The sequence below is a fragment of the Protomyctophum bolini genome, assembly GCF_963924005.1.
Source record: "Protomyctophum bolini genome assembly, chromosome: 7".
NCBI classification, from domain to species: Eukaryota; Metazoa; Chordata; class Actinopteri; order Myctophiformes; family Myctophidae; genus Protomyctophum; species Protomyctophum bolini.
This window is the reverse complement of record NC_137868.1, coordinates 15,367,206-15,511,384: the sequence shown is the minus strand read 5'-3', so window position 1 is coordinate 15,511,384 and position 144,179 is coordinate 15,367,206. Positions and strand designations below refer to the sequence as shown.

General features: G+C 41.8%; 1 protein-coding gene across 1 annotated transcript; it reads left to right on the top strand.

The window, feature by feature from the left end:
- Positions 1-36,672: 36,672 nt before the first annotated feature.
- Positions 36,673-142,711, top strand: grik3 (glutamate ionotropic receptor kainate type subunit 3; the record flags this gene model as incomplete). The annotated part of the gene is made up of 16 exons (XM_080767407.1): positions 36,673-36,793; positions 95,148-95,321; positions 96,714-96,971; positions 97,101-97,282; positions 99,600-99,653; positions 102,225-102,395; positions 103,708-103,851; positions 106,210-106,317; positions 110,109-110,222; positions 113,857-114,060; positions 123,111-123,334; positions 127,059-127,177; positions 135,205-135,422; positions 137,843-138,068; positions 139,094-139,344; positions 142,414-142,711. The coding sequence occupies 16 exons, from the start codon at positions 36,673-36,675 to the stop codon at positions 142,609-142,611; spliced, it is 2,766 nt and encodes a 921-aa protein (XP_080623533.1). The 3' UTR covers positions 142,612-142,711.
- Positions 142,712-144,179: the final 1,468 nt, after the last annotated feature.

Sequence of the window (144,179 nt, the reverse complement as noted above, 5' to 3'; positions counted from 1 at the left end):
CTGACATTTAGATCCATCCGTTTGCCCTGTAGTGTTTATGATGGATGCCCAGTGGATCCTCCCAGGAGTCTTTTATGTTAGCCCATGGTTTAAACACTATTCAGGTTCCCAAATAGTTTTCAAATCGGTCAATGACAACTATGCTCTGTTTGTGAATTCATAATCTCAGACCAGCAAGCTCGCCATCTGACTTACAGTATCTACACTACTAGCCAATTTGCCTTTGGCTACAAGCATGCAAACTTGCATTGTAGCTGATCATCTTTATTTAGAAACATGTTTTTTTGTGAAGTATTGTTCTTATCAAGTATTATTGTTCTTATTGATAAAGATCACAGCAAGCATGACTGAGAGTCTGATGGAGACATACATGTGAGAGAGATGTGGTTTGCCATCACTCCGTCAAACAGTATAACACCTATACATTTAAAAACGTGATGACATACATACTCCCAAACCCCCAAATTATGAGAGTCTTGTCCATGTACTGTACATCGCTCAGTTTGTGTCGTACTCTGAGGAGCAATTATTATTAGTCTGACTCCAGTGGTCCTTGTTTTGTGATTCCTTGCAGTCCACTTTGTTGACCTTGTGAGACAAGCTTGTATATTATACTGTATGCTCACAGGCATGAAATAAAAGTTTAAAGCTGTTAAATGATATGAGAGTCCACTTTAAGTGCTTCTTTGTCATGTGGAACATTGACAATCATGCATTATTTTCAACTTAACTAATCATTCGGAACAAGCAGCACATTGTGAAATAGTCTGGGATAAGTTACTAGTTAGAAAATATTATTTTGTAAAGGAAATCTGTTATTACTTATTACTTAATTAGTTAATTACTCATGGAAGTAATAATGCTGGGTGGGGCAATGCTGAATTACTAAAGGTCACATTCGTTTGACATTGCTTTTTTATATACTAGACCAGTGCCCGGCTGTAGAGCACAGAGTCGGTAACAATGGAAGTTGGAGATCCATGCCCCACCCGGCTATGCAATACCCGTTGTACCCGTGTCAGAGTACCCTGCACCCATCTGTCTGTGTCCCTTTAATGCCCATATGGAGATTTCTGTATCTGTTTATCTGTGTTCCTTTATTCCTATATGGAGTTCTGTGTCAGGCATGACCAAATATGGCGTGTTGTGATGTCAGAACAGGCCAGCTCCATATATGGACCCAGGGCAGGGGCACTGTCCAGAGCACAGGCTGGCCTTTTGTGGCGGTTCTGGACAACCGTTGGTCCGACTGACTTGACACCGGGCATTTGTGTCGAATTGGAAGTCGGTGGGGCAAACGCTTCCCGAGTTACGTGGATTACAGCCATACACACGTACGTACAGATTGTACAGATATGTACAGAGTACTACAGACAGACGTACAGAGACGTGGTGCATTTATAGAATAGATATAGATGCCAGTAAGACACCCTGAGGGTGAGAAACGACCTCGCCCTTTCCGCCTGGTGGACGGGAGCTACTGCTGGGCGAGTGCTGGTGCTTTGGCATGGTGGGTCAGATCAACATATGGAATGAATTCTGTACCGTCCATATATGGAGCGTGTTGAGTGTACAGGGTTTGGTGAGGTCAGATCAACATATGGAATGTCAAAACAGGTCAGCTCCATATATGGAGATCTAAGGGTGGCAGTGTCTTGAGTGTACAGGGTTTGATGAGGGCCCAGGTAGGGCCGGGCCTTAATTTTCAGGCCTGTTGAGAGCTCTACTATAATAACTGAAGTGAGTCTTACTTTCATCTTTCATTAGCATCATGTACAATACATTATTACCGACTGCCCATTATGCAATTCCTCTAATGGCATAATGCTGTGTGCTAATATGATGAAAACAAAACAACTCATGTCCTTACCAACTCATGGAGGTTTCTGCATGGCCTTCTGCCATACATATGTGGCTTGTATTGCTCTACTCTGACATCAACAGTTTAAAAAATGAGCAACTCACACAAACCAAGACACGGTTCTAGAAGACATCACATATTTCAGAAGATGCTGTGTTGAGAGAATCGACTATTGACAGGCCAGTGATAAATAATGCATTACTCTGCGGTATAGTACTCTACTGTAAACTACAGTAGCTGTTCTATGAGGTCCTCAATGTTTAATGGGAACATTGTTGGAAATGCATTGACGCATCTACACAGAGGATGGAGTCAGTAATTACTTTCAGCCATTGGCACTGAGCTCTGCATTCAATTTGAGAGAGAAAATGGAAGAGAAAACAAATACCGAAAAGAAAGATGTTCATACACAATCCAGAGCATCTACCCTATTGTACTCATCTACAGTACCTCATCTACTAGTACTAGTCTGGACTGTGGACTGTGTATGCATACGCGCACGCACATGCACACCAGACCCACTTAAGACTCTATTAGATTAGATCTAGACTAAACTAGATTAGACTGTATTTCATTATACTTCTGATTTCCCTATAAAATCTAAGATGTGCATCCTCTAAAACATTGTGTAATGCATTGTAATATCTTTGCAGGCTTATATATTGAACATTATAAAGGGTGCGGAGAAAAAAAAAACATTCAAACTATATGCTCGACCACTGTAAATTGTAGGACAAATGCTTTGCCTTCCAAATTCCCCTTTTAGCTCAATGCATATAAAGCTTTACACTTGCAGCCAGAGGGTGGCTGCTGCTATTACATCAGCGGTGCCCACATTACCGCTGAAGTGCCCTTGAATGAGGTACCCAACTCAGGGTGCTCCAGGGATACTGTGTACTCCATACAACCCAGTGGTCTGACCTCTCTGACGAAATGTATATTTGTGGGGCTGTTTGTGTGTCTATCTAGGGGGGATATGTGGGAAGGCAACGTTATTTCCACCGGGTGGAAATAACAGTTCTCTTTCTTTATCATCATCTTCTCCGGTGCTATAGGTTGTGTTTGTCCACTGCTCTCCCTGACTCACATTGTGCAAATATAGCCTGGCAGGGAAGTGACAAATTTGTCTCCTTTAATATTATTGCCTGAGTCACCTTTTTCTAAAAACACTGCACATAACTGTGCCCCTGAAATAATAAGTAGACTGCAGTAGAGGAGCTACTTCAGCTTGATTTGCGGGTTTGCGCAAAAGCATGTTACATTATTATTAATGATACCCCCCTGCCCTAATGGGAGGGGTATCAATCTGGCATCCTGCCAATTAGAAATAATCTGAAGGTATCCAATACAACCTGCAGGATGAGTCACACTTGGTGAGTTGGCTTCCAAGGATCACCTTCCATTTTTTGCAGCAGACCACTTCACACTGGTCTGTGTACTGGTCACATCCAGTGCACAGTGCACTTCTTCTTTTGTGTATCATTGTCAAATGTCCAACTCCGTGTCGTATGCCAACTCCCTTGTCTTTGGTCCCACTTGGAAGAGGCCGGCCTCTGAAGTTGGTCTGAACAGGGGACAGCTGTTCTGCAGTCTGCTCAGGCTCGCCACAATCGCATGCTGCGCTGTCTCTGCCAGGCCCACTTCTTCATAGATGACTTGAAGCAACCAACCTCGGTATGCAGACGGTTCAGCAGAGTCCATTGCCGGCATGGTAGATTGATTGATTGATTACTTTGTTAGACAGAAATGCAAACAGCACGAGTAGCCTATACAGTCATACACTTGGTCTAAAAGGATATACCCAAAGTCCTTGCTGACTTGTTTCCATTGAGGTCCTATGTATTCAATTCATCAATATCATATCACAAATATAAAACACTATGGCGAAATTATATGTATATTACAAAAGTACAAAAGGCCCCCTTTGACTTCCTGAAAAGTGAATTTTCAGGCCTGTTTTAAAGGGTTAGTTTAATTCTTTTGACTTAAAAGTGTCACTACACCAGCAGCAAGTTACACTATAGGCCTATTGTAGGAATAGGTCAACAATGACACTAGTTTTTAGACACATTCATTTTTAATTAGTGGCCCTCAGTGCCCCCCGCTAAATGACCGGAACTACTTAATATTCACCAAAACCAGACCACAACTACCACCACAGGGCAATCAATTATTATGAATAATTTTTATTCTTTGCAACCACTATATGAGAAAGTATTTCCTTATGTCCAAAAATCTAAACTAACGCTTTAAAGGAAGCCAGTGATGCAGAGAGCGCTGAGCTGCGATGCGGGGAACTGGGGAGAGGAGCTCCAGTGTATACTGTATGTGTATAAATGCATGGCAGGAAAACGCTAGCAGCTCAAACCGCTTTCTGTGGACCAAATTCATTGCTGATTTTCCATTTTCCATTTCCATTGCTTCTACGTCCACGTGTGGTTTTACGCCACACAACGCACTCGAGGCTTTCTTGTTGTTCTTTCTTTTCTTTTTTTTAATAACTCATTAGTTTAATTGGCGATAAACTGCAATTATTTCTGCTGCTGGAATATGCTTTTTTTAAGTAGTATAAACATATGGGCTGGGGATTGAAACGAATGCCAGTGCCAGCTACAGTGATTTTATTTCTTCCCTCCATCCACCATGGCTGTTAGGAGAGATATAATTAACTAGTGAGCGGGCAAGCGAGTTCATCTTAAAAGTTCCCCAGCTCCAAAGGAGTCAATTTCTTTTCCCTGCTTTAATAATAATACATTTGTGGGCTTGTCTATGGCTTTCCATGACTCAATAAAAAATAGATGAATAAATAATATGCTCAATTGAAGGCACGTGGTAGATGTGCAGTGCATGCTCACGCTTCTTCTCTCTTACACACATAACCTCCCTTTTCCCTGCCTGCATGCATAATTTATAGGTTTATGGAATGGAAGTATGTGTTTGGACATCTGACATTAGGGAGGGCATTACAGTGTAGTACATACGTACATAAATACCTTGAGAATACTATAAATTTTTATTTTAGACTGTAAATAAAAAATAATGTTTTTATTTATCTATATTATAATTACAATATATTTTTTATAGATCGTGGCACCCCTGAACCGCACTGTATACAATTTATACAAGCTTGAAATCCTGAAGTTTGAGTTCACATCCTCCCAGATCCATAACCTGATCTTAACCACACCAAACCCATACATTGGTTGCAATAGGTATAGCAGATACCTCATCAGTAACATAATCCTAACACAAACATTTTAGCACATTATAAAGAATAATATGCTTGTTGAAAAGAAATGTTCTTGTTTGAGTAACTGAAAATAATGTTAGCAAATATAATGAATAAATTAAATGAGAAAATTAAATGAAGAAGAAGAAGAAAGCATATCTTTATAGAATTCATTATCAGTCATATGACGACTGCATGCTCATGTCATGGCGAACCGTAATGGACTGTGACACTAATAATAAGAACTGCTCAATGAAAGGATTTTTGAAATATTTTCTCAATGGAAGATGAAGGCTAATGTAGGCCTTCGAGGACAATCTCGACTACAATTCTGTAGTGAAGAGTCCTAAAGAGCGTTTAAGGCCCTTTTCCTCTAGAGACCAATGAATGGACACCCTGAGGTTAAAGGGGACCATGGCATGAAGTGTTACTCCTCAGAGTGTGTGTGTGTGTGTGTGTGTGTGTGTGTGTGTGTGTGTGTGTGTGTGTGTGTGTGTGTGTGTGTGTGTGTGTGTGTGTGTGTGTGTGTGTGTGTGTGTGTGTGTGTGTGTGTGTGTGTGTGTGTGTGTGTGTGTGTGTGTGTGTGTGTGTGTGTGTGTGTGTGTGTGTGTGTGTGTGTGTGTGTGCGTGCGCGCGCGCGCGCGCGCGCGCGCGCGTGTGCGTGCGCGCGCGCGTGTGCGCGCGCGTGTGTGCGTGTCCAGTAAGTGCTAATTATAGCCTGCACCAGGAGGAAAGAGAGGCAAATGGATGTGTCCCCACTTGTGTGCATATAGCATGCACATTTGTGTACAATCTCGTATACCTTTATGTACAGGCGTGTGCGCATGTTTTCCACCATACATGTGTGAGTATATCTCTCAGGCAATGAGACCTTGGACAGGAGAGTAATTGATTCAGAGAATCTTCAAATCAATTCCCGGACAGCTGGGGCCGAGGAGATTAGAAGTGAAGCGCAGGCGGCCCGGAGTGCAGTCAGACAGGCCCCAGAGCAAACAGTAATCTCAGGATTATAGACCTGGGGGAGATGTACCTGTTTTCTCTCATTTCGTTCCCTCTTGCTCTCCCAGCAGTGACAGTCTATATTCACCACTAACCACATTCTAACACCCACCACCACCCCCCAACTCTGTGCTCACACCTCTAGGGGGTTTCTACAATGAGAAATATGACTAAATGTCAGTGCTGACAACGGTAATATTTCAACAAGAGCGTGTATGAATAGAATGACTTAGCGTAGCGTTAATGTGGAATGACTCATGTGTGCAGTTGGGGGACTTTTGGCCTTCGCATTCAATGCGCTTTTCTTTTGAGAGAGGATCATTCCAAAAGACGCCAACTCAGAGCAGAGTGGACGTTGTCGCACCACGCAGCTCAAAGGAACCACTTAACCTAATGAAGTAAATAAGGTAGTGTGTTCAAAGGTCATTTGTGTAATTGTTTCGGTCGAGCCAGCACGGCGGGGAATGGCGTGGACCTTTGTCCTGGCTGGAATATATCTCATTGCCCTTTCCGACTGATTGAATTAAATCACAAGAGTAAATCTGTCAGCTTAATAGTGGAAAGATAGGCCTTAGAAGGAGGTAAGGAGGAGTCATTTTAAAAAGAGCTTCGGAACAGCCAGCACTATAAGGCTAGATAATCTCCATGACTCCAAATTCACTGCATGTTTTCAATTTCACTTCATTTTATATCATCTTGTGTTTTATCAGCCATGGAACAAATACAGTATGCCATTTCTAATTAACTAATTTCCTACAGGTCCACTGTCCACTGCATGCATTTCGAGTTAGAGAGGGGAGAGCAAATCCACCTTCATCAGTTTTCTAAGTTTTAATTGTTTCTAGAATGAACAATGCTAAACTCATCAGGTTCGGTCAAATTGAAATGAAATGCTACCATGTTTCTCATTACTCGTAGGCCGGCGTCTTAATGTTCACTGAACTCAAACTAAACTGGCACAGGGAACTTGTTTTGGGTATTCAAACTTGGCCCTTATCTCTCTCAAATAAAGTAAATACACCTTCACAATGGCACATATTGTGCCTCTTCCTATGACGATGTATGGTGGCTGTTTATTTCCTTGCTTTGACAATAGCTCTGGGGGAAAGAGATAACCCATTTGCAAGGAATGAAAATTGAGAACAAAATGGTGCAATTAGCCTGACAGTACATAATAAGCAATTCACATACAGTTTTATGCTCATCTGGGACAAATGAGTCACCCATTCCTGCCTTATCATCAAACTACCTGACACTACCCATCCAAAAGGTTTTTAAAAGCCTAACAAACATCCCTGCCATGCTGGGCATGGTAAACTATGGCAGTTATAACTAATTGGAAGATAAGAAAAATCCAGAGTACCTAGAGTCTTCAGTATTATAGATGTAGATTTAAGCAAAAAATGGAGGACACATGCACAATCTAACTATAGAGGGTGAAAGAAAGGTCTTTATTGTCTCCTTCTGGTGTCATTCAGGAACAAACGATATCCTGCAATGAATTCGACTTGGCCGATGCCTGTTGGGGTCACATGCCTATCCAGTTATGCAAAACCAAAAAGACCACAATGGAAACAAGCCTTCCATCTTTCTTGCGTAGGTTATTTATCTTGAATTCATTTTCAATAAACTGCTCAATCAATCAATCAATCAATCAAACAAACTATGATGTCATTTTGATGACATCAGGGATCTCCAAAATATGGACATAAAAGCGACAGGACATGTGTCAAGATTCAGCATATTAATAGATTTTTGCCCTCACATGATTGGATAATATACGACGGTGACATCACAAATGTATTATATTGCCTATACAGTATATAGGCAACAACACTCCCCAGGATTGCGTCGTCCATGCCTGTGTGCAAATTCAGATAAATTGCTCCAGCCACTGAGGAGAAGGTGGGGGCAATCTCGTTATGATCTCTCCCCCTCTGCCACTTATATTGGCTCATGTGGCCACCCGTTATGCAATGCTCAGCCAATCACGGTGCAGAATGACACACCTTCCAGCCAATCATAAATTCCATCATCACCAGTGAAATAAATGCCTGCCAGGTGGGGCCAACCATCATGCTTCTTACCTGTTAAAGACTACAAGTGAAATAAATGCCTGCCAGGTGGGGCCAACCATCATGCTTCTTACCTGTTAAAGACTACAAGTGAAATAAATGCCTGCCAGGTGGGACCAACCATCATGCTTCTTACCTGTTAAAGACTACAAGTGAAATAAATGCCTGCCAGGTGGGGCCAACCATCATGCTTCTTACCTGTTAAAGACTACAAGTGAAATAAATGCCTGCCAGGTGGGGCCAACCATCATGCTTCTAACCTGTTAAAGACTACAAGTGAAATAAATGCCTGCCAGGTGGGACCAACCATCATGCTTCTTACCTGTTAAAGACTACAAGTGAAATAAATGCCTGCCAGGTGGGACCAACCATCATGCTTCTTACCTGTTAAAGACTACAAGTGAAATAAATGCCTGCCAGGTGGGGCCAACCATCATGCTTCTAACCTGTTAAAGACTACAAGTGAAATAAATGCCTGCCAGGTGGGACCAACCATCATGCTTCTTACCTGTTAAAGACTACAAGTGAAATAAATGCCTGCCAGGTGGGACCAACCATCATGCTTCTTACCTGTTAAAGACTACAAGTGAAATAAATGCCTGCCAGGTGGGGCCAACCATCATGCTTCTAACCTGTTAAAGACTACAAGTGAAATAAATGCCTGCCAGGTGGGGCCAACCATCATGCTTCTTACCTGTTAAAGACTACAAGTGAAATAAATGCCTGCCAGGTGGGACCAACCATCATGCTTCTTACCTGTTAAAGACTACAAGTGAAATAAATGCCTGCCAGGTGGGGCCAACCATCATGCTTCTAACCTGTTAAAGACTACAAGTGAAATAAATGCCTGCCAGGTGGGACCAACCATCATGCTTCTTACCTGTTAAAGACTACAAGTGAAATAAATGCCTGCCAGGTGGGACCAACCATCATGCTTCTTACCTGTTAAAGACTACAAGTGAAATAAATGCCTGCCAGGTGGGGCCAACCATCATGCTTCTTACCTGTTAAAGACTACAAGTGAAATAAATGCCTGCCAGGTGGGGCCAACCATCATGCTTCTTACCTGTTAAAGACTACAAGTGAAATAAATGCCTGCCAGGTGGGGCCAACCATCATGCTTCTAACCTGTTAAAGACTACAAGTGAAATAAATGCCTGCCAGGTGGGGCCAACCATCATGCTTCTTACCTGTTAAAGACTACAAGTGAAATAAATGCCTGCCAGGTGGGGCCAACCACCATGCTTCTTACCTGTTAAAGACTACAAGTGAAATAAATGCCTGCCAGGTGGGGCCAACCACCATGCTTCTTACCTGTTAAAGACTACAAGTGAAATAAATGCCTGCCAGCTGGGGCCAACCACCATGCTTCTTACCTGTTTGACGCCCGTTCAAGGTTCACCAATATTGAACTGCCTTTTTCAAATATGTTGAAAGCATTGGATCAAAACTCTGCAACAGGAAGCTCCATCCCTTCGTGGCTGCTTTTCCACACTTGTTGAGGGGCGCTAGCCCCTCCTATGCCCAACTTTGTGTCTGTCCATGACATGGAATGCGATGATTTGATTGGATGAGCACAGAATGTGATGATATATGATGATGTATGAATGAATGAATCACAAGTGTGATTTTTTTTACATGGATAATAATCGTTTAGAATGATAATCCCAATCCCTATTGTTCCATTATGGAAATAATCGTTAGTTGCAGGCAGCCCTTTTTTATTATAACATGCATGCCAAGCATGGGGATGCTAGGACACATTATGAAGTCCCTCCTTCAAATCTGAGAACCAAAGGTGATCAGGCTTTCTCTGTAGCTGCACCTACACTTTGAACTATCTTCCATTCCACATCAAGGCTAGCCCCACCCTGGAGATGTATTAATAGTTATTGTTTATTGTTCATTGTTTTTGTTTTTTGTTTGCTTGGCCTGTTTATTTATTATAAATTGTATTGTATTACATGTTCTATTATTGCATTGTTTTTTAAATGTGCTATATAAATATAATTGACTTGACTTGACTTCAGTGTCATTTAAAATAACCTCTCCTTTTTTAATTTGTATTTATTTATTTATTTACCCCTATCTGACATCAGAGCCAGTAGTTCACTGTACACAAGCAGTATTATGGAGAAGAGATTTTTGAGGTTAAAGAAGGCTTACCACTTTAGTCATCATAAAAGCCTAGAGCTGTACATTCTACGGCAGGCAAACACTGACACATCTTTTGCTCCTTCCCAAAGAAGAATTATTTCAAAGATAAATCATTATTATATAAACTATATAATAATTATATAAATATTATATAAATATTATTATTATTCCCAAATCTACCATGTTGCATCCCGGCTTTGTCGAGTGTCGACACGAACACAATTGGCCAGTGTTCGGCGGAGTGAAGCCGGACGGGGATGATGATATTATTACTGCACATAATCCTGTAGAGGCCCCCTGGGGAGTGTTGGGCAGGAGGAGTAGGACAAAGGCTCTATGTCCTCCCGGTGGAGGCTCCTCATTGGTAGGATCAATAGGATACAACAGCGGTGACGACACAGGCATTTGTGTGGCGAGGAAACAATTGGCATAATGACAAAAATTGGGGAGAAAAAGAAATATATTGTTATAATTATTGAATAATGACAGGAAGCGCAACAAATCATGCAATGACTTAATACTTTTTACACAAAACAGCATGCCCCATCCTGCTAAGAAAATACAGTATATACTAAAATATGTGGATAGAGGTTGGTGCACATTCTGCACAATTCTGCAGTATTAATGCATGTTTCATTAATATGGAGCATGCATGCATGATTGGTCCTACAATTGAGGTCTTCCTTTGTTAACAACCCTCATTCTGACTTGATAGTAGTGAGCATTTCAGCGTTCTCTCCCATCACCCGTCATATGCAAAAAGCATCAAAATGTATGCAGATCTCATTGCGGCTTGCACCACATGAAATACCCCCCTGGTGGGCTGTTCTTTCAAGATGGCAGTGAATATCCTAAGATTGGCACTTTCCACTCATGAAAAGGTGAAGGGGGAGGGGGAACAACTGGGGTGCTGATGGAATGCTAGAGTCTCAGGCTTGTTCTTGGTTTCCTTCAGAAAATCACCACACAGACCAAAAGGCAATAGTACAGTCTTCAGAGTGGGTGCCGGTGGTTGAGCTGCTGCTGCATGTGTGCGACTGTGCACAGATCCAGACGATGGGGAGGGATCGGATCAGGGAGAGAATTGGGAAAATCTCCTCTGTACATCTTAGCAGTTCCCCGCTGAAGGGCCTGGGGGCTGACAGAACTGTGTGCAATCTATTCTTGTCACAATGTATAACATATGCACAAGATGTAAAATGGATAGGACAACAAAAGCCAGCCGGTGGGCATGGGACAAGTTGATATTTTCATGTCACCTGAAACTGGGTTGGTGTACTAATAAATAACTGGTTTGGAAATTGTGCAACCGTTGGTAATTCATTAATGTTCACTGCACCTTTATTATGCATGTTTGCTCTTCAGCTGAATTAAATAATCCTTAAGTATTTAACAATAGAGGAGAGGAATAGATTTTGAATTAACATTGTGGCAGAGAGCTGGAGTAGATCTACTCTTGCTAAAAAACAAATTGGAGATGCAATTCCTCAGTCTCTCCCTCGCTTCTTTATCATTGCCAGCGGCAGTACAAAAATCAATGACTCCAAAATAAGGCTGCTGTTCTTCCAAATCCACTATGATTACTCCCACGTCCCCCAATAACTACTGCAAACCGTGTCCTTATCCTGCACGGCCTCAGATACGCTGATACATCGTTCAGAATGACCCGCTCAGAATATGCACTCTCTCCAGGGACTGTAAGAGCCTGTGCTCTTTCTGTGGGGAAAAGTCTAACATGGTGAAAACATTGTTATCTACAATGCACCACACATCAATTTTTCTTCCACCTCCATGATAACATGATGTAACCCAAATGCGCAGCACTGTAAATCTCCCCGGGTATTGTTGGCTGTGGAGTATTCTCTGGCGGACTTTTTGCTTCCTTTATCAGGGGTCCCAGAGCAAAGCAATTGGCCAGGTCTCATTCCTAAGCTGTTCCAGCCACACGGGTTCAGTAGGATTGCAGAGGGCGTGGTTCACATCTTGCAGACAGGCATATGCTGGCTGGCAACACTCGCACTACTGTGGGATTCTGGGATGGATTGTACTGGCAAGGAAAGGTGGCAATAGTTCAAAGAATGTGGAGGAAAATCCTTTACACCTTTTTTGTTTTTCAACACCACATAGATTATGTTGAACATCAGCCTTTATATCAATCACAGCATTTGTGGGAAGAGTGATTCAATTAAAATGGGTGAAATATGGCTATGAACTCTTTCTGCCTTTTCCCTACACTGAATTCTGAATATCAATGATTACCGCATTGGATTTCATGAGTTGCTCATGCATCCACTTTTTGGAAGGAGGAGTGCGTTACTGTGATTAGCAGGTGGGCCTGAAACGTTGATTAATTGTAATTTGATACAGGGAGATAATTCCTTGCTAATTATATTTAGTCGATCCAAAAAAACAAAAAACAATGGACATTAATTATTATCGTTATAACTGCTCCTGGCATGAAATATTCTCATTACCTATTTCCATCCAATTTAACACCAGGGAAGGCACACAGAAAGAGCAGAAAGAAATGACAAGAGAGAGAGAGTAAAGACGGAAGACAGACTGCAGAACAGAGAGAGAGGGTGTGTGTGTGTGTGTGTGTGTGTGTGTGTGTGTGTGTGTGTGTGTGTGTGTGTGTGTGTGTGTGTGTGTGTGTGTGTGTGTGTGTGTGTGTGTGTGTGTGTGTGTGCGTGTGCGTGTGTGCGTGCGTGTGCGTGCGTGTGCGTGCGTGCGGGGCAGAACAAACGTTTCAGGATTCATATGTGGGACTGTGAATAAGGTATAAAATGACATATGCCCTTGCTTACTATAATGCCTGTGTTAGAATTTATTTTGTTTATTTTCCTCAGCTCTAGCCATTTCAGACTATACATACAGAAGGAATGGTCTATGGTCCTTTGTTTTACTACAGTATGAATAGCAAAAATAGCCGATCTAAGCTCATAGTGCATTGCTTATAGATCAGACAATTTGGGGGCAAAATAACGCTTGTATATAATATAATTAAATAAGTAATAATTATATATATATATATATATATATAATCATTTGTTGACATTCTTCAAATGTTTGATTTGATTTGATTTCTTTAAGTATAATGACTAATGCCTAAATTTGGGGAAAGGGATGCCAAGTTGATAGTGGTTCATTATTAACTAGACTAAGGCAGTGACTACAGGGGCTATTTTAAGTTTTCTCTAAAATACACATTCCTCGTGATCATGCACATCAATGGAGGTTATTGTAAAGTCATCAAAAGAGCGGTCGAATTACTTCATGAGTAATATCCTGGACATATTGCAAACTGGAGTGCCTGGAAAATGATAGATGAATTGAATGAATATTTTTGACATCCCGTATTCAACCAAAAACTATATATAGGAAAAAGAAAATCATATTTGGGTGTTCCTGAAAATGAAAGGTTGTCTCTATTCTCATCACAGACTCATTTTCATATCCCATTTCATAGGGCTCACATAGGGACTTCTATCAAAGTCTCATCTGAAAGAGGAATTGCAAAAACTATCTTTTTTTCCCTTCCTGTGAAGGTTTCAATTTAAGCACTGATCTAATGCATGTTTTGTGCCTGTCATACAAGTCCAAATGTTTGCTTAGACAAGGAGAGCTTAGGAAATGATAGAGAGCCTGTGATGTTTTTCCTGTGCGTTGCTCAATAGCAAAGCAATAAACAAGCCTATAGGGGGTAGACTGAGAGACTGATAGGCATGGAGCTTTGATCACCCAACCAATAGAAGCTGCCACTTTCACTATGCTGCGCTTTATGCATGTTTGTGTTTATGAAATTGCAATCGATTCATTGTTTCAATTACATGCACGGCTGGACCAGGCCATTGTCACAACTGACATGCTGCTGTGCTCTAGGCAAGCCCTTGTAAAATAAGTAAATAAGTACCAAGTACACTTCTGTACAAATCGGAGCAAAGTTTCTTCTTTTCCAGGCAATTGTCATACGGTACATTGTAGCTTTCATTGCCATGCTGTCTGTGGCAGTTAGATTGTTTCACTGTCCATGGTGCTGAAATTATGGATGGGGAATTTTGTTCAGTGTGTTTTCTTACATGATGTTGAAATCCTGCTGCTTCTTAACCCTAAACCTAATCCCAACATAAGCAGATCAACATATGGAATGAATTCTGTACTGGCCATATATGGAGCGTCTTGAGTGTACATGGTTTGATGAGGTCAGATCAACATATGGAATGTCAGACTCAGAACAGGTCAGCTCCATATATGGAGATCTAAGGGTGGCAGCAGGAGCAGTGTCTTGAGTGTACAGGGTTTGATAAGGTCTGGCCATATACTGTATGGAGCGTGTCTTGAGTGTAGAGGGTTTGATGAGGTCAGATCAACATATGGAATGTCAGAACAGGTGTATATGGAGATCTAAGGGTGGCAGCGTGGGCAGTGTCTTGAGTGTACAGTGTTTCATGAGGGCCCAGGTAGGGCCAGGCCTTAATTTTCGGTCCTGTTGAGAACTCCGGCTGCTGGGCACGGCTACACTAATAACTTTGGTCCAGGCCTGTCTAGAGTTTGAATGAACAGGTATCAGTTAAAAGGGAGACAACGAAGAGGAAGGACGGGTGGGGCTGGATCAACATATGGAACAGGTCAGCTCCATATATGGAGATCTAAGGGTTTGAGGTTTGAGGCCAGCTCCATATATGCAGATCTAGGTGATGATCCAGTCTTCTGCATGTATCCAGGGTTTGATGAGGTCAGTGCCGTGATCTTCATATATATATGGATCGTCGACCATATATGGTGGCATGATGTGTCACCATATATGGTGGCGTGACTGATGGAATGACAGACGGAACTGACAGGTTTTGAAGGTTTTCATAGTAATCTAGCTGCTACCTACTGTACGGTCGCAATAAAAAGCTTAATAAGTCCTATTACACGGAACACCGTATTGTCAATTGTGCAGCTTCATTTGCAAAATTGTCTTGCTCTCTAAAACTTAATCACAAATGAAATCACTGTCTGTGAGTGTAACCAGGATACTGCACGGTGCCTGTTAAATGCAATGACAAAGCATTCTGCCTTTACACAAGCTCCAAAATGCCGGTAGCAGTTCATCCGATGTGGATAGCATGACTGAAACACAGTGCACAGTGCAATGCGTTTCATTTACCCCCTCTATCCAAGTGTCTATCAAATTGCAGACGTAGTTTGTCTTCTAAAAGTGTCAACTGCGATTCCATTGACTACACAAATCCCTGGTCTCTAACTCTAATCCTTATGATTCCACCATATTGTATTGTCATTAGCCACTCACTGGCGGGTAAATACAAATCCCTTCACCTTTCACTTTGCAGTCCATGGATAATTACTGTATAAATGTATTCCCTCCTCAGAAGGGTTCCCATGGGAACAACAAAACAGCACATTTGAGCTAGACACGGTAATGTGGAAGCTACCTGTATACTGGAAGGAAGGAAGGCCTTGTATAGCTGTTCTACTGCTGACAGCACAGACACAATGGTTAATTGGACTTTTACAACACCAAGGTGGTAAAAAACACTTAAATGCTTCGTATTTGAGCAGGAGCTGTGGTCTTTAGGGCTGCTCCCTTGCAGGGTTTATTGATCAAAATGGAGGATGCTCTTGTAACGAAAGCTCTACGAGTCGATAACTGTGGCAGAAAGGAGCGTGAAAGTCGTTTATTATACAAATCCATGATTACAAAATGTGAAGTTAAGACAGTTTGAAAGCCAGGCAAATGAATGTCAAAATGTCACAATCGAGAGGTTGCATTCTACACTCGGCAATGAATCAACAGTTAAAGCCATACTGTGTAACTTTTTCAATTGAACGAAAGTTATTTCTTATATAATCTTTCAATGCTATAATTTTCACAGTAACCAAACTAACCATTCCACATAAATGTGTTTTTGACAACTTCTCTAAACATTACATTATTAATCGGGGGTGTCGGCCCCCAGACACTCGCACATGAAATGACACGTAGGCACCGGAAATACAGTGTGGATTTTTAATGGATACTGTTGTGTTTGTGTTTTGTTGTAGGGTTGGATCAGACCTTTGGTTGCTTTTTAGGCTAACAGTGTTTTATACTCTGTGTGGGAAGTAACCGGTAGCCAATGGAGGGAGCAGAGAAGGATGTATGGGGAGACATACTGTATGAGACCATTTTGGCTGGTTGAAGACCATCATCATCATTTTTCAACCGCGGTCGAGATCATGGATTTCACAATGCCACGCCAGACTTTCCGGTCCTTCATTGCCATCCCCAGTTCCAAGACCAGATCAAACGTACTGCGGCATTCTGGATCATTTGGAGAGGCTTAAGTGAACATGCCGGAAGGCCAGTAAGGAGAGAGTTACAATAGTCAAGTTTTGATATGATGTCTGGATAAGGAGCTGGGCTGACTCCTGGGTGAGGAAGGGTCTGATCCTACATTTGAATGTTATAGTCACTATAGTGTGTAAACCTAGTAGGTTTTAACCTACAGGATCGAGTGACAGCTGTAATGTGTGCTTTGAATGAGAACTGACTGTCAGGACAACACCAAGGTTCCTGACTGTTGGAACCGAAGTCACCAGGACGTTGTCTATGGAAATATTTATCCCCTGCGTGGGGCAGGGCTTTGCTGGGAAGAAGAGGAGCAATTAACAATGAATGAAGCTAATATTTCAGAATTTGAAAACGTGGTTCTCTAAAAAGATCCACAAAAATGAAGATAGCACTATATTCCTGCAGTGTTACATTCATGTTGGGTCATCCACTCATCCTGTCACAAGTGCATGTCTTTTAAGGAACAGTGGCTGCACTCGGTGGCACCACTTCCCATGGGGGCCTTCAGGGGACGGGACGCTGGGTGTCATTCCGAACAATATGGGTTAATTAATTCCTATGAGGGAATGAGCGACCCATGATGATTTCATTCAGAGGACCTTGCGTAACAATGCAACAGAACCGAATAAGCTTAGAAGTGATCTGACATTCTTCTGTAGCCCTAGGAGCACCGATGGGAACAATGTCTTCTTTCTAGAGGAAGCCAAAGTATTTCCTCAGCTCCGGTGGGACAATCTCACTCAATGATTTCAGCTCTCATTCTTTGATCTCCATTGCTCTTTATTTTCATCTTTCCAAGAGGCTGTATCTCAGCTCTATTTATAATACAATTTACTTAAGAGTGAAAAGGTGCAATACTGAAAAGGGTAAACAGGAATTGCAAAGCCCTATATTTAATGAGATATTGTTTTGCCTTGTGCTTGTATGTCAGACTATACTGTAAATCCCTTTTTTATTATTTCAGTGGATTGTTTCAAACCAATTTATCACTGTATGCATTTGAACAAAATTAACTCCACAATCGCCTTGAAATGTCACGGTGGCCCTCTGTTGAACGGAATCAACGTCAAGCCGTAACCACATTGAAGCATGACAAACTGCTTGATGCGAGCATTAGGAGGCCCTTTGATGTACTTGGCTCCTTGCAGATACCATCACAAACATGATCCATGGTATATCGAGTCTGAGTGAGACTGACTCCTGTTACTCAATATATGCAAATGTCAGCCAGGCAAGGTTCACTTGTAGCGATTATCCATGTACAAGATCTTTGATTACGCCGGTGCTTTGCCGCGTGGATTGATTGAGAGAGCAAGTTTCCGAGTGACCCTTTTCACTCCATCCCCCCCCCCCCCCATCCCCTGTCTTAAACTCTTGCTGTCATTACTTCAGTGAGAGTGGTGGTCATTTTCTACTCATGGAGAAATAATCGGTCAAGCATTAAATAGGTGTTAAATACTGAAACAAGAGCGTACATCAAATTTCACGCCTCTTGATCAGCCTTATTTAAATATCCATAATACATCTAATGAATCCTCTGTAAATGAGTGTGTGTGTGTGTGTGTGTGTGTGTGTGTGTGTGTGTGTGTGTGTGTGTGTGTGTGTGTGTGTGTGTGTGTGTGTGTGTGTGTGTGTGTGTGTGTGTGTGTGTGTGTGTGTGTGTGTGTGTGTGTGTGTGTGTGCAGGCTAAATGTGACATCCTACCCGAGGCAGTGACATACTGTATGTAGTGTAAACTACACTTTGTTGACTGGCGTGGGGTCTGTACAGTTACACTTGGTCACCTCCAAATGTTCTCACAGAAATAGCAGATCTACAAGCTCACAACAGCATCATGTGGATTGGCTTTTTTCCACCAAATAGACTATTATGACATGCCCCGTGATGCTTCAAATGGTTAAAGGACAACTTTGGGTTTTTTCAACCAAGGTTCATGTTTTAGGTTGTTATTAATAGAGAAAGTAAAAGGTGAGTGTTAAAAGTTTTCCATTTGCTGCTTTCTTTTATTTTAGGATTAGGGCATCCTAATAAGTGGCTTCTTTTCTTTATTTTTTTTTATTTTTTTTACAAAAATGTACAGCGATTTCTTTAGTATTATTTACTATAGTCCTACTAGACGCCAGAAAATGACATCTGACCACATAGTTGTTTTCTGTGTGTCTGAACGAATAACTGACTACTAGTACTAGGGGGATGCCATACTGTGTCGTAGGGCACCTCCCCCTTCACATTCAATAGATCCTGTGATCTTTAGTGGCCAGATCTAATTTCCTGACGACTATAGTAAATAATAATAAATAAATTGTCGTAAAATGTTGTACAAAAATATATATATATTTAGCCACATGTTCGAATTGCTCCGCCCCCTTGTCAAAAATAGCTAAAATCGCTAAAACGAAAGAAAGCAGCAAATGAAAAATAAATAAATAATAACATTCATCTTTTACTTTCTCTAATAAAAACCTAAAACATGAACCTTGGTTGAAAAAAAACCAAAGTTGTCCTTGAAAATCTGTATTAATAAGAAGCTTATTGTTTTAAAGCTCAGTCTGTTTCAGTTCAAAATGTATATCATCCAATCTGGTGTGAACCTTGCCTGTGAAATAGGGCATTTTAAATGAAATGTCATCCGGATGTGAGCTTTAGAATTAGAATATGATCTTTAACGACTAAAACAACATCGGCTGAACACAAGTGAGAATAAAAAGTATGAAAAAAGCCAACCTAATTTGTAAGAAAGTAATACTAAATCCAACAATCTACAGGTTCTTTTAAGTTGTGTTCGCGAAATACTTCGCTTACGGGAGGTTTCGATCTGAGAAAGCGAGGTGCAGATATTCATTTATGAACTCACACAGGCATTTTATATGCACTGTGGGTTTAAGGCTCGTGACGCAGGCACCCAGCGCCTTAGGCGTATATAAGGCCTAGCTGCTGCGTCACAGGCCACTCGTTTTCCTTCTGCCACAGAGGTTGCATGATAACGCTAGCCAGTTATACTTTGGGCGATTCAACACTTCATAAACCGGGCGAGAGACAGGACTCAAGCTCCGTGAGGTTCCCTAGTAGTGTACTGGTTAGATTCATATCTATTTTTTAAAAGCAGAGAGAACTCTAAAGCTTTTCCTCGACGTTTAAATTAGTTTAAAACTCAGGAAACTGCTAATTTTACTACAAGCTAATTCGCGCGAGCGAAGCTACCTAGCATAGCTACTCTCACGGGCCTAACACCCGTCCCAGCTAGCTTAAACACACAGCTTTTTTCTCGACGTTAAACTGGTTTTTAATTCAGGAAAACTAGCTAATTCCAACAAGCTATCTTCCCGTTGGGAAGCTAGTTAGCCTTAGCTGCGCGGAATCACGGGCCTATTACCCGCGGCTCCGCTAGCTTATAGCTAACTTGAGAACAAAGGAACGGGTGAACCCGCTCTTTTTAAGATAGCCGTTCACTAACTGTGACGATAGCGAACAGAGGAACGGGTGAACCCGCTCTTTTAAGCTAGCCGTTCACTAAACTGTGACGATAGCGAAAAAGAAAACAAATGTCTAAGTTTGCTTCTACGAGAAGTTCGAGGGCGACAGACCCGACCCAGACCTGCCTCCTCAAAGGGAGAAGCAGGTCTGCGAAGGGCCTCCGCGCTCCATGCCTAGACAGCGGGTCGACTGGCCACCGTTAGCACGTAGCACACCAGTGCCGCGTGCTAGCGCGGCTAACAAAGACAACACTGCATCCTCCCGGGTCCCGATAGCCAGGGCCGAAACCCATGACTACGGGGCCTGGGGAGCGAAGCAGAAAATGACGACCCAGCCAAAGCAGCCAACTGAGCGGGGGAAGTTACACGCTATACGGCATATTACCGTAGAAGAGTTTCCCCCCGCTCCATTGACTAGACCGCGCCAGCTGCTAGTCAAAGCTGCCGTGGAGCCTCCCCCGAAGCGCGCAGCACACACTGTCGTGCCTAGGAGGATGGCTGACCGCAGAAAATATTTTTCTATTGTCCCGGGCTCGCGCATGCTCGCATTGTTCGACCAGGGAAGCCCTGCTATATCCCGTGCGACAACATGGAGACCGTGCCCCGCATCACTGTGTCATCACAGCACCAGCCCGACGGCCGCGCTACGCGAGCCCCAGGCTTTGCGGCCTTCCCTCTTCCCACTACTACATCCAGCAGAGAGTATAGTGGTCTCGAACCACAAACCAAACGTTTCAGTGGGAATGTACACGCAGTTCTGCCCCTGTGCAAACCCCTCAAACATGGTGAATGTGCATGATTATGTCACAAATGTGTATGTTTTTTAATTCAATAAAAAAGTAACACAAACATCTCACTCAACGCCGTTCCCCAGACCCACTGCTTCCCTCAACATTACAAGGTATGTACATTGTGAAGCTAGGTTTGTTTAGCTGTTTAGCTAACATTTAAAAGAGGTCGGGTTTAACAACCTCGTTGGATGGTCGCTGCCATCCTAGCATGCTTAGCATTACTAGTCAGGCTGCTTTCAGGGTGGACGACGGACACAGAGGACGCCCGGGACCGCTGGCCGCTGCTCTCCTCCGCCCTACAAACGTTTCAGAGGGAATGTACATGCAGCTGCTGCCACTGTACAGAACCCCTCAAATGTTGTTAAAAATGTGCATAATTATGTCACAATGTGTATGTTTTTTACTTCAAAGAGTAACACAAAAACGAAAAACACAAGAACAACTTGAAACCTGACACAAGGGCATAAGCCCATACGTGGGGATTATAACCCGCCTCTGGGACAGTTTTAAAACTGTCCCAGGCCCGGGAGGTCACGCCCAATTATTTTTTCAATTAATTGAGAAATTAACGGCCTGTCTACTGATGCCATGCCTCTACACGCCTAGGCCACTAGAGTGCACCAGAGCCTCACAGACAGAACCTTCCCCTAGAACGGGGGCTTCTCCTCTCACGGCCCATACGTGGGAAATATACGAGAGCAGGGGTCAGGACGTACCCCTGAATCTCTCCTCCCTTCAGGGGTCCGAGTTAGAGGGTAGTGGTCACGGACCTCACCCTCAAAACCGCAGACTCTAAAGACATTTCAAAGCCGAAAATTGTGCATGCTACTAGCCTCTGTACCATTTTCTGCATTTGTTGTTAATGTGTATTCTCTGTATTTTTTTTATAAAATAAAAATATACATGAAACAAAAACACGAATACGACCTGTAGGCCATAGGCCCATACGTGGGGAATAACCACGCTCTGTGACAGTATTACGCCCAATTATTTTCTCACCTCAATGAAAGAATAACGGCGTTTAATGGTAATGCCTCTACGCGCCTAGGCCACTAGAGTGCACCAGAACCTCACAGACAGAACCTTCCCAGGAGGACGGAAGGCTCCCTATCACCCGTTAAAACAGGTGTGCAAGACCCCATTTGCCACACACACCGCGGGTGCGGGACAATACAGAGGGGACGTGCACGCAGATATGCCTCAGCACAGGCCCCTCAAAAGAGCACGATCATGTGCTTCACATTCAGCATGTGTTAATGAGATAATCGCCACAGACAGTACTGTTTAAAGCAGCTCTCATTCTCTCATCTAAAAGAAGAGAAACATTTGTCCCCATGCGCTCAAATCGCTAGAGGGCACCAAAGCCTCACGGACAGAATCCCCTGAAACAGAAGGGGCTCCCTGTTAGGTCATCAAGCTCAGTGCTGGATACTGGGAACTCCCCATGATCATGCGCACTATAGCAGAGGGCTAAAGGTTAAATAAAACCGCACACTCTCGAAGGAATCATCTTCTCGAGAGCAGACGGAGAGGATAGGGGCACATTCTAAAGGAGGAAATCGATTCCGTCCTGCAGAAAGACGCCATCTCAGAGGTCCCTGTCAACCAGTCTCTTAACGGGTTCCCCGCTATTTTCTGGTGAAAAGACAGGGGGCGGGCTTCGCCCATTCAAACCTCAGAGCCCCGACTCGATTTTGATGACTTTGGCTTCAAAATGCTGACACCGCCAGTCCTACTAAGCTTACTCCGCGAAGGGGACTGGCGCACGTTAAATGGACCTACAGAACACATACATTCAAGGTCCAAACTACCCCCCCGCACAGGAAAAAATTCTGCGCTTCGGGTTCAAAGGGAGAGTACGAATACAACGTCCTCCCGTTCGGACTGTCCCTGAGTCCGAGAGTCTCTGTGAAGGTTACAGCCACGGCTATAAGCTCCACTATGACAACAGGACATTCGTCTAGCAGCGTGCATAGACGACTGGCTCCTGTCAACAGACTCGCCACAGGAGGCGCTGTTGCACACTCAACGAGTGCTCAACCACCTCCACTCTCTAGGGTTCCGAGTGAACCAGGAGAAGAGCGTGTTAACGCCGACACAGTCTATAGACTTCATCGGTATAACGCTGGACTCGATTTCTTTCACGGCTCGTCCGAGCCAAGAAAGAATAGAGGCGATAATACAGTCCACGGCATCATTCAAAAGGGATCGCTCGATTCCTTTTCATGCATGCCTGCGGATGGCGGGGCTTATGGCCTCGGTGGTTTACATAATACGCCTAGCCAGGCTAAAATATGAGACCTTTTCAACAGTGGATGAATGCGTTACGCATACCCATGCACCGTCGCCGCCAGAGGGTAACAGTGACGTCACAATGCGTGCTAGCACTGAAATGGTGGGCGGACAGACGAGCCCTCTCAGAAGGCGTCCCTATGGGCAGACCTCTGACCAGGAAAGTCGTCACCACAGACGCCAGCATGTCTGGCTGGGGAGCCACATTGGAGGGCACTACAGCCAGAGGACTGTGGACAGGACAACTACTGTGCTTTATAAATAAAGTTGAGTTGAGTCCTGCCACATCAATTATCTGGAGTTGATGGCGGTGTTCCTCGCACTGAGGTGCTTCGAACCGCGCATCCAAGGTTGCCACGTCCTGGTCAGGACAGACAACACGACAACGATGTGCTACATCAACAAGCAAGGGGGACTCAGGTCCCCCCGCTTGCACCAACTGGCTCAGAAACTCACGTTGCGGTGCAACGCTCGTCTCTTGTCCATTACAGCGTGCCACGTCCCGGGTGTTCTAAACACAGGAGCGGACCTGCTGTCCAGGGGAGACCTCCGATACGCAGACTGGTCACTACACCCCGAGGTAGCAAACCAGATCTGGGGCAGGTTCGGAGCGCCCGAGGTAGACTTGTTCGCCTCAGAGCAGGACACGGAATGTCCTCTCTTCTTCGCCATAAGAGGACCATCGACATTGGGACTAGACGCTCTAGCTCACCAATGGCCCAGGTCCCTTCTCTACGCCTTCCCTTCACTGAGTCTCATTCTCCATACTCTGAACAGAGTGAGGACTCAGGGTCTGACGCTACTTCTAGTAGCACCAGCCTGGGGCGTGTGGAGGACGGAGATAGCTCCCCTCCTCTACAGCCGACCATGGAAGCTCCCTCTACGAGCGGATCTCCTCACGCAGGCGAAAGGAGAGATCTTCCACCCTTGCCCCAGGGACCTAGACCTATGGGTCTGGCCCGTGAGAGGGTGATGCTGACAGAAACCGGCCTCCCTCCGAATGTTATTGCAACAATTCAGAGAGCCAGAGCCCAGTCAACAGCAATACGCTGCGAAACAGCCTGGAGCGTGTTCGGGCGGTGGTGCTTCGAACGACCTAACCAGGTTATCCCCTTCCAAGCTTCAATAGTCGACATCCTGACATTCTTGCAGGAGTTCCTGGATAGAGGTCTAGGCCTCTCTTCAGTGAAAACCCACCTGGCAGCCATCTCGGCTTGCCACGTGGGCATTGACAACCAGACGGTATGGAAACATCTGCTGGTAAAACAGTTTGTGAAGGGCGTACGCAGGGACTGTAAGGTCAACAGGCCCCTGGCCCCCTCCTGGGATCTGTCACTAGTACTCAGGGCTCTAACCAATGAGCCCTTCGAGCCACTGCAGACGGCTGACTTAAAGTTTCTTACTCTTAAGACAGCCCTCCTAGTCGCTCTGACGACCGCTAAGAGGGTCAGCGATCTACATGCACTTTCGACCACTCCAGAGTGCATGAGATTTGACGACAGGTCAACCAAGGTCACCATCAAAGCAAACCCAGCCTTCTTACCAAAGAATGCTTTCTCGGTCTGCGTACCGGTGGACCTACAGGCTTTCCACCCTCCCCCCCTTCGCCACGGAAGAGGACAGGAGGCTGAACCGCCTTTGTCCAGTAAGAGCGCTCCGCGCCTACATGGACAGGACAGGCCCCTACAGGATAGGCCATCAATTGTTCGTATCCTGGGGTGAAAGAACCAGGGGAAAACCTGTCACCAAGGTCACTATCTCCAACTGGATAGTGCAGGCCATTCATCTGGCCTATACCACTCAAGGAATAGAGCCTCCGCTTACGCTAAGGGCTCATTCCACGAGAGGCATGGCAGCATCCTGGGCGCTCCACAGGGGCATCTCGATCCAGGACGTCTGCACAGCAGCGAGCTGGTCCTCCTCCTCGACCTTCGCCACATACTATAACCTAGATGTGGCGGTGCCTTCTATAGCGCACGCGGTCTTGGGAGCAGCCGCACCATAGGTGGACTATAATAAAGTCCACCTTACAGAGCCCCGAAGGGAAGGGGACAAAGTCCCCTCCTCCCTCTATAAACCCAGGCTACCTGGGGTAGTCTCCGCCCTACCCCAATTAGCCACTAAGTGGGACCGGGCCACAAACCTGAGGTTTGTCCCCAGCCCTTAAATTATCCCAAAGTCCTAGGACTCACTGGCTAGTTCTGGATACGGGAGTTCATAAGGTCCCATAAGCGAAGTATTTCGCGAACACAACTTAAAAGAACATGAAGGTTACTTTAGTAACCATGGTTCTTTAAGTAAGTGAGCGAAATACTTCGCTGAACACCCTTCTGTCATGCTCTGTGGCAGAAGGAAATTGTTCGAGTGGCCTGTGACGCAGCAGCTAGGCCTTATATACGCCTAAGGCGCTGGGTGCCTGCGTCACGAGCCTTAAACCCACAGTGCATATAAAATGCCTGTGTGAGTTCATAAATGAATATCTGCACCTCGCTTTCTCAGATCGAAACCTCCCGTAAGCGAAGTATTTCGCTCACTTACTTAAAGAACCATGGTTACTAAAGTAACCTTCATGTTTTCATTGGCCGCAAGCAATAATAATAATAATCTTTATTGTCCCGAAGGATATTTGTCTTCACAATCTGTTCAACAGTTCAACACCCACATCAAAAACAACACAGAGCACATAACACCAAGACAGTACAAAAAACAAAACATGAGGTCCCCACATGCTGTGTACAGAACCATCCTATCGGCGGGGCAGTTTGTTTAATGCCGCGATGGCTGAGGGGACAAAACTCCTACTAAAACGGACCTTTTTCCATGGCAAGGTTCTGTATCTTTGTCCAGATGGCATGAGGTTAAAGAAACGATACAGAGGATGGTCAGTGTCATTTGATATCGAGAGTGCTAGTCGTGTGATGGCGTTATTGTTCATATCAGAAAGTGTGGGTGTAGGAAGTCCGATGATTTTGGAAGCAATACGGGTGATACTGAAAAGTTTGTTCCTGTTAGGCATGGACAGTATGGTGTAGAAACATGCAGAACAGTACAACAGAACAGGTTGAATAATGCTTTTGTACAATAATAGCAGAAGATGAGGAGCAACAGATAATGATCTTAGTTTACGGATTACATGGAGTCTTTGCTGAAAGCGTGACTGGATAGATGTAATGTGTTGATCAAACCTGGTGTTGGCTGTTGGTCATTATACTATACTACTATAATGGCCGGAATGGGTTGAAAAGCAATCACACCTACTGTATGGGTGCTCCTTGAATCACACATGTGACAGAAGTCAGTTGAAGGACTTGCCCAACATGAAGCTGTGAGTGAGATGCCGCGGGTATAGGAGCGTGCTTCACTTCACACCCATCTGCTGCTATATATGATGATAGACAGCACACACACACACACACACACACACACACACACACACACACACACACACACACACACACACACGACCTCCACAGGGACAGCTGTTCCAGACACAAGCCATACAAGACATAAATGATCTATGGTGCCTGAGGAATACTATGCGTCATTGGGTTGCACATGTTGACAGTGGACCCTCCCCCTGCACAAACCTCTCTATTTCCCTGTTTTCTCCCTTTCTTCGAATAGCCTCACTTCGTTCCATAGCAGTCCTCTATGACTTTATGCATGCGTACTAATGATATGCTGAATGTAAGTGATATTTTTTGTTAAAAGGTTAAATCACTATATTCTCATGGTAATCATTTGCTATAGAGTGTTCAGTAACAGGGGTCTCCCTGCCCTAGCCTTTTAAACACTTATTTTAACAAAATAAAATCACTTACCCTACCTTCATGGTCCTTGCAGACTGGACACATATTTCAGAAAACCTATACATAAAAAAAACAGAAAAAACGCAGCAGTGAGCTTGTCCTCATATTTTAGAAACGATACAAAAGTTTTCATAATTCAGAAAACCATGTATAGTCTACAATACGCAAGTGAATACATTAACTCAAGGTTCCAGTTCAGCAGAGCAGTGCACTTTGTAACATAATTAAAAGTCGTCCAGGGGTAAGGAACGCTGCAGGGTACAATTACTTATAACTGCCAATGAGATAACATGAAAGTCAGAGGATCACTGCATGTGTTGGGCAAATTCAAGAACATTTTAAGCCTTAAATGTGTGTGGAATGAATACCCCATACGCAATACCTGTGTACCCATTGTCAGAGTACCCGTTGTACCCGTCTGTATGTCAATGTCCCTTTTATGGCTTCATGGAGATTTACAAATGTTTTATGCCCATATATGGAGTTACGTTGCAGGGCATGCACAATATATGGAGTCCTGGACAGTGTATATTGATGACATAAGGGTCCTCCATATATGGGGAATTGTGTACATACACACACACACACACACACACACACCATATCGTTCGTGACCCCTAATTATTAGGGGTCAAGCCCAAGGGGCTATTGTTTCCGTGAAAATTCAGCCATTTAACAGTTTTGGCAGTGCTATCGTCCTTCACAAAATATGGCAATATGCAGGTAGAGGGCCCTGAGAATCCATCAGGAACTGAACCTCGCACTCATTCATCAAAAGACCTTTGACCTTTAGATCACCTGATGAGTAAATTGTTATGATTTGTTTGATCCACTTTTCAGATTTTTTTTGGCCAAGTCTGTCTGTCCATATGAGCACGGAATGTGCATGGAATGTGATGTATGATGTATTATGAAAGGCGCCGCTCACTTCATAAGAGTGTGATTTTGTACTACTGCAGATCGGCTACTCGATCTCGCCGTTTGCGAGGGCACACACATGGGTGTGCGTTATTACACAGCGAAGCCGCAGAGAAAATTGTTATTGTGAGGGTCTGCTTGGCACTTTTTGGCACATTTTGTTACCCCCCTCAGCGTGTTGCCCTACTCGCAGTGCGTATTGCACGTATACGTAGCGACGGCGCTGGCTCTGCTAGTTACAGATTAGAAATTATGAAGGTCCCACATTTGCTGTTTATCAGTGTCGATACTTTATTTCTAGTTTATTTGATCTATTTGCATGTTTTACAATTTTTTGTCTTATTTTATATTTTGTCATGTTAGTACAATTTATCAGTCTCTGTGGAGCATTATTGGTATATTTCTTTACATTTAAAGTGATCTTTTTATGTCTAATGCTGTATAGAAGTTTGCTGAAGATGTGTGTGCCTTTTTCTCATGCACCTTTGACACTTCTGCTATTATCTGCTATTATCTCCCACTTCAAGCCCAAGCGGATTTGCCTGTGGGATATTTTTGGGCTTGATCCTGTCTTATAGCTGCTTGCAGCTATATTTCTTATTATTATTAAACAATATCATAATAAGAAACACATAAACATAGTACCCATATACAACAACAGCAACAACAAACCAAGCTGCAACAATAAACAAGACAAGCCACGTGAGAACCAAATGTGAAAAATGTATAATAAATATGCAATATAACTTTTACGTTTTTCAAGTTAAATTTATTCAACTTGATTATATATAATATTTTACAATCAATTGATTGTTGATTAACTGTTGCACGCCTCAGTAGTACAACAGCTTTCCAATGTAATGCTTGAATGCCGGGTCTGTTTCTTACCGGTAAACCTTCATGGGAGGGATGAAATTACCATGGCTGTTCTCCCGGTGAATAGTGTTTGTTTTGTATGCATGCTTGATAGTCATGGTCAGGAACATGCAGTATAGTCCACAGAAGTTGCCAATGTATCTTCATTTGCGCTTATTACACTAACAATGGTAATTAGTAGTACACAGGAATGCTGCGGACCGAGAACGTGACAGTCCGCTGTTTATCCAACATGTGTGACTTTTACGATGATAGCGAAGTTTGACATGTGCCATACGTCAGACGTCCTTCAAGCCATACTGTACATGAAGGAAAACCTCATTGGATGTGTGACACCATTACATGGCACGATGATGCTTTGTATGCATGGCAGCTCCATGTTCCGCAGTGGTTATATACAGTATCATAATCCATCTGACATTAAACTAGAAAGTATCCATTCCAGATTAATAATTTGCATCAAATAGAGATTCTCACTGGCTCTGTGCACCATCCTGACACCTGTTTCCTGCCGATGGCCATATTTCACAGACGTAGATTTTTTAATGGGCCATTGATTTGGCAGACACGAACGAAAACAAAGTGGAAATGCATTCTTAACCATTTATATGGTACTTTTGAGCCCACTAAGCTTGTCTGGGAAGGATGTTGCATATAATTAATTTCTCATTGTTTGTGTTAGAAAGGGTCATTCAGGTTAATTGAGTCTTACTTCAAAATCCTGGCTGGGAGCCACACATCCAGTCTTTACTGTATATCCATTTTAATTAATATAAAAGGAGTAGGCAGGCAGCCTTGCCAAGCCCTAATGATGGGCGAACGCTGTGTAAACAACAACAAAGGATGGCCCTGTTCAACTGCATGGGCTATATTAGCGCAACATATTGGCTAATCGGACTGTGGCTGTCACTGCGGCTCCCTTTTGGTCACTGACAGACAGGCTACTCGAGTGAACAGAGTGGAGGGGTGAAGATAACCTCCAAAACAAAGCCGTTGGGGTATTGGCTGCTTGAGTGTTTGCTAGGCATGTCAGGAACTCAGGATAGGGGCCTGCTTTTGCTCTATTTCACTTTGAAGTGCAGAACGGTATCTGCAGAGATAGTAAACACAAATTAAGGATGCTTTACCGATGAATATTTACAAATAAAACCGGTAATTATCCATATGTTTTTGGTTCACAGCTTCTCGTCCTGTCAACTTCTCCTACTCCTGGTACATTAGCTGCATGACACACCCAAACGCCCCTATCTATGTGGAAGATACATGTTATGGTCGAGGATTGGCAGCAGTACACTGATGTACATTAACTCCCAGTTGTTTGGCTTGTGCTGTTTTATTTCAGCAATAAATTCATGACCCTGCTTGCAGCAATGCATGGCTGCGTATTGTAATCTTAAGAGTCATAATAAACTTTATTGTCACATAGGAGGAGCATGAGGAGAAAAACATGTACCAGATACATGTAGTATGTAAATGGTGTGCGTTTGTGTTCTTAACATAACGATAAATAAAGACTTTGAGAGAACCCTGACCCGAAGACGCCAGGTTACACTTTTTATGAAAAAGGTCAAAGGTCACAATCAAGTTCAAAATTGAGAACAGATGAGTGTTTTTGTGAAGCGGCCAAGATATGATGAAGAAGAGATGTTTGCGCAGGCAGGGGTTTTCAATGTTTTCCGGAGTTAGGTCGCAGGGGCAACAGCTCCAGCAGAGAGCAACATTAGTAATGTCAACTGGCAATCGCTTGAGATGACTATATGTCAAACCTGTGAGAAGGGTGGTGGTGGTGGGGGATGAGTCAAAAGTGAATCAAGTCAATCACGTGATCCAAGTCAAGTCAACCACTGACCAAAATTAATCAATCTAGTAGTTAAGCAGTTCATTTAATAATTTGAAAATGAGGGGGCACGGTGGCACAGTTGGTAGTGCTGTTGCCTCACAGCTAGAAGGTCCCCCCCCCACCCCACCCTCCCACTCCACAGGTTGAACAGCGAAACAGATACAGAATTACAATACATTTCTAACTTTCTAACCTAAAACGCAGACATGAATTACAGCTATTGAGGTTGATGATGAGTCATACTATGAGACAAAAAGGTTAGAAGACTGCCCCCCCCCCCCCCCCCCCCCCCCACACACACACACACACACACACACACACACACACAGAGAAGCACATAAATGACTTAACCATTGTAAGCATGGCATTCGATTGTTATCAAAGATAGATGGTGAGGATGATAGGATGATGATAGGATGATAATAGTCATCTCAGAAAAGATCAATCAGGATGGTCAGGAATCTATTATTACCCTGTCTCTTTCTCATCTATAACCACTGGGCTTGAACCCCACTAGCAGTCATTTCACCATCCCAGAGACTGCCTGGATGACTGATCAGGCTTGTGGTTGTCTCCTCTCTCCCTCTCGGGGCACCACCACCACATACGTCAGTAGCAGGACATACATCTTGAGCCCTGCTCTCTAACTGGGCTAGAGCACAGAGTCTGGAGCCACGGTAAATGTTGTGATCAGCGCCAGAATTGGGCCAATTCCTCATAAACTTGTCTGCACATGGCACCTGGCCTTGAATCATATACGAGGCTGGGGCAAGTGTTCAATTTGTCAGAAAAGCAGCAGCATTGCCCCCGTATAGCTGAAGAGGGTAAATTGACATTTAATTATCTGTGTCTGCCCACTAAAGCATCAAGGGCATTACAGCTCCAGTGTAATGGAGTTGCCATAAACTGTCATGACAACCATGTACGTACGTATGTACAAATAATGTTGTGGCTCGCATGTGCAACCAATGCAATACAGACATTTAGAATCTGCTATATCAGGACACGACTAACAGTGAACAGGTGCAGTCAAAAGCATTGCAAAAAATAAATAATACAAAAGTAATAAACAAAACAGAGCCACACAATGAAGTCACAGAAATGGAATAGCAAAACATACTTTTGTCTCTTTCTATAATACACAACTTCTTAATAATTTAAAAAGTTTACTGTAGCCCTGTGAAAAGATTTTGTTTGATAACTGTCATGAAAGAAGTGACTCTCTTCAAAGAGTGATGAAAAACGACATATAATTCAGAAGCACATTAGACCCGGAGACGTGTTCCTATTGACCCTTTGTTGTGGGGGAGATGTTCGATCTTAATCATTATGTTCAAGCCTGGTGGCAGTGTCTTTTATATTCCTTTTGAAGCGAGAAGGAAAATCAATGTAGAAAATGTTTCGCATGATTCATTCAACATGTTGGATTGCACATATTCTCCTGGCCAATCATAGGTGTAGATTATAGGCAGCCACTGAAAGGCATCTTGTTGGACATTGATTGTCTCTTCTTTCTGCTTTCATACCAGCGCTCGGAAAAGAAACAAAATGCACTGATCAATCGGCTCAACTAAGTACACCACTTGCCACATCTCTTCAGTTTTACAATGGGGACTTTTCTGAACCATTACTTATGAGTGACCTGCTAGACAAGCCATTGGTCGCTGGAAGCTTGTAATTATGACAGCAATCATTTTGCTGTGGGAAAAACTGGGTTGACCATGTTGTCCTCATGTTGCCAGCTCAAAACCTATTATACTGTATGGCTGGACTGTGTATTAAATGCTGTAGGGTGGCCAGTGGTAGCGCCCAGTGGTGTAACTCAGTAGTTGCCAACCTTTTCTGGATCAGGGTCTATTGAAAATCTTGAAAGTGTTCAAGGCCCACTCCCCTGACCATGTACTGTAACACGGCAGCCGAGTTACATGGCTTGAATTACCTTTTAATTTACTAGAAAGTAGTGCTTTGACTGAGTGAATGCAAAAGAAGGTATTTGGTCAGATAAAAGTATACTGACCCTTTGTTTTCGGTACTTGGCCCGGCGAGGCTACAGTATATTATCTGGCAGAACTCCTCCACGCCTGCATGGCTTGATCAGGCTGGGTGATGTTAAATCAATCAACTGGACAGTTTTTACTACTGCGTGGACTGTTTTAGTACCATATTATAATGATTAAATGTCTTAACCACCTGGACTCCAGCATCCCTATTCTTGGGGGGGACATTTGCCACAAATAATAGATTTTTGGCGACGATATTGTCGCCAAGACAAACCGCTTTAATAATATTGAATATATTTGTGCACATTTTCTTCATGTCATCCTAGACTGTATCATGGTCAGTATCATCATATCAGATATAATGTCAGTATCATGGACTGCATGGACACTGTCAGTATCATGGTCAGTATCATCATGTCAGATATAATGTCAGTATCATGGGCTGTATGGACACTGTCAGTATCATCATATCAGATATAATGTCAGTATCATGGGCTGTATGGACACTGTCAGTATCATGGTCAGTATCATCATATCAGATATAATGTCAGTATCATGGGCTGTATGGACACTGTCAGTATCATGGTCAGTATCATCATGTCAGATATAATGTCAGTATCATGGGCTGTATGGACACTGTCAGTATCATCATATCAGATATAATGTCAGTATCATGGGCTGTATGGACACTGTCAGTATCATGGTCAGTATCATCATATCAGATATAATGTCAGTATCATGGGCTGTATGGACACTGTCAGTATCATGGTCAGTATCATCATGTCAGATATAATATCAGTATCATGGGCTGTATCATCATATCAGATATAATGTCAGTATCATGGGCTGTATGGACACTGTCAGTATCATGGTCAGTATCATCATGTCAGATATAATGTCAGTATCATGGGCTGTATGGACACTGTCAGTATCATGGTCAGCCCTCAGGGGGGCTTTTTCTTACTCTCTCCCTGCAGGGAAGTAGGTTAATAATTACATAATAATCACCTACAATGGACAGTCCAGCAAATCTTATATTTGGGATTTTTTAAAGTAAAAAAATACACAGAACATAAAGCTTGTAAACTGTGTGTGTGTGTGTGTGTGTGTGTGTGTGTGTGTGTGTGTGTGTGTGCGCGCGCGCGTGCGTCTATTTTTGTCTTACTTTATTAGTGACTTAATTGTTTTATTTTTATTGACTTGTTTTACTTTTATTGTTGTTAAAGCACTTTGTGACTGTGCTTGTCTGTGAAAGATGCTCTATAAATAAACTTGACTTACTGTACTGTACTGTACTGTACATAAGAGTTAACATAATTTAAAATGCGGTGTAAAATAACCAAACTATAAAGTAGAAACACAAATAATTCAGACCCATTCACAAGATTCCAAAATGATAGTGATTCTGTGGCTGTCTAATGAAGCATAGGCCTACACTGTCGAATCCTCATGGGTGTTAATTTTACTCTAATTTAAATCTGAGAGCTAGTGTACAAATGGAGCCACATGATGCATCGATTTGTAAACTCTGAGTTAAATTAAAACTGCTATCTGACATCTATTGTCAAATTATCAAATAATACAAAATTGTATTGCAGAGTATGTTACAATATAGGCTACATCTGCAGTGGTTGGAGGTGATCTCCTTATAGTTCCTATACTCGACCACAGACAACAAAATGGACTCATGGTATCGGGTAGGACATCTACTGGTTGCCAAGTAGTACTGCCTGAAGTGCAATAATCTGTGGTAGAAATGTAATGTTGGTCTCCCACAAGGGAGAGCTGGGTTTGAAGACCAGATAGGACATGAAACCTGTGAGTCCCTGTGTGTGGATTGCAGCTTTAATGCTGGGGATTGTTCTGTATAGCTCTCTGTGTGTGATACAATGACTACTGTGACTCACCTGCCCTAGACATTGATCAGCTTCACTGACCCATAGATTAGCCCAAGTGATTGAGAGCACAGTCTCCGAGTCCCTGTATAGAGGGCACCGATATACCCCCAGTGTCTTGTTTGCTAGAGCTGTGTACATTTTGTATTTGAAAGAGCAGCAAGTCAATGAATCTCGATAATGCGAGAGCCGGGCCACATAACTCAAGTTGATAGTCCTTACATTGTGCCAAGAGGCCATAAATCTGCTCTGGGAGACATGAATATGCAGTGGCAGTCAGTTTGTCTTGTTCTTGCTTGCATGCCCCCTGATACACAGTGTGGGTTTTTATTTTTTGCCTTTTCTCAGTACAAATAGGAAAATAAAACCAATGAGCCACAACACTGTCTCAGCAGCATTGATCTGTGCTCATTAACAACAAATAATTATAGCCTTACAAGGAATACAATATTTGTAATGATTCCAAATCCTCACTAATTAAAATACATATTTTAAAGTTGTACATATTTGTGGAATATACTTTTCCAGAACAGCTATACTTTCTGGTGTGTTTTAGTGAAAAAAAATCAGGATACATTAAAGTCACATAGTCTATATGCTATATAGCCTATAGGGGCTCAAATGGAAATACATAAATATAATTCATAACTTTCATAATTCATAATGGCTTTTTATTAAACATAAATGATGTGGCACAAAATAGGGGCTATCCATATTTCCACTCACCACTTAATTCACTGCAGTGATGGGGGAACTGTATGGAGGAAAACACAGATATGATACCATGCATGCAGCATGTCATCACCTGCAGCTTGTAGTTGATGGATCTTAGATAAGCAATGAAAAATGGACAGACAGATCGGCTTACACAGCTATGCACCAGCAGTTAGGAGGGTCTTAATGCATTCACTGACACAGACAAAACGCCCCCAATAATCGGAATTCTACTTTGTCTTGTCAGTGACCCAAGCCAAGCCCCAGTTCGACTCTTATTGCCCCCTTGCAAATACTTAATTATATTGAGAGCTTTGCACGGTTGCACCTGCAGTTTATATATTTTTTGTTTAACTTTTTTCCTATTATTTAGGTTGAACAGATAAACAGCATGATACGTTCGATCACATGGATTTAAATAAAACGCTATATAGGCCTACTATAAATTGCATGTAGGTCTACTTTAAGAATCGTAGGCCTACTCATGCATTTGACAGTTTAAATTAAACAATAACATCTTACAGCAAAAAGCAGCTCAGGCTAGAAACTAAAAGCAGGACTCAGTTGGTCTAACTCCTTCTTGGACAGCTGTCAACGATCATGCGTAACGACGCGTGCCTATAGTGGCACCGTGCATGGTGCAAGAAGAGTCGCAGTTTACGCGCATCGCTCTGGACTGGACCGACCGCAAACTCGAATATCTCTAGATTGAATAATAATCCAACAAAGACCCACTGGGGCTGGTTTGAGCATTCTGCAACAAACAGTTCCGTGCCATCGCCGTGCGCTATAGCAAAGAGCGCAGCGGAACGATTGATCTTCTCCGAGCATCTGCGACGGGAGCAGCGCAGCTTCGTTTACCGGGCTGATCAAAATGACAAAACTTGCATAGGTATAGCGCACATTTTGAGCGCGTGAAGCAGAAAGTCCAGGAGGCGCATGCATTCTCTGGCATTTATTGTGTAACGTGTTCTCTCTGTCTTTTTGGCCGGGGCAACTACAACGCTCGAGGTGAGAGCCAAAGTTCCGCAGGCGCAGACAGTTCCTCTCCACAGTGGTATACGGAACGGGAATGTAGCAGCTGGCTTGTTGTGGTACACATGCAGATAGCATCGACGGTAGGAGGAGACGCAGGGACTGCTGATTGTAGCAGGTGTGTCAGTGATCCGCGTGTGACGGACTGGAGCTCCATCCTGGTCGAGCCGTTCTAAGACTTGGCAGTGAAAGAAAAAAATAAGAAAAAAAGGGGGGAAATCATTGGGGGAGAATGTTGCACCAAGTACAATGAGAGCAAATTTTGTCGCAGACTCCAAAATCCACATATGACACCGACGAAATCAAATTTGATGAGCAATTCTGAATCGTCTTTGGAATTTTAAAAAAGTGGATCCCACGACTTTACAATGATGCGAAATACCACTTGGTTGTCTCCGCGGAGTTCAATTTTGGAATACTGGACATCGCTCATTGCGTGTCTCTTTTGGATTCAATACTCTTATGGGATGCCTAATGTTATTCGAATAGGTAAGTTATTCACATTTACACACAAATAGTAGGCCTAGGCTACGATATTGTTTAAAGTTGCATCCTATATTCTTCTGCAATATAAGCTATAGCCTATAGTCCCCGTACATGTGCGGCGGGAACGACTGGTCTGGTACCCATTTCAATATTCCATTAATAATTTGCGCATAATCTATTTCACATGAGTGTGAATCAAGATGCACATATGTTATAGCCTAGTAAAAAAAATGTATAGGCAATGAGCTCCACTTTGTATAGATATGAAATACAGGTGTTTTAATTTGACCTCTGCATTGTTTCTTTCCATTTTTAGTAAACCATTTGTCTATTGACTAAATACTGCCGTTTGTAAACAACCAGCGCACTAGAACTGGCTACATTTAGGCAATATCGCTCGAGAGTTAGGCTAGTCTGACTCTGTAGGCTATAATTAACCGAGTAGAGTGCGTTCTCTTCAAGCGACCTTCAGAAAGTTCTTAAATGTTACAAATGCGTCAGATCCATGCGGACAAACAGGATAAAGTAATGAAAAAGTGAGATAAATATAGAACGATTGCTGTCAAAACGCACAGATGCAAGCAACTTTCCCACTTTCTGCATCCTTTTTTGTTCATTTTTGTTTCTCTTTCATGTGAAAAATAAACACGTGGTTGGTAGATTCTGTCTTGTTTGTTTTCAAATAACTGCGTGAGAACAATGTGAGAATTGTCATTCGTAGCCTGGCGATGCGTTGAAACATTTGGTGCGCTATAGGAGACAGGAGCAGAATTAGGATCAATACGTTTTTTTTGTCTTGAGGCAAATCGTTTTTGACATTTGGCAGTGTGCCATGCAGGGCAATCACTCAATGCATCGGCCAACATTAACATACCCTATAGCCTACTGTACACATCCCAAAGCAATGCTACAGCTGGAGAGATATGGGCCTTAATGTTTATCTTTTGAAAATAAGGACCTATAGTCACATAGTGATATAGTGTAATAGTGATCACAAAATGATTCAGAGGGAAATGGACCAGCCTGCCATCTGCTTCTTAGTTCTTTCACAGAGCATTCCAGTTCCCCCTGACATTTTGTATACTCTTCATCATTAGGACATACTGTCAAGGCCAGGAGATGGTAATTGAAAAGGCATTGATTACATTAAAATGTATTAGATTTCTGCTGAATAAACCACAATTTACTGTATTATCTTTACAGCATGCATATACCTCTAACTAATAGGATACATGACATACAAGATAAATGTTAAGAAATGTGTAGACCCAGTTCTCTTCTCTATCACACATCACCCTGTGATTGACAGCTTCACTCCGAAAAAGCTATGACTTCTCTGACCTTTGGTGATGTCTTGGAAACGGCATAAATGTCACCGCATGCTTTGTTTTGCAGTGACTTAAATGAAATGCTTAAGTCGAAGGGACATTTTTTGTACAGCAGCAATGGAGACATGAGACAGAGTTTGACAGGCATTATTTTTGAAAATGGCAAACTGCTGAGATAAATGTACCTTGAAATTATTTATTTTCCTTTTTTTATGTAGGTTTTTTTAGAAACTGTCTTTTGATGCAGTAGCCTACAGGTGCAGTCAGATTCTTTAGGTTTGTCTTTGCACAATTTTTGCGTATGCACAAGAGCCCTATTTGTATAGAAAATGTTTTTGCAACATTTGGCCTAGTGTGGCTGATAAGTGTACTCACATGGATGAAATATAATGTGTGAATCATCTTAAAATTTAAAATATTGATATGGATTGGATTGAAAAAAGGAATTTCAAATTAAATTGCCTGTTAGAATGTCAATAATTCTCATAGCCTACAGTATATGCAAGTATAGTATACAGCCTTAATTTGTGTGAGTGCCAATTGTCAGTCACCAACATTGTGTTAGGAGGAACATTCTGTTGATTTGTAAAGATATATCTTATTTTAGCATATACAGTCTAAACATAACAACTACATCTAACTATAACTACTGGTATATTTGTTTATTTTTATGATTTTAATAATGTGTGTGTGTGTGTGTGTGTGTGTGTGTGTGTGTGTGTGTGTGTGTGTGTGTGCGCGCGCGCGCGTATGTGCGTGGGTGTGTGTATGTGTGTGTGTGTGTGCGTGCATGTGCTTGCGTGCGTGCATTTGTGTGCGTGTGTGTGTGTGTGTGTGTGTGCGTGTGTGCGCGTATGTGTGCGTGTGTGCATGCGTGCGAGAGAGGGAGGGAGCATGCAGCGTGCACGTGCTCCGTGCCACAGCAATAATGTTGACTCCAGCAGAGGGCTCCCTCATAGTCAGTGCAGTGTGTCGCCCAATGTAAAACCTTTACACTTGCTTACCAGCTCAAACAAACCAGTCACAATCACTGATGTGGTCGGTGACTTTAGTTCAGCAGGATGCTCTTGTCTTCTGTCTGTGCTACAGTATGTGACTGCACTCTGTACTAGGTATCCCTAAAAGCAGTTCTCCAAGTGCACCATCTGGATAATAGTGGGTATCCAAGGTGGAGTTGATTTTAGTGATTTTACAGTGCACCGCTCCAAGTTGAGGCCAGATGGTCGATCAGACCTATTCTGCAAGCTTGAGTGTCGGAGGGAGAAAAAAAAAAGACTATTCCAACTGCACTTGTATTCACCTACCCGCTGTGGTTTTTCCTCTTTTCACACCTTTCTTTTTCCCCTTGATGGTTTAAGGAGAGATGTTTGAAAAGGGACTGTAATTTCTTTGAGCCATTTCAGCAGATATTGCTGTATACTCACTGTATATTAAAAACACTTTGGCTTTGACTCAGATGAGTGTGAGTAGTGCCTATATGATTTCAGTTTAATATACCATCACTCACTTGTATGTCCAAAAAGATCTACATGCTGTCAATGTGCTTATTTTTGCTACTTCGGCATGTGACAAAATATATAAAAGGGCATTCATTTATGAATTTGGAGATACAAGTTTTCTTCCCAACAGCAATAACAGTTACAGTAAATAGTAACTAGTAATAGTAAGACCATCAACAGGTCTGTATAGTCCCTGTGGATGGATATTTATTGGCAGATTTCATTACCATCCCCTCTACGCATTGCTTTCTACACCACCAAAAAGGAACTGAATGATATTGCTGTGAAATGAACCTGAAAACTCCCAAATGAAAAGACAAAGCAATTCAATTCCTAGATTGGGTTACTATTCTTATAACAGTACTACTCCTTTTATTTGTTACAATTACAACACGGCAGTTGGAATGCAATCAAGACAATCTCACTGAGTACTTTTTAGCATCACGCATCCATGTAAAGGCACTTGCTTTGTGAGGACATGACAATCCAGAAGTAATGCAAAATTGCTATCCAGACAGTGAGTTGATATAGCACGCTGCAATATAGTACAGTACGGTATACGGTACAGTGATGAAATTTCATCTAAGTTTAAAAAATATATATTAATATTCATTGAAATATTCATAATAGCCAATAGTTATACGTCTCTCTTCCATCTGTGAAATGATGAAACATCATTTCTTGTCCCTTACCCTGTGATGGTATTCTCTGCCTGTTGGAGATTTATTGAATAATCATTTATTTTAACTAATCGTTTAAAACGCTCCATCGGTGGAAGTTCATCAATCATATTGTCATGTTGTTTCATTCTGCTCACTCCTCAGTTTGCAACAGCTGGTCACAACATTCTCATTCAGTCTCCTAAAAGCCTTTTGTAGTGGGTGGGTGCAGGGAGTGAAATAGAATATCGCAGGGGTCCCCAAACCTTTCCATTGTGAAATGTTTTTATTTAAAAACAATTATGAAAATAATTAAAACTGCCTATCTAGAAGCACAGCGCGGTGAAAATATTTGAAACTGTTTTTGAAAGATTCTGACAATAATGTCATGCCCAACATAGGGATGCCATGATTACATTGTTTTTAACAGGCACAATTGAATTAGATTTTTTAATATACTTATTTTATGATTTTTGTTTTGTTTTTCCTCTCCCCCTGAAGCCTCCTGGCGGCCATGTCCCCCGCTTTGAAAACCACTGGCCTATGCTTTCGTAGTAAGCCCTCGGCTGTGAGGCACTGATAGCTGGGTGAGATGTGAACTCTTGGAAGCTTCAGTAAGAGGAATCGGGCTCACTGCTGTGTTGAAGACACAGACCCACTTCAGAGAGCTGCATTCAACCCTGCTACATCACTAGGCTTGGAGATCGAGAGAGAGAGAGAGAGAGAGTGCTAGAGAGAGGAAGAGAGAGAGAGTTGGAAGGATCTTGAGAGAGAGAGATGGAAGGATCTTGAGAGAGAGAGAGAGAGACGTGATTAGTTCTTGCAGCAAAGTGGAATGAGTGCACTGCACTCCCAAGTTGCACACACTCCCTGAGATCAACAACGTCTGGGTTTGTGCAAATGTCTGTCATCTAAAATGACAGAAATATTTTTTTATAAAAAAGTCAAACCCAACCAAGTGTGTGAAAGACACACACAATGGGGAGGTGCTACATTAAGAGTTGTATCATATTAAGATGGACATCATTTGCTGAGTAGAGATGAATATTTCATTTCCATCTAAATTTAATCTCTCCCCAGACGCTAGCAGCAAGCAGGGACCAGAAGCCTGTCGGATAGGGGCTTGAGGCTGGGGAGTTGTCGTGGTGAATATGAACAAAGCCTGAGAGAGGTCGCAGAAGAATTGGATCCAGGGAGAGACTTCTTTGATGTGTAATTCCATTATCTCTGTTAGAGGAAGCAGAGATTGAAGGGAGAAGGAAACAGTGGTTGTTTTACCTGTGCTAACACACTCCCCTTCATCCAGTTGTATAAACATGTAGGCATAGGGTAGACTGGAAGGAAAGATTACATACACTTTCGGTTTCTTGTCGCTTAATATCCTTTTAGTCAAGGATCTTTCCATTTTACCTTCATGTCTTAAAATATCTTGAAGACAACACACGCATGCACGCACACACATACACACTCGCACGCACGCACGCACATATGCACACACGCACGCACGCACGCGTGCACACACACACACACACACACACACACACACACACACACACACACACACACACACACACACACACACACACACACACACACACACACAGCCATACACACAGCCATACAAACCCATACTCCATCCGCTAACGTTTTCCAAAACATATGTCTGGTCTCACTGGGGCTCTTGTACACAATCCAATTCCATTCTCCCTGTCAGCACACTCGCCGCTCGTCATTAGCTTCAATCTAGATGATGAGGAACGGCAGATGTTCGTTTGGTTCTGCAGAGGGCCTGTCTCTGTACATGGCATTTTCTGTACTTGCCTGTCATCCTGTTCACACAAAAGGAAGGAGCAAATCTTTTTTTAGACAAAAGAAAAAAAATACAGTAAGCTGCATGCTTCAGCTTTGTCAAAATGCAGTCTAGTTATGGGCAAAAAGTTATGTATATACTTATATATATAATGCAGTGGTTCTCAGATTTCTTTCTCAGACCCCGTTATATATTCAAAACATTTCCAAAATGTGTCACAATGTTTTGAAAATAGCAAATCTACAAACCACAATACGTCACGAGCTTGTACAGTGCTGTATGTCAGCTATCAGCTAAACTAATTTTGATCCTATATTAACTCATTTTTCTGGAGACAGCCTGGAACCCCCTCGAAGACCCCTGTTGAGAACCACTGCTATAATGAATGTGTAAAATGAAGCCACAGCAAAGCGCGATAAATGTGTAATGTGCCATACTGTCCGCTCATAATGCACTTGATTACTAACACTAATAAGACTTTACTGTACAAGGGAAATAAGCACAGGTACTTAGCTCCTTGTTCAGTCACACATAATAATGATCATCCGCTAATCCAAGCCACTAGGGGCTAATAGAAAGGATCTACCAACCGGCAAGATAATCCTATGACACAGCAGGTCTTGTATATAACCCAAGCTATCTTAGCCTAGCGACCGCTCGCACACCAGATGGTGTTTTCACATCGTACTACAAAGTGTGTGTTCTGCAGCGAAAGGTCTGCTGTAAGCATATGCTTCTTATAATCATTTGAATACATAAGGCGGTGGTTGACTTATGTTATAATGTGCATTTTTCTATTCTACTTAAACAAACAAAGAAATCCCAGTGAGGCAACAACCTTCTGTCACAGTCAATCCTTCGTACAGTAAGAATTTGATTTGCAGAATGCAGTATTAATTTTAGGCTATTGAGCAGCAGCAGAGACATAACTGTCTCAGTTGGTATGGTGCCTGGCAGTTTTTATAGCACTGCATAACTAAAAAAAAAAGAAAGAAAGAAAAGTCTGAGAACAACAGCTTGATTGATTGGGTCCGCAATCTGTGTGTTAGTGCCCCATGGGCCCCTGGGGACTCAATGTCATTATAGCAGGATGTGTGCTTTCCTGGATTTGACAGTGTTTTGAAATTCATGACTTGTCAATGTTAGCTATTTCCCCACAAATGTTTCTGTACCAAGGCACTGAATCAAATTTCATGCTCTAGCCATTTGTCTTTATTATGTGCCCTTGTCCTTTCCGTTTGACTCTCCCATCTCAGGCTCCTCGGGCTCTGCTAGAGAAGTCAAATAACATTAAAACAGTTGGAAAAGGGAATGTGTGATCATAACTCCTTTTAATCCCTGGCCACGACACACTAGCTATAAATAGTTAATTAGAATGATCTTGTTGGAGGTAATTTGCGGGCTATTTGTTACGTTTCAGCACAGGGGGGGATTTGTTGTTGATTTTCCAGACATAACCTATATGACAGTTGATCCACATGCGTACAAAGTGCTGCAGTGAGAGAAAGAGAGAGTGTGGTTGTGTAGAAGCTTGGGGGACTCTTATTTAGCTTGTTAATTAGCTTGAACCTTTTGATCCCAATTTTCAAAACCCGCCACGCTGAAAGCCTTTTGTGTGTTGCCCTAAACAAGATAAAACAGAGCTCCATTCCTGCACCTTTCAAACACCATGGCGTTCAAGGGAGCAGTGTTAGTCTTGCCATCCGCAAGACCTCATCCTTATCTTTCCCCAGACACTGTGTGTAAACTTCGGCACCTTTGACACTGCTGTTACATGCAGTTGCACCCATGCATTACAATAGCGAGACCTTTTCTTCTCACTGCTGTATAGTCATCAGGAATTTGACACTAGGTATCAGTGGCCATGCACAGGTTTAAAACCTATTTAGTCTCAGCTGCAGACAATGAGCAGAGAGGTGGGACCAATTCATTCTGCCCTTTTTTAATCAAGCTCTCATTGTTATAGGCGCACTGGAAATGTCAGGTCTTGGTCGTGCGTGCGATTTTCTTGTATTGCTCGTTGACTATGGTGTGTGTGTGTGTGTGTGTGTGTGTGTGTGTGTGTGTGTGTGTGTGTGTGTGTGTGTGTGTGCGTGCGACCCGTGCGTGAGTGCGACCCGTGCGTGCGTGCGTGTGTGTGCTCGTGTGTGAGAGAGAGAGAGAGGGTGTCAATGTGCATGTCGGAGATAGTCTATGCACGTTTTACAAGGGTTATACAAGGGGAGCTAGCACGGAGTCTCAGGGTGCAGGGTTAGAGCAGGAGTTACTAATCAACTGTGAGGAAGTGGACGAGAGAAGACCAACCTCCCTCCCCATAGAGACAATGAGAAGGACCAGATGAGACAAACAGCCACAGGCTACAACCACTGCAAATGAATGGCTATCACCAGAACATATCGTAGGTCATTTCTGCTACACAGTGTTAATTTAAATCTCAGAGTGTAGAGGCGCAGTTGGTAGCAGTGCTAGAAGGTCCCGCGGTTTCATTCTCACCAGGGATGCTGAGGTTGTCCGGGGGCGTGTTGAGCTCCTCCACGTCATCAGCTCAAAAAGGGTATTTCTGTGTGGAGTTTGCATGTTCTCCCCGTGTCCCATAGGGTAGGTACCCTCACAAAAAACATGCAGTAATCCTGGCTCTCTACTGGCTGATGGAGGGGAAAGGTAGATCCTACCGGGGAAACTCCCCCCTGTCAGGTGATAAGAAGCAGCCTGCTCACTCCTCATGCATTGAAGGAAGCATGAGCTCATTTCGGGGCTCTCCCCATGTTAGCAGAGTAGCGCCCAGGATTGCAGCTTAGGCATTGGATTTGGCACCGGGTGAAAACAATGTGTTACAAAATTCATGGTATCAAATTAAAAAAAAGAAATGTGTAAAATGTGTTCACTGGAGTTACAGTTCAAATGGATAAATGAACACTAAGGATTGTACCATGTACATTCTCCCTCACTCCTCTTTGTTTTGTTCCGTTCTTACCCTGGCAATAATAGATACACAGTAGTATACAGCATGGCAGCTGTGGAGAAACTCTCCACCCCAATGTGCTTATCCCTGCACTGATACAGGCAGGCAGGGAGCCACCGTCAATTTATTTAACACCCAGAAGATTACCCAGAAGATTCCACACAGCACTTCCTGCTGTGTGCAGACAGGAGGAGCCGGGATGGTCCGTCTTGACTGGCTGAATCTTTCACTTTTCTGTCGATCTGCCATTCAAACTGTCCTCCTGGGAGCACTGGCAAAACCACAGAGTGGACACTGTGAATCATCTACAGACAACTTGTCTGCATAGGATCAAGTTCAGATATATGGACTGTAAGATGGAGGTTCTTGTGGATGCAGTGGGGAAGGGAGAGTGGGATAGTGCATAGCTTGGGTAGCTCTAGAATTGAGTGTAGCTATTAGTGAGATAATGGTATGTATAAATTAGGCTATTTAGTGTGACAGTAGAAGTAGCCATTGTAGAAGTCCCACTTTCCACTGCATGCTTGGCGAAATATGGCTGCACATTTACTCCAGCTGTAAAAGGAATGCATGGGAGAACGGAGTAGTTCACCCCAGAAAATCATCACCTGTCATTCTTGAGCCAGTTTAAACACAGATATAGTTTCTTTGTCCACACAATACAGAAATAGTTGGCCAGAAACTGAACTGAAGACTTGAAGTCTTGAAGACAAAGACTTTGAAAATTAAATAAATAAAAGACCATGAAATTACTCCATACACCTCGTGCAGTCTAATGCTTTGCTTTCAAACCAATTGCATTTTGAGAGAAAATAAACACTACAGTCATGATTTAAAACACTCTTGTACACACCCAGTCACAGAAGCACTTTCTGTTTGAGTAACATATAGGCCTCATAGTATACTGTATTTTTGAGTGTTTGCGGTTATCTAGGATTAACCGTAGTGGGTCAGAAAATGTATATAAATTAACATTGTAGGTACATCAAGCCTTAGAAACTGTATCATGTATGTAGCGCAACTTACGATATTAGACTATCGTAATAACTGAAAAACCAAATGACGAACATCACATCAATGGTGAATTGAAATGACGAATATATTCCTCAATGGCAGTCAATGAGTTTAAGTTAATATTTCCTTTCCTAGCAAAAACTAAGGTTTCCACTGTGTAGAAAGGACCAGCTAACCCAACGATTATGCAATCATGCTCTATCCATCCTGTGTGCAGGTACATCAGAGTAAAACCTATTTCTGCTTGGCTTCCTTCATCGTGCAATCATTTGGCTTCAGAATACCTTTTGCCCTTTTAATGACTTTAAAGGCCTGGTCACTGATGACTCAGTTGTGAGGGAGAAAGCTACAACGCACAGCACAACGTTGTGCTGGTAAATTGCATGCGTGTTGTGTTGATAAATAAGTAAAGAACATATTATTATTTGTGTTTTAAATGGAATGAAGGTTAATAGATAATGACATATTAAATTGTTATAATGACAATTAAAAAAAAAAAATCTTTTCAGCAGTGGCATGTCATTAGTCCCATTCCGACGTCCTGTTGGTCCGACTGGCCCCATTATAACTAACGCTATCACTAACTATCTCCAATCCTAACCTCACACTAACCTAACGTTTGTCGGACTATTGGAAGGTCGGCATTATGAGTAGACTCCCTTTTCAGCAATCTATAATTATAACAAATAGACTACTAAACACACTAGTATACATTTTGTATGGCTGCCACAGTACTGACAAAAGGTTGCAATATCCTTCATGTTATAGCCCTTCACATGGGGTTTGTGAAAGCTCACGTGTCAATGGCAATAATGTATGTGATTGACAGGGATGATAATGACCCGAGTGTTTGATTAGTCCATTGTCTACTCTAAGCAACGGGTAGATGTTCCAAATCAATTATCTATCAGAGAGAGTTAATGAAGTATTAGACTGCTGGTTCTTTGGTAACCAAAGCATGTTTTCCCATCACAAATGCTTAAGTGACTTATTAGTGTCTTTATTTTCCATGGCAGTAATTCTCTTAATTTATTAGGCCTACAATTATTTTGTCATTTGTGTTAGAAGGCTATACCTCCTATAACATTACTTATTTATTGTGCCTTCTGTCCCTAAATTAGACTCAGATAATGTTTTTGTTTATTTGATGTAAACTGTATTTAACCAGTCACCTTGAGGTTTTAAATCTCTTCTTTCCTGCCCAATAAATACTACAGAAGTTTCAGACATTATTAAAGCACACAAAACATCAATGTAGAACAATCTAATTTAATCAAGTACATCTAGTTGTACACATACACATGTTATTTCAAATGACTAAGTCTGTATAATTTATGCCAATATAGATAGCTAATTTCTGAATGAAATTGAGATAAACTAGGAGCAAAACTGAGAAGGAACTTAAGACCATCAAATGTGTCCGTGTCAGACTAGCTTGTAATCAGTAGGCTACTTATCTGGTTTGATGAAAATGATAGATTGAATTAATGTAACAACAAGCACATGCTAATTTAATAAGACATCTGCTGTATATTAGATGGATTGTTTCCCTGGTTAAAGCTAACAATGCCATCTTCTACTTGTCCATGATTTGCATGTGTTGCATGTGTTTTGCCACTATACTGTACATGGAATTCTGTAATGTAACATTTCAAATATTTGCGATTATAATGCATCTTTCATCAAATCCATATTAAGTATTCCATTTGGTTCCTAGATGCAAACCCATGCTGGTTATATCCTCCCAAAGACATGCAGTATATAATAAATAAATGCATGTGCCGAAGCCTCGGTATGAGTTATAATGTGCACAATATATTTGCCATGGTGTATAATGTTGCATTTGTATAGCGCCTTTATCCAAGGTGCTTTACTGATGGTGCATTACAATACATGCACCCATTTACCCAACACATTCTAACACCGATGGCAGAGGAAATCATGCAAGGCACAAACCTGCTCATTGGGAGCAATTTGGGGTTCTGTGTCTTGCTCAAGGACACTTCAACACAGCCCGGGATCGAACTGGCCACTCTACCTCCTGAGCCAATGCCGCCCCCAATTAGTAACAAGATGTGTGGGTTTGTTTGGATCGATAGGCCTAAGAAATTATGACCACTAAAGCAGTGCCACACTTAAAATGATTGACAGCAAGCTGATGTCACTGAATTAATGTCCACTTAATGTCAATTTAAATTACAATTTTAAGTATTTAGCATTACACTCATTACTTCCAGAGCGACTTACAAAGTGCAAGATCGGAATAATTGGCATGAACCCTATCCACAACGACATGATACATGTTCAACTTCAAGTAAGCAGAGAAAGCTAATGAGGTACACAATTGAGCACCTTTAGAGTGGACCAAAAATTGGACCAACAGAAAAGGTTATTTTTGCATTCATATTGAGGCCTAGGCCATCTTTCTGTTATATTTCATTGTTATGGTTGGCATAAGCAATCTGTCTACGGCAAACCTAGAGGTCTAAAATACAATGACAAACCTGGAGCACTTTTTGTTCACAATAATAAAATTCCTACAGTATACTCAAACTTCCATCGTCACGTCCTCCACTCTCATCGTTTCCTTGTGCCACCTCCGAGCGAGGAGTCAAGGAAGTAAGGTGAGGACAGAGGAATCAATCAGGGTCGACTTAGACAAATTCTAATAGCCTACACACATTTCTACCTCCTCTTCTCCTCTATCCTCCAGCATGGTGCTGTTACGGTGAAATTGAGCTCCTTGCTCACTGAAATGTCATTTTGAAGCGACATCAATTACTTGATGTGAAACAGCTGGATCACTGGTAAAGGAACGTATAGTTTATTGCTCAGATGCCATGCTGCGTTGGACGTATTTCTCTATAATGAATGAATGGATGAATGCATGAATGAATGAATGAAATATTTATTTTCGTGTCATGCCACTTTGGCCCGTCCCATTATATGACACATTTCACAAAGTACATTGAATACAACTGACAGTCCTTCCTGTTCATACATATTTGTACATTATTCAAACAAAAAAAGAAAACGTTTAGGAATTGAGCTGTTTGATCCAGTCATGTTACACAACAAACCGCAGGATTGTATAACTAAAGATCTATGAAACCATATTGTTTGAATTTGTAAGTGAAATTACATTCTCAAAAGACAGAGAAGTATAGGCTTCATTTTATTCATAAATGTACTAATGTGTGATGTGTCTGCTATAAAACTGGAATGAATGAACTGCTTCAGCAGCTTTGATCACTGTTATTCAGAGATAGGCCAGCACAAGCTACATGTTTGCATTATTAGTTATAAATACGAGCAGATCAAACGTTTCGTCGGCTCTAAATCATTCCTTTTAGGTCTGCGGCATGACACAGCTTTTGGATCTCATGAAGGATACACTTCATCATGTTTTCTTGTTTATCCGCGCTCTCAGCTCCTCCAAAAGCAAATTAAGCTTCGGGACGCAAACTATTTCTGGGTAATGCTTGTTTATTTGTTCAGCTTTAAGGATGATCACAGGTTTACAGGTGCCATTGAAAACACCAACTTATTTTGCTGATTACAATATAAAATATAAAACAATCTCAATAATCAAAAGTTCAGAATCATACATTTGACAACCAGAGATCTCCTTCCTGAGGCAGGGTATAGGCAATTTCTGAAGTTGGACGTAAACAGCTTCCTGACAAAGACTTTTGGAAAAGAGTATTGTTCATTTCAGAGGCAACTGTGAAAAAGTGCTCCTCGGAGCACAGGTCTCCACCAGGTCAGGAACGTTTGATGTGGCATGATCATAGAAGTAGCAAAGACTTACAGTAGCTGGAACTAGTGTATAGAGGATTATATGACAGAATCACAAAGTAAAGGAAAATGTGTTTCACACAACTTGGCCTCCTTCATGGTGGCGTTCTAAAAGTTAAATTAGAAAAATGCAGGACGTTTTTCCTTGGCCTCTATAGGAGTGTGCATACAACATCTTACACATATAGGTGCAGTTTTAGGTAAAGATGCGACTCAGCCTGAGGCTGATTTGAAAAATGTCAAGTGGCATTTCTTCCTCAGCCTAGTGGGAATATGCATGCAAATTATCACCACAATCGGACGCTGTGTGCATTTGCAACATTTTGTACAAATGGAAAACTTTAGATGTCAATCAGGATGTAATATGAGACCCGTCTGACTATAGAGATGTGTGAAATGTGGATACAATCTGAAGGAGTAATGCCTAAAAATATGTTTTACATAAGTCGGCCTCCTGGTGGCGCTATAAAACGCAGGGCAAATATTTGTCCTTGGCCTCTATAGGGAGTGCTCATACACAGAATCTAGATTGGTGCAGTTATAGGTATAAAAACCCAAATCGACCAAGTAGCTGCCTAGTATAGTGGGAATGTGCGTGCACATTTTCACGGAAATCACACACTGTGTTCATTTGAGGCATTTTGTTCAAAACGGAGCACTGTATCTCCTGAGTCACTGCTATCCATCCATGTCCTGCTCAGCTTCCCACTGCTCTGCTGTCCTCATACTGAATTATGCACACCTCCTGTGTGTAGGAAGCGGAATTGCTTCAAATGCGCTTATGTTTAAAAATAAAAAATGGAAATAGATTAATAATGTGTTATTCCAGGAATAATCTGTTATACTGAAAATATTAGAGCCTGTCCGATGCCAGGTTTTTGGGCCTGAGAGTCTTAGACCTAGAAGTCCACCGATTACCAATGTTTTGATCGCTATAAGAAAAGGAGGCACGGTGGCGCAGTCGCTAGCCTGATGGAGGGGAAAGGAACTGGTTGGAATAACGTGTTCCTTCCACCTGCTACGTCCAACCGGGGAGGTGAAAAGTGTATAAATATATACACACAAAATAGCGTTGGGGCGATATGTAAACCGTCAGCCCACCGTCATGTCCACCGTCCAACGTCCACACACACACACACACACACACACACACACACACACACACACACTGTACTCATTGTAGGCATGCATCCTAAGTTCGAAACCCCCGGCCACCAACAACAGTCTGTGGGTATGTCTCAGGCTGGACCACCAGAGGAAACAATTTCCCAGTCCACTCCTGCATTGCCGCCCGGTGGCTAATCCCATGGGCCCAAAATCCACCCACTGACAATCAATTTATTGGTTATAACTATAATTACAGTGTTAGAAACAGATTATATTAGATCTACATGATTAATCTACAAGTTCCTCAAGCTTTGCAACGTGAGTTTGTATATCAGCTAATTTTGACAATAAATAAAATGTTATATATCTTTTTTTTAGGACGCTAGGTGGAAAGTGGGTAATGGCCAGAATATCGGCTAAACGATCTATCGGTCTGGCTCTGCTAGAGAAATTATAAAAGGAAATTATTCCTCTGACGTTTTCTGATGGAGGCCAGCTATCAATTAGCAGTCCATGCATGCATCCAGTTGTTAATGATGGCTGGCATGGACTGAGAGATGCCATGTCTGCACATCCTCTGTCAATATTCTAGCAGTGTGTATAGCAGTGTAGTCCTGCACACTACAGAGATCACAGGATGTGTGTGTGTGTGTGTGTGTGTGTGTGTGTGTGTGTGTGTGTGTGTGTGTGTGTGCGTGCGGGGGCGGGCATGCTTCCGTGCGTGCATGCGTGATGCGCTTGTTCTCTGTGAGGGCAGACAATTAGCTCAAACAGTTTCTTAGCCACTGTCAAACTCAAAAACGAGGCCAGAAGACGATATTACCTCCAATTATGAGCGTTAGCGTAACCGTGAAGTCTGAGGCTCTATCAAGCTGTCGGGCTGTCAGACGTTTCTTCATTTATTAATTCATTTACGCGTCACTTCATATTAGAAGCACGCTGATGATAGACAAAGACCTCCCTTTTTCCCCCTCCATCTCCCCCCTCTCCCTGCCCCCCTGCAGTCAGTCGCCGTCTTCCGAGACGAGCATCATTTGATGTTCTGGACGTTTTACACGGTGAAAGATAAGCTTTTGTTTGGATTTCATTCACTCGCTGTACTGTATTTCTCCCTTTCAGCTAGACAAGAGACGCCACCCTGTTAGACATGTGCTCATTGGGCTAATCCCTTTGCTGGGGTACAATGAGTGCTCCCTCCCTCTCACCTTCCTTGACCCATGGTCCCTCTGCCTCAGCTGCTCACTGTATAATGGGGATTACATTTCAATTTTCTAGATCAATCACAGAATCTTATGAGCAACTGGCAATTGAGGCCCATTCAATCCCACCCTTCACATTTCCAGCCCATTCATGACCATTTAAAGGATTTAAAGGCCTTAAATGAATCTCTCGTCAAGGCCGGCACCACCCTCCCCCGCCACTCCAGTCATCAGACACTAAAGTCATTCGGCCATTATAAACCATTCCAGACAATTGAAAAATGTTATACATATTCTTTTATGTCACCATTCCTCCTTATAACAAGTTATTTATTCAATTTTTTGCCCTTTTAATTACACCATTTCCTGCCACACATTGCTGCCATCTGATGCTTCCTTGGCATTTTGCGTACCTTGATTTATGAAAAATTATGTTGGGAGGGGGAGAGAGAGAGAGAGAGAGGGAGAGAGGCAATGAATAACAGCACATGAAAATGGGCTGGTGATTGCCTTCCCTGGGTAGTAATCGAGAAAGGCTTGAGTGATCCCACCCGCAGATGGAGCCCCCTCCTTGGGGGTTGATTAGCTACGGAGCCCCGGAACTTCAGACTGACATTCTGGCTGATCAGCCACCTGCCTCAGCCTGTCAGCGACCCATTGATTGCAGGGTGCTTCAGAATCACCCCCTGTCTTTTTGCTGCTTTAGTTTCCAGGTTCTAGCATCCACCATTACATGATGGAATTGTCCATTCAGGGCCTGACTCTCCCCCCTCCCGCATCACATACATTTTCTGAAAATGTATGTGATTTCCCCCCCCCACCCCCCCACCCCACATAAAGCTAATGCACAACGAACAGGCCATCAAGCAAGTTTGAGTGCATTTGTGCAAGCACAGGTTTTTATACTATGAGGTGGCACTACAGTATAGCGATGCTCTTTGAGACTGTGCTTTCGATGTATAGGCTATTCATCACATACAGTAGTTCTACCATTCTTACAGTGCCTTGCTGGTCTGGAAGAGCTGCAAAATCACACGATGATGATGGTTTTGGGGTTTTGAGTGTCTCATAGACTCCACCCTGCATACAATATTATGATAGGCTTATTGGCATTGTATGAGCCGAGAACAGGGTTGAATTGGTACAGTAGTTGTCAGCCGTCGATTGTGTGAGGCAATTGGAATGGAATATCCATAATGGCATTCACGATTTTGGTTGACATATGTACAGTACATGATTGAATGCATCCAGGAAGGGAGAGTTTTTATTTGTTCATATTGCTCGTTGGGTGAACCACTGGATGAAAGAAATGCATTGAATCACAGATTAAGTTAATTTTACATTGGATTCTTCATCGGTCTGTGGTAACTCCTTTTGGTTATGCTGTAAACTCTACTATGAGTGTCGGTTCATAGCTAATACATCAAATGTAAACCAGCCAAACAATTTAACCTTCTTGACCCTGTGGGTAACGGCTATATTTACAATGGATCTGTTATCCTACTGTACATCTGTTCATGTCCAGAATGGGATATTGCTTTATTATTATGATGATTATTATTAGAAATCAATGTACAACGGTATACTGTGCAAAAAATAGCAAACATATAGCCAATCTTCAAGTTCACAAGGCACTGTGAGCTACTGAGCTTACAGATAAAAAGCCAATTATTTTGAAATCCTTTGAACCTTTTTGAAATTGTTTCCCAATTACTGTGTGTGTGTGTGTGTGTGTGCGCGCGTGTGCGCGTAAGACAAAGTTGTTGTACAGTAAAATGCATCACCTGGCTGCACTCAATAAGCAACATAAACTGAAACATATTGGACAAAGACCCTACATTTTATGTGGTACCACCTGGCTCTGTGCTCGGCCTAGCAAGACAGCTATCTGCTGCCCCGCGGTCCATCCTTCTGCCTCGAGTCGGGGGCCCAGCAGGTCTACCTTGGCCGCACACCCACCCACCACTGTCAGCCCTGTCTGCCAACCAGATAGCTGGGAAAACCTCCAGTCACTCAGCCCAGCTGCAGGCCTTTGCTCAAGCAAGACTGCTTCCCCTCTGCTTTTAGTTGCTGCCAGGCAGGAACCTCTTACTGTATCCCATAGTTTTTATTATAGTTTATATTAGTTATGTTTATTATTTTCTAAATTTGAATACTACTGTACAAGTAAACAGTTTTGGACATGAGGTTTCCACCCGACAGCAATGCTTTGCACCTGAGGTGCTTATTCTTGTGATCACGTAATACGGTCCAAACTCTGGAAATTAAGTCTTCTCTGTTCTTTTCGTGTGCCTGCATTTAAACTGCCTGTCAGTTAGCCTAAATAAATAAATAAACCTTAAAGTGGCGACCGTGGTCACAAATACTATACATGTAGCTTCATGTCTAGACTTATAGGACTCACAAAACAGACTTTGGCTTGTTGTCAAGCATGCAGTGCTATATGGAGTTAACAGTGCTTTCTTTGTTTTCTATCCAAACACCCCAGTGTCTTGGAGAATGAAGCAACCAGGTGCTCACCGGAGATGTTTCAGGACCCCAGGAAGACTAGAGGCTTATTCATGTGTCTCTAATGGGGAACCTTTAATAAACATAAACATAAAAATCAAAAGAGTTAAAATAGTAATACAGTAGGTGCTCCTGGATCAGACGGGATAAGACATCATATAGAAAATGGGAGATCCGGGCACTCAAGGTTAAAAGAGGGAACAGCCTTTATCTTATACACTAACATGTTTCGACCAAAAGCGGTCTTCATCGGGTTAAAATAATACAAGTAATTACAGACTGAGGGCTGTATTTTGCGTGTCTTAAGTACCAGGTCTTATTACCTAACTTGAGTAAACTAAAGACCTGGAGGCGTGATCAATGCTCTTTGGCCACTCAGAATAGCCAAATGTCATTGATCACGCCTCCAGGTCTTTAGTTTACTCAAGTTAGGTAATAAGACCTGGTACTTAAGACACGCAAAATACAGCCCTCAGACCCCAGTGTCTTATTTATCTATTTTCTCAAGGAAAAGTGTGACGTCTGATACGGCTGGGGTTCAATGCCGACGTTTCCCACCCCCTCTGGTCTTGCTCCTTTTTATATATACTATACAGTATGTAGTAGCCAATATCTGCCCCTTTTTTTGCACACCCGTTGAGTGTTGGTGATTTCAAACGTCTCAATGTCAAGGTTTCATGGTTACATGTTTACCAGACGTTCAAAAAGGGTAGCCTTCTCTCCCTGGTGTCTCATTGCAGCGTACTGTGTGTCACAGCTGTCAGATGGAACGGTGCTCTCCATGTTAGACTTGTGTCGACTTATAGACGTACCGATCAGGGAGTGTATGGAGCGGGGGAGGGGGGGGTTCGAGGCCAGTTATTGTAAAAGGAATCCGTAATCATATGCAGGCGTGCCGCGTGAACATTTACATAAGAAGTACGTGCTGTGGCAGACCAGAGGCATGTAGTGACATTATACACATTTGTTCTGTGGAGAATGAGCAGAAGGTGTAAGGTATGTCAAACGGGAGAGCCTGAGAAGAAATATTGGCTTTGTCAAAGGCCCAGGAAGAGTGCTTTAATCAGTTGAAAAATAGCATGCTTGTTCATGCCACCACAGGTGTGTGTGTGTGTGTGTGTGTGTGTGTGTGTGTGTGTGTGTGTGTGTGTGTGTGTGTGTGTGTGTGTGTGTGTGTGTGTGTGTGTGTGTGTGTGTGTGTGTGTGTGTGTGTGTGTGTGTGTGTGTGTGTGTGTGTGTGTGTGCGCGTGCGTCTTTATCTGATATTAGACACAGCGAGACAGATAGTGTGGGTGAAAACATGTCACATTTTGATACGTATATAGGTTGTGGACCTTGAATATGCTTGTTTGTTGCTGTTGCAGTTGGCAGGAAATGGAGACTGTGGTACTGGCATGCAGGCATGGAATTTACAGCCTTTGGTTTGAAGATTTTTTTACCATTTTTACTAACCCTTGGTGTAAAAAGCATCTTCGGCACACACACGCGCTCGTACACATGCACGCACGCACGCAGGTCAGCCCTCACCTATGACTTTTGCTGATGCACCAGTCCTTGGGTGGATAACATCAGGCAACGATGAATGCAGATAGATCTACTTATTAAATACTGTAGAAGTGGAAGTTAGAAGAGGAACAGAACAGAAGCTTTCAAGCTGCTTGTCCACACAGGAATATGCCTGTCCTTCAACTGTTATTGAGTTGGGTCATGTATTTTATAATTTTTTTACTCAAGATTTTAGGGGACATTGGTCTCTGCCACCTGCACCTGAACAGTCAGCTAATTTGAACTGCTTCCAGGTGCACCAATGTAATCTACAGGGGTACAAAGAATCTAGAATGTAAAATTTTGCCTGTGCCAGTTAATCATGTCCAAAGACAGCAGAACAACGATCCTCAATCTTGAATTCATCAGGATTAATTATTTCATGTTTATTTTTATTCTGTTTCCTGTGGTTAAGGATATAAACATATTATTGTGTGTTATTGTGGTAATGCCTCCCCTGGAGACAGAACCACACTTTCATTCAAAGGAAGGCATGTCATGTTGTTGACAAGCCGTAGCTGGGTGCCTGTACCTTCTGGTGACATGTTGTTCTACATTCTTGGTCAGCAACAGCCAAAGGCATGACACTGATTCTGTCTGTGTTCCTTGTCAGTCTCATCTTCCAGGAGGGTCTGCTGAAATGTAGATTACTTTGTCAAGGCAGCCAGCGTACAATGCTGAGAAAGAGAAACAGTTGCATGCAGTGGTACTGTACGTACAGTAGCTGAAACAGAGGTGGGTTTGAGAGAAGAGCTCCATCCCATGTTATGTACCGATAATCTATACACAGTTTAAGTTATAGGATCGGACCTCATTAATGTTCCTATGCCTTGTGTCCTTGGTCTGCTCCTAAGGATATGTTTCTAGTAGTAGTAGTAGTAGTCAAACCTTTATTTAACAAAGAGATGGTTTTCAGCAAGGCTTGCAATGTTTCATAAGCAAAGTACGTAGTCTTCTACTTTTGGCCAATGATCGCCTCCACTACACATACACATGCTCAAGGGCGTCTTCAGCGAGAGATGAGCACTATCGGGTCAGATTCTCTGAAGGATTTGCAGTGACCTCCTGGTCACAATTATGCTTTGCAGTATGCACACGTTGTCCCCTGATGTTTCTATGCTAAGAAATGTGGCAAAACAATGCAAAACAAAATGCCTGGTGGTCATTCTGCGCATGATGACCTTGCTCCCCCATGCAATCAAAACAGATATTGCCAATGTGGTTGGGTGCACTGCCCCTCAGATTGTAACACCATGAAATCTCCTTAGCAACATGGAGGCCAGTTATGGCAGCAGGGGTGGCTGTTGCCATGTGAGCATTATGATAAGCATGTCCGGAGGCTTGACGAGCCACATGGAACCCAACCTTACATGCCCACAACCAGGTTGAGAGAAATGCCAGCCATTATTGTGTTTAATTCATGGCTGACATCTCAGCATGCTCAGGAAACACACTGTACTGTTAAACACCAAACTGCGCATGTCAACAGAACGATAGAGATTGAAATGGCAGGCATAATCATCTTTTAGTGGTTATTTTCATTCCACGAAGCCGCTGAAATAACGTTGCCCAACGTTCTGTTCCCAGGTTTGCTCAAGATGATCCACAATCATTTAGCATCGACTTCACATGACAAGCCCATAGTAATAGTCATATTCCCCTGTGTAGCATGCAGTTAAGTTTCCTTTGTTCCAATCAGTTTGTCACTGCTGTTTCCTCTTAGGTTCTCTTTAAATCACATCGTTAACAACTGAGCAAGCATAATGCTTAAATCCTCGTTCATATCGCCCTCTGGTCGTAATGGTTTTTGACAGTGTGTAATTGGAAGTCAAATTCAAATTCATTATCCAGTTTATGTTCTGCATTGGCCTCAAAGTGTCTTGATGGAAAGTGAAACTTGCCAAAGAAATTATTCTTGGAACACACACACAATCTCACACACTATTAATGGGGAATATGCCAGGTTTTATATCTCCCTGTCTGAAGATACTGTACAACATACTGTAGTATAACACACGCACACACGCAAGCACACACACACACACACACACACACACACACACACACACACACACACACACACACACACACACACACACACACACACACACACACACACGTGAACAAATATGAGACAAACCATACATTGTATGTACTAGATTCTAGGTTCTGTAGTGGCAAATATGGGCCCTGTTTAATTATCCCACCCCACATGCACGCTCGCACACACATGCAGGCACGCTCAGACCTGTTACCTGGCCCAATGGCCCCCCTTTTCATCATTTTCTTGTCAGGCATAGCCGACAACCTAATGTGAGAGGGCACGGGCAGCATCATCCGTGGACAGATTCTCGATGTACAGTACCAGTGTAATAGAGTAATTATTACCCTGCAGTGGGGAACTGCATAATGCCGTTAACCAACGGTCTGGTTCAACTATAATGGTGGAGCCTTTTGAGGATCTAAAGGAATCTCCAGATATGGTATTTAATTTTTAATCAACAGCGTGCATAGGCCAGTTGGCCTTAATGTTGTGTTAAGCATCTGATAACCAATGGGCAGATTTTCACTCTCAGTTTCCATTTCCACTGGAAAGCCTCAGCTATAGGGAATGCAACAGAATCTCTTGGCTGCCCACGGTCTGCGGTTGCAGCTGTATTGAAAAGGGATGATTAGCTTTAATGGTATGTAGGGAAAAGCAATGAATAAATAAGAGGTCATACAGTGGCGCTATTCAAATCAGCCGCAGATTCAATTTGTCGATGAAATGGTAATAGGGAGGTCAGAGAGTGCAGGCAGAAAGTGCTGTGATTCTCCCCACCTGCCTGCAGCGCATCATGCCAATTCACCTTTCATGCTGTGCAAATACAGGCCAAGCCACTCTTTCTCTACGCCTGTAACCCTGGCCTAGCCTGGCATGGCTAAACTAATATCACTGCTTAGATTAGTCTGGAATCTCTGTGTGGAACCTACATTTCCAAGGGGCGGATACAAAAAATACCTCTAGTAAAATAAATAAACATAAATTATGCCTTAATTGACAGGACAGTAGATTGACAGAAAATGTGGGAGAGAGCAGCCAAGTGATAAACCTGCCCCATATTTGTAGATTTTTATTTTTTTTTTCAAAAGTATTCTTCCCCACAAAAAAGAGCACCCCCACCTCGAAAGTATTAACAGCGGGTGTGACCGTTTCATGAATAATAGTCCAAATTCCATCAGCCATTCGACAGTAGCCGCACGAGAATGTCGATTGGCTAAAGTGGCTGGATCATCTTTGTGATTTTTGCACAGCCTTGTCGTTCTATTCAAAGAAGTCTGTGTGTGTGTGTGTGTGTGTGTGTGTGTGAGAGAGAGAGAGAGAGAGAAAAGCAGTGTAAATGGCCCTCCTTATGACTCTCAGCAGGACTACCCCTTGTATCTTTTATGAGGCAGGAAGAGCGGTGCGCATCATTATACAGAGCCCATCTGAAACCCACCAGCAGCATGATGCTCAACAAAGAGAATCCCCTCCTGGCAAATCGGGCGTAATGGGACACATTAGCGTATCATTAGCCTGTTAGCGTGCCTGGAGGTCAGGCACTGGCTGCCATGTTTCCGCTGCTGCTAGAAAAAGAGCAGCTAAACACCAGATAAAACACCATTGCAGACTTGTTTTATCATTTGTAGGTTTGAACTTTTTCCCCCCCACAGTTTAGTGTGGGGGCGATAATTACACGTCCACGTCTGTCATACTGTATGTCCTGAGTCAGACCCGTCGTCCTACTCATCTTGAGTCACCAGAGTATCCATCAGTGCATCTATTCTATACTATACAGTAGCATACCATCAGTTGGATGAAAACAGCATCAATAGGTACAATTTACAGATATCTCTCAAAGTAAACACAGGCTCCTCATCGTAAGAGCTTCCCTGCAGAAAGTATGATACAAAAAAGGTAAGCAGTAAGGAACGTATTTTTTGAGTATAGCTTCTATTCATGGTGTACAGTTCTCAATTCTCTGCCAAGTAATCGGCCAAGCAGGTAATGTTGGATTACAAAGATTTACAAATAAGCGCCTGTAAGACCTGTGCCCCTCGTGGCACAGGTCTCCACCAGGTTAGGAGGATTTTTGGCATTTCTAGCTAAGCCTAGTGGGAATATGTGTGCACAGTTTCACCGCAATTTGACGCTGTGTTCATGATTTTCGGCATTTTGTACAAAACGGGCCACTCCTGAAGACTTTGGAAGCCAATCATAGCCAATCAGGATGTAATATGAGAAATCAAACAGACCCATCTTGATCACATGACTATAGAGATCATCTGTACCGATTAGCGTGCTATTTGGATCTATTTGGAAATCTGAAGGAATAATATATAAAAAAATGTGTTAATAAGTCAGCCTCCTGGTGGCGCTATAAAGAGCATAATGTGAAAAATGCAGGTCAATGGTTTTTCTTTTGCCTCTAGGGAGTGTGAATACAACGTTTTACACAGATCGGTGCAGTTATAGGTGAAAACGAATGGGCCAATTATAGCGCCACCATGAGGTGTTCATTTTCAAGTGGCATTTCTTCCTCTGCCTAGTGGGAATGTGCATGAAAAATGCCACTCAAATTGCACTCTGAGTTCATGGTTTGAGGCACAAACACACACACACACACACACACGGACGAACACACACACGGACGAACACACACACGGCCGGAGTGCAAAACATACTCTTCCCACGCCTTCGGCTGGTGGAGAGGACACAAACAGTAATAACAGTATTGGTGGCCATGGTGCTCATCAGTTGGCCTAACATGTTGTTGTTTTAGGCAGGCTGTTATATTCACATTCTCTCTTCCCCTTCTTTGAGTGCCTGGATATTTTTTCGTCCCATAAACAAGAGCTTAATTTATACCAGACACACGTGAGCCATTAATAGCTTTTAACGGTCGCAGTTTTCTTTAATTAAACGAGCCAACAGCAATACATAGGTTCATAGCTTCTGGTGTGCTGTGAGTTATTACACTGGCCCGTGGTGCAGTCCGAAGAAAGAGAAAAGAAAGAGAACTAGAGAAAAACATAGGACAAGATGAAAAAGACTAGACTGGGACAATAACACAATTATGTCTAGTATGGAATGCTACAGGAAATAACGGCAATGTTGAACAGCAACACCCTGAATTTCCCCACAAGGATCAATAAAGCTCTGTCTATCTATATACTAATCTACAGCATGAAGGAGCACTAAAGGTCTTTTTGTCAGCAAGAGGGATGTAGATTGAGGAATGGGACGGGAGAGGAAGATGGATGGAAACCACGGCAACAGATGATGTGCAGATGGGTGGACAGTGCCAGAGATAGATGGTTATGGCTGGAGAGAGGTTCCTATACACATAGAAAGAGACAGGATGGGGGGAGGGGAGGGCGGCTGTCAGTACCACCATCTGTCAGTGACTCTGTGACACTCTCATGATGGGGCCGCGCATTCCAAATATCATCAAATTTAACTTGCCTTCAAAACGATACGCACCACGAGAGGCATCATGGGTTACATTATATGGCGAAATGAATTCAGAAGAGCAAAACCAATAGGTTTCTGGGATACTGTCTTTCTATTTGCCAGGGAATATAGCCCAAGAGGTCCTTCAATTGCCATGGAATACAGAGTGGTGCTTCAAAGTGCCGCAGCATTATAACAGCATGGGTATAAGGGGCGAATGGGGATTGGTAAGGCTACCAAGTGCAAGGGCTAGTTAGTGGATAATGGGAATGTCTATGCGAGATGAGTATCAATTAAAGGCACTTAAGGTGCTAATGATCAGAAAAGGGTTCCTAATGAGGAGATGTGAAGGTGGGATCACATCTCTCAGAGTCAAGTGCATCAGTATGCTAAAAGCCATGAATGTGCGTTGCTCTACACGCCACACTATCAAGGTCATTTGACACTGTTATCAACTTTATCTATCACAGTTTCAAAGGGAAATAGAAGTGCTTTGCTACGTATATAATGAGAGATGGAACAATGCCCAGAAGTTTATCTCACTTTGTACACTGTGTTCCTATCTTATTGTGCTGATACCTTTCATGCCTTTTAGGAGCACATTCATTAAGAGTGAGCAGATGACTTGTTGGTTTAAGTGGGATCTAGAATAGAGCCATATTCCCATACACAGTAAAACCCTAATTCACCCATTTCTTTGAAATTGTACAAAATAATGGAATAAAATGGACCCTTACGAGTTCATTTGGTGCCATTTGCATGTTCTCAGACTTACATTAACACTGAAGATTTTACTGTGTATGAATAGAAAGCCCTCATATAATATGACTCAAAAATAGCAGACCTGTAAGCACGTGGCAGCCTCAATGCGCTTTGAGCTTGCCGGTTGGCTATTTCTGCCGCACGAAACCATCATGCAAAGAAGCATGAATCAGGCTTTAGTGTCCGCAGGCCCAGCTAGGGTAGGTTGAGCCCAGCTCGTTTGTGGCTGTATGATGCAGACGTGTCTGGACAGGTCAGAGTGCGCTCTCAGTCAGCGCCTGCGGTTATTTGATTGTCTCCATAGAAGCCTCCTCACTCATGACCCCCATTACCCCACTTGGCACCCGGGTCAGGCGAGCGTCTCATCTAATAAAACGTGCTTCCTGACAATCTCTCACAAGTCCACAGAAGACACAAGAGAGCAAGAAAGAGGGTGCTCAACAAACTCGACAATGGGAAACAATTCAAACAATTCAGTGGTTCCCAACCTTTTCATGGATCACGTACACTTGAAAATCGCGAAAGTGTTTGTGGCACACCCATCTGACCATCCGATTCCTTAGCATGTCACCCGATAGGCTGCCTTGTTAAGTGATCAGATGGGTGGGCAGTGTGCATTTTCAGACAATGTTTATTTTAATTATCAATACATTGATTGTGTTCAAGCTTGGATCAAGGGAACTATTTTTTACATTCATTTGTTTTTGCTAAGACGTCCACAGACGTCTTGGGCACATAGCGGGATTTCCCAGGACGTGGACGTCTTAGGCTCACAACCTGAAAGTTCTATTTGGGGGCATGATGGCACAGTCGGTAGTGCTGTCGCCTCACAGCGATTCCTGCTGGGGACGCTGTGGGCGTGTTCTCTCCTCCGCGTCATCAGTGCCCATACCTGAGGCGGGGGTTGGCGAAAGGGCCCTTCTGTGTGGAGTTTGCATGTCCTCCCAGTGTCCCCTAGGGTAGGTACCCTCACAAAAATAACATGCAGTAATCCTGGTGTCTAAATTACCTCCCCCTGGCCACCCCGGACGCCTGATGGAGGGGAAAGGAACTGGTCGGAATAACGTGTTCCTTCCACACGCTACGTCCGGCCGAGGAAACTCTCACCTGTCAGGTGAAAAGAAGCAGCTTGCACTCCTCATGCATAGAAGGAAGCATGAGGTCAGTCCGCTGCCCCCCCAGGTTGGCAGAGGAAGTGTAGCGCCCAGAATTACATTAGATACTTGACACAGGGTGAAAAAATGGGTTGCAAAATTGTAGGATAAAGAAAAAGAAAGCAAAAAAGTGTCAAGGTTTAAATGAAAAAATACCATGACATTTTTTTACATTCTTTTTTTATGTTATATAATCATTCTATAATCTTCGTATTTTGCCGATGATATGGAGGCCCATTTACATTATCCCAACCTGTAGGTTAGGAATCCATTACAGATGATTACCCTCATACAATTGTCAAACTGTATAATTTATAATTAATTATAATACTTTTGATTACTTCATCAAAGTAATCTAATCTTATTATATTTATTACCTTCTAAATAAATGTATCCTCGTACAACACATGACAGGAGCACTGAAGTTGTTTACTACTCAATGTTCTTTTTGTGAGGACATTTTTTTCTAAATTACCGCTACCCGCCTTGAAGTCTTTGCTGCCTGCATACGCGTTTCCATGACCTTTGCCTGCAAAGATATAGCAAGCACAAAAATACGTAATGGCTTTTACATTAGCAGAAGGCACCATTAAACACATTACTTGGCAGAAAGGGGCTGTTTTAAAGTGCAGTAAAATTTGAACAGTGGTCTTTTCATATGTCTTGGGCTATACTGCATTAGGCAATAACTAAATGATTCTGAATGAATAATTCAATAATAAGTCAATTGGCTTTTGTTTTGAGCAGTTCCTTAATAGAAGGCCAGATTTATATCCTTTTTAGTCTTTAGTGTGATGAAGGGGTTCTTTAAAATGATTATGTAGTTTGATTGAATCATAGACAATGGACAACGCAGTCTTCCATTGGCAGATGCAGCCTATTATGTTCTCTACATGAGTCATCAATGGGCTTTTTAGCATTCAAGACGAGAAGGAATCGGGTCATCCAGGTAATTCCTTCCTATCTCCTGGTCTTATAGCCAGAGGGACTGGCATGCTCGCAGCTTCTATCATGCATACGACACCTGAGGTATTCCTTTTCTGAGCTGCAGTGTTCTGCGTCATCCAGTATGAAATATATGGGGGCACAGTGCGTTCTGCCGGTCCCAGATAAGTGACATGCTGTCTTGTATTTGGAAAGACCTGTGATGTGACCACGGGTTAATTGTGTCCATGCAGGAATATGCCCTCCTCTATGTCACTGGCTCTGATATGCCTGCATGTCACAGGCATGTCACACCTTGTACCCCAGAAGTAGGGCAAAACGCAAAATAATAATGACAGCAGGAAGACGTGGCTCCCCCTGTTGGCACAAGCAGCGTACTGTACCACCTGACTGAAGAGTATAGTGCCTCCACATAACGAGAGCACGTCAAGTCAGAAAAGACAAAAACAAATTAGGCAATGATTTGTTATCAATTATAATGATCACTTCATCATCTTCCACCTCGTTCTCTTGACAAAATAGAGTGGCGAGTAGAAATGTCTGTCATACGGCTGTTTTGGAACAGATGCAAGTCTCCACATGTCATGCAGCGCTGTGGTGATTGATGATGCAATGCAGCATTGTGTTAAAACTGTCCTTAGTGACAGCAAAGGAATCCATCTAACATCCTTTTTATCATCCTAAACGTAGCCACATTATGTAGTGCTGCACTGGTTTCTGGGTATAACCCCATGCAGGAGTCCTTGGGGGGGTTCCTGGGGGTCCCCAGCTACCAATGGAATTCAATTAATTAGCCTTCAATTTTACAGTTGGGCTGTTCAATTAACAACAACCCGGGTATCTTAGTGTTGTGTCTCTTGTATGTTGTTTTTAACCACTGCACAAATGAAATTCAGAAAAATTATTTAAGATTGGCAGGGGGCACCGCCATTTGGTTATTTGGTTGTGGTTATCGCTATTTGGACTATTTGGTTGCCCCAAGCATGATAAATTATGTTTGTGCTTCCCCCACTGCGTGTATGCCTGGGGTCTGAGAAAGAAAAATAAACACGAATGAAACCGAGGTCCACTTTCTAATGCATAATTGGGTCCTTGAAATTAAAAAGAGAATGAGAATCATTGAGTCTTAGAATCATGGGTTTGTGTTGTACAGCAGAGGCCCTCCTGAACGTGAACCTACTCCATGGCCCTCTTCCAATGGGCTCTCAGGGACCCTCCTACAGTAGCAGCACCCTCCCACACCTGCCGCTGACAGGCCTTCCTTCGCATGCTTCTCCTCTTCCTCCTCCCACTGGCAGCAGGGTGGGCGGTAATTAATTTCCACATTTAACTGGGAGGCAAAACGCTAGCGTCCTGGGACTCAGGCGCATGCATACTAGCCTGCATCCCAGATTCCAGGGATTAGGATAATTAGCCCCCGGAAGAGTGGGCAGACAGATGGAGAGAGGCGATGGTGGCACCTTGTGGCCAGGGAGGATGATCCCTCCCGCTCTGTCCACGTGCTTATAGATGAAAAAGAGACTGTAAACAATAGCTTTCCACCCAAGAAATAGAGCAAAGAAGAGCTCAGCCCGAACAGATTGCCAAATGGTTTTGCCTCAGCATAATTCAGTGGTATGTTTCGTCTTTCATAGCCCAGCGATTTGGATAGATTTAAAACTGGCATTTCCATGCATGTGGAGGATGACGTTCTGTGCAAACTTGTTGGAACACTGGAGGAAAAACGTGTGTGTGTGTGTGTGTGTGTGTGTGTGTGTGTGTGTGCATGCATTTGTGTACGTGCATGCGTGCAATGCCGTGCATGTGTGCATGCGAGCGTGTGTGAGTGTGTATGTGTTCTTGTGTGCAGTTGGCCCAAGCAGTACGTGCTTATGTGTTGGATGGTCAGACGGGCCCATTTTGACAGCAGCTCAGCTCTTGCGACCACTGCCCAGCCTCCAGAAGCCCTCAGTCGGTTAATGAAAAAGAGAGTGAACTTGTTGCAAGTCGGTGATGCAGAAAAGAGATTAACTTGGTCCGGGGCGGCACCGGCCCGACACGGAGTGGCAGCATCGCCGGCAGTGGTGGGCGCTTGGTAGGAGAAAGCGGAGGGTAGAGGAGGAAGGAATGAGGGTGGGGGTAGGGTGGGTTTGACGGCTGTGACGTTGAGATTGTGAATTCCTGTCAGTGTGTAGAACTGTAAATATTAAGGCCCGCGCCTTTGGCTCTCAGGCAGCTCTCCCTTAGCATCGCCGCATCACTGAGGATGTTAATGTTACATGCCCCCGGACATGTGTACGCCTTAACAATTTCCAGCGCTGCCACTGACTGACAGGTTTGGCGGTTGCTTTATTTTCCTGTGGCCATACACAGCAAAATCCTCAGTGTTGGGTTAACCACATTAACCTTATACCGTCCCTATTCGAGGGCAGACATTATACTGTAGATCTAAAATAGAACAATAGAGCAAATAATACTAAAATCGTTAATCTGACTATAAGCTCTCAGTGCTGGGGTGTTCTGTCTGCCTTGTAGATTGGCAATTTTTGTTGAAGAATTTTCGTGTATAGGGAATGATAGAGTGGGCCTAGTACAGACAGTATAGACCCCTGGGGGTATTCCGGTCAACAAAGTATATAGTATACAATGAAATATAACCGCTTAATCACTTAAACCTAGTAAACTTGACCTGAGTTGGCTCTGGACATACCCGTTCTGAGTTCGGAATATATGAACAGCAAATGATGTTCAGTAGCTGTACTATCATGGTCCGAGTTGTTTTCCCTGTGTGGGTCTGTTGCGCGGAAAAGTGTGTCCCAGTATTAATCTGTGTCCGGCCCAACATGCATTTCACTGGTGTCACCAGTGAAATGCATGTTGGGTCACCAGTGGTGACACTGGTCTGGTGACACTCTTGCTCTATGCTAAGGAAGTAAGTTTCTGACTGACTGAAAGACAGCGACCGAGGTTCGCTAAATTATTAGATAAATACTATATATGGATGCTGGGGTTCAAGTGGTTAAGGTTTAAGTGGCTAAGTGGTTAAATCACCTACTGTATGAGGGGAAAATGAGTGACAACGCTTCCAGACTCAGGCACAGTGGTATATTATGTAGGGGGCCTGCGCTTGCGTTTGTGAATAGGACTGACTGGGCTAGCAGGAGGACGAGACATGCTTTTGACAGGTAACAGGTATGAGTAAAAAAAGGGAAACGCCTGTTTCTGCACACAGTGAGTTGTATCGCGCGTTCCTGAGGACCCCACACGGTACAGTTGCACAATTTCTTTTTAACAAGTCTGTGCACCGTTTGCTTGACTCTTGTGTGTGTGTGTGTGTGTGTGTGTGTGTGTGTGTGTGTGTGTGCGCACATGCATGCCATTTACCATTGGAGTTGGGTGCCCTTCTTAGGTCACTTGGGCTTCTTTATTATATTTGAGTTCACATATTAAGAGTGAATCACTTCTCACATGAATTAATTTATCTGGTTGATATACTGCTGTGTGGAGTAAAGCAGTTTGCTCTTAATTCCATGATTGTGGTATTAATTTGATTCAAGAAGTCTTTGTAGAAAGAATTAGTTATTTCAATACGTTCCATGTTAGTGAATACATAACTCCTGAGTCCTTAACTTGTAGTCAATAACGAGCATTGCAAAGTATTATTTGCCAAGTGTAGGCTGAATGCTGACTGAACATTGTACCATCTTTCCTTTCTTCTGCAGTCGAGTGCTCTCTTAAGGCAGAGAAAGTTTGCTTTCAAACAGTTAAGTTCATGGCTGGTGTTTAGGCTAAATGTGGGTCACCAGAAGGCTGGATACAGTCTTGCTGTGCCAGCTTAATTGCTTTGTATCACTTACTGTAAGGTCTGTAGGGTAACAGAAGAGAGATTTGCTGTACTTTACATTAAATTAATTTAAAAGAAAATCTGGTTGCACTTAATTGCACAACACATAAGGGATCCAGACGATAATTAAACACCTAGAACATATGCCTCTTATTAACATGCTCAAACGTAGCCTTCTTTTGGGAAATCTAGCTATAGTCAGTATCCACTATCCAGTTTCCACAGAAAAAAATCTAAAGCAATGGTTATTTTGTTTGGTTGAGGTGCTAGCACCACTTCCATACAAATAAATATAGTTTAGGGACTATATTGGCTCTATCTAAGCAACATTTCACAAAAATGAAACTTTGAGATGGATATGCTAGCACCAAGATAGGTTTCCCTATGATTACTGTACATGCCAAAGAACCACTTTTAGTTATGTTTAGCTTTTTGCCTGTTTTTGTTATTTACATCAATAGCATCAACTGGTTAAAGCAAAGTTAAACCCCAAAGAATTTCTCACCTTCACCTTTCTCAAAAAAGAAAAAAAATTGAAAAAGAAGAATTATATCCAAATGACCTAGTAAGCAATTATTCAATCCTCCTTGTCTCAACGAATAAGAATTAATTTGCAGGCAAATATTACATGATGAATAATTAAATAACTCATCACTCAAGCCAAATTAATCTTGAGGATTGATAGTGTGGATGGAACCTGTGATTGGAGTATATTACTGGAGTCATTGGTTCAGGCGCCCTCCAGATTCAAACGGCAATTCCAAATCAGCAGTGACATTATGTGACTGTCCCCAGTCACACAAGTTATATACAAGCAGTGAATGTCAGTATGGCTGTGGGCTGGGTTATGATTGCACAGTCACTCAGCCTGTTAATTAAGTCAGTTAACAGACTATGACAGTGTCTGAAACACTGTGTGTCACACAACATAGAATCATGAGTCATTCCGTCCTGATTCCACACACCTAATGCAGTTTATTTTCACAGTTAACCATGTTTCCATTACATGCAAATCTTTCAAATATCGCAATATGTTTTTATAACCTGGACAGAAGCTAATCTAGGGAGCCCCAGAGTGGCCATGGTAAGAAAAATAAATACTCAGTACATTCAAACATTTAATGCTGACTACCTGAAAACGAAAGAGAGAGTTCTTCAAGAAGTAATTATATGTGGGCAAATTATAACTCTTTTAATTCAACAAATGTCTTTGCGCACATAGTGTATCACAATACAGTACAGAAGAATAATACATTCTTATAAATACCTGCCCCCATATTCACTTAAAAGTGAAAAAAGGTGAATGCTGGTGATAATTAATTCAAACAAAAGAAGAGGATTGATGATACAAATTTGTGGTCGTAATTTGAACGATTATGTCAAGAAAACAAACCCAAATCCTAAACAAAATGTCATTGTTGTTATAGTCGAATATTGTGGGGAGACGGTAATGCATTCCACACAGTAACATGTTAAATAATGTACTCATTCGTAGAGTACACATGGAACCAAATGGAAGGGTACATTTTGTAACTTGTCAGAGAGGAGTTCACCTTTTTACCAACCTAACTCAAGTGACAACCACAGTTCACTGCTGTGTCCTTTTTGAGAGGAAAACTCAACTATTCATAGTTTATTTATTTTTTATAAGAAACTGTTACAACCATTACACTTTATCGTGTAATTTCTTTAGCACCAAAATTATACACCCCATATACTGTAAGCGTAAACCGTTTTATTTTTGCAATTTCTGAGGAATATCATCAAAACTTCAGGTGGAAAAAAAGAAAAAGTGTCACTGGTGCAGAACAATAATACCATTCAGACCAATTCCCTGACATCACAAAAACATAAAATAAGTATTGTAGCCTTGGGAACCAACAGTTTCCGAGCCATGTGGTCCATATTTCAGGAACCTATCTCCTGTTTCCTTAGCCTGAGGCAGCTTGATGTAAAAGTACTACACGACCCAGCCATGATGTGCAAGTACACCCCCTGGACATGACGGTAGTATGTTGCAAAGACTTACTTACCCCAATCCACCCTTTGATGCTGACTGTTGCTGAGTGCCAAGCAGGGAGGCATTGGGTCCCATTTTTATAGTCTTTGTTATGGCCTGGCGAGGGAATTGAACCCCAACCTCCCAGTCTCAGGGCGCTGAGGGCGGACACTCTAAGCCCAAGAACACTGAGCTACAATATAAAAGGGGTATGTATTTGTCCAAGCCCGAGTATGGTCAAGGTCAATTACTCATTATACTCTCCTCACATGGCTATAAAGGCCCAGACCTTCTCTGTCAGAATGCCGAAGCAGGTCCTTGTCACCATCCACTCCATGGCTTTACAGTACTGTATCTGTGCTCTTTCAAGGACTGCCAGTCGAGTGGCTGTGACTAAGCTAGTGTCTTATGCAAGTCCTTGAGGAAACGAGTGTATCACAGCTCCCTGTGTGGTGGTACAGCAATCTCTGCCACCGTGACAGCCTCAGCTCTGTTTAGACCAAGCGTCACGCGTGCTTTGGTCTCTTCATCCCACAAGCACCCCTTGAGATCAGACCCACGGATTGAGTGGTTGGCCTCCTAGGTGGCAGCCCTTTATCGCAATGTTTTAGGTCAGCAGAGGAAAACAATTACACTTCTCCCTCCGTAACGTTTTTAGACCGGTACAGATCGAGCCCCACCAAACTGAAGGGAGTTCCCTAATGACCCAGCAAAGCAGCACACCAGGCACCAGACCTCCATCAGTGGGACTCCAGCAGGGAGTTCATCATGCTGGTTCCTCAAATGTTTTACTTAAGTAAAAGTATAAATACTGCAATGTAGATGTACTCTGTTACAAGTAAACGTGAACCTGTATTCAAAATGTACTCAAGTAAAAGTACAAAAGTATCGGCATCAAAATGCACTTAAGCACTAAACATTTTTACTCATATTGCAGAATGTCTCATTTCACAATAGTCGATTACAAGCTCACAGTTTAAGTAAAAATTTGGGATGTAGTGGAGTAGATGTAAAGGTATTGGAAATTAGAAATACTTACAAATACCTAAAAGTTGTACTTAAGTACAGTACTTGATTAAATGTAGTTACTTTACACCACTGCGTATAGGTGTGTGACACTGTGCGTACATCCATGCAATGTTTGTGTGTGCAACTGTGCATGCCTTTTCTAAACAATTCCTGTCACTGTGGAATAGAGACTAGCTGAACCAATTTTGCTTAATCGTGGAAAATACTTTCTTTTACCAACCCTGCACACTCATCAAAATCTATTTCACATGAACTGGGTATTCCGCACTCTACCATAGCTAAATAATGGAAGGCGGAAATGTTTGGCGTTTTGATGTACAGTACAACAGCTGCTGTACAGTAAAAAAGAAAAAAAGTGATTAAAAACATGATCTCGATTTGACACCGACCTACAGCGGTGAGGAGGCCAGCCAGAAGTTGCAGTGTGTGCAGTTATTCGATACCTGTAATAGTAAAACCCTCATAAGAAAAAGCTCTCAACAAGCAAAGTGGTTTCAACGGGTAATGGACTTGTCAGCTTTGAGGCTTTGGAGTTTGCGGGCTTTGTCGTTTCTGTTATTATTCAATTCAGGACCTTGGTCGCTCTCTTCTCCCCCGAATGACTTCTCAAATATTGCACTCGGCCGCTTGTTTTGCACCAGCAAAACATTTTCTAGCTTCTCCCATTGGACCTCAGGTATTGAATTGCCTCTCATTCAAAACAAATAATCTTCTCCCATAATACCTTTGCGTTGTTATTCCCCACAAATGTTAAGCAGCCAAAATGCCTTTATAGCGAGGGGGATTTACTTCTCTTTTTCAATAGCCCATCAATAGATTTATACTCCATCATACGTGTCTTGTGCCGCATACAGTATAGCCAATATGCAAGCTCACAACATGTCACATTGCGCCACGTTGTGAGCTTGTAGATCTGATATTTTCGGCACGCAACACTGCCGTACAACAAAGTTTAAGTTAAGCATTAGGGCCAGCCAGATGAACGTGCTGAGAGCCTGAGACCTGCAGTGTGAGGGTAGACGGTTGTGTTGGATTGAAGTACCAAGGTGAAATGCACATGAAGTAATAAAGGAGTGATAGAAGTGATAGTGCCCACAAACATGGTCAATATAATTGATCAATAGTGCAATTATTGAGATACTCAATGCTCTATACTGTATCAAAAACATCACACTTGTCTGAAGTGAGGGGCGCTCTTGTCATCATACATCATCATACATCACATTACGTACTCGCCAATCAAATCATAACAAATATAATTCCGGCTAATCACTTTTGGCGTCTTCAATTTTCTGCCCTCACTTTTATCTTCAATATGTACTTTGCTAGGGCACGGTTGCACAGTCGTTAGTGCTGTCGCCTCACAGCTAGAAGGTCCTGGGTACGATTCCCGTTGTGAGCGCTGGGAGCGTGTTCTTTCCTCCGCGTCATCAGTGCCCATAACCGAGGCGGGGTTGGCGAAAGGGCCTTTCTGTGTGGAGTTTTCATGTTCTCCCCGTGTCCCCTAGTTTTCATGAGTAGCCCGTTTTGTACAAATCGCCACAACTGCAATGTGACAGTTTTCAAATCAGCGTCATGGTGGCGGCCAAGTCGCATCACACACACACACACACACACACACACACACACACACACACACACACACACACACACACAACCTGTTTATATTACTCCTAAACATTTTTCCAAACATCACACACACTCCTATCCTCCTGGTGGAGACCTGTGCCCAGAAAGGCACTTTTTCTAGTTTTGAATGATATACACAAAGGGGGAGTGCCCCCTGAGCAATAAAATCCCTAACATAGATATTTTCATATCAATAACACCCTCTTATGTACGATGAATCCCATGCACAAGCTGCAGATAAGGTGTTCTGTAGCCTGGCCTGACAAGAAAATCATTTCTCCGTAACGAATGGGTCACTGTTTCCACCCCTTACTCCTGTACCCTCGGGGGACGCATGGAACGCGCCTCGCAGCCTGTGATGGATAAGGTTGCACGCATGCTTTTGTGTTCTCTTTCCAATAAAGCCATTTCGATGACTGTCAGAGATTCACATCGAGCAGCTTTGCAAGCGACTCTATCTATGTCTGCATGTCAGGAATCGGAGAGAGAACAGTGCAGACAATTTATGCTGTGCAATGAAGGAGACCACCCCCTTAGGGGAATAGGGTGGAGCGTGGGGGGTATTCACAAGCCGCTAATATACTGTATGTGTGTGTGTATATACACACACACACACACACACACACACACACACACACACACACACACACACACACAGTACACATGTCTACCTCACTCTTCCTTTCTTCTTACCCTCTCTGCCATGTGCACTGTGAAATACTGAGAGTTAATTTTACTTGGACCCTTACACTCTGAGATAAATTAACAGTAACTTCTGAGTTCATGTGTTCTCTCAATCATAAATATTTAAAATCTTTATTTTTTCCTAGTCTCGCAAATGACTGTAGCAAGGAAAGTTCAATGATTGCTGAACTCACGAGTAGAATGTTGTACAGAATGTTATAGCGCCACAGTTTCATGGGAAATGCAATAAAATGGAATGGAATTTTGTCCCAATGAATGAGACGGCATGACTTTGGACTGTGTGTAATTATCGAGATTGTCCCAGTATATGGCTTGGTGACTTCAGTACAGTATAAGGTTTCTCAAACTAATGCATTAGGACTGTCGTAACTGATGAAGTGACTTGAATTCTTGGAATGGGGCTGCAAAAGTTACAGGTCAGTTTAGGATAAGGGACCACTTAAGGATCCGGAGTGGCACTTTCAAAGTGGAAAGACACAATATGTTAAAGCCAGCCTGAGTTATGTGCTTTTAGGAGCCATGCATGCATTTATGTGAAATACACATAAATCTAATGAGTGTATCCCAAGAGATGAAGACGCTATAATGGAGTCTCGCCATCACATAGTTTCAAGGACAGATGATTGGTTGACAATGTGTGGGCGCATTTAATAAGGGGAAAACAAATAAAATATCTGAATCATTTTCCATACAGCATTGCCTTAGACCTTCATCAGCGACTGTGTAATGAAACACACACTTAATGGGTTTGTTTAAAGTGGTCTAATGGTGTTCTTGGTCCGGGTCCAAAGATATTCAGGAAAGCAATACAAGAATAATTTAGACATTTAACGTTGGACTGTACATTATTTTTTTGTCAAGGGCACTGATCTCATTAGCATTATTCCCATATGCCGTTGAGCGGCATGTCTTTGGAGGTACAGCTTTGTTTCCCAAAGACTTGTTTCTTTGATTGTGATTTCACTGGGCTCGGTGGTGCGAAGGGAAGTTGGCGCTATGAACAAAGATCAGTGATGAGACTCGATGCACCTGTCAGAGTTGACCAGATCAGGTAATGAGGAAAGTCCCTCAGGATGCTAACAAAGCCATTAAGCACTCATGTGTGAAACTGCTAGGAAGCCTGGCATGTTAAACCGTGGCACCGCAAATTAAAATTCACTGCACATGGCACTGAAATGTAAATATCCTGCTTTCGCGACAATGAGCTGGCCTCCTTCACCGTGCTCTAATCGGCTTTGAAAAGACGGTGAAAAGTACTTAGGAATAACGCTTGTGTGTTGTGATAAAACAGCTGGCTTTTATTATGAACCTACAACACTCAAGCCATGTTTGAAAAGGAACTAAAATATAAGCTTTGCACTTATTGTTCCCCATGCTGAGAATAAATAGTTCCTAGATGCAAGGTTGTTCTCGTACGATGTACCATGTTCTGCATTACCATCGCGAAGAATACTCAGACAAATTCGGCAAATGATGTATGTTCACAGTTGGTTTTGTACATTGGTACATTGTACATTGGTTTTGTAATAGTGATCAGGATGAGCTTATAACTGCTTGTATGTGATCTGAAGTCACAGACACCATGAAAGTTGAAACCATGCAGGCAGATTCACATAGGAAGCTTGCTTATTGTGACCCACAGAGCGTCCCTGCTCACTGACATCATTTACTGAAGATTGTGTTTTCAATAACAAAGGTCTGCTCTGAACAGAGCTACTGTACACACTTACACAGTATCACATTAAAGCTTTGACAGCATAATAGCATTCAACAAGAAAATGTGTGATGCAGGCTTCCAATCAGATAATGTAAGTAAAATTTGCAAACTACTTGACTCAGTCTCTTTTAAACAAGACTACTTTTTTTATCATGGCGGCTTTTTAAAAGCTTTTAGAGCGCTATCTACATTACTTTTCTTACGCTCTCGTCACGCGAATGTAGAATTTGATTCAATAGGCCATCACTTAATGTCCACTGGCCAAAGGGCCCTTCATATTCATAGGAGTAGCTCTTTGGTGCTGATACGTGCCGTTCATACCCCTGCCTTGAAGCAATAATCTCCCTCTTCTCACCACCAGCATGCTAGAAAATGGGGAGGGGGGAAGAATGTGCGCCTTGGGCCTCAATTTAGATGTGTTAAGATTGGTTGTGTTCCAGAAGACTGTGAAGGCTCTCTCTCAGACACAGTGAAGTTAATTTCCATCTGAGTGCCTCTCCCGTCCCAGAAACTAGCCAGAGGGTTCCCGAATGATCTGCCCCGCAACTCCCCCCTCATTTGTCTACATTAACTTTGCATGTGTGCGGTCCCTTCCTCAATAACTGGGCCAGATTTATATTTAGCCGTGCCCGCAATAACATTGAGAAACAGGGTGACCCATGTCTCCGTACACCCGTGTCAACCTCGGTGCATTAAGGCGCTCCTCCATTTCTGCGCTGTTTGGTTTTGGTTTTTATATAATTAATGTTTATATAATTTCTTGGCCTCATTGAGTTACACCCTACACTTGGTTTTCCTGTGTTGCACTCAATATAGGCCCCCACCACCCTTGTGTTTATTGCCTCTTTCTTACTAAAGCAAGACACAAGATCATAAAAAAGAAAGTTCCTCTTTTTTATTGCCCCTCTGGCAAAAAGACGCTAATTTCAGTGGGAGGGGGAGGATAATAGCACTGTCAAAGAGGTTTGCACATGACTGAACTCAAACTGTTGTTCTAATTTCGTTAGGCATTAAAGCGACCCAGCAGATGTCAGAACTGCGTGATAATAAGGTGGCCTAAAATAAACAATACCGGTCCATCTTTGTGTAGACTTTGAAGCAGCCTCCCGGCGGTAAACACGCGCTTCGATATTAATTGCATCTTCACTCATAAAATCAATGTCAATTACGTACCACCAGGGCTTTGTGACCCGCAGTAGTTATCTATTATAGTGATCTCTGTTTTAAAGCCTATATATCTAGTACAGGAGTTCTCCTAGCCCACAGGATAAGTCAATTGGCGTGCAACAGGTTTTTGACACCAAAATTAAAAGGGTGCCCTTAATGAAAACGAAGCCCTCAAGCCAGCGATTGACCTATCATTATAGAATATATGCACTTAAAACTGTGTGGTTCAGCCCTGAGGTAGGGAGCTATTACCCTCCATGCCTTCACCTCTCAGTGTGCTCTTAAATGCTACCGTTCCACTGACACTGGCCACCGTTCACTGGCTATTTATGTCACATAATGAAAGAATCAGAGCAGCTGTGTTTGCTGAAGGTGACCACACTCCTCCAGTCTATTGGACTTTTTACTCATTCATATTTAGGCCAGTGCCATGTGTGTCAATGCTTGTCAGGTTGTTGTTTCGCTTACTTTTCTGCTGTTATCTCCTCCAGGCTGAAGGCAAGGGGCAGAGATTATGTTTGCGTGTGTGTGTGTGTGTGTGTGTGTGTGTGTGTGTGTGTGTGTGTGTGTGTGTGTGTGTGTGTGTGTGTGTGTGTGTGTGTGTGTGTGTGTGTGTGTGTGTGTGTGTGTGTGTGTGTGTGTGTGTGTGTGTGTGTGTGTGTGTGTGTGTGTGTGTGTGTGTGTTAGTGTTGTTCAAGTGACAGATGCATGGTTCATATTGTAAATAATTTGCGTGGTTTAGCAGTAACTTTGGGAAAGTGTCATAGTAGCTTGTTTACAATTGAAACGGACTTCCTGTGCACTGACTTCCCCTTCAAAATAAGAGCAACATGTAATGATTAGTCAACACAAGTCTAACATCACATTTCAGTTCCTTTTGAATGCCTGTCTCAGCTGTTGGTGTGCAAATGCGCCTGGCATGCCTTTGATCTACCGCGCAGGAAACTTTTTGACGACGCATGCACACTGGCGTTGTGTGCACCTGGCGCACCTGTTGTGTGGCCCCTAGGTTTTTGTCTTTTTCCCTGGATTGGAGCAGGACACCAATATGCCCACCTACTACAATAGGTTGACTGCCATATTGCATTTTCTTCAATCTGGTTACACCCACAGATTCTGCCCGAAATTCACCCAAATCTCTACACATTATCGCTGCAGTCATTTGAAAATATTATTAGTATTATTATTAATATTATGAGTTTTGGTATTCCATATTGAGGGGTCAGGGTTCACTCACCATAGGGGTGCCACAAATGTGACAAATCTTGCTGTTTGGTCGAGAAACATTTTCACCACTGTTACTGTTTAGGATGACACAATCATGACGTAACCTCCTGGAATACTGGTCCTTGCTTCCCCTTTTACATTCCATTCATTTGCCTTCTAGCTGTGAGGCGACAGCATTACCGACTGGGCCACCGTGCTCCCTTGCAATACATTATTCTGTCTTTTTTTTGCTTAGTGACTCAAAAACTCACAATAGATTATTCATTGAGAAATTCGTCTTCGAACTTAATATCCTTTTCATGGCCTTATATCCATCCGGGCTAAACTTCCATTTGAGTTCCAATTCCCTGTGACTTCCATCCCGACTCCCTTTAGGTTCTGACTTCACAGGCAGTTCTGCTGGGGCCATATTTTAACGTACTGATAAGAGTCCTTAACAGTTACCGAACAAACACTCCAAAGCAATGATAACCTCTATAGCTAGGGGTGCAAATTACTTTTTGGGGCTAGTTCTCAGAGGAGCACCTGGAGATGTGGCTTGGTGCGCACGGCAGGCAGACGCCTCTACTCTATACCTCAAAGTTACTTTGCCCAGCATGAGACAGAAAATATGAGCTACTAAATTAATTGTGTTTGATCTGCCGCACGACATTTATTTTGAACACGCATGCGCACCAGTTAAGTGCACCCCTGTCTATACAGTAGCAATGATTACTATGGGAATATAGAGATATTTAAAATAAAATAATATAAAATAATAATGAAATAAGCTGCACTTTTCTATTCTAGAGATATTTATTTAACACATATTTTATCCAACAGATATCACTTTACTTACTCCCCTTTAAAGATCCCTTCTTTAATTGAATGTATCTTTCATGTCCCTCATGCCGTATATTTCTTCGTTCAATCACGCAATTTCTGCATTGGCCTTTCTTAACAGATATGTCACTGATGGGGCGTTATAGAATGTGACAATCTCTAGGAACCAATTTGTGTTTTTTATCCAATTTGCTGAGACCCATGAAACTGCTTTGTGGTTTGTCTAATTTGCACAATGCACTCCCAGATCCTTATAGGCGTTGCTAGTGAAATCAGTGCTAAATAAATGGATACTTATTATTATTGTATAAGATGCTCAGTGTAGCATGCTTCATGTCAAATGACGTTTGTTTGTTTGTTTGTTATTATTTTCAAAGTTTACTCATTTAACTTCAGAATGTTTGGATTTGACTGAAATCTCATTAGAAGCTGATATGGTCACAAAGGGATCTGAGAGCTTTTTAAATAGACCGTGTGTGACCGTTCTATTTTTGAAGAAAATGCCCAATCTGATCCTAAACTTTGTTGTTGTTTCTTATTTTCTTTCTTCTCAAGTGTCATTTATGAAGTCGTTTTTTCTAGCTAAAATCCAATCAGAATGTTTGATGGAGTAGATTAGATGGATGAAAGATTCTCTCGCGGGTGGCGATATAAAATTAAGCTGCCATGCATTATTGAACTGACATAATGAAGCCTACTGTACCACAATCTCTTGACAATTCATACAGAAATGTAGATGTACCCAAGAGTTGTGTACATTGTTTGGCAGTGCAAACAGCAAAGAAACAATAAATCCTTCTCCAAACAGATGCCTATACAGCAGATGCACAGTTCCATTAATGTTATTGAAACAACATAACCTCCCTTTTTACAATCTTATAGTTCAGGCTGTAAGAGCACTACCAAATATGAGTATGTTATTGTTCTCCTGAGAATCCTCCTTTCATGTTGCATTCGATGCTCACAATATTGTGCAGTAGTGCTTCATAAATCAGATGGCATATTTCTTACAGTCCCAACACTTAAATGTACATTCAAGTTAAAGAAGTAAACTAAACATTATACTGTGTTTAATTTTAGTAGTCTTTTTGGCAACACCCCTAGCTCGATGGTTATCATCACAGGTCAGAAATGAATGCTTGAATGTTGAATGAAACGAATGTGTTTTTCCCTGTAGAATGTCTAGGATGTTTACACAAGCCAGGTAGTAGAAGTATACATTTTATCCAATCAGGATGAAATATGAAAGATCTGAAAGGTATATTTGAATGACATGACTGATAATGTGTACCAATTTGCGTGATGTTTGCACCCAATTTTGTAGGAGTAGTAGCATATGTATTTGCAAAAATAGACCTCCTGGTGGCACTATAAAAGGCTGATTTGGGGCAGGGATTGTTCCCCTGGGTGTGTGTGCAAAGTTTCACGTTGATCTGTCCAGCTATAGGTACGAACTTCAATCGAGCTATAGCGCCATCATGAAGCTGATTTGAAAGATGTAGGTTCTGCTCTGGCCTCCAGGGAGTGTCTGTCCACAGTTTTACTGTTCGGGCCAATAGTGCCGGAGATTAGCTGTACAATATTCTGAAAGAACGAGCCCTTTCCAAGGACTAGAGGGGCGGATTCAAACTAGCGATGGAAACGACGCCGGCTCACCTGGCATGGCAGCTCACCAACCTATGTGCCCGCCTAGCCTCACCCCGCCCCCCTCCTCCCCTCCCATGGAGAACACTGACCTCACCAAATTTTGAGTGACGCCCCCCTGCACTCTGATTGTTAAGGAAAATACAAGGTTCACTCCCACTCCTACACCAGATTTCCTTTCCACTTCCCCTCTGGCTTTTTCCCCCCCTCTCAAAACCAAAACGCGGGGGTCTGGACCTCATTACTTCTAACATTATGTCTGGCAAACTGGTTAACAAGACAACGCACGTTCAGTCAAATATGTAGTTTTATTCATGTTTCATGTTTTCGTTTATACATAATGTTTTAAAGAGTTTTTTAAAGAGCTCTTTGTGGTTAGACGTTTGTGATTTACTAGTGCATTACGACTAGTCTGGTTTACAGCCTGATTCTCTACGTTCCACGGATTTGTTTTGTCACTTTGCGCGACAAAAGCATATGACACTTCAATTAGTTCAACTTGACTGAGGTCATATTTTGTTATATTTGAGCAGCATATGTCTGTGCTGTTCTGTTGACAGAACAGCACATAGCCCGGGCAGCCTGTGGATGCAAATTAGTGTGTGTGACTCCACTGATATGATTGGAGGCGTACTGTAACTTTCCTCCAGAGAATTTGATCTTTCTTATTGGCTTCCCAGAAGAACCTACAGGGACGCTCTTCTGAAAGAAAGGCATGCTATATGGGTGTGTTATTTAAATGACACTCATCAGATCAGTCAGATTTAACAAGCCTCCAACCATTATATGCTGGGATTGGCTGGATATGATTGATGGATAAATTACACGTGGATGTGGTCGTAAGCTAATTTAAGGTGATTTCTACGTTTCATTGAAAAATTAGGGCCATTGTGAAACATTGTTTAGCATTTGTATAGCAAGTCTCAAAAAACATACTTTTTAAAATCTTCCTAATTGTATTAGTTGTCAAAAACAAATGTAATTCTCCCTCCCTGCATGTGGACAAATAGTTTGTTCTGTCACATGACACTGTGGCTGGAAGCGAGCCAGTACTGGTTTCCTTTGAGATAATTTTGTCCTAGGCACGGGCAAGACACTGAAGACAGTCGGCACTACTGTACGCACACACACGCACGCACGCACGCACACACACACACACACACACACACACACACACACACACACACACACACACACACACACAGGCCTTAATGCCTCCCAAAGCGGCTGTTGTGCATGCAAAGTGATGGGATTTTCTCCAGCTGCGAGCTACCTTTATGTCCTGCTGTGACAAGGTACGCAGGCTGCAGGTCTGCTTCCCCTCAGCTACTGTTGTTTGTGGACAAAAGAGTATACGGCAGTGGGTGAGAGGATGGATGGCAGCAGACACGGGTAAGCTGGCACAGCTTTAGGGCCCCCTGCATCCACCTGGCGTCAGCCCTCATTGTCTCATTGTCATTCCCCCTCTCTCTCCCTTTCTCTCTCCTTCACTCCCCTCTTTCTCTGGCAAACACATGGATTGAACTGGCTCTGAGGTGAGGCTTTGGAACACGGAAGGGTTTTTACGTCAACACTAACAATAGGCCACACAGAGGAGGAGGGAGGTGGGCATTTGTGTTGTACATTGTGGGGGGGATAGTCCAGTGGAGGTTTGCATTGTGCAATGTTCCTGGAAGGGGATTTGTTGTGGTTTATGAAAGGGCACATGCTGCTGCACCAGGCTAATCAATTTTGTGTCCTCGCCCCGGTTGTCCCAGAAATTCTCCTTGTGCAACGCCTGGTGCCCCAGAGACCGTTTGCGTCACTGGGGTCTCTGTTGGTGAGAAACAAGCGAAGTTGTTATAACATCTAGATAGCCGCAGATGCACTTCCAACTCTCCTGTTTTCTATTCACACTACTGCACACCCCTATACCCCTAATCATGACCGAGGTGCTCTGCACGGTGCAGAGCACTGGCTCCACACCCTGCCAGATTATCCGGTGTGAATGTTTGAGAATGATAATGAGATCAAAACACCTCACTAAGCTGGGAAGAGAGGGTGGAGACCAGAGAGAGAGAGAGGGAGGGAGAGAGAGAGAAGGGAGGCAGGGGAACTGGTGCAAGCAGGAGAGGGTGAGCGATAGATGCGATAAATTGCAGAAGCAGAACCACTTGAGCATAAAATTAGATTTTACAAATGTGTTGTTACCTGACAGTCCACTGACGGAGGAGATATCACAACATTATAGGGGTGCATGAGTACTACTAATCGTATCAAAGAAATAAGAATTCCTCTCAGCTTTGATAGAGGCCGATGGAGATTCAATGTGGACAGTGAGTTGGTGGGGGGATAACATAATTAAAACAGCCATTCTCATTATGGACTTTAACATAAGAAGACCAAATTCAATTTATATGATAATATATTATGCTCTGTGGAAGCTTCGCATATTAGAACACATTTGTTTAAGCAGTGTTACGCAGACAACGCTCTGACAGTGAGCGGTGAGTTTAGATTTCACATTTTGAGACAATGAAACATTATGCCATGTCATGGAATATGAGAGGTTGGCCAGCTTGTGAATTTCCTTGGAAAAAGTCAATATTGCTCACTCAAAGGGGGTTATACATTACTATTTTGCGGGTACAATTGCTAGCACCATGTAATTGTTTTGTGATTACAATCACACAAGCAATACGATCTACTCTACTCTAGATAGAAATGCCGTTATTGCTTTGGTGTTATAAGAGGTGTAGTATTTCAATATTATAAAGTTTAGGCTTATATTCAGTATTCAGTATCAAGTGTGCTTATAATAACTGAGCAGGTGGCGGTACAGAGCTCAAGTGTGTGTGCTTCAAGCTACACGCTTGCCCTCCCGGAATTATCCCCACTGAGGGGTGGGCGGGGCTGGGAAGGAGCGGACAGGCGCAGTCAGCGCACACAGAAGTCAAGGCAGATGGCTGTGTAGTTGAAACACTGCACAACGAACGTGCGTTTATGAGAAACAACAAAAATATTAACTTTAACGAAAACAGAAGCGCAACACGAGGATAAAGAAAACATTCAATGTCCAGTTTGCTATTTCACAACTACTACTAGTCTACTACCACTACTACTTTGGTGTTGAACCTTTGAATTTCTCCAAGTATCATAAACTTGTATTATAAAGTTGTTAGGCAGGTTATGTGGGGATTATCTGACGTGATCTGACACATGTCTCTTGCCACTGGGCAGGGACCCTGTCCAGAGCCCGGGCAGGGACCCTGTCCAGAGCCCGGGCAGGGACCCTGTCCAGAGCCCGGGCAGGGACCCTGTCCAGAGCCCGGGCAGGGGCACTGCACCCCCTGCGGCGACGCGTCGAATTTGAAGTCGGTATTAGGGCAACCGGTTAAATGAGAGAACAAGTACCCTGGTCTGCATGCATAATATTTCTGAAAAATGTGGAGAGGCTGCATTCTCCGCATGCATTTAAGATTTAACGAAGATAGACTACCATGCAATTATGTGTACGCAGAATGACCTGTCAGAGGGAGAACAAATGAACGCAGTTCATTCTAATTAATGGATTGAACACATTTGAGGAAACATTTATTTGCCAAGTTATTAGTGGTTACGATGGATAGTTAAGTACACCGTCAAGACTATGCTGAAGATTGAGCGCCTGAGTTTGGATGATGAATGGAGACTCTCATTAAACCAGCCCACCAGAGGGATAGTACTGTATAATAGTGCTCAGGAACAGACGCCGAGAAAATAAATGTGTGCATATACCTGTAAGCACCCCCTTCCCAGTGCGGACGTGTGGATATTATTTTATTCACTATAAATGTAAAGGATTTCAATCCAAAATGTTAAGTTTTATCTTTTTTTGGTGGGAGCTTTTTTTATTGAAAACATAATCACCTGTAGCTACTTGAAATGGAATCCATTGTGTGCTTCTTGGCTGACAAATAAGCCTATACATGCTATTTTAATGACCATCACATCTTCATGTGGCTATCTTTGATTGTTCTCAACTGATTTTAACTTAAGGACATATGAAACTGAAATCCCCAAGGGAATGCACTTCATACTGGAAATGTGACAGTTACGATATGAGTTCTAAAAAGGTTACTTTATTTTTGTGTTGTTTAAGGGCAAATAGTTCTACAATAGTGCAGTCCTGATAAAAAAGTCTATAAAGATGACATCAGCTAATTAAATTATGTTTTATGGTAAACTTGTTATTATGAAATATCTATTATCAACTTTAATATATGGACACAAAGACACTTTCTCACATCAACTGGGTACTTATTAAGCATAATTACAATGTGCACATTATGTGATGCAATTATAGAACAAGTGCAGGCTTGTAATAAAGGGAAGTGGGAGTGCCATTGGATAATTATTGTATTACACATACACAAGGCTTTAATGAATTGTAATCATATTACTCATAACGGAGCCTATACAATGCATCAATTTCATATTTGATTTAACAAATATTCAAACTCTTACCTGTTATCTCAATGCAGTATTTTGATCAGCTGTGGCTATTATCAAGACAGACCACACACCAGAGTATATAGCCAGTAGTAATTTCCTTTCATGCAAGTTATCATTGATAACTTGACTGCTGTTTTTGGCCAATACAATGCACATGGCATCATTTTTATTATAAGCAATATAATGGTCTCGTGCAACAATATTAGAATATAGAATTTAGCCCACAGCGGGTTGTGTTGTTAACCGTAATTATCGAAGAAAATGTTTTTCCTGAAATTGGTTGCTTTTCCAAATGTTCATGATTGCTTTTTTTTGTGGGTGCTTTGTGCTGCTCATTGTTTGCTGCCATCATTGTGAAACTGTGAGTGCTTTTGCACATCCATGGAGAGGGGAATCTATTCAGTGGCCAGTGGGAGATTGGGGATACTACCAGTGAAAAGAACGTACAAAAGAGCAACCCTCAGAAATGCAGTGGGCGAGCCATGTATCCAAGAAGAAGAATGAGATAGTCTCTCACATTGTTTAGGGCTTGGCATTGGTTTGTCTGGCGGTTTGTCTGGCAGCAAAGGAGGCAAGTTTTCAGTAACTTACATATTACAGTACACTACACTCACATACACTTGATAGATTACCCAAATGAAGGCATAATGCAGTGAAGACATGAAGCAGTGATTTCCACTACAAAACAATGTGACTGTGACTATTCCCCCAATTTCTTGAACATTTGATGTTTCTTGGCTGCTGCTTGCTGTGTAACTTGCTGTGTTACCAGGATATTTCAATGGTAACCACTGGCCTCTGTATACAGTATATACAGTATGAGTATGAATGAGTATATATATAGGGCAAATCTCTTTTCCTTTCTAAGGGAAAACGTAAACTGCACAGTGTTTTTTCTTCTTGCTCTGTCTGCCCTGTCTATAAAAATAATAGACAGCCAATTGTTGCGACCCTCCTCATCATTGGGCACACAGTGAAATGCTGTGAAATACTTTGACAACATAACATCTGGACCAATTTCAGACAGTATGGTAAGGGGGAGGAGAAATGGCAGTTCACTGTAGAAATAAAGAGGTAGACATCTACTGTAGCTCCTTCGGCTCTGGGGCACATGTGTCTCACTTGCAGGCAACAAGGAGGCAAGCTTTCCCGAGAGGCGAGATTCCTTGTGAAGCATATTGCAGAAGTATAGCGAAGCATGCCTGATGCAAATGAAGCATCCTTTTTTTGTGACTGTGTCACACCGCAAATATGACATGAGAGCAAAATGGCCGCTGTGTGAATATAGTCAATAGATCCAATCTATTGAGATTTCCCTGCTTGTCAGTTAAAAAATGTGAGAAAATGGGAAATACAAAAATGAAGGAAAACATTACCACGTTAAAATGTGGTCTGAAAATATAATTGTATATAAACAAAATAAAGACAAAAAACTGTGACCTTAGTTCTTTATGTATAGGCTATATAATACTGGATACTGAACATTGGACACTGCACCATTGTAAGTGGTAGCTTACTGTCTGTCTGTCTGTCTGTCTGTCTGTCTGTCTGTCTGTCTGTCTGTCTGTGGAGGCGTATGTTTCCCATTTCTGCACATGTACTGTACTATACGTCACCAACACAATGTCAGCCGTTTCTGGCGACATCAGGGTTCCCAGTATCTCCATATTCAGTCAATCAGTCGTATGGTAGTGGGTAGCGCACTGGTAATCTGACAAGGGCTACAGCGAGTACTCTGACAACTGCTACAATGGATTTTGCATAACGAAGTGTGGTATGCACTCCGATGTGCATCGTTCCCGACTTACATTGTTACCGACTTGCGGGTCCCTGAGTAGTGAATATAAATGTAAACCCCCCACTGCGAGAGTTAATGCTCGAATAATAAATACACACAGACTGTTTGTTTCTCGATACCAATAATGCAAAGAACAGACTTGAGTCCTTGGGAAGAATGAACTTGTCATGAAGCCAGATAGGTCAGGACATTTGTCTTTGTTGTGGTCACAAGTTACATGACCACACACTGCAGCTCTAATCAGCTGTACGTGTTTCAGTCATAACAATGTGACTTCACATCTCTCAAAACCACTGTATTCATTCATGCGGCACACATACTGTACTGTATAATGGCAAGAAAGAAACACAGCAATTCAATTCAATTCAATGGTAGTGGCAGGCCTTACTGGAGCCTATATAGTGTATATTACAAGTACTGCTGGGAGACAAACCCACACAACAATGTACGACTATGGTATCTAGCCAGACTTGGAGACAAGTCTAGCTATAGGCTTTGTCGTAGAGAAAGGTTTTCAACCTAGTCTTGAATGTGCAGAGCGTGTCAGCCCCACGGACCGAAGCCGGGAGAAGGTTCCACAGCTGAGGTGTCTGGGACCTAAACGCCCTGCCTCCTATTGTAACTTTTGATATTGTTGGGACAGTAAGCATTTTTGCATAATGTAGACGCACTGGTATTCTATTTGGTTTGTAGGGAACAATGAGTTCTTTGAGATATTGTGGTGCCTGACCATTGAGAGCTTTGTAGGTGAGGAGAAGAATTTTGAACTCTATTCTGTATTTGACCGGGAGCCAGTGTAGGGAGGCCAGTGAAGGAGTGATATGGTCTCTTCTTCTGGTACCTGTCAGCACAAGCGCCGCAGCATTTTGAACTAGCTGTAGGCTTTTCAGAGACTTACCTGGGCAGCCTGATAATAGCGAGTTGCAGTAGTCCAGCCTTGAGGTAACAAATGCGTGGACAAGTTTTTCTGCGTCATTTTTGGACAGGATGTGCCTAACCTTTGCAATATTTCGCAGGTGAAAAAAGGCAGTCTTTGAGATTTGTTTGATGTGAGATTTGAAAGACATATCTTGATCAAAGGTAACTCCCAGATTCTTTACAGTGGCCTTGGAGGCCGAGGTAATGCCATCTAGGGAAAAGTTCTCATCGGCTAGCTTGTCTCTTAGGGGCTTAGGGCCGATCACGATAACTTCCGTTTTGTCAGAGTTGAGGAGTAGGTAATTACGGGTCATCCAACTCTTTATGTCTTTAAGACATGCTTGAAGTTTGACTAATTGGTCGGTTTCGTTCGGTTTCATCGATAGATATAGTTGAGTGTCGTCCGCGTAACAATGGAAATGTATAGAGTGTTCCCTGATGATGTTACCCAGAGGGAGCATATATAAGGAGAAAAGTATTGGTCCAAGCACAGAGCCTTGTGGGTACTGAAAATAATACTTATTATTTTCAGTACAACTAGAGACCATTATAGGCTACAAGAATAGCTAATTTGATCTTTATAGACAGTCAAATTATTATAGACCAGATGACAGACCATATCAGACCAAGTCAACGATAAAATGTTCTTATTAGAAGAGATACAAATCTTATCAGATGTGGGCCCTGTGGACTAATGCATATAACATTGGGGGTCCTTGAAATAAAAATTTAAAAAGTTTTATAATCACTTAAACCACCTCAGGGGCATCATTTTACTTACAGTACTGAACAGATATGATTTGAATTTTGACACAATTAGGGACGATATCGTGCTCTTTGACAAGAAATCAAGAAAAAAAGGATTGACAGACAATTCTTAAATCTGTACTAGTGTCCATTCATAACACTTAAAGGCAGCCGTAGTAGAAAAATGACAAGAATGTTATTGATTTAGTCTCTTTGCTCTTTAGATATGAGTTTGATTTATATGGGGACACAGTGTTTTTATTTACTTATTTTTATTTATTTCGTTAGCTCATGATGTAATATATTGTCAATTTGTCATAAAGAAACACTTCTAGAAATATAGTGTTCATGGTTCTGACTGTGATATTGAAGTGTGCTGTTGTTTTTCTGTACATGTTCATTCTCCTCACATCAGTGATGTAATTATACAAGGAATCATAAATTAAGAATAACAGGGGAATTTCTTCCAGGGAACACCAATTCACAATCACAGCACATCTAGAATCAGTCCGATGTTTTCTTGTCCCTTATGGGAAATCCAGTTTACAGTACAGCAAGGTTAGGAGCTTATATTATGTGATGTAATGTGGAAAGAGCAGTAGCTTGGACAAGGAGTATACTGTAGGGTTGGCAGGTGTTGTCTGTTACAGCTGAGCAAAATCAAAGCGTAGCGGCATAAATAAATGTTTGTTTTCGCCTGTACTAGTTCAGTCCTAAATCCTGTCACCTGAAAGGAAGTGGAAGTCGGATTTCACAAAAAGGGTGTAAAGGGCTGTCTATGATATTCTGAACTCCATACTCCTGGAGTCCTGACCGCTGACAGCAGTGATGTTCAACCTTTTTGTCACCCATCATATTCTGGCAAAGTACAGGAGTGTAGATCTTTAACCACCAAGTTACACCCATATACTTTACTTTAAGATAGTCCTTCATGCGTCCCTCATGCGCCCCCTCCTTTTTTCCCTCGACACCAAATCTCTTTTATTTTTATAATTAATTATGAATGAATAATTATCTGATCTACAAGCTCACAATGCTTCACATTGGGACACATTGTGAGCTTGCATAAAACTGCTACTTTTGTCCAAATGTTTACCCCTGAATAGGGTTGAAATTGTTAATATTCACCAAGACACCAACCTAACGCACATAGGCTGGCTAAAAAGATATTATACTGACCTGCTTTGTCAGTAGGCCTATGTATTTATCTAGCAGAGGACAAAAAATCTCATTCTGACTCAGTGCAAAACGCTTCTTTAACATTTTGAAGACACTGCAAAATCTCCTGTGCGTGCCTATTGTTGAAGTATAGGCCTAACAAATAGGTTAATATTCCATTGCCTGCACTGTTGCATGTGACAATAAACTATAAACTATATATTCAGACCACGACATACTAAACGTCCCTTACTTGGAATTATATGTTATAGTTTAGTCTTTTTTTCTTCTAGGCACTGTGACTATAATGTTTTATTCAGTATGTGCATCGGATCACATTTGTCTCTTGAGCAATGTACACTTAATAACCAGAATCTGAATTAGAATAGTTTATATTGCCAGGTACTGTATGTGTGCACTAAAGGAATTGCTCTGGTGTGTGGTGAGTCGTTGCAGCAGTACACCGAATAACAACAGAATTATGAAATATTTACACATTCAGTAAGTTCCCCAAACATAAATAAAAGTATAGATATGATCTATATGCAAAATACAATTCAGATGCTATTATGGACAATGTGAGGAAATAAATAATAAATATGAATGAATGCACTTTATGACAATGTGTACATATAAGATAGCACATTTTGCATTACACTTGTTTGTATTAAAATTATGTACAGAGGTAATAGTGACAACAATACGTGATTGTAGCACTATCTCTCTCTGTATGTGTGTGTGTGTGTGTGTGTGTGTGTGTGTGTGCAACTGTGCATGCGTGCGGCGGTGCGTGCGTGTGTCTGAGAGACAAGGGGAAAGAGAGAGAGAAAATGAGTATGTGTATGTGTACCTGCGTGTGCGTGTGTGCGCGAGCACGTGTGTGTAAGTGTGTGTGTGTGAGACAGACAGAGAGAGCGAGAGAGAGAGTGCGTGCGTGCGTGCGTGCATGTGTATCCATGCATGCGCGTGTCTGAGAGACAAGGAGAAAGAGAGAGAAAATGAGTGTGTGTGTGTGTGTGTGTGTGTGTGTGTGTGTGTGTGTGTGTGTGTGTGTGTGTGTGTGTGTGTGTGTGTGTGTGTGTGTGTGTGTGTGTGTGTGTGTGTGTGTGTGTGTGTGTGTGTGTGTGTGTGTGTGTGTGTGTGTGTGTGTGTGTGTGTGTGCGTGTGTGCGCGCGCGCGCGTGTACCTTTGTGTGATTGAGTGTCTGTCTGAGGAGGAGGAGAGGGTGGTGTAATGGTAGTCCCAGGGGCTAGTAAGGGGGAGGGGGAGTCCCAGTCCCAGAGGTCTGTCAGTGAGGGGCAGGGGACTTGTTTGTGAGCTTCACTGCCTTGGGGATAAAGCTGTTGATGGTGCATGTGGTATAGTGGACACGACAGACCAGTACCACTTGACGGTTGGTAGTTTTTGTCCACGGTGAGGGGGGTCAACGATTGTCTTTCCTGCTTGCTTCCCAGTCCTGGAGTGATAAGGTCCTAGAGAGATGGCAGTAAGAGTTTGGTAGAGTGCATATACTATATATCCACTGTCTGACACAATGCCATTTCCACCTGCTGCAATATGATATTATGTAAGTTTGACCATGCCCTTGATTGTGACTTAAGTTTGACCTTCGACCTTAACCTCCCAAAAGTGAATCTGCCCATCGCATGAAGTTAATCCATTATTGATTGCCATCACATTCGACCTAAAATATATCATCTATATATATCTATATCTATATATATCCCACCAAGTTTCAAGAAAATCAGCCCATTCTCTAGTTATTTTTATAACAGATAAACAATGAGGCAAAAACCTAACCCCAATCCAACACTGTTTAAAAAAATATAATATAACCTATTAGAATTGAAAACTCAAAAGGTTGATTTCAAATGTCCACACACACCTTGTACAGTCCTAGACAATGTTCAGCCAAGCCTACAAGAACTGAATGAAAAGCTAGTGACATAATAATACTAATACTAATTCTTATTAGTTCTTCAGCAGCAAATGATTACCTCGGTCTGTTCGGTCGTCGTGTTGCTAAGCTAAGCGAAGACTTGTTACAGGAATCTCTGGAGTATTAGCAGCAGTACAGATTCATAACTTTGGCTGTAAAGATAGGGGGATGGTGGGCGCTGGGAGTGTCTATTACTGTCCCCCTAAGAATATGTAATAGCTAAAGGTCAGAGAGATTAGACATAGACTTTTCTTGCTTTTGACAGAAAACAAAGCCTGCCATGTGCATACAGTACCAGGTTGCATGCCAGAGTGCTTCTAATTTCACATGCAAAACCACCACGCCATCTCTGCACGCACGTTACAGCATTTGATGCACTCCCATGTGATTCTGTCTTGTGCAGCTTGTTGGTGTTTTGGCTACTGTTATGGGGAGTGAGTGGTTGTTGACCCTTTTAATTAATAAGACATGAGGCCGGTTCTACAAATTCCTTCTAAATCAGTAGTTCTCAAACCACGCTATTTACAAAAAATGTTAAAAAATAGCAGATCGCAGTACGTCACTTCGTGACGTGCTGTGTGCTTGTATGTCTGCTATCTTTGAATAGCCAATGCAACATTTTAAACCGACACAGATGCTTTTCTGGTTTTAATGGTTTTTTTTTCATTGAATCTCTTTCTCTTACACCAACATTGTCTTGTGAATAGTTTTCTAGATTGTATTCATAAAGATCACTATTTACATTTGTAAATAGTGTCAGTTTAAAATAGACTTACCCACTAGTAGACTATAAGGAGCGCATCTAAGAGATTAACCAAAATATAGTTTACATGCATAGTTTAACAGCTTCAATACAACTTTCATTATTAGTAGTTAGCATTTCCTCAATGAGGTGCCTCTCCAGACACTTTTCCAATTCCAATATTTCCAAGTGCTGGTCTCTGTGAATATATTCCTTGATTACATTTAGAATGATGATTCAAAATTTCATGACAAATATAAATAGTCTAGAATTTGGACTAAGAACTTACTTTCTTTATTTTCTTATTTTCAATCGTCACATAGTCATGTCACATGTCACAGTATCTTAGTGCCATTTAACAGTTTACATATGTCATCTAAACATTACAGCAAATTTATAAAACATCACATGTGATTGAATTTGCATTAGATGGTTTTGTTTATCCTTTTGCTGTTATGAAGATTCATCTGAATGGTTCTACTTTCTTAACTTCTGGATATAAATGTATATGTTTTGAGGGGGAGACAGCTTTTGAATGCAGCTGAAAGAGCCATCTCACAGAGGGACAAATTATGAAAACAGTTTGCCACAATTAGCAGCTGATGTTTCCATTGCGCCAAGACCTCAGAGACATAATTATAGGCTTTTGTATTCTTGTCTATAGGAAACATGTTAATCAGAAGGCTATTGACAGAGGTTCACAAGAAGAAATCCTAAGTGTAAAGCCTAAAGTGCCTAGATTTGTGTGAACTGGTTGTGATGAATGACATTCACTATGATAATAAAAGGGAACTATGTTCCATGTTGTTTTCTGGCCCCATCCTATTAGAGTCAATTTCACAGGATGCTAAAAAGAAATGCTTTTCCATTATTTGATGGAGTTGACTAATTCTGTGTACATGCCTTTGCCATTGTACTTATGCCATTATTCTGAAAAGGGCAAAGCAAATTATGCACAGCAATCTTTCCTCCCAAGGAACAGGTTCCCCCTGTTTATTAAATTTGTTAGAGTGCTTCCAAGCAATACGCATTTTATCCTCTTAACAGTCAAATTACTATATACTCCAGCAATTACTTAATGTACTCTAATGAGATTTCCCCCCCATGAAACGGAAGAATTCATTTATTTTAATGTGACGCCGTCCACAGGGCACTTTATGCATCACATCCCTCCACAATCCAGGGGCTCTGGAGTCATAAATAGTGAGATCAGCATGGCTTTCTGAATTGCCACAGAGCAACAGAGGTGTGTGATCCGAATCATCCAGTCACATAGGATCTTGTCTGGGGGGAGACTAGTGGGTCACAGGTGCAACTCCTGAGCTTAGCTAACTGTGCCTTCTCCAGCAGTATTGAAATATTAATGGACAAATCTATTGATTGGAACCCTCTACTCTTTCCAGTGTAAATTGAACACACGCACGCACGCACGCACGCACGCACGCACGCACGCACGCACACACACACACACACACACACACACACACACACACACACACAATAATTAATTCAGCATGGAAAAAGGGATAGACATTTACTACAGGGAGTCCAGGGGCGTCCCCAGCTAAATAAACGGGTCTACAACTCAAACTAACGATTTTACTGATGATTTTACTGTCAAGATGTGGTCTAATGCAGAGAATCCCAATAATCCCATTTTTTCCCCCAATATTTATATGTTATATATACAGTATTTCAATATTTTCAAATATTATTTGCAACTGAATGGCTGTACAATGGAAATGAAGAGTTTACATAGTACACATAGTACATGCATAAACTTTCCTTAATGATTATATCTGGTTTCAGTATTTATTTTTTATGTATTTTCTCTATTATTAAGGTTATTGTAGCGGTCAATTTGTAGCACTTCCCGGGGTCCCCAGCCAAAAACGTTGAGAACCCCTGGTCTAATGCACATCCAACGTTGAGAACCCCTGGTCTAATGCACATCAAACGTTGAGAACCCCTGGTCTAATGCACATCAAACGTTGAGAACCCCTGGTCTAATGCACATCAAACGTTGAGAACCCCTGGTCTAATGCACATCAAACGTTGAGAACCCCTGGTCTAATGCACATCAAACGTTGAGAACCCCTGGTCTAATGCACATCAAACGTTGAGAACCCCTGGTCTAATGCACATCAAACGTTGAGAACCCCTGGTCTAATGCACATCAAACGTTGAGAACCCCTGGTCTAATGCACATCAAACATTGAGAACCCCTGGTCTAATGCACATCAAACGTTGAGAACCCCTGGTCTAATGCACATCAAACATTGAGAACCCCTGGTCTAATGCACATCAAACGTTGAGAACCCCTGGTCTAATGCACATCAAACGTTGAGAACCCCTGGTCTAATGCACATCAAACATTGAGAACCCCTGGTCTAATGCACATCAAACGTTGAGAACCCCTGGTCTAATGCACATCAAACGTTGAGAACCCCTGGTCTAATGCACATCAAACGTTGAGAACCCCTGGTCTAATGCACATCAAACGTTGAGAACCCCTGGTCTAATGCACATCAAACGTTGAGAACCCCTGGTCTAATGCACATCAAACTTGGGGTCCTTGAAATTAAAAAGGCTGAGAATCGCTGATCCATTTAACCAGTGTACAGTATAGTATTCTGTAAAGGGTCATGCATTCCCAATGATCTGTTTCATACTCTTACTCTTTTCTGATACAGTAGACTCTCTCTCGCTCTCTCTCTCTCTCTCTCTCTCTCTCTCTCTCTCTCTCTCTCTCTCTCTCTCTCTCTCTCTAGCACACACACACACACACACGCACACACGCAAAAAAAACACCCTTCATAGATGATGACTTCAAAGGTGATATCCCTGTTTGAACTGTAGCATTCAGCAAAGCACGGTGCTCCATGAAAATTAAGGTTGTAATGAAAATTATGTGATATCTGCTTTTAGAAATGAAAATGTGAGAGTGCTGTTTCAATGATAGACTACTCTTCTCATGAAAAACATGAAAAAATAATACTTTTGCCCCCCTCCTCCCTATATTAACATGGTATGTATCATGTTCTTGTTTCTTTTCAGGGGGGATTTTTGAACTAACCGAAGGACCTGTTCCACTTGTCAGCGGAGAGGAGCTTGCTTTTAAATTTGCAGTCAATAACATAAACAGAAACAGGACTTTGTTGCCAAACACAACATTAACATACGACATACAGAGGATTAATATCTACGACAGTTTCGAGGCTTCAAGGAAAGGTGAGTGTCTTGATCAGTGTTTCTTTAAAGATGGTGAATATGCTTCAGTGAAGGTTCTGGACAGTGAAAAACGTTTGTTAACTTACGTAGTTTGTAGTTCATTGTTGTGAAATTATGTACTTGCCCTGCCTACATTGTACTGTAATCAGTAACACAATAATGTAATTTAATTATTTATTTTATTAAATAATTATTTTAATTTAACAGTGAATTACACTCTTATGGCAACATAATGAAATAGGCATGTTTTTGGTTTTGAATGTGCTGTCTAATTTATAGGTAGGCCTAGTACAAAGCTGGGTTGTGACAAAAACAAAGAAATGTATTACACATTTGAAAAAAGTAATGCATATTACTACATTAAAAAAGTAATGCAAATTACTAGTAGTGTTACATTCGTTGCATTCATTTTGAGGACTCCACTGCATCCCAGAGTCATCACTGTGATTGTGCCAGTATGATTCATTGCACGTGACGAATAAAAACTTGATCAATATAACATTAAACCTTACATATGCCGTTATCAGCACAGCTCCATATCCTAGCAAGGACATACAGTACACAAGATCTTTTTTATACCTAAAAGCCAACAGCCCAGAGCAGGTCAATCTAGGTGGCACTGCATGGTAGTGGCTATAACTGCATCAAAATAAAACTATCAATGTATAAAACTTAAACTTATAATAATTCCTCTGCACTTGGGTAGTGCAGGGTAACATTTGTCTAGGGATTTGAAACCACTGAGGTGCATGCGGAGTATATGAACACCATTGCCTGTGTCGGGAGGGAAGCAGGGTGGGGATGGCGATTTTTGTTGCTGCGCTAGCGACTCAAATGGGATGGAGTTGTGCCTATAGTGGGGTTTTTGTAGTGGGACGGAGTGCGATACGCTGCATCCTCCTGGTGGGGAAAAGGAACAGTATGCATATTGCATTACAGACTAATGTAATTTAATGTAAATAATGTAATGTGTTATACACCCACACTGCATGCAAGCAAGTAGCAATAAGCCATATTTACTTGGGTATATGCATTATAGTATTTTCCTGCTCACTACTCTCTGCCTTTTCTATTAAACAATATAGGCCTACTCGTTCCAAATGTCAATTATTTTTTTAAATTGTAGCTACAGTATAAAAATCTTATTTGAGCTTCAGAGCCAGACAACTGAATGTAAGTGTGCGTGGTGCGTGCGTGCGTGGTGCGTGCGTGCGTGGTGCGTGCGTGCGTGCGTGTGTGCGTGCGTGCGTGCGTGCGTGTGTTCTGCGTTCATGCATGTGTGTAACATGCCCAACCCTGATAGTCATATATTTGAAATTCTCAGAAAATCATTGGCAAATGTATTGTTGAAGATGTAACACTCTAACATGCTTTCTCCTCTTACCATTCTAGCTTGTGACCAACTGTCATTAGGTGTAGTGGCAATATTTGGGCCCTCACATAGCTCATCGTCCAATGCCGTGCAGTCCATCTGCAACGCACTGGAGGTACCACACATCCAAGTGCGATGGAAACATCACCCAATGGACAACAGGGACTCCTTTTATGCCAATTTATACCCAGATTATTCGTCATTAAGTTATGGCATACTGGACCTGGTGCAGTACCTTAAATGGAAAACGGCCACCGTTGTATATGATGATAGCACAGGTGAACAGGCTTTAATTTCCACTCTGTATACATTAATTAATTACTGTATGTATACAAATCACAATATTCCTGTGTACAATTGCTGGACATGGGTTATTAGTGTTTGTGCTGTTTTTTCCCCCCCTAAAGGTCTTATTAGACTTCAGGAACTGATAATGGCCCCCTCCAGGTACAATATCAGACTGAAGATCCGTCAGCTACCGCTGGATTCACAGGACACCAGACCTCTCCTCAAGGAAATGAAGAGAGGACGAGAGTTCCGCATCATCTTCGACTGCAGCCATCACATGGCTGCGCAGATTCTCAAACAGGTGAGCGTGATGCTTTTATTGATTCTCTGTTGTACGATAGTGCCGGAAATAGCCCATCTAAAAACACTTTGTGACCACAGATAGCCGATCCATACAAACTCACATGACGCAGTGTAAACTTGTGAGCTTGTATGCATGCAGTCTACTGTAGATCGGGTTTTTTACAGACGGCGTACTGTATAAATCAGGCTTGAGGTTCAGTACGGACATCATAGAGTGCAACTTCATGTAAAATGCAGCGTGTACACTGTGCGCTGCTTCTCAGATCTTCGCATGGCTGGATAGATGAAAGCGTGAGCGCCTCATCGCAGCTGTCAAACGACGCCAATTCACTCATATCAGATCATCTGTTACCAAAAGTAACTACAGTCAGAGGACTTACATCAAAAAGAGCATCCGAGCCCAGCCATATTGCTTGATATTGAAAGGGTGTTTTGTTGTGACATATGTTGTGTTTGCGACTGAAATATGGTTGGTGGAAGTTTAGGTTACGTTATGAAAATTACAAGGTGGTATGACAGTCATAATATGCGACTCTGGCATGTTAACTGTCCTTCACTGCCATTTAAGATAGATAATTAGCCGTTCCTGTGCTTGTTCCAAAATTAATATTGTGTGTTAATTTTCTATTTTTCAGTGAAATGCCTTGTGATTTCTGCATAAAATCTCTGTCTGGCTGACGGCACAGCTTGCACAGAATTTGATTTACATTCTGAGGCTCAGGCAGTAATGACAGAATTTATCAGCTACCCCACCAAAGCTGACCTGCAGGCCACTGACACTTTATTACATCTTAACAAAAGAGCTGTGCCTATCCACGGAAATAAATGGAAAATTGTAAGCATTTAATTTATGTTTTGACTGTGAGAAGCAGTGTTGATGTACCACGCACGATGGAGTAAGGACTGATAATGGATTTGGAAGGGTTTAGTCATGGGTGCATGAAAAATGATGTCCTCTCAGCACTACTTTACTATACTATTTTTGGAATGTTGTTTGACGGTCCCAGTGCTCCCAGTAAAATATATTTAAAAAATAAATGTAACCATAACTTACTCAGATGCCTGCAAATGTGTACAAATGTACGCCCTCTCAGAGTTAAATTAGCATGGAGGATTTGACTGGGTAATGCGTAGGGTATAAAACCTGTCCTGGTCCTGGAATACCCAAATGCAACAATTCTTCTGTCAAGTTGCATGCCTCCTGCAGGTGGAGGGGAAGGGAAAGGGAAAACATGGCAGTTCAGACAGACCTTCTGCTTGGAACATAATAGGAGCCATATCCCAAGTGTCTCTTAAAAGCACTGACCTCTTTTACAATGGTTCCATCCCAGTGGCTCTGTCACGTTAAAAAAAATAAAAATTAAGTGCCTCTGCCACCACTGGTGGAGTCAGGGACAGAAGGAGTTTGCTGAAATGAGGTTGATGTACAACAGAACAGAACAGAACAGAATATAGACATGAAGAATAGAATACCATATGTAGTGTGACAAATGTCACGTGTCTAATTAATTGCGCTATTAGGACAGAATCGTTGTGATAATGTTTCAGTCAGCAACTGGCACTTTAATTTATGAGCACACCTGGTTAAAATAAATGGCATGACGTTTTAATGCCACATGGTTTCGGCCGGCATCGATAGATGAAGCAGAGAATTCACCTTTAAATCACAGGTTTCTTTATTTACACAACCTTGGCTTCTCTTCACAACAGATGGCATGGCAATTAAATAGTGTATAAGAAACACTGCTGCCAGGGGAATGTGTGGTGCTTTTGAATGTAGATTGAGTGAAAGAAGTGGCGAAGTGGGGGATGGGGGTGGGGGGGTGTTGGATATGGGACAAAGATTACCTCTCTCTGTTGATTGAAGGCTCCCCTTTCTCCTGGGAAAACATCACATGACCCAAGCCATTGCAAACCATTTAAATGCATAGAAAAAGCATCTATGTTGGTTGCTCTAAATGCTCTTGAGCCGCAGCACAGATGCACACGATGCTACCACAACAACAGGCAACAGCAGAAACCTCTCCAAAGAACAACAGGCAATTGACATCATTCAAATATGTTATTTTTCTTTTGATGAATCCTCTTCCTGATGAAAGACTATTTCTGGATCTATGTAACATTGTTTGTGATATTGATTCCAAATTGCCCTGATATTATTGCCCTGACCTATTTCTAATCTGTATCTCTCTCTCTCTCTCTCTCTCTCTCTCTCTCTCTCTCTCTCTCTCTCTCTCTCTCTCTCTCTCTCTCTCTCTCTCTCTCTCTCTCTCTCTCTCTCTCTCTCTCTCTCTCTCTCTCTCTCTCTCTTCCAGGCCCAGACCATGGGGATGATGACAGAGTACTACCACTACATCTTCACCACACTGGTAATGCACCACGCCTCTTAATGCAAATCCAGGCACACTTGTTCTCATCTCACCACAGAGTGAGCAATTGATGATTGGCCTTTTGGATCCGGCCTTTTGGATCCGGTCCATAATATCAATGTTGTTTGACAAACTGGCAGCATAATGGAGTCTTCAGCGTAAACAAAGATTCTCCTACGGTAAAGTCAACAGAAATCTTTGAAGAGGCAGATTAAAAGCAACAGATTGGATGTCAGCACTGAATGTCTCTTCTGAGGTTGAAAATGGCGCAAAGAGAGAAATAAGCTTGTGAGAGCATGCAGTGACAGAGATATTATGACTGGATTGATTGGTGCTATATTTTTAAAGTGAGGAGTAACAATTCCTAAATTACTCAGACAAGATCATTCATACCGTACCATATATCTATGTGTGAGTGGGGGGGGGGGGGGGGGGGAGGAGGCGGAGGTCATCTGAGTAACATTACTGTTACTCAGAAAGATTACTGTGAAAGAGCCCTCATCTTTTCTCAAGTGTATGCTTTGTGGATAGCGCAGCCATCAATCCCGGTGGAGCCCTGCACAAGGCTAATGACAACATAGATTCTGCCTATCTGGCGACAAAGGAAAGCAGCAAGAATGAATACCTCCTTGAATTGTACTGCTCTGATCTCTCTGTCTCCTCGTCTCCTCTCCTCTCTCTGTCTCTTTGGCTCAGACTCTACCTTTCACTCTCTCCCTGGACTCGGCCAGTCTGTTGTGATAATATGACATGGCACACACAGGGCCAGGCATGACGTGTGCTATCGTTCACGCTCTGCAGCGTGGCAGTGGCATTGTTCTGCCGTGCGTCGTACTCGAGTAGCGCTACCAATGCCTTAATAGTTTAACCCAAAGCCCCTTTTCCCTCTTGCCACACCGTGGCAGTGCAAGAAAAAGAAAGCATACTATTTATTTGATATCATGTTGCTGCAGTGATCACATTTTTCATCATTGTCACAGTACTGTGGAATCCATCTAATGCTGCAATATATGCATTGTCACATTCACGTTGATGGACACACTATTATTAAGGAGATTATACCTGGTGGCTTGATTTGATCCAAAATGATGAATGCGTGCATGGTATAGGTGGTGATACAATTTCTCCCCCACCCAGATGGAACTTGGTGATGTCTGTATTTTATCTTAGGAGGAGAGGGAAATGCCGAATTATTAGAGCGTGAAAAGGCAACGGCAGGTAGAGAGGTACAGGGTAATAACATCCTTGTCCTCTGAAATGAGTCTGTCATACTGTAGCTTCAGCCTCGCCACCCTACAGGGTTATCTCCAGGAACCAAGGCTGAGAACTGTGATGTTCGGCACCTCTGTATCACTTGTTTATGTACTCAGAGATATATTGTGTAGGCTACTCTTATTTTTTTTTAAATAGAGGCTCAGAGCTACAGAATGAGTTATCACTTGTCTAGATTGACACAAGTGTTTTGTAAATATACCTTATAGAAATTCAAATTAGAAACAGTAAAGGCTATGCCAAATGTTTTATTTGGAATGATTTCTCAGCTCAAAATACACCTTTGAAAAACTTGAACACGCTGATGGCCATGCGCCTTAACGCATCAGTAGTGCCGGTCATTACTACTCACCTCTGTGCAGGATGACTCTGTGTTGGGTCACTTATACAGTATATAATTCTCTGATAGCCTAAAATGTGTTAATGGCAATGCAGATGTTCGGAAAAATAATGAAATCGTGCAGAGAATTGTAATGCCACTGGGAATAATAGTGACCTTCATTCATAAAAGAGAGTACGGCATGTGATGGTAATGGTAAATGGGGAGCAACAACAACAACCAAAAGAACATTTTAATAACTGGAGGCAAAGTGTGTGTCTTACATGTTCCCATTGACGCAGCGGTAACCCCACAGGATGCAAATTAAAAATCTATGTTCATTTCCAAATGTCTCTTTAGAGCCCCCTGGCCCATTTTGACGTGGCATGTATTGACATGCGACTTCATACTTCAGCTACAATCTATGTCCCAGTCAGACATTTTGGTGTCTCAGATTTAATTGATGTTTCATTGCCAACGTTGTTGCATTATTAATATGCTTCAGGAAAATCAGATTTTCTCTTTTTCCATTTCCTTTTAGACTATGCATTTTATTTTACTCATTTTAGCGAACCAGGGCATCGCAGATAAGCTCAACTCATATTTTGTTTTCTCATTCGGATAAAAACATATCTTTTACTTCTATTTACTTTGTCATCCGATGTTGTCATGAACCAAAAATAGCAGATCTACAAGCTCACAATTGCAACGCACTGTGATCTTGTAGATGTAAAATATTTGGCGAACACCATTCCGAAGGGTTATTTTATAAGCATATGTATTAGTTATTCACAGTTGTTGTCAAGGATTTTATTTAACTGATAACAACATGTGCTGATGCTGTATAGAAAAGCATGGAATTGTAACCTGCTGAATTGCCCTCATCTTCTTACCATACGTGAGGCCAATACAATGGAAAGCAAAGGTCACAGCAACATTCCTGACAGAATAACTAAGAACCCACCTTTCTCTCTCTAAAGGACCTGATGGCCATCGACCTGGAGCCGTATCGCTTCTGTGGCGTCAACATGACAGGCTTCCGCATCCTCAACGTGGAGAACCCCCAGGTTGCCACCATCGTGGAGAAATGGTCCACGGAAAGGCAGATACCACCCAAACCAGATTCGGGTCTCCTGGAGGGCATCATGACGGTATGTTTTATTTACTCTTTAGTATTGGATCTGCTCAGGATGTCCATGATGCCAGGGCAAAAAAATTGCAGCAATCATATTACATTCAGAGTTTGTATGTTGGTTTTAAGCACACTCTGAGGTGCATGAAGGTGTGTGCATGGCTCCTACTTCTAACCCCCAAAGTTGGCCTTGAGCAGGTATAGGCCACCACGTTTCCTCTGATACACAGTCATCAGCCACTTTTACAAGGAGCGTAACACGTGCAAGAACATGCCCCTCACAGTCCCGCTCCCTGATGTGCATCCTGATGTTTTCAAGTGGGTTCAACATGGCCCCACACTGTCAGGCTTTAGCATTTGTGTCCACATAAGTAGGCTTTTGAATTAGAGTGTGACCCCCTCATGCAAACATTAAGTGCATTCATTAGAGGAGTTTAAAGTAAGAGTGAGGCCATAGCTTAGCGAGTAGAAAGGCTGTCTGGTAATCAGAAGGCCACCAGGGTTAGAACACAACACTGTACCCCCTAACAACTCACTGTGACCATCTGAGCAGTCATCAGCCGGGGCGAGCTGAAACAGAATTTACAGAACGGCATTAATACCTGAGGTCGATTCTACAATTTACAATTTGGGCATTTAGCAGATGCTCTTAATCCAGAGTGATTTACAGTAAGCAAGAACAACACATGGTAATTCATCAAATAGACAGAAATAGTCATCAAGGATCATAACAAGTAAGCTAAGAACCTAACATCCGTCTAACAGTAGAATATCTGTACAATGAAACTATAAGTATACACTATAAAATGCCATTTCTATATCTAAATTACATAATTGTAGCCTTTGCATATGCCTGCAAGGTCGTCATGGCCTTCAAATTCCTTCAAACTGTTTTCTGAAAAACATATGTTGCTATTATAGTCGCGATTCCACAATCTCGGAAATGACATATTCTTGAAAACTATATATACAGAAAGAAAACTAGAAGTGCTGGTGACCCTAAGAGATAAAATCCAAAAGGGAAGCACGCATATCTCAGAAAAAAGTTTGACGGGTGCTGAACAAAAACTACATACAGAAAGAAGGTAGGATGTCCTCCCAATACGTTTATTTAGAAGGAATGAGGAATGAGGACACAGAGAAGTAGGCGTGCATTATATACAAGTCGACAAGCTGTCTTTGGAAAGAGGGTAATCAGGGTAATCAAGTAACGCACCCACCACATCTACTTAGTGAGGCTAACATACAAAGTTGTCAAGCCCAGGACTTGTAGAAGAATACTTTTTAATTATTTAGCCATCAGCTGAAATAATCTTTGCCCTTTATTCCAGACAGATGCAGCTCTGACCTATGATGCGGTCCACATTGTGTCCGTCTCCTACCAGCACGCCCCACAAATGACTGTCAACTCACTGCAGTGCCACCGGCACAAGCCCTGGAGGTTCGGAGGACGCTTCATGAGTTTCATCAAAGAGGTGATGCGAATGTTCTGTCTGTCTGTCTGTCTGTCTGTCTGTCTGTCTGTCTGTCTGTCTGTCTGTCTGTCTGTAGTATTTTATACTCAGTTGTGTCGCTGAAACCAGCCGATCTACAAGCTCCCAACACATCTCATCCACTACATTTTGCGTGCTTATAGAGCTTTTATTTTCAGGGTGTCAATGTCGTACCACTGAGCATAAATTATGTGTGACCATGCCCTAATATTATACATGAGGGTTAGTCACAAACAAGATACAGCTTTGGCAGACAAACTAAGAAAACTAGAACAGGGAACATAATACACATACCTGTACATTTAACTGTGATAATACAAATCATCCACACCCACACAAAAGCCATGACAGACATGTCAAAGCAGTGCTGTTGTCACCTTTGTGTAATTCCCGGTATCCATAACCTATTTTCCAGATGGCACCTACCTACTGAAACCATCTTTGAAAGCACACAACTTGTAGCCTATAATCGGCTCACATTCTGTTCAATATGAGACTCGAAGAGTATCTCATAGCCGAAGAATCAGGCTTGTTTTGAAATAGTACTGCTGTGAGAAGCACAGCAAAGCTCACAGAATTCAGTTCAGTCTGACCGGGATAAGTAAGTGCAGGTAGGGGTTAAACCTCCATCAGCACCGAATGTAACTGCCGGATTCTCCTCTGTTTGGCCGCCCAGCAGTAGGACAGCGAGTCTCTGTGTGTGTGTGTGTGTGTGTGTGTGTGTGTGTGTGTGTGTGTGTGTGTGTGTGTGTGTGTGTGTGTGTGTGTGTGTGTGTGTGTGTGTGTGTGTGTGTGTGTGTGTGTGTGTGTGTGTGTGTGTGTGTGTGTGTGTGTGTGTGTGTGTGTGTGTGTGTGTGTGTGTGTGTGTGTGTGTGTGTGCGTGCAAGCTTCAGTGCCTCTGCGTGTGTCTGTTTCTTTCTGTTGGGGTGGGTTTGCAGGGTATCAGGGGATGGTAATAGGGGGCAGTAATGTGTTTTTCCCCTCATGGGGAATCAGGCAAAGGAGATGGTTGTTAATTAACTCCATGGTCTGGAGGGAAAGCGCGTTGGAGGCGTAAAATGTAATTAAATAAAAAGGGAAATACAGCCCTTGCTGATTGTGTTTGTGTTTTAGGTGTACGGGCGTGTGGGTGTGAGTTTATTTTCAGTGAGTGATAGGGAGTTATAGAATGTACAGTATGTGGGCTGGTTAGTTTTGTTGGACTATGTTTGTCCATGCTCATCTGCTCATTCACAATATGGCATCGGCGCTGTCCGGCAGAAGCCTTGTATCTCCATACTTTAACTTTTTATGTTTGTTTTTTTGTTTGTTAATTCCCTACTTCTTTGTCAAAAGTATGTGACACGTGAGCTTGTAGATTGGCTAAAGTCTGTCGATTCAATTCACAGTAGTGCAACTCCAGTCCTTGCCGCCCAACAGTAAAACATTAAAGACATCAAAGATTAGCCGCATGCCAAATATTTATTAACTTAAGAACAATAAAAACATCGTCTTGGATAGCGATGCTGTCCGATGACCCTGAAGAAGGCAGCATCGTTGGTGGTGTATTACCGTTTTTTATTACATGGCTTGGTTGAATGCTTGATTCTGATTGGTTCTGATTCTGATTGACCAGCGGTCTGTTATTTCTTGATAATGACCGCTCCGCTCTATAACAGACCGATGCCTAATCAAACCCTCGGAGCACCAGCTGCACGGCTGTGCCCCGCTGATTTACTGCTGTTTCCAACATGACAGCCATGTAAACGCACACACAATGTAATTTGTAGCTAAACATTTCTCTCAAAAATGTTTTTGAAAACATTTGAGCGAGAACTCACTTCCTTGTTTTACAACAGTGCTCCAGCCCTGCAGCTGGGCAGACGCAGCCAGCGAGACACTTAAAGAATACCTTTTTTGTTGTGTTTTGGGTCAATTGATTAATTTATGTTAGGTAGCCATGTAATGAGCGGGATAATATCTGGCTAGGTAGTCAATGGTCATTGTTGGATATAATTCACCTTCAGGGTGGTTAAACTCCCTGTTGGTGATTATCTCCTGACAATGACCACCTAACCAGATATTATCCCTTTCTTATTGTTCTCTAGACTAGTCATTGGTAGCTAACTAGCTATGAGTATGCGGCTACTCTTTGATGTATTTTATAAATATTTAACCAATGAAAATGATTAACTATTGATTATGACCAAATAACTACATTGGATGCAAGGAAAACCTGTTTCTTTTTTTAAATTACGGCAACGTAACAGTTTTGGACATACTGTACGAGGTTTGCACTACCAATATTTGATATAAAAATGTGTTTAATATGATATCAGTATAACTGTTTTTCCCCCCCAGTCCCATTGGGACGGTTTGACGGGCCGGCTGTCATTCAACAAGACTACAGGCCTGCGCACAGACTTTGATCTGGACATTATCAGCTTGAAGGAGGATGGCCTTGAGAAGGTAAATCACCATTGAAGGGCTAGAGTGCCAGAACATCTATATTTTATGATGGACCTTTTGGGTTGCCATAGCAGCGGTCATCACACATCTATCCCAAACCCTGTTGGTGTTGAATAACCCTAATGTTGTGAGCTTGCAGATGTCATTGTACGACAAAGGGTATAAGGGCGTAAGTGGTTAAGTGCACAGGTGTCTCACACATGCAATTTCCATTTTTTGGCATTTAGCAGATGCTTTTATGCACATCGACTTACAGTGCAAGATCAGAATAGTCATCACAGTCACCAGACCTTACAAAATATAATAGTATATCAAAATGCAATAAAACTGTAAAAACATGTATAAAAATAAAACACGGACATCGTAGCTGTTGTGTTCACGAGCAAGTAGCCTTGGGAACCAATGGACGCTTTTATGTTATCTTTTTAGTCTGACCTTTTTGTTTAATTTTTACTAATAAAGTATTCAATCAATCAACCAAACCTTTGGTTCTGAGTGCCAAACAGGGAGACATCAGGTGCCATTTGTATAGTATTTGGTATAACTCGGCTGACCTCCCAATCTCAGGGCGGACAGTCTAACCACAAGCCACATTGAGCCACTATGAGTTCATAGTTTAGTAAAAAATGAAATAGCATTTTCAGTAGAGACTGCTTTTCTGATTGAGCGATGTTGTTTATTCCACAGAAGTGGCACATGATGGGAAAAGGCTCTGCCACCTACTGTATACAGATTGCTTAATTATTATAGAGACACAGAGGTAACCCACGTCTGTGATCTGAGCGCATACGGTGGAATGTAAGGCCTGATGAGGTCTGTTAGGTAAGATGGAGCAAACCCCATGAAGTGCTTTATACAGTATGTGATGTTGAAGGCTTTGGAGCATATTCTGTCTCAAATGAATGTATAAATTACGGCAGAATCTTTCATATTGCAACATAAAATGTGTCTCTTAGTCAAAGGTGTCAGAGAGTGCAAGATGATTACTTGAACTCTTGGTATTAGAACACAAATCCCTACAGGATCCCTAAGTGAAGGACTATAGTTCAGCACTAAATGCGTTTTGCGCTCAACATAAGTGAGGCTCCATTAACAGTAGCATGAATATGAAATATGAAATATTAGAATTATGTGGCTTTTGATGCGCAGAACATAATGCAAATCTGACAGTATCATTTACCTCCTAACAAGGAAGGAAATTGGCTGTTTCAACATAAGCATAAATTAGTGGTTCATAAAGCAAATTGGATTAGGGTACACATTAGGGTGTTAATTGCAGTCTCTTAATGGTAATTTGATTTGATGCCTTAAATGCAGTTTGATGGTAATGGGGTGTATAAACACTTTTTTTTCTTTTGACAAAAAGGAGGAAGGGGAAAAAAGGAAGTGCAAGGCTGGTAATGTAGAACTTATTGTATTATGTTGTCAGGGAGAGGACCCCATGGGCTATAACAGCTTTGTCTACAAAGGTTTTTCATACATTATGCATACATCAAATAGGGATAAGTTCCATTATGACTCCCTCAAGCTCTCCCTAAAGGCTGACAACTATAATATCTAGGGCTTTTCAGCTTGTAATGATGCTGCGCAAGAATGGAGCTTGTGATACGGCTAATTCTTTTCCCATGCACTGACATCTTGTCCTGAATGCTGCACGTATGCGAATTTGTCTCACAGCCATTTTGTCTTTTTGATGGCGTGTATGTCTTTGTCAAGTTTTACACTCAAGCAAGTATCCAGCTGTGCTCAGTGGATTGTTTGGATTTTGTATGCATATCCATAGAATCAGCTTTTCTAGGCTACTTGAGCCTGGAATTGTGGACATGTTCTGACTAATCCTGTGTAATTGAATATTAGCCCAAGTTTGAGCTCATCCTGAAATAATGAAGAGGTTTCCAGAGTGGCATTTTCACATATTATACTGAATATACTCAGAGGGAGGGACCGATGGAGTAGACATGGAGATCTTTCCCTGTAGTCGCATGGGTAAATAACATGAACATTGCTTCTGTGGCTAATCGTGTTTAATGAATTGAATTAATTGTAATTGGGCACAATTAGAAAGAATGTTGCAAAGTGGATGGCATTTTACAGATTTTTTAAATACTCTCTCCTCGAGTCCTCTTTGGCAGTGTGACAAAGTGTAACTAATGTGTAAATTACAGCATATGCTTCACTCTGGATAAGACAGGGAGGACATTATCAGACATTTTTCATGCTGTCTGTTATAGGATAGTGTGTCTTTAAATGGATCCACCTCAAGCACAAGCCCTTGTGAATATTAAATGCTGTGTGTGTAGTTATATGGAGGAGCGAAGAGGGGGGAGAGATATGGTAGGAGAGTTTGGTTGGAGAGCTTCAGTTGCAAACAGAGATTGTTAGCGACAGCCACAGGACTATTTGTGGTAATGATATGTTCCTGCAATATTCAGAGCTTTTTGCCCGAAGGCTACTCTCATATATAACTCCCTTTATTTGTTCAGATCACTTGGCTTATCTTAGTGCAATTACTCATAGCAAAACTTCTCCCACATTGTAATCCGGTCTTTCATGCCAGCAACCCCATGCTGTTTCAAAATTAATTGAAGCCATTTGTGTTTTGCTATACTCCTCGTCCTAAGGGCAGAACACTGCAAAGATACAAGACCTGAAATAGCCACGTGAACACACAAGGACGCTTATTGGGGTTGTTATTTTTAATTCAGTTGCGTTGGGATTTCTCTCGTCAAAAGCAGATTATGAAACAGTTTGAAGCCATATACACATATGGCTTTGCCAATACGCATTATTTTTATTGAGATGTGCACACGTGTATACAATGAATGCTGTTGTATAGTATACACATCAGGAACAGAGCATGTGCAGAGCATATTAATGAGTGAAAGAATGTTGGTCAAGGTGGATAAAGTGGGTTTTCAAGAACCTTCTCAACCAGTATGTGGTACTATGCCCACCTCTTGAACCCCAGTGTGTTTGTTTTTGCTTGTTAATTCTGTACTTGTACTATTTGTCATGTAAGTTCACCAATGAATTGGAATCATGTCTGTCCCAATTGGTACAATAATGTCTACTTGGACTGAATGATGAACTGATCAAAAGTAGGTGGTCAAAGAAGATCATATTTGTGTGACCTCAAAAAACACGTTAATTAAATTCATAATAAAACTGTGATGCAGTCTATCTAGTTGAATCAAATTTGAATTGGATGGAACTTATTGGTTTCTTTTCACTAAGGTGCTGTAGTTGAGTGATTTGGTTAAGACTTATTTAAAACTGGTCTAAATTTGAAACTAGTTTGCCAATGAATATGCCAAACTAAAGCAAGAGGCTATACATACCGTGAATATTGTATATCCTTTGTACTCTTGATTAAAAAAAGGTATAAAGGTAACTCAGCCAATCAGCTAATCGTTGCTGTTGGGCAGAAACATTTAATCGCCATTTTTGATTTAATAATTTCTTTCCTTTTCTAAATTAATTTCCTACTTCGTCACACTACACAAAGAAGCAAAAATGGGTCATAACGCCTCGCATCCCAAATGCATTGCTTGTAGATCTACAATCATTTTCTATTTTTGATAAGTGTTTATGTATGTCTGGTTTTAGAAATGTTGAACCAATATTTGAAGAGCTTTTGACCAAATTAACTACATTGGTTCCATTGGCTTAAAAGTAACCATTTTGGACGTTGGACAATTACGGTTTCTGTCTGACACAGACCGTGATCCTACTGGGAGTGGGTGACGAAAATTCTTACTATAGCTACTGTTCATGACTTTCATGTTCTGCAGGTGGGGAAGTGGAGTCTAGCTGGAGGACTCAACATCACAGAAGCGCCTAAGCGCAAAGGCATGAACATCACTGATTCCCTGGCTAACCGTTCCCTCGTCATCACCACCATCCTGGTATGTACCGTAGAACAGTTTCATGTCAATGAACAACCCCCAAACTAATACATATGTATACATCCCCCATCTGAAAAAAGAATAACAACAATATTTTGTGCTAGGAACTCAACATTTCCATATTTCAAACATTTCAAGCTCTCTGTCTACTGAGCAATCTTCGTTCCTACTCCCACCTATGGTCATGACCGAAAGAATAAGGTCGCGAATACAAGCGGCCGAAATTAGTTTTATTCGACGGGTGGCTGGCACCTCCCTAAAGGGTGAGAAGTTCAGTCACACGAGAGAGACTCGGAGTAGAGTCACTGCTTCTTTGCCTGGAAAGGAGCCAGCTTAGGTGGTTCGGGCATCTGGTTAGGATGCCTCTCGGGTGTCTCCGTGGGAGGTCCTCGAGGCACGTCCCACTGGGAGGAGACCCCGGGACAGACCAAGGCGCAGTTGGAGGAAACACATCGACTCACTGGCCTTGGAACATCTCGGGATCCCCCAGGAGGAAGTCACTAATGTTGCTCTGGAGAGGGGAGTCTGGAGCTCTCTGGATGGATTTTTCACAATATTTTGATCTACACGCTCATGTGTCACATCGTGTCACACGACGTGTTGTGAGCTTGCAGATCAGCTCAAATTGTTGATGTACGTATATGTTTTAAAGTGGTTAAACTGAGTTTGATGGTGTATTTATTTATTCGGACCCCCTGGAAGCCCATACAAGGAGCACCAGTTTGAGAACAAGGTTTCAAACTGACAACAATAACATTCTAAATCATACACCATACATCATACATAGACCATAAAGCATTGTGAATCTCCATATACTGTAAATACTGTGCATAACTGAATAAGGTTTTAGCACTATGCATTATACTATTTCACTTGCATGTTTTGTTTTTTAAATTGTACTCGGCTATTATCATGCCATTCACCAAAAAATATTTAAAAACTTTTGATAAGCATCTGTGTCATTTTAGATTTTGGATATTAAAAAATAGCTGCTATACAAGTGCCACGCTGCAAGCTTGTACATCTACTACTTTTGAACAATTTATAAAAATCTTGAAAGTGTGAGAACTACTGATTTATCCCTATTCTTGAAAAGTTGACAAGCAAACACATGAAGGAAACACCCCATTTACCAGCTCACAGTATGTATGTTAGTAGTAGTATATAGCTGTTTTTCGTGAAGAGATTGGTGTAGAGGCGAACAAGTGTAGGGAGGAGAACAAGTATACCCCTGGGGAACACCCCTGGGGAACACAGGTTAACAAAGTGTACAAGGTTTAGGACCGAGCAAAATAAAAAAGGGGGAAACAACAACGTGAGATACTGCACTGTTCAGTTTCATTAATTACATGCTCGGTTTGAAATAAACAGGTGCCCTCCCCCAGCACTCGCATTGTATTAATTTGTAGATCCTGTTTTGTTTTGTAGGCGTACTTAAGGCTGTCACTGGAAGCTTGTAGATGGCTCTTATTTGCAGAGATATCAGGGTGGCGCTGACACAAATGGTCCCCGTAGGCCCCTTTTAGACAAACACAACACTGATAAACACCGTCATTATGCCCGGATTGAACCACTATAGCCTGTTATTATTACTGAGTGAGGTTTGAAAATGTATACAATTAATGCCTATCTGGTAACAGCAGCCATTTCAATTCTGTCTTAAAGAAAAGCAATGGAATGAGGATTCAGGTGGTTTTTAACTGCTACTAAATCGGGCATTAATATGCCATTGGCTGTGGATATTTAATGAGTCTCGAGTTTCACTGAGGTGTATAGTGGTTCAACTACATTTTGCACAGCGCTAAAAGTTTGAAAAGGACCATACTAAGTTTAGGCACATTTTGTGATACCCCGCTATTTTGAGAGTCTTAGGAATCATCCGTTTTAGATAATAAAAACTGCAACCGAATTTCTAAAGAGGGTTTTCTGCTCTCGTATTAATCTCAACATTTTCATTCAGCTTAATGACATAGCATCAAACTGATTCAACTGATGCGTGAACACGACGTCTGACAGTTTTATAGTGATAACATCTTAGAGGAGATTAAGACACTTAATGTGTTTTTCTCTTTCACATTAATTGTTTGCACTCCATTGCCTGTAATGTCTCGATCTGTGCAGGCCCCCACCACCCTCCTCTTTCTGTTATGTACGCGCATGCTGTGCGACTGTGCAGGGTAAAACCAGTGTAAAACTCTTTGATTTGAGTCCAAACCTTGGGGAATAGCAAGAATTGGAAGGCTGGAAACAGATGGTAATGGCTTTTTGCCTTACCATGCAAACTTTTTGATCAAGTTAATTGGACAAGTTGAACAAAGTTTGCGGGGAAGCACTCACTCTCTCTTTCCAAATACACTGCCATCAAGTATTCATCAGCTATTACTTATTTAAGAGGCCGTCCTAATTGTAATGTCCAACTGGCTTCATAATTGGGATGGCAAGCAATTAAAGATGCTATTCCCTTCACTTATGGTGGTTTTGGACATCCATATTATGTCTGGTTAAATACCACACTAGTACGCTAGCTTGTAAAAGCTATTCTTCAAAGGCATCAAACATCAAGACAGTGCAAACGGTGCATTACATGCATTTAAGTGATTTCCATTTTATTTCCGCATAACATATTTTTATATCAGTCCTTCGCTTCTTTGTCAATGAAACCCCCCAGCCCCCCACCCCCGTAAAAAGAATAATGATTTTAATAAGGAAAAAACTGTACAGCGTATGTGTGCATCTTTACTTAGAGTCACATAAGCCATGGATGGGAAATACAAAGCAGAGGTCACCTTCACAAGAGAATGAATTACTCTGCCTCTAAGCAGAGTTTTTAAATTATACGTCTAGCCATTGAAGGCAATAAATTGCATTATAGGCCATGCATAAATGGACCACCATGTGTTGAAATGCTCAGTGGGGTGCGCAGTCTATTTGGCAGAAGGAAATGGCGACAACGGCTAAATAAAGGAAATCGTTTATACTGTAAGCTATATTATTTCGTAGTCAGTGGTGTGGTTTTGGTCTCCCTTGTAAGTCCGGTGACAAGCGATGAAGACAACATCACAGGCATGCTCTGTTTCACTGCAGCATTCTGTTCCCAATCAAGCTTTTTTATGACCCAAATTATGAGCATCGAGCCAGGATATTACAGCGCAGTAAAGACTGTCATCTCCCTGACCATAAACTGAACCGACCTGTGCACTGACAGCATGGGTCAGTGGGAAGTTGTGTGTATGGGGGTTGACAGGGGCTTTAGTTGGCTCAACATGACAAGCACTTCAAAAACAATAGCACTCCCTTTCTGTGTGTATCCCCTTTCAAATCTTATGAACCATAGTATGGCATGTATAGTAATTTGCAATACATTTTCACAACAGGAGATACAGCTCGCACTGGAAGCAGCTCAGCTCCCCTTTTAGACATGTATCTAATGTAAGAACAAAGCTAAGCACTCGTACATATTTTAACACGCTCTATAGCCACATGCCGAACTTAAATCTTGCTGTCGCTCCCTGTTAAATGCAACAGTGACTTTTCAGCTCAGATCACTTTGCCTCAATTAAGGTGCACGCGCCGAAACAAATTGAAAAAGCTGACCTCAACGTTGGTTTCCATTTGATGTTTCGTGTCTTTGCAGGAGGAGCCATACGTCATGCTTAAGAAGTCTGACAAGGCGCTGGTTGGCAACGACCGCTTCGAGGGCTTCTGCATCGACTTGCTGAAGGAGCTGGCCAACATCCTGGGCTTCGTGTATGAGATTCGCCTGGTGCCTGATGGGAAATATGGCTACCAGGATGACAAGGGCCAGTGGAACGGGATGATCAGAGAGCTGATTGAACATGTGAGTCATACTGCATTATTGGATCAGCACAAGTACCACTGCTTTTATCACACCTGTGACCTTGGACCTTGTCCTTCATGCACCATAATACATTTCACTTTTGTAATCCCACGCAAACTCTTAATGCAAATAGTTGTGAAATATTTTAAGTGAACTGACCCAAAGATGATATTGAACTGTGCAGGTTATGTCTTCCTCAGGCGTAGACAGTGATAAAGATATGATTGAGTACAGGACATGTGGAGACAGCAAAGCTGTCAGTTACATTTATGGCACAACTCTGTCAAAGTTGCCTTCAAGTTTCAAGTCTGTTGATGTCATTGATTGAGACACAAACCTCAGCTTTGAGAAATAAATGTATTAAATAACAATAAAATAACAATAAAATAGCAATGAACAGGTAGGTATACGGTACTGTATATGCTTAGTATGCAGCAGACCACATCAGCAATTATAATGTTGGCAGATCGTGAAAAATTACTATGCTAAAAAGAAAACCATCAAATGCCAGGAAACAGGCCTTGCATTGAAAGCAACAATGACGGTCCTTGGCTGGCATTTCATAACAGTACCTCTCATTGCCCTCCCTCTGTCCTCGGCCCTGTCGGGTCAGCACTGCACTCGGCTGGAAAAGTTGTAATAGCTTAAGTGGCATTTAGAGGAGAGTCTTATGGCATGAGTCAGTGGCTAGGTGCGGAGAAGGGTAGGAAAGGTGGGCTACCGCAGCAGCACTTTATCCCCCCCTACCCAAAGCTTTTTGCTAGATCTGTGCTGATAACGGTAACCTTGAGGGGGAACAAATGGATTACTGGAGGTAGAAAATGCTGGCAGCAAATGAAGATGCAGGCATTCATCATAAGTAGACGTTTACTTTGGATTTCAACTTAAAAGTTATGAGTTGTCAGAGAGGAGTATGTCCTTAATATCTTCATTTAATTCTCTTTTTATCCTATATTAAAAGTGGCTGTTAAGAGGGACGCCCGCTGGCTTAGTGCTCCAGGCACATACCACATCAGACACATACCGATCAAGACGTCCTTTGCTTAGTTATCTTATCTTATGATAAGATTCTTATCCACACTTAACTGAGTGTGGACTTTAATACAAGATTGTTGGTATTGCCATTTGAAAAATCACACCTATAACGTTGAAATCTTTGGTACCTCATAAAGTCGTTAAGTGTCTTGTTCAAAGGCATTTTAACTTTTGTTTTGTCCCTGTGCCAATTTTTGAACCTGTATGACTTTCCAGTCACATTCCCGCTACACATTATAACCAGTGTTTCATATGTTTCTGTAAAAGCATGCTTTTTTAAAATCATTTTTTCTTGTCGTGTCCAATGACTCATGACGCAACATGTCAGCTTGTAGATTGGCTATGTGTTTTATTTATTTATTTTCTCAAATCAAATCCTGCAAATACACATGTTGTGAACATGTATTTTAGTCTAAACACACAATTCTTATTTACATATCTGATTAAATTCATGCTTTTAATTGACAGTTTAATTAGAATTGAACCCTAGTCACCTAAAGTAAGTGGATTAATTACCGCTGTCCATGTAGGAGGGACTTAATTCACAAATAATGCAACATTTTCAATCGCAAAATTAAACATCTATATCGTCGCTGTCAGGCAGAAACCTTGTAGGCTTATGTCCGACCAAAACGGTTCCTTTTTCATTGTTACAAAAAAGAAAATAACATTTATGTAACAATTGTGAAAATAGCAAGGTTAGGATTAGGACTCGCCTCAGTGGTGTCCGATTAGAACTTAAAGCGGGATGCTTAACGCGTGTCATTGGAAAGATGGTCTTGATGAAGCTACAGTAGTAAAGGTATCTGGGTTTAAGGCCAGATATCTTGGCTTGTGTGTTTAGAGGTGTTCTTGATCTTGGTACTCTACTGAAGGTCAAAGGTCTTGATAGTAGTCTTGAAGACGTCTGTGTCCTGCGTCCTGCGTCTCGTGTCCTGTAGATTCTGGGGATTTGAGATCGTTGGAGATGCCGAGTGCGTTGGTTGGCATCTGTTAAACTAGGGGTAGCTCTGCTCCTTTGATACTATTCAGGTATCAAAGGAACATTCCAAGTGATGTGTCGTCAGTTCCATGTATGGAGATCCAGTTGATGATTCTGATGTCAGAAGGTAGATGAGTAGTTGCGAACGCAGTGAGCACTTACTATGAGACCTTGCAGATCATGTCTGTCTGTCTGTCTGTGTGTGTGTGTGTGTGTGTGTGTGTGTCTGTCCCGCTATACGTCCAAATATGGAGTGTGTTGCATCAGCAATCACTCAGCTCCATATATGGGCACAAAAGGGGCCAGGTCCACATATACAGTAACAGCGGGACAGACAGACAGACAGACAGACAGACAGACAGACAGACAGACAGACAGACATGATCTGCAGGGTCTCAGCTGCGTTCGCTTCCCGCGTTTGCGCGTCTTACTGGTAGTAAGACAGAATTATGACAACCCCGATCACTTCATGGGGCCAGTCCAATTGACCCTTTGTCTAGTCCCGCCCGTGGGTTGTGCCCCTCTTCGCACCCATTGGTTGCCTTTTCGTGGTTGGACAAAAATCTCCATCCACTACCATTGAAATAACATGTTTTTCAGTTGCTTCATATTGATATTCTATGCATTCAATTGTTATTTTAAACTTGGTATCAGTAAAAAGGAACATCACAGGTGCAGCACGATGACTGGGAATATCATGATTGTTTTTAGTTTTTTCCAAATTCAACATAAATCAGGCAAATTCAACATAAACCAGGCGGAACGAGGGCGGAACAAGGCAGCCTGCTGGTTAGTCAGTCAGGAACCAATCAGAAGGCTGACAAAGGGTTGTTTTCTGCCCCCTCAATGTCGTAAACTCTGCTCAGCTCTGTTATGGAGATTCAACCGATGATGTCGGTGTTGGTCCGCTCCATATATAGGGATCCATGTGATGAAGAGTCTATAATGTTGAGGTTGTAGTGTCAACTTGGCAAGTAACTACAGTAATCTGGCAAATAATAAAGATGAGGTGAGAGCATTTCTAACACCTACTTTCAAAATGTTTGTGCGGTACTCTTTGATGAAGTAGAGACTGAAACATTTAGTTGTGTTCATTATTGCACAGAGAAAATACTGGTATAGCTATTGCTGTTATTGCTTCTTCTAGCGGAAGCAACTATGGATCAAGATCACCCCTACTGATAGTTAGCCGGTTCTATTTTGTGGTCCAGTGCTTCTCTTACCCCTGTCTGTCTAGATAAGCAGATCTTGATTCAGTGGACCTGAAACTTAGACTTGAGTTGAAGGCCTAGGGATAGCATGAGAGGCTGGAATATGGCTATATAAATTCACCATTTACCATTTTCCATTTATATACATTCCATGAGAACCCACAAACAATCTTATCTCTTCCACTCAACAAGCAACTTGTTTTTTCTTTTTCCCAATCTGTGGTGGACGCTTTGCATGACAGTGTACTGTATATCTATACAATACAATATACATGCAGTACAGTACAGTACAGTACAGTACAGTACAGTACAGTACAGTACAGTACAGTATTAATACAGTACACATATGTAGTACTGTATAAAGTATAATATGTTTGCTGTATTTTATATACATGCCATATACAAAGAGACACAGACAAGGGCAAAATAAATAGCCACTGTCAAAGTTATTTATCGGTTCGATTTGGTTTTTATAACTGCCTTTGATTAACCCCTAAAGAATCATTACCTCTGCATTGCAATTTGGACAAGCTATCTGCAGAATAGTGCTACAGTGTACTGGTGATAACTACCTCTACCCAAAGGGTCACCTACTGGAGTTAGATAAGGTCTAAGAGAGACAACAGGCAAAACAGCAGCATCCTATACTGTAGTTGGTTTAGCTGATAAAACAGTGTTAAATCACAAGGCCCATGCATCCACCCTGTCAGCCCACATAAATCATAGTTTCATTACAGAATTACAAAAATGCCTGCACACTTCTATAGTGGCGTGTGACTTGTGTGTGTTTATTAAAAGCAGTTGAACCCGGCCTTCATTCATCTTTGTAGGTCACAAAGACTTGTCAAGCATGCAGCAGGGAATGTAGTGACAGAAACAAATATCTCTAGTGTGCGTGCGTGCGTGCGTGCGCAAAAAAGGGTTTTGTTTTTTATATATAGGTAGTTAAACAACTAGTCGACTAGGTGAATGCCCTAGCACTAATATACACATTCATGTATGTGTGTTTTCTGGAATGTAAAGTTACATGTTGTTGTTTTCAATATGTTTGCACATTCTCCTTCACATTGTGTGTGAAGGAGAGATCCACATTTCTGTGTGCGAAAATATGTTTCTCACCTTATGAGAAAAACATGTTGTGGTTCGAGGATAGTGGCAGCATGCCTTTGGTCACGCTTGGAAATATACCATTTCCGAATGAAATAGAATGAGATGTACTGTTCTGTGTAAAATGCTTTGGCAACACTACGCTACATGTAGCATTTTTACTCCACAGAAAGCCCACTGCAACGCCAAAGGGCATTGTGGTAAGGTGCTAAATGATGCAACAGACCCAGCTGTTAAACTTGATTTAGTCACAATAGATGATCCCTGTAATCATGCCGTGATGTTAGCATTATCAGTGTGTTTAACACATCATTTATTTCTGCCATGGTAAGTACAGATACACTGGAAGGTTACAGCCAGCCTACACATACACCTTGTACACAGAGTAGATATTCAAAAAGATAAGTCTAATGAATTGATTTATTGGTAGTCAGAGATTCACGTGTCTATAGCGTGATACTACGGTATACTTGTTGGCAGGTAGGGGTCAGTAGGTGACTCGATCAGTCCGATCCAGAAGAACACAGTTTACCGGCCACTGCTACAGGGCGGACAATGAAGTTATATATCTTCCCTTCTTCTCTGGAATCCTGCCTCAAAGCAGACCAGAGGTAGAAAACTGTCGTTCCCTGATGTCATCGCTAGGGACACATGCATCAGTAAGCAGGAACTGGGGATGGCAATGAAGGACCGGAAAGTCTGACGTGGCATTGTGAAATCCATGATCTCGACCGCGGTCAAAAAATGATGATGAGGTGACTCAGGGTGCTGGATGAAGTGACGTGATATTTTCGACTGATATTTGAGCAGTGGTGAGTGTCTTAGTGTCTTAGAGACACTCCAATGTTGTTATTAATGTCCATCCCTGTGGAAGTGCCTTTGCACAAACATACGTTGAACCTATTATTGTAGTTTCAGGTTCCAAATTCATAACATTATTATGTACTGCTTTGACTATTTTTGCTATTTACTGTAGAAATAAAGGGGACATTTCTAAAGAGAGCTTAAGTGGTTAAAGCAATTGGTAGAGATGGCACCATATGACATTTCTGAGCCAATAATAATATTTTATTGAATACAAATATCTGGCGATTAAATTGATAATCGGTAATAGTAATAATAATCAAATACCGATACTGTTTTTACCCACTGTCAAGCTCAAAGTTACCAGTGTGATGAGAGTAACCATAATTAATGGTTTAACTTAAACGAGCAACAAACAATTATGGGGCATATACTGATAGTACTAGTACTGTATAGGCTCATTTATCAGTGTCATCCCTAATCTGACTTATATCTGCTCTAAATGTTTGTGAGGTATGAAACATAGTCACCTCACTGCTCTGCCAATGCAGGCATTATGTTCTCTACAAGTCTTTATAGATTCACTTGCCATCACATGAAGGCTTATACAGTACAGTATAGTATTCACATTTACCGAGGGATAGTGGGGCACGATCAAGAGCATTATGTAAACATTTGATTATCCAATGATTCTGTCAAGAGTCAGGGATTTGTCATGAATTGAATTGACATGAATTGTCATATCTGTGAAGCTAATGTCATCTAGCCTAACCTAAAACCTGTACTCATCATTGCACCCCGAACGACCAAGAATGAACAATAAATCCCACTAACACTGAATGCATTCACATTTGACATCAAGGCATTCAAGAGACAGACCTCTTGTTGTTATAGTTAACCTCTGTTGTGCAGACTGCATCAGATGCAATTGCATGAATCCAGCAGGACGTAATCAGGTGAGGTGGTTTCAGAGGGAGCACGGCCCAAAGCTTACCATCTGCAGGACCAGATAACACAGAGCCATGTGGCACACAGCATGGCACTATCAGGGCTATCTCGCCTGAGCCTGCATGGTGGCGGATGTGCCTAAGCACAAAATGGCCATGCGGCACGTACATTAGCCCTCTGTAGGGATCTCTGGCATGGCCTGGTGGTTGATCTTCCGCTTGAGTGGCAGCTTGGTTCAAAAGAGCTCCAGTTGGCAATAGAGAGGAGGGTTAGCAGTGTGAGTTGTAAAAGAAATTAAATACTGTGATTAATGAGGGCGCAGTGGATGCACCCTAGGACATAATAGCTCTCTCTCTCTCTCTCTCTCTCTCTCTCTCTCTCTCTCTCTCTTCAGAGGATAATTTGTGCTAACCATGCACTTAAAACGTATTTGTTATGGCGTTGCGTGGAAATAACCAATCTGTAAACTTGTAGATTGGCTATTTTTGCAACGCATAATAGGGAATCCAGGTTGAAACTGCTTAACCCATTCTGGGCGGGAACCCCTATTGGTATCTTACCCCCCTCAGGCCGGGCACCCATATTTGGGTTCTGTACAGTATGTACAGTATTCAAAAATGTAATTTTTTTTGATGCTGCTTTTTTTCAGAAACCTTAGGTCAGGATTTAGAGGCGTTTTTAGAATATACTGAGTTCTCTGTCTCTCCTGTTTGCAGCTATGCAAGTATTGTCATATTATTTGGATAGAATTCTGATGATACCACAATGGCTATACTTTGGATTAAAACAAAAAGTAAAAAAGGTAATTCTAGTTATGTGAAATAATAATCTTATACTGTAGTGTATATCATATAGTGTGCACAGTATATTAGAGCTGTCCCAAATACCCTTTTCAATTGGTTTGAATATTCTGCACATTGTCCAAGCAAATCCAAATACAATAAATTAATTGGCCGATAAATCAAATCAACGCTCTTTGTGGTGAGCCTTGATTTGAAGCAGCATGAATGGTCATTAATAGTAAATTATAGCCACATTCCCAAGAGCCAATCACATTGTAAAGAGAGAAAAAAGAGAGGAAAAAAGGGTGTCTGGCTTATCGTTTGTGTAAAATGTAGGACTCATGAAAGTTGCATTGAAGTTCCAATTTTCTGCCCTCACTTTTTTGGGGCACTAGCCCCTCCTATAACAGAAACAGCTATAGTGTTTAATGTTTGTGTTGTCTGAACAAACATTAAAAATGCCATTGGGCACTGGCCTACTTGGAACGATGCATGTTGGAAATGGATGCCCCACCCAGATATTATGTCTGTGTCCCTTTTATGCCCATATGGAGTTCTGCGTCAAGCATGCCCAAATATGGAGTGTTGTGAGGTCAGAACAGGCCAGCTCCATATATGGACACTCATGGGCAGGGGCACTGCACCCCCTGCGGTGGTGTGGAACGCGTGTGTCGAATTTGAAGTCGGTGGGGCGAACGGTATGAAGTCGAGGGGGCGAAGTGTTCTCGATTTACGTGGATTACACACACACAGACAGACATACAGAGACTTGGTGCATCTTAGTGCATTTATAGATAGATGTGTTTGAGCAAATCGGCTGGGTATGTAAGTTGGAACCCTTGGCCAATATGGGACCACCATTCTTGATGATGATGTACGATGATTAGAGCACCCCTCACTTCACATAGGTGTGATTTTTTATCCTCAATATGTACTCTGCTCAGCCAATCAAATCATTGCTAAAATACACACAAAGCTGGACACAGGAGGGGCTAGCGCCCCTCAAAAATATTGAAGGTTTTCCAAAACTGTTTATTTTGTTTCCAAAATTGTTATATCTGTTAATACTATTAAATAAATACTATTATTATTATCGTCATAATATTGAGGTATTTGGTCCAAAATATTGTTATTGATTGTATCCATCGGCATGCTTGAAACCCTCAAAGCAAATGGCATAGCAAACATTCATTAGTGAACTGGTGTAAGAATGAGACCTGTGCTTCTCCCAAAGCTCAGCGAGATGAGATGAGGAGAGAGAGAGGGACATTGGGTCAAACCCTTCTTTTGTGAGGTGCATCCTTTTCTTTTGGAAGGGGTATCCATGCGTGAACTCAGCAGCTGGATTCATTAACCTCCAGTCCAACCCTGGCGTGGGGGTAGCGCGCGGCCGTGTGTGTGTGTGTGTGTGTGTGTGTGTGTGTGTGTGTGTGTGTGTGTGTGTGTGTGTGTGTGTGTGTGTGTGTGTGTGTGTGTGTGTGTGTGTGTGTGTGTGTGTGTGTGTGTGTGTGTGTGTGTGTGTGTGTGTGATTTTGTGTGCAATGCCAATCCCGATTTTGAAGAGCCATAGATAGACCACCGATTGCGAAGGAGGAAAATAAGAAATTAAAGCAAGAGGTCACCTCATTTGATTTTAGCCAAGAGCAGATCGTAGAACATTCAAACTTTTAGAAAACCTTCGCCTATAATGACATTCCCAAAATAGAAATAAAATCTGCACACATGCATAATGCATAATTGTCTGTTGTGGTCAAAATAATTTCGGCTAGAGTTGCTAGACCAATATATCAAGCAGTCTCAGACTGCAACACACTGTGAGCCTCTGCCGTCCCTGTGTCTTCATTGGCATCTGAGGGAGAGATATATTATTAGTCCCTTCTAGAGGCCCCAGGTAGCTGCTCAGCCTGCTCTGCACGTGTGACTGCATCCAATTTTGTCTGATTCATGGGAAACGTGACGCATCTTCAAAATGTTATCACTGAAGTGAATGATTATTATGTGTTTTACAACCTGTGCAACAATGCTCACTGCGTGTGCCACTTGACACTTATTTTGTGTGTGTAATTAAACCTACAGAATATTCTATATAATTATGGGTGTTTCCAGCAAGCACATTTCATTCTGATTGGAAGGTAGGAGAAAGTTGAGAAATGTGATCATTTTGTTTTGTGTCTGCTACAGAGAGCGGACCTGTCTGTGGCTCCTCTTACCATCACCTACATGCGTGAGAAAGTGGTGGATTTCTCCAAACCCTTCATGAGCATGGGCATCAGCATCCTGTACCGCAAACCCAACACCACTAAGAACGGCTTCTTTTCCTTCCTCAACCCCATGACCCCTGACATCTGGGTCTATATTCTCCTGGCCTACTTAGGAGTCAGCTGTGTCCTGTTTGTCATTGCCAGGTAAGTCCATCATAATATACAGTACATACAGTATGTCCATCAGAAACTAGTGTACAATTCAGTACCGTTAGCATGATAATGTTAGTCTTGATTTGAGAAAGTAGAATAGGTTGGCCAAGTATAATTATTTTGCACATACCTGGAATTTGTCTTCTGCATTCTACTATTGGAACTACAGTATAGGAGTCACTGGGCAGGTAATGAACAATGCCCGTGGAGCAGAAGGAAGGAACAATATGATTCCCAGAAGCCCAGTGCCACCCCAACAAATTATAAGTAGCAGTCCTAGTCAGTCACACTACGGTGTCAAAAATAGAAGGTGTCAGAAAAAAAAAAGGCTAAAGTGGTAATTTTATTGCGCCCCCTTATTCTTTGCTTTTTTATGATTTAATGATGTAGTCAGTCGGGAGTCATTATCAACTAAGCCCTAGGGGCATCATCATGATTATGTTAACTTGTGGACACACTACCTCTTCTGTACTGCTCAGTGCTTTTGGCGTCATCCCTGTAGAAAGCTTTAGCTGGTAGGTAGCAGTGATCACGGCAGTAATGTCAGCATAGTCTCTCAGCCTGCAGTGGAAGGACGAATGAGAGTGCAAACTTCAAATTAGATACCTGCCACCAAAGCTTTAGTAAATAGCTATAATAAACCATGACATTCATGACAGAAAAATAAATTGTGCCTGTTCCTAGCTTCCTTCGTGCGATGGATGTGCCATTATCTGTTCTTCCTGGTGTTTCTCATGCAAAGTGGTACTTGAGGAAGCTGTAAGGAGCTAGGCTTTGAAAGGAGTCGTAGGTCTGAGAGCATACAGCTGCACTCCTCAACCCTCATACTTTGTCTTGAGATGAAGCATTTAGGAGTTTAAGTGTGAAATTACCACAAATTGGAATGTCATTTTATTGGAGACCAGCCTAGACAGCTGAAAAGCTGTTAGCCAAAAAATACACAATATACATAATAGTTTCGAATCGAGATAGTTTACAGTGGAATCAACTGCTTTAGCTGGGCCAGATCTTTGCTGAACTTAGATGCTACACTATATCCACAAAAAGTTTTCTCAAGCATAATGTTTATCATACTGCAGAATGAAAAATGTGTACATACATATTACATAATCTATAACGTTTTTGTGTTAGACATCTTTAAGTCCATGTCTGTGGGTCAGAGTATGTGAAGAGTAGGTGAAAGTATCTACCAATGTTGTTTGCAGACAGCATTATGAGAAAGAAAATAAAGAAAAAAGAAAAGCTGCAGAATCTAATTTGTTCTTGTTATCAGTCTAGTGGCTAGCACATTAAAGGAAATAGCTACGGAAGAAGAAATATATTTAGCTTCCCTCACTTCAATACATACAGTAGCCTATATTGTAGGACCTGGAGAATATAATACAGTACATTTGAAGAAGTTCAGAAATAAATATAGACCATGGTGTAGATTAATGGAAGCCTTCTCTACAGTATGTTGTTGTGATTTAGCACTTACTCTTCAGTAAGAGGGTAATGAAGGATCCTGACCAGTATCCTTATCTGATCATATATAACAAATTAACCAATTTCAATTTTCTGCCTTTGGGTGTTTGTCTAAAACCCCAAACTAATATTTTATATCCTCAATGCAGACTAGGGTTAAATGCATTTAGTGGTGATACCTATTTTTAAGATTATGACGTCATTGGCCATTCTTGACTCTCACTTGATTCTTGACTTCTCAAGTAGTGTTTCTCAGACAAAACGTTTTGGGTTAGGGATGTACACAAAGGCTTTAACTGCTGCATCACAGTAGTTTCCATTTTCTCACTAAAGGGAAGAATCTTGAACTAGTGAACCTTATAGTATCTTACTACCATAGGTTACTGACATATATCTATGCTACTTCATTCTAATTCAGTGTATCTTTATCTCTTGTATAGTACATTAGTTACTGATGATTGCTACAATGATTGAGAATGGCCACTCAGGCATTCCCACACATGGGCGATATTTTAAGTAGATGCTACAGGCTCCAAGTATCTTCAGAAAAACACCCAGAATGTAAATATTAAATAATCATAAAATGGCATTTGAAAACATTTTGAAAATTAATTTCACGAGGAAGAGCATTGACATTTAGAGTGTTTTATCGCACCATCTGCCTGTTAAACGGACTTGTTTAATCTGTGTTAAAGAATTCATGGCATGTAGCAGCTTCAAAATGTTTTCCATTAAATGGCAGAGCCATGGAATGGTTTATGGTGTCACGTGACTTTTCATTAGGCTCTTCATACCTACAATATTATACTCGTATGAATGACATTTTGATATCTACTATCTCCAAAGTGGTATTTACCGTTTCCCATCATATTGCAATCTTTAACTACAAATAAAATGTGTTGCCCTATACTACAGGATGTATAGTGCAATATTTAAAGAGTAAACCTACCATCCCAATGATCTAACCAGATCATTGGGATGATATCAAAACATGATATCAAAACAAACACAATATCAACACATTTTAAGCTGCAGTAGGACAAGTGATGGGATAGACAGTGTATTTTCACACTTACTGTATACTACACAGTTACTGTTATATATCTCGGCGAAATCCCATATGTTGACTTATTTGAAAATACTTTTTTGATATGTTTTTGTTTCATTCACTACTGCACAATTATTATATTGCACAGTTTTACTTCCAACCAAATCAAATCAATATTTGTTTTCTGGTTAAACCTTTTTACATGTATTTCTTATTTATCTTTCTTTATTACTTTTCCCCCCTCAGTTTTCTCAGTTGTATCTCTACACTATGTATCACCAGAATTTCATCTATTTAGAGCATAGATCTGAACTGGCTGCATTGGTCTCCCATCAGGAGAATATGGCATAATATTAATACATAAATAAATACTAGGAAAAACTAGTTCAAGACTTGAATCAGCCCACCGGTGAGCCTAGAATCAGAACTTGCTAAGTGTTTGTCAATAACCACTTAACAGTATATGTATGTGTGTGTATGTTAGCTGTTGTCTGTCAACAAACAGTAATCTGAAACAAAGTATCTATCTACATTTATCTGCAGTTATATTCAAACCTGAATGCTTTTGACGATTAAATTGGAATGGTTTGAGCCATTTCTGATTTACTGAGGTGAGCTTCAACAATGGAGAGTGACTCAGGCACTAAGAGACTATTCTAGGCTGGCAGCTAGCCACAGGTTAAATAACATATACCGGTACTTTATGTACTGTATTCTTGTATTTGGTTCAAAACACTGTCTGCGGCAGACAATCAGAACACTTTCTCAAGCAGCTGAAAGAGGCAGCCAGTGGATCTGGATTAAAAGGAAAGACCCCCCCCCCACACACACACACACACACACACACACACACACACACACACGCACATCTGAGAACTCCATTCAAACCCCTCAAACATGAGGGCATATGAGGTATGCGGTCAGCTGTATGGCTGGCTCAGGGAAGAGGACGCCCCTGCCTTGCATAGTCCCGTGGGAGGCAAATCTCAATGATTGGGCATGGGACACAAGCTAAGGCTTGATCACCTCCTAATGCCACTCTTAACATCAAGGCAATCTCATTTGAGCCCACACCATCTATTGGCACAATGGACAGTCTTAACATCACGTCCCGTGTTTTATGATTCTGGGCAAAAAACAAACAAACCAAAAAACAATTCAGTCTCTCCTCATGTTTGGACAACCTCTCTTCATGTTTGGCAGGTTCAGCCCATATGAATGGTACGATGCCCATCCCTGTAACCCCGGATCAGATGTTGTTGAAAACAATTTCACTCTCCTCAACAGCTTCTGGTTCGGAGTGGGCTCCTTAATGCAACAAGGTAAGATGGCTTTAAAATCTCTCTCTCTCTCTCTCTCTCTCTCTCTCTCTCTCTCTCTCTGTGTGTGTGTGTGTGTGTGTGTGTGTGTGTGTGTGTGTGTGTGTGTGTGTGTGTGTGTGTGTGTGTGTGTGTGTGTGTGTGTGTGTGTGTGTGTGTGTGTGTGTGTTGGGGGGGGGGGGGGGCTAGGGGGATTCAGACATTCATGAATCAAAGTGTTATGTTTAAATTCAGTGGAGGTGAACCACATTACCGACATGTTTTATATTTGTTTATACTGCAGTTTTCCCAGCAACTCATTGTGTCTCTGTCCATGGTGCTGAAATGGTCTGTCCCTCTCTCATTCCATCTTTCTGCTTATATTTGGGTACCATGCATATCTTGCAGGAGCAGGTGGTACTTTAGACTTTGTAGCGGGTAGGAGCAGGCAGTTAAAAATAAACTGCAGGCCGGTCGGGAACACATGCAATGTGGGAGCAGGGGCGGTAATGGTCCGAAAACCAGAGATAGCGTGTACAGTAGTAGTAAGATTAAGAAAACATTCCCGTGCAGGGCTATAGTGCCACCCTCCCCTTCCCTGTCAATAGTAATAAAATAAAATAAAATAAAATAAAAACAACACCCCACCCCATTCCCTTTTCTCCCCTGCTGCTATACCGCCCACCTTCTGTTTCTTTAACTGACAAGCCACCTGATTTTCATTCCTTGACTGCTTCATGAGACACTTGCCTGTCGAGCACGACTGGAGAGCTCAGCCTTACATGACAAAGGCAGTCTGTTGTCACCTTCCTGTTGTTTAAAAAAAAAGAGAGGAGGTGTCAAGCACTTGTCACAGATTGGCAGGTAGGGAGGAAAAACATTGCCACATTTGTTTCCCCCACAACGTAGTTGGCTGGCCCTGCTCAAGAGCTTTATGTGTCTCGGGAGGAAAAGGGTAAGTTGGGGAACATGTCTGACAAATGCCAGCTGTCAGCCACACTGGAAGCGGCTGGTGTAAGTTTGACGTTTACACTGTCACACGCCTTTCGTTGAGGGTGACCCGTTGTGGGAGATTCATATCTCTCACTCATAGCACTTCTCTGAGTACTGATTGTGGTTTAATATCACATGGACCTTGGTTGGCAAAATGTAGTGTTTTAGTTTTATCATTCTTATTCCACCGTTACTTATAGATAACATGAAGAAAAAAATTATCCATATATCGTACGCAGCTCACATCTGCTACCTGGTTCTTTGAGGGTTTTTTTATTACTGTAGTAATGGTATTGAGTGGGACTGGGGCTATTGCTTTTATAATATTGGCCAGGACATTAACCACTTAGTATGTACAGTACTTGACTTGTTGACCAGGGTTCCCTGTGGGTCTATCCTTGACCCAGTCCTTTGTTAATTCCCTGGCCTACTCCAAATTTCTTAGCTAAAAATTCTTTACTTGTTGTTTTAATATGAAGCAAATTGAGTTTACATGTTTAATAGTATACAGTTGTAATCAGTCTGGGTTTCTTTATTTCTTGCCTTCACTGCTAATTGATGGTACGAGTTACCACACAAACAAAAGGAAGTTCGATGCTTGCCTTGTATCCACTTCCACCCCCTCAAAGACACACTTAAGTAAACAAAGGCCCAGAATTTAGATAATGAAGTCAATTAACAAAAATATTTAACCTCAATGTAACAAGACAAATGAAGGAGGCTCAGAGAGAATCGTTGGTGGATCTTTTCCTGTAACGATAGCAAAAAATATATAAAAAAATAAAACAATATGTATACTGTATGTATGCACAGTGCACGTAAAATCGCCTGTCCTTTTCCCTGTCCAATCCCTCGGAGGCCCGACTATGTCACGACCAAACCATATCTCACTGAAATCATTAAGATGGTTGTTGTTGTCTTTTTGTTGTTGTGTTTTGTTTTTTTCTTCTTTATTGTTTATTTTTCTGTATTATTTTATACTTTCAAATACTGGCCAGTACGATGTTGAACTAGGTCACTTGCAATACACTAATGTGAACGCATACTGGCAATATGGCATTGCCTGATGGACAGATCCTGGAAGGGGTGGGGGAGGGCAAGGGGGGGAACTAGATAAAAAGAAAAATATATACTGCAGAATGTCATGAAGTGCTATTCAATAAACAGAAATAATAATAAAAAAAAGGATAGCAAACACGTTCTGCAATTCATTAAGCACAAAGGCTCAGCAGCACTCCTGTGAAACAGCATGGTAGCCAATTTGCCGCTGCAAACTGAGGCTAGGAGTGTAGCAGTGCGCCTCGAAGAAAACGATAGGGAGAATCAAAACAGAATGAGCTAGTTAGTAGCCTATTATTCAGCTAAACAGGGACAATTCAATGTTGTAATTCTCACTACTGCTTAAGCTCGAGGGCTTCTCATATTTAGAAGGCTGAGGCGGCTTCTAATCAGTTCTGTTTCATATTCCTCCCCAGTGCAATTTAGCTCACCGACATCTTTAGAGTTAACATGAGGTACTGTAATGGTGCTTGTTACTCATATAGTTCTTCATTTGAGCAGAAAGTGAACCTTCAACCTTATAACATACATTTTGCCCTAAATGTACAATTGCTTTTATGTAGAATTGAATTTTATGTTACATTTGTTTGTTTCCTTGCTGGGTGATTCAGACATTGGCACACATATCTTGTGCTGCCGTGCAACACAGGGTGCAAATATTTGCAGCGAGGTATATTTTGTCAGTGTCACACAAACAGACGCTGTGCTTGTCTGCCAAACACAGTGACAGCAACTGAGAAGGAAGCCATTTTCTTGACATGTTTAAAATGCAAATGGCCATGTTTGAGGACAGCCAAAAAGAAAAAAAATCAATCTGCCAGCTTTGCTGTGGGAGGTTGATGTCACCGACACAAAGAATATAAAAATAAGGAGGTGTAAAATGCAAACACTCAAACACCTCATGTGCTTCAAATGTAATGCTAGGATTGTAATAGATTGTAATAGCTCTCTCTCTCTCTCTCTCTCTCTCTCTCTCTCGCTCGCTCGCTCGCTCTCTCCCTCTCTCTCTCTCTCTCTCTCTCTCTCTCTCTCTCTCTCTCTCTCTCTCTCTCGCTCTCTCTCATTTTCTTAAGGAAATTAATAACCAGTATGAGTCTCTTCTACTATATTATAAGGAATGACACTGGAGATAATGTTAAGTGTGGTTGTAATGGATCTCATGGGGCATTCCTTCACTTTTTTCCCAAGACTGAAAAATTGGTAAGCTACATTAGATACGGAAGATTCTGCTCATTTCTTGTAATGAGAATAATAATAGGGGACTGCTTAATGATGTTCCTGTATGGAATTTATGCTCTGATATTACATCTATCTGTCATTTAACTCCCACCACATCCTTTATAAAATTAAATAAATACATTTGGAGCTAGGATAATTAAAAGTGCATAAGCTATGTGTATGCTATTACACCATCAGGCTTAATAGCATACAAAGCATTGCAAACCTGAGTAAATTTGCACTATTTGACAGAGTAAGCTTAACACAGATTTTCAATGAAAGCTTCATACAATGTCTCTTTAAAGGCATAATATTTTGTCATAGTATTTCTGTCTGTGTCAAAGAAGTATCTACTCAAACTACAGTAGTGTCTGTTGACTGAAACAGCATCTTTATCTTCTACCCTGAATGGACATTTATTTTTATTTGGCTAACATGATGGGAAATGTACAGCCATATTAACACCATTTAATTGGCACTTTAAGATCCCCCCCCCCCCCTTTCCTTTATGGTGGACTGGTACCGGTATGTGTGCATTCTAGTGCAGTGGCATATCATGTTCCCTGTTGGCAATAGCCTTTTATTGAGTGTCCAGTTGTTTCTTTCTCTAGTGGGACCACAGATGGAGATCTAGCCCCACTATCCCTATAGCATCATAGTGAATCAAAGTATGACGCGGTCCAGCCTTGTTTGCGACCACAGAGGGGCCTTTGTAGACAGCAGAGGACAAATCCAATCAGATGTGGTAGGGAAGGTTAAAGAGTGGACCACTATGGCACCCCTTATGTAGGCTTGTTACTAGAATTGCTCTCATAAATCTTCTCTCAGTAAAGCAACACATTGCACGGAGCACAAGGCAAGGGTGGTAGGTTGACAGAGATGAGACATAAGTAACTTTAACACCAGTCCCACACACAGACCAATAGATGGTATGCGCATGCATAAAGTGAATGGAAAATTGAGTGGCAAATCGAGTGGCAAAGTGAGTGTCAAAGTGAGTTTAACGTTGTTTAAAGAAATCAGACAGCACTTTTCAGAAAGTCATGTTTTGCCACTCAGTAGACGTTTCCGCATTACTTCCGGGTATGATGATGATGTCACACGCATGCCCTCTATTGTAAACATATAGGGCTCCATCTTGCGGCAGGGGCCCTTTTTCCTTAAGTTGGGGATTTAGTATTGTGTGAGAGGTGTGGCCCCGTAAAATTTGTTATCTTGTGCCACAGCCAAGTCCCTAAAACACCTCCATTACCCCTTACATTATGCATAGGTGTGGTTTGGGCGTTACAATGATTAAACCAATCACAGTGCCACCTGCCATTGCCTTTAAGAGATCCATTATCCATTTAACGTTATGCCCAGTGATTTACACTATGGCCCATGGCCATGAAAGAGCGACACACGTTGCTGCCTTGAAATATAGCCTATTTATATTTGATACTGAATCCGGGTTGTTTTGTGTCCAGTAGCTCCAACACAGCCTCACTCATGCGAATCTAATAACTTCTTTGACTAGACAATTAAACACAATAAGCACAAGGAATTGACACTGCTGATTATAGTAAAATTCCAATCAATCACAGAGATTTGTGGAGAATTAAGACAGAACGAGACCTCTGAGCTGTGAATATTGTGCAACATGACTCAAACCGAGGCAGCTCCAACTCAGGTCTCACCGTCAGAGTCAGGAGCGCATTCTTTTATCAAACAGAATTCGCATTAAGGGTGGTTTGAGGAGGCACTTTCCATTGTCCTATAAACCTGTGTGCATAAGATAGTAAATATAGGGAAAGCGCATCAACACGCCTACAGACACACCTCCACCCGCAAATATAGGAGTCGGCAAAATTAATAGTGGGTTGTGTGGTCGCAAGATAACGTTTATGCATAGTGGAAGCTCCTAAATGCGTATTTCACAGATTTGTATATTACTTGAGGATAAAGCATGGCATAAGATGGAGCCCATAGTCTGTCAATCTGCTCAACAAAATCTCGAAGTCAGGGCGATCTTTTGTGTGTGATTTGACTTGGTGTCTCTTATTGTGCAATTTACATGCATGTTATTTCATACAAGATAAGTACTGGACTCACAGACCCCATTATATTAATTACCATAACTTTTAAACCCAATATCAAAAAAAGGAAAAAAAGAGAGAAATGAAGAAGCAGAAGAAAAAAAATAAAGGAAAAAAATCTGTAGTTACTGCACTTTGGCTTTGGCTCAGCATGCATGGAATTAGAATATTTTTTATGTAACGCAAAATCATGGCAACATTTCCTCACACCACCTTATTTGACAACACTTATTTGACAACATTGTGAAAACAGAGTGATGCCAGTCAGATATGAGAAAATAAAACCAAAACAAAGAATTGCAATTATGTCCACCTGCCAAAGCCACAGCCTCTGGCAGTTGCACCCCATGTGCGCACGCACATCATGTACCCGCACACTATACTGTATGCGTGATTGCGTGTGCACACAGACACAAACACGCGCAGAGCTGATAATCAGTGAACGACTAGGATGTGGGATGAAGAGCAAAGCCTGCTTCTCTACCACAGATAAATCAAAATTAGCAAATTATGTCCTGCTGCTGCTGGTTTTGTAATAATGAAGCATAAGACTCATGCCCTGTCCAGATTCCATATCTCATTCGCATTGTCGGAAAATAGTGTCCATCAAAACTGCACTTAAAAATCCACCAATTTCAGTATTTATACAGGCACAGTTAGAAATTGTATAGTGTGGAATTGGATCGCAGGTCATGATTACAGTTTTGGACACTCGCCATTCGGGCTCTTTGAGACATGATTCGAATATCAAAAAATCTACCAGATGGTGAAATCATGCATATACAGTAGCATACAGTACAACTAGAGCAGTGGTTCTCACCATAATTCAGTGTACAAATAGAACCAAAATGGACAGGGATTTTGGTTCAATTGTTACACTCTCATAGTAAAGTTCCATTTGGCCCCCTTCAAAGAACCTTGATGGTCCTTGGTCACCACTTCGAGAACCGCTGATCAAATATACCCTGTTAGTTTTAATGTGTGAAAAGGATGCCGTCTGGTCTTATACTTGACCTGTTTCATTCCAAAACAGAGATAAACCAGCGTTTAGTCTACTTTAGCTTCTGAAGGAGGCGGTCGCCTCTGAAGATGCAAGTAGGCCGGGCTTGCGACCAGCAGCAATAAGTTTGGTTTGATTGATGTATGTTATATGTGTTTCAAGCCTTATGATCTGCTGTAAAACCATTTGCCCTTCGGGGACACTAATAAAATAACCTTGAACCTTGAAAGCTGCATTGTATAATATTTTTGATAGTCACAAGTTGTGACTGGAATTTGGATAGACGACAAACTATCATTTAAAACCCACATTTCACAACAATAGGAAGCAGCTGATTCAAAGCACAATTTTATCAGTTGACAGTTATCGACTATGGCGATATTACTGTATCTACATGCATGCAGCTCCGACGTCACTAAAACCACTCACACAATCTACCACTTTTCCCTCCGGTTTTTAACTGGAGATGGGTTCCTCACCTATCACTGTAGGCCGTATGAAAAGGTTGTTTGGCCTTCACTGGATAAGAGACGAAAGAGACAAAACTACCTTATGTTAGAAGTCCCCATTGTGAATTCCGAATTGGGTAAAACAGCCTTTCATTACTATGCACCGGCTCACATGTGGAACTGTCTACAATACATCTTAAAACTGAATAACTTGATTTCACTTAAATGTTTTAAAAGACTTGTAAGGATGCATTTGAGATCTAGCTGTACTTGTTCACTCTGAATTGTTTCTTACCTGTAATGTATTTGTGTTTATATTGTATGTTATGTTTACTGTAATCAGGGCGTTATTGAAAAAGAGATTGCTCTCAACTGACTTCCCTGAATAAATAAAGGTTAAAGAAAGAAAGACTATCAAAAATCTCAATGAGGCCTGGTGTGACTCACAACAGGCCTCATTGAGACCTAACTCAACTGGCCAGCATTGTATTTGCAGGCCCTCTGCCAAAGTGTCCCCACTATGGCGGATTTTCCCGTACAAGACGGCTTCTATGTGTATTTCAGCTATGTATGACAATTACAAAGATCAGTATCCATGCAAAAAGTATCAACTAATTTAATTTCTAGATACATTTCAACCACCTACTGTAACTTTTCAGTTATTTTTTATTTATTCGTAATAAAAACTGTACAAAAAGATAAACATTTAATACGTATAAACATGAATAAAAGATCAAATAAGTGCAGGTGAGAAAAGAAACCCATAAATATAGGACTTATACATGGTTCTCACCTAAAACAAATAGTAAGTTAGACAAAGTAATCAAACATAAGGTATGGCAAACAACAAATACAAATCAGTTGACATGATAACAAAAGAGAAACAGCCTGTGGGTGTAGCTAAGTTTGTTTCGCTTTGGCTGCCATAGGCTGGTGGGTGTATTTGAAGTCTAATTGATAGACAGGGGATGGGGAGCCAGGGGAGGGTGCTACATGGGAGGAGGGCAGCTGCCTTGCTTTCTGCATGTTCATACAGTATTGTATAATTAAAACTTTTCTGGATACAGCATTATAAGATTTTTTCTTAAATTAACATAATCTATATGTTTGATGATTTCTTTGTTTTACACGGATGCCAGGGAGACAAACACACCACGACTGATATATTGCATTTTTAGAACCAAATCTGCTATCATAGTATCGGTGCATGGTTGGCAGATGGAGTGATCAGTCTGTCTCACATTACATTCCGTCCAGGCTCAGAGCTGATGCCCAAAGCCTTGTCCACCAGGATCATCGGTGGGATCTGGTGGTTCTTCACCCTGATCATCATTTCCTCCTACACGGCTAATCTAGCTGCCTTCCTCACTGTGGAGAGAATGGATTCACCTGTGGACTCAGCCGATGACATCGCCAAGCAGACCAAGATCCAGTATGGCGTCGTGAAGGATGGTGCCACCATGACATTTTTTAAGGTGCGACACAACACAAAAATCTAAACAAGTCAATTTTATGAAGGAAGACATTTTTCATACTTTAAACAGCTACACAATTTAGTTTTTGCTGTGTGAAAGCTACACGAAGCATGTGTGTGTAGTGTGTACACACACACACACACACACACACACACACACACACACACCCCTAATGGTGTCATGTAACTGTAATATTACTATGAACTAAGGCAAGATGCTGAATTATTAGCCTACTTTACTTTTTTGTTGACTTTTTTACAAACACACTCTATATAGTATGATACTAGTACACTTTCCAACGAGAAAGAATCAGTATATATATGGCCTATATATATACACACACACACACACACACACACACACACACACACACACACACACACACACACACACACACACACACACACAGATCTTAATTCCCACAGCAAAAGCAAATTCTGCAGCTTCTCCACTTCTCCACTCTGTTTGATGTGTTTCTCCATAATGATTTTCTCATTCCAAAGTTTCAGCTTTTGCCTGCAGGGTTTTGACTTTATTTTATTATTTTGCCTTTTGCCTCAGATGTTGCTGCTGTGGTTCTGAATAACACATGTAACACAGTTACAGCCTCTCCCTGTACAACAATGAAAACAGAGCATGTCTACTGACACTGACAAGTCCAATTTATGAGACTGCAGTAGCTGGAGAGAATGGGCTTTTCGTCCAGGGCACTTTTTTTTTGTTTTTAATAAAGAATCTCCCAGTTGGTTTTTTTTAATCAATTACAGTAGGCTACCGGTATATATTTTTGAATCAACTAAACTCTCTTTCGAGGATTCGCCACATTGTAATCGGGCATGAAACCCCGTTGCTGACATTAATAGATAGTAAATTCCATTTGTGCATCGTAATTGCATTACAGAACAATAACTGCAGTACTGTATAAAATCACTCACTAGAGTCTGTTTAGTAACATATTGCACAACAGCGATATGTAGCCTAGTCATGCACAACTGTACAATATTGAAATAGCTGGAATAAAACTAGCTAGTATCTTCAACCGCTTATAACTAGCTACTCATATCCCATTATTTATTTAAAAAAAATTAAGATATTTTTGATAGAACAATTGACCGACAGGAAATGGGGAGAGAGAGATTGGGAGTGATACGGAGCAAAGGTCATCAGGATCGGGATTCAAAACTGCAACACACTGTCAGGCTGGATTGGCAGCCTATAGGTGCCCGGACGTCTACGCCAGCCGTCAGGCCCTCATATTAACCCCATTATTAACCGTATATAGTTCACATATCCAAGCACAGGGAAACATGCTGTTCTTTAACTTCAGGGCTGCGGTTCTGGAACTGGATACAAATAATCTCTTTGGCCTAAAGAGCTTTGATATGCTTTATAAAGTGTAGCTCTGTCATTCTTATTTTGATGATTAGTGGTTATGATTGCAAGGAGAGGGAGACACCTTCTACTTTCTACTTGACTCATCAGAGGCTCAAGTGGCCTCCGCTCCCTCTTGCACTGATTGGGAGAAGGCTAACGAGCTTGACTCCAGCAGATGAAGGAAGTGACAGATGCTAAGGAAGACATGGGGTGGAATGCAGTAGTTTTGTCAAATGACAGTGAGCTGAAGGCAATGTAGCCTATGTCATGTCCAGACATACAGTAGGCCTACATCAGAAGACCTAGCTGCTCACGATGCAATCACCTGATTGCTTCTTTTATGTTTCATGATAAAACATAGTATATTTCACATTTGAACTAGCGGCATCCATTGGAAGTGCACTATGCATTAGACATGCATTTGTACTATATGCACAACAATGGAGGGCAGCTTAGAATAGTATCTTCTAAAATTTGAAATGCCTCGTGGTTATGAGACAGTAATTATCTAGGATTAGACATGGTGTGAATGTGACCCTCCTGTAAAATTGCATGAAATACCAAATGGCCTGATGCAAGACTAATGGAGAGAGACTCTATTATTATAGTCTCCCTTGTGCTTATTACGATAATAGATGTTTTAATCCATGATAATACAGTGACTAAAAAATATATTTTACAATGAATCGTGTCAATCTCCTTGGTCACTGGAATACAGGACCATTAAAGATTCTTCAAAGTCCAGCACAGTCATTTGACAGCTTTTTTTGCCCAGACACTCAGACACCCAGACAATAAATTCTGATGTTTGTAAATCGTTCTGCTGCAGAGGGAAGAAAGAAATAACAGGTGTTCAAGGTTAGCAGTATTTTCAATGCCTGTACACTATAAAGATGGAGAGTTATATTTTGTTCAAGGGTCAGCCCGTCACAGAGAAACTGTTTTTCTTTGTGTCAGGGCATTGTTCTCTTCCCTCCCCCGGTAACTGTAGCAAGGGAGATGAGATTCAAAGGCACTTAAAATGGTTCTATTTCTGTCTCACACAGAAATCTAAGGTTTCTACCTTTGAGAAGATGTGGGCCTTTATGAGCAGTAAGCCTAGCACATCACTGGTGAAATCTATTGAAGATGGAATCCAGAGGGTGCTGAAGTCAGACTACGCACTGCTCATGGAGTCCACCACCATCGAATACATCACCAGGCGGAACTGTAACCTCACCCAGGTGGGAGGGATCATCGACAGCAAAGGCTATGGAATTGGCACTCCCCTGGGTAAGGCCTATGAACCACCAGAAGTGATTACAATACACTTGTGTGGGACCGCCTACTAATAAGTTCAAGCACTCGTCAATACCAACAACACTTGGTGGTTAGAGTGTGTGTGGTTGTGTGGGTGGGCGGGCGGGTTATGATATTAATTTATCCTTATACATTTTTCACCGCTTACTGTACTGTACTATACTGAAGTCTCTTGGGTCAATGTGCTGCAGATTTTAGATTTACTGTAAACTGTGATCAGTTGGTATGGTTTATTAATTCAAATTGGCTTAGGGGGCCGACTGGCAGACCACGGCCACGTCACTCTGACTCAGACATAACCATAAACAAACCCGATACAACCATATATATATGGAGAACCGGTTGTCTTGAGCCACAGATCCGACCGATATGCCCATATATGATCATGTGTGTTATGTTGGGCTGATCTTACATTGGCAAGGACTAGATGGATAACGCTGATCTGACCGATTTAGACCCTCCAGAAAAACACGGGGAAAAATCTTTGATTATGCGCCTTAAAATCCTTAATTATGCAGGCTAAAATCATTGATTTTGCAATGAAATATGCTGGTTTTTATGTTATTTTATGTGGTGAAATACTGTATGCAGGATGTTGCGAAATATGCGGGACGATTGCACGTTTGCCCTTAAAAAAAAACCTGTATAATCTGTGCCATTTGGCTGATTATGCGGTAAATTATGCGATCGCATAAACACATATTTTTGGAGGGTCTAGAGATATAGGCAAATATGGATATCCAGTTGTCCAGAGCCACCAATATGCCAATAAGATAAAGCCATAATGACATCAGGGATCTCCATATATGGGCATAAAAGGCAACAGACGGGTACAACGCGGGTACTGTGTCAAAGGGACACACTATGACTCAGACATATTGGTCCGCCCAGAGCCTGGTCCGCCCAAGCGGATGTTCTGTCTAACCTCAGTGGTAATAATATTGTTCATTAATATTGGATTTTACTGTGTAGTAAAGCTGACCTCGCATTGTTTGCAGGCTCCCCATATAGAGACAAAATCACCATCGCCATCCTCAGCATCCTGGAGGATGGGCGTCTGCACATGCTTAAGGAGAAGTGGTGGAGTGGGAGTAATTGTCTGGATGAGGAGCGACATGAGACAGGGCCCATGGGGATCCAGAATCTGGGTGGCATTTTCATAGTCCTGGCATCGGGCCTGGTACTCTCCGTGTTTGTGGCCATCGCTGAATTCGTCTACAAGCTGAGGAAGACGGCAGAACGTGAGCAGGTAGCTGTCCCTGTGAATCACCGAAATGACGTGTGTTTCAATTTAGAGTTTACGTAGGGCAAACATTCATCAGGTGTTAATTCAGTGGTGGAAGTACTCAGATTAGTTTTTCTTTAAAAGTACCCCTGGCTAATAAGCCCAATATTCCTTACATCTTCTTTGTAAGGCATATTGTCCCTATACTTGACAAAGACCGTAAGGTCGAAACGTCATATTTTTTGCCTGCATTACGTTGTTTTTTAGTAAGACATGCTAATAACATTCCTTAGGGCTGGACCACACGTGGACAAGCCTATAATGTTTTAATATACATTACAATAACTTAAAATAACTGCGTGGTTTTATTTGGTCTCACTGCTCTTATATTGAGAAATGTTAAAATATATTTAGCTCAGTGGTAAACATTTCAGCACCCACTGGGTTTGTATCTCGGGTAGGACATGAGAGTTATAGAGTTACAAAATGCAGCTTTAACGTGTTCATCACTTTAGTATGGGTAGATTCACTAGAATAATAATACATCATAATATATCAGTTAATGCATGTTTTGTATTAATCATCTACATCCTACTGGTGGCCTGGAGGCCACATGCGGCCACCACCTTCACTTAATATTGCAGGATAATGATATATTATTGATTTCAGCTGTCATATTTCCAAACGCTTTAATTACTTTAGTCTATATCAGTAGCATAAAGACTTAAATGATTAGTATTACATTTGTATTGTCTTTTTTTATGTCCAATGTACTAGTAAAATGAAATACTAGTAAAATGAAATTAAAATATATACTTTTCAGGATCCCATAGCGACAAAAATAATTCAGGATTCCAATTAAAATATAGCAAAAATAGCAGCTCAAAATGAGCTTGTAGATATTTTTGCTACTACTTTTATGTGACATAGAAGTAAGCTGTCAAATAATTGTGGTGGAGTACAATGTACAGTATTTGCCTCTGTGGGGTAGAAGTTCAATTCAATTTTATTAAAGTGTCAAAACAAGATGTCTCAAGACACTATACATGATTACATGTAGAACAGAGACCCAACATTGTCCCACCCTGAGCAATACATTTACTGGAAGAACCGTCAGGCAGACCCAGGCTCTAGGGCAGCGGTTGCGGCAAGACCCGCCCTACAGCACTGTTTAATGTAATTTATTTGTGCGTGTTATAAACTATTTGCTGTTGTATGACTGATGACAAAGCCAACAGTAGTCTATGTATATCCACATAAAGCAGCAGAAAGCAGCACGCTAGCGGAATTTCGTAGTTTACACAAAACTTTACACATTTTCTTTTAAATGAGTGAGATTTGAGCGAGTTGCGACTCACTGAAAAGACGAGTGTTCATGGCTCTGTGGGGTGGGAGAAAAAAAAAGAAAAACGGCACTTGGGGGGGGGGGGGGGGGGGGCAGGGTGCGTCAAGACTTCAAGGCAGCAACACATCGCTCTTCCATGGGCTATATAGCCGTAAGGCTATGAAGCAATATAGAACTGGGCATAACAGGCAACGGATATGGGATCTCTTAAAGGCAATGGCACGTGGACTGGTGATTGGTCAATTATTGTAACGTCCAAACCACACCTATGCATAATATAACGGGTAACGGAGGTGTTTTAGGCATTTAGACAGGTAACCAAAATACCCCTTCCCCACTGCTAAATCCCCAAACAGTGTATTTAGAAAGATGAGACGAAATTGGAGCCCCTAGTGTATTGTCTGCTAGTGTGCTGCTTGCTTATGTTATTGATATACATATATACTGTACATACGTATACTGTTGACTTTTACAACTTTTTCATCAGTAATTCAACAAAAAATACTTATAACACGCACACAAAAATTGCATTAAACAGTGCTGCAGGGCGGGGTTTTGCGCAACCTGGCATTGGAATATAGGCTCTAAGGTAGGCAGCCATCTGGGGGGTGGAGAGAGAGAGAGAGAGAGAGAGAGAGAGAGAGAGAGAGAGAGAGAAGCACATACAAGTAGTAGCAAAAACAATAATATAATAGTGTAAGATAGTATAATAATACAGTATAGTATAGCAATAATATTAGATACCGTAGTATAAGTATGTTAAGATAATAATAGTCTATAGATTAGTTGTATAGTACAATATAACAATGCTGCATCGAGAGGCCCGGTCTGCAATCACACAATTCATCTGCAGCTGGGGTCTGTAATGACAGTTCATGGAAGTAAAAAGTATAAAAACATGTAATAATATAAATTAAAAGTGCCCCAAAATTCTAATTTCAGTGTAAATCTACCACTTCCACCACTGTGTTAATTGAATTACCCTTAAACCAGGATTAGCTTTTAGCTATGGAGTTGCTAACCACACTGATTTAGTTGTATAACACTTCCACGCAGCCTCACACAGTTTGTGGCTTTCAGTTCAAACATGTAAAAGGATTTGCATGCCTTTGGCAAAATCCCTAGGAGTACTTGGCTATAAGAACACAACATTTACTTATTTTAACACACATAATTGCAAATTGGAGCATAAAGACTTAATCCGTTATTAGTCATCAGATGTCAGAGTTACTGTTGCAAACCACCATTTTGAGCTATTCAGCTTAGCAGGCTGTTATGAGCGTGCCATGCACATTGGGTTGTGGGGGAGAGTAGCTCATTCTGTCAGACTAGTGCAGCAACAGCGAGCCATGCGTGGGCTGCATGTGGTGTGACTTGACATTGCTGACAGCCATGGATACACGCCGACATAGAAACACACACACACACACACACACGCACGCACGCACGCACGCACGCACGCACACACACACACACACACACACACACACACACACACACACACACACACACACACACACACACACACACACACACACACACACACACACACACACACACACACACACACACACACACACACACACACACACACACACAGTGGCGTTCTAATTTGTTTTGGACTGTCGACACTCTTCTGCTTGCCAGACCAATTTAAAACTAAGGCATTTAACCCCCCTTTCCCGTTCCCCACTGTCTTTTTCTTTGCCTGGCTTCCCCCCTCCCCTCAACCCCCACTTATCGCCCAGAGGTCTTTGTGCAGTGCCATGGTGGACGAGATCAGACTGTCGTTCACCTGCGAGAGGCGGGTGAGGCACAAGACCCAGCCGCCGCCAGGCGCGGCGAAGACGGATGCAGTGATCAACATGCACACCTACAACGACCGACGACTCCCGGGAAAGGACAACATGAGCTGCAGCACTGGGATGACCCCCGTGTTCCCCTGACAACAGTGTGTGCCCCCCAGGGAAAGGGACTCCTGAGTCACGTGCAGGCGGTGTTGCCGGAGACCAGAGACAATGGCATAGACGGGATCACCAGGTTCACCCTGAACCATGACATGGGAACTCTGACCAAACACGGGCACATCAAAATGACAGCATCAGCAACACAGGTATGACATCATCAGCCATGTAATCTAAACCACAGCTGGGGGTGGGGGCTTTGGGGAGATGGGTGGGCTGGGGGGGGGGACTGAGGGGTACTGGAAGATCAGTCTCATTTGTGAAAAAGGAGCCAATATTCCCAAATAGTCCATTTTCAAGTCTGATGTTTACGTGCGCAACACAAAAACCCAAGGGACAGCAGACTCAAGGAATCCTCAATCAATGACAAAGACACTGGAATTTTATTGGGAAACATGGACAAAAATAAGATAAAGGCTTTGTCAAGCATGGCAATAAATGACAGATTGACAAGGAGGACAAGAAGAAGCAGTTTTCATTGGAAATCAGTTTTGTCACACAGCACATCCAGTTCTTACCACATACCCTTTTCTATTGATTTACGCAAATGCCCAAATGGCAGCAGAAAATAATGCCTCAAATGGGTGACATTGGGTCAGAAGCTACAGAAGGGAGGTTTTGCAGATTGCATGGCTTGGGCCATGGGACACCTATGATATCCTGTAAGAATCTTTACACAGTGCTTGCAGTATTGACATTGGTGGCTCATAGGAAAAACCTTATTGAGCAAAGGTGAATAGTGTTTTGCAGAAGAAATCTGATTGAATTTACTATTTAATTTACTGTTTACAGAAGGGTTCGAAGGGGAACTAAGAAAAATTAAGGTTTGGACATTTGTGTACTATTATGTTTCCATGTGTCCTACCATCTTGTTATTGTTTTATCATTTTGGATTATGAGTTTCTCACCTGATTACATATAAATCCAATTAATATATAAATAGCCAAAGATTAGCTCATTTAATAGAACTACAGCGTGGGCCAAGATTGGTCATGAATTGTTTTAAATAGAGCGTTAATAGAGTGGGAGGACTCAGTGTACTCGGTGCAAAGTAAATTGTATAGTGGTTTTAAATGGACCATTAAAGGTAAAGGATCTCACTACACTTTTTCCAATCATGCAGGGTAATATCTAGCGTAAATTGTAATTGGCACTGAGTCATAACATTGTATTTGCATTTTTTCAATCAAACACCACGTATCGTAATACTGTAATACTGCAAAAATACTGTAACACAAATCTCATTGATTTCCTGGTTCCATTCTTTGTTTGGAACACGACAACTGTCAACTTGACAAATGTGTAATCATGAATAATAATAATAATAATAATAATAATAATAATAATAATAATAATAATAATAAATACATAACCTAATTTAAAAGCTTTTTGAAAGGGCTTCATGTGTACATTTCGCAAATAGCATGTTGTCCTATTAGACCTATTTTGTCGTAATTTAGTAGAAGGCACTAGACCAGGTTGTTTTCAGACTGAAAGTAATTATTTAGTTTGAAGGCCCACAATAAAACTAAGGTATTCTTTTGTCAATC